Here is a 114,387-nt window from a genome sequence, read left to right on the forward strand (position 1 = left end):
ATTTATTTTGTATTTGTATTTGGAAACCAAGGCTGGAAGTGTTCCTTGTGTCGAATTAAATTAATTGATGTTTTCTTGAAGGCTGACTGGGTGGATTTTGGGCTGGTTTCTCTGAGCGATTGGTATCCCTTCCTTCCTGACTCCATCCAGCACCTGTCTGAGTCCTCTCACAGCCAGCACACTCTCTCACAGCAGGCTGTGCTCACTCAGCTGTCCTCCTGTCTGCTGATGCCAGGCAATCGGCCAGGGATTTGGGTGCCCAGTTTGTGAGCTACGCCAATAAGAATCAATTAGAATCCCGACAGTGCAGATAGAGGTCGTTCAACCCATCAAGATCACACCAACCCGCTGCAGAGCATCCCACCCAGACACACACACTCTTTACCCTAGCCCTGTAACCTCGCATTCCCCATGGCTAGCCCACCTAACCTGCACATCCCTGGACACTATGGGACAATTTCCCATGGCCAATCCACCCTAACCTGCACATCCCTGGACACTATGGGACAATTTCCCATGGCCAATCCACCCTAACCTGCACATCCCTGGACACTATGGGACAATTTCCCATGGCCAATCCACCCTAGCCTGCACATGCCTGGACACTATGGGACAATTTCCCATGGCCAATCCACCCTAACCTGCACATCCCTGGGTACTATGGGACAATTTCCCATGGCCAATCCACCCTAACCTGCACATCCCTGGGACACTATGGGACAATTTCCCATGGCCAATCCACCCTAACCTGCACATCCCTGGGACACTATGGGACAATTTCCCATGGCCAATCCCCCCTAACCTGCACATCCCTGGGCACTATGGGACAATTTCCCACGGCCAATTCACATCTTTGTGACTGTGGGAGGAAACCAAAGCACCCGGAGGAAACCCACGCAGACACTGGGAGAACGTACAAACTCCACACAGACAGCCACCCGAGGTGGGAATTGAACCTGGGTCCTGGGTGCTATGACTGCTTACCACTGTGTCACCCATAGATGCTGTTGTTCCCACCATCTCCAGCTTGGGCCCACATGTTGGGGAACAGAGGGGCAGGAGGTGGTGTTTATTGATGAGGCAAAGTCACCCTGTTTTCAATCCTTCAATTCCATCGTTATTATACCCCAGGCCAGGCATTGATGGCCTACCCTCATATTGGAGCTTCCAAAGCACCAGCAACGGCAATTCCATTTCCCCGTCCCCGAGAGTAATGACCATTTGTGTGTGTGTGTGCAAGGGTGGTTTGACCTAATCAATCAGCTCACTTCCTTGGCACAGGCAGAGCTGCCATGTAACTCGAGAGAATTCCAGGCTGCGGTTACTGACTCCCACCTGACATGAGGCAGGGTCCTCAAGATTCAGGACAATGGGAAGAGATCAGGACGGGGGGGGTGGCGGGGGGTGGTAGGATTGGGGATTGATTGAGAGGAGAGATTCAGGATCATTACAGGGCTGAAGGGAGGGATGTGGGATTAGTTTGGGATTGATGCAGGGTTGTGGGGAGGGAGCAGGAATGTGGGATTAGTTTGGGATTGATGTGGGGCTGTGAGGAGGGAGCAGGAATGTGGGATTAGTTTGGGATTGATGCAGGGCTGTGGGGAGGGAGCAGGAATGTGGGATTAGTTTGGGATTGATGTGGGGCTGTGAGGAGGAAACGGGTTGTGGGATTAGTTTGGGATTGATGCAGGGCTGTGGGGAGGGAGCGAGATGTGGGATTAGTTTGATGTGGGGCTGTGGGGAGAGAGGGAGATGTGGGATTTGTTTGGGATTCATGGGCTGTGGGTAGGGAGTGGTGATGTGGGATTAGTTTGGGAATGATGCGGGGCTGTGGGGGACGAGCAGGGATGTGGGATTAGTTTGGGATTGATGCAGGGCTGTGGGGAGGGAGCGAGATGTGGGATTAGTTTGATGTGGGGCTGTGGGGAGAGAGGGAGATGTGGGATTTGTTTGGGATTCATGGGCTGTGGGTAGGGAGTGGTGATGTGGGATTAGTTTGGGAATGATGCAGGGCTGTGGGGAGGGAGTGGGGATGTGGGATTAGTTTGGGATTGATGCGGGGCTGTGGGGAGAGAGCGGGGATGTGGGATTAGTCTGGGATAAATGCAGGGCTGTGGGGAGTGAGCGGGGATGTGGGATTAGTTTGGGATTTATGCGGGGCTATGGGGAGAGAGCGGGGTTGTGGGGTTAGTTTGGGATTTATGCGGGGCTGTGGGGAGGGAGCGGGGATGTGGGATTAGTTTAGTATTGATGCAGGGCTGTGGGAAGGGAGCAGGAATGTGGGATTAGTTTGGGATTGATGCAGGGCTGTGGGGAGGGAGCAGGAATGTGGGATTAGTTTGGGATTGATGCAGGGCTGTGGGGAGGGAGCGGGGATGTGGGATTAGTTTGGGATTGATGCAGGGCTGTGGGAAGGGAGCAGGAATGTGGGATTAGTTTGGGATTGATGCAGGGCTGTGGGGAGGGAGCAGGAATGTGGGATTAGTTTGGGATTGATGCAGGGATGTGGGGAGGGAGCAGTGTTGTGGGAATAGTTTGGGATTGATGCAGGGCTGTGGGGAAGGAGCATGGATTTGGGATTATTTCGGAATTAGTTTGGGATTGATGCGGGGCTGTGGGAGGGAGCGAGATATGGCATTATTTTGGGAATGATGCAGGGCTGTGGAGAGGGAGCGGGGATGTTGGATTAGTTTGGGATTGATCCGGGGCTGTGGGGAGGGAGCAGTGTTGTGGGAATAGTTTGGGATTGATGCAGGCCGGTGGGGCGTGAGTGGGGATGTGGGATTATTTCAGAATTAGTTTGGGATTGATGCAGGGATGTGGGATTAGTTTGGGTTTGATGCAGGGCTGTGTGGAGGGAGCGGGGATGTGGGATTAGATTGGGATTGATCCGGGGCTGTGTGGAGGGAGCGGAGATGTGGGATTAGATTGGGATTGATGTTGGGCTGTGGGGAGGGAGCGGGGATGTGGGATTAGTTTGGGATTGATGCAGAGCTGTGGGGAGAGAGCGGGGATGTGGGATTAGTTTGGGATTGATGCAGGGCTGTGGGGTGTGAGCGAGATGTTGGATTAGTTTGGGATTGATGCGGGGATACGGGGAGGGAGTGGGGATGTGGGATTAGTTTGGGATTGATGCGGGGCTGTGGGGTGTGAGCGAGATGTTGGATTAGTTTGGGATTGATGCGGGGATACGGGGAGGGAGTGGGGATGTGGGATTAGTTTGGGATTGATGCAGGGATACGGGGAGGGAGCGAGATGTGGGATTAGTTTGGGATTGATGCGGGGATACGGGGAGGGAGCGAGATGTGGGATTAGTTTGGGATTGATGCAGGGCTGTGGGGAGGGAGCGGGGATGTGGGATTAGTTTGGGATTGAAGAGGGGCTGTGGGTAGGGAACAAGATATGGGATTAGTTTGGGATTGATGCGGAGCTGTGGGGAGTGAGCAAGATGTGGGATTAGTTTGGGATTGATGCGGGGCTGTGGGGAAGGAGCATGGATTTGGGATTATTTCGGAATTAGTTTGGGATTGATGCAGGGCTGTGGGAGGGAGTGAGATATGGCATTAGTTTGGGATTGACGCAGGGCTGTGTGGAGGGAGCAGGGATGTGGGATTAGATTGGCGATAGCTGGCTGTTCTCTGTACCCTTGGTTGGTCAGGAGTTAACTTTCCCTCTTTCTGATCTTTTCATAAGCCTTCCTAAAATCCTGAACCATTTGTTGTGTCCATTTTGAAATTTGGGGAAGGAGCACAGACAGATACTTGGCAGTTTGACTGCGGTAAGCGGTGATGAATATTCTGTGTGAATCAGGGAGAGTGCAGTTCATTCCAGTTGGATCAGTCTCTCAGTTTCTGGTGTGGGATCTTGCTGTGTGTAAATTGGTACGTCACCGCCGGACATCTGAGGAAGTGCATTTGCCGGAAAGCACTTTGATTGAGAGGCCGTGGAAGGCATTATGGAAATGGGTTTTCTCTCAGGAGTGGAATTCAGCCGGCTGTGTGGGTAAGTTTTAGGATCACTTACCCTGGAGAATTTGTTTCGATTTCAGGTACAGTTTTGGGATTGCTTTAGCCCTCGGTGTTTCTCAGCTCACAGCTGCTGGCGGCGATGAAGATTCCTGGTTCACGTGGATTGAGGCAATGTGGTTTCTCATTGTCTTTGTGTTTGGTCACTCACAGCCTGACCAAGATCGGCGAGTCCCGCGGTTTTACGGACCATCCACTGAATCCCTTTCAGGTTCTATCTTTGACCACAGAAGTAGGAAACACCGGGATGTGGATTTAATGGAGAGTGAGTGAGTGAGTGTGTGTGTGTGTGTGTGTGTGTGTGTGTGTGTGAGTGTGACTGTGAGTGTGTGTGTGTGCGCAGTGACCAACCTTTTCATTCACAGGCAGGTGGGAACGAAGCAGAGGGCCAGGTTTTAAGGAAGTCCTCCATTGTTGACTTCCCACAACCTTTGTCCAAACTCCCATTAAGCTCGTTCACCCTAGCCCTTCTGCTTGCTGGCCTCAGCTGGGCCCTGATCCTGGATTCCTTCCCCGCTACTTGTTTTTCATTTGTGGGATGTGGGAGTCACTGGCTGGGCTCAGCATTTCCTGCCTATCCCTAGTTGCCCCCCTTGAGAAGATGGGGGGGTGAGCTGCCTTCTTGACCCACTGCAGTCCATGTGCTGGAGGGTAGACCCACAATGTCCCTAAGGGAGGGAATCCCAGGATTCAGACCCAGCCACACTGAGGGAACGATGATATATTCCCAAGTTGGGATGGTGAGGGGCTCGGAGGGGAACTTGCAGGGGGTGGGGTTCCCATGTATCTACTGCCCCTTGTCCTTCTGAATGGAAGTGGCCGTGGGTTTGGAAGGTGCTGCCTGAGGATCTTTGGTGAGTTTCTGCAGTGCATCTTGTAGATGGTACACACTGCTGTTACTGAGTGTCGGTGGGTAAGGGAGGGAGGGGATGTTTGTGGGTTTGGGGCCAATCAAGTGGGGGCTGCTTTGTCCCTGGATGGCGTCGAGCTTCTTGAGTGTTGTTGGAGCTGACCCCATCCAGGGGCAAGTGGGGAGTATTCCCTCACCCTCCTGACTTGTGCCTTGTAGATGGTGGGACAGGCTTTGGGGGTAGTCAGGAGGGGAGTTACTGACTGTAGGATTCCCAGTCTCTGCCCTGCTCCTGTAGCTGTTGTGTTTATGCGTAAGTCCAGCAGTGTTTCTGGCCAATGATAACCCCCAGGATGTTGATAGTCAGGGATTCAGTGATGGGGGGAGAGAGAGAGACTGTGAACAGAAAATGACAGGACAGCAAATCTAACTTGTGTCACTGAGGAAATGCTGGGATTTCTCAATAAAGGAGGTTATTGCAGGGCACTTACCTCAATGCAATCAGGTAAGCTTCACGTGGCTTGGAGGAAGGAAATTTTTCTGACAGTTCTTTGAGGGAGTGGCATGCAGCGTGGGTAAAGGGGGATCTGTAAATATGGTGGACTTAAGAGTTCCAGAAGATAATATCTGGGTGTAAGGATTGATCAGGAAAACATGTCAGATGTTGCAAGGGGGATTGAGTATTAAATAAGGGATGTTTTGTTCCAGACTTACAGGGAATTGGAGAGTGTTGTGTAGGAGTTTGGTCTCATTATTTAAGGAAGGGCATAATTTGAAGCTACCCAGAGTCGGTTGTCTTGACTGACTCCTTGGATGCTGGGAGTTATCCGATAGGGAAGTTAGAGTCTGGAGCTTCAGAGAGGTGGTCTTCTTGAAACGCTCAGGGCTGGAGAGTGGATATTTCCCCATTGCGGACAAACTTGGGGACACAGTTTAAAAACGGAAGCTCTCCCAGTGAAGACCGAGATGAGAACTGTTTTTCTCTGAGGGACTTTGGAACGCTCTTGCACAGAGTGTGACAGAGGCTGGGTCACTGAATCAGTTCGGAGGCAGAGATCGATGGATTCTTGAGCGGGGAAAGTGGAGTTGAGGATTCTCGGGTCAGCCATGATCTCGTTGAATGGTGGAGCAGACTTGATGGGCTGAATGGCCTACTTTGGCTCCTACAGTCTCATCCCCCCCCCCCCCTTCCCGATTTCTCTAACCCCTGCCAGTTCACTGAGAGCACTGCTCTCCTCCCGTTCTGGCTTCTCTTTATAAAGTCATACAGCACAGAAGCAGACCCTTTGGTCCAACCCATGTGCACCAGCCAGGTCTCTGAAGCTGAGCTCATCCCATTTCCCAAAACTCGGCCCATATCCCTCCAAACCCTTCCTATTCAAATACCCATCCAGATGTATTTTCAACATTGCAATTGTACCATCCTCCTCCACTTCCTCTGGCAGCTCATTCCATACACGTACCACCCTCTGTGTGAAAATGTTGCCCCAAAGGTCCCTTTTATATCATTCCCCTCTCACCCTAAACCTACGCCCTCTAGTTCTGGACTCCCCATCCCTGGGGAAACGACCTTGTCTATTTACCCTATCCATGCCCCTCATGATTTTGTAAACCTCTATAAGGTCACCCCTCAGCCTCCGACGCTCCAGGGAAAACAGCCCCAGCCTGTTCAGCCTCTCCCTGTAGCTCAAACCCTCCAACCCTGGCAACATCCTTGTGAATCTTTTCTGAACCCTTTCAAGTTTCCCAACATCTTTCCTGTAGAAATCCAGATTAGTGATTGCACAATTCTGATCAGTTCCACCCACCTTCCCCGCCCCCCCACCCCCCGACCTTCCCCTTCACCTCCAGGTTAGGGGGTCATCAATTTTCACCTGATTTGGGGTTGAGCTCGGAAAGATCAGATCAGATTAGATTAGATTACTTACAGTGTGGAAACAGGCCCTTCGGCCCAACAAGTCCACACCGACGCTCCGAAGCGCAACACCCCCAGACCCATTCCCCTACATTTACCCCTTCACCTAACACTGCGGGCAGTTTAGCGTGGCAAATTCACCTAACCAACACATTTTTGGACTGATGTTACAAATCTGCCGAGTGCTATATCTACGATGAAGCAAAAGCTGAGGTCAGTGCGTCGTTCAGTCACCAGGAGCTGCTGTGCTTTGTGGTCTGCCATCCCAGTGCTCTTCAATATGCGCTGCCTATAAAACTAACCACTGCTCTCCAGATGCTGTCGACATTCCTCCCTAATTATCCACTCCTTGTTGCTGCACGTTATGAGTTCATCCCCATGACAGCCCCTGCAGTGGTTTACCACATCATCTGAAGCTTTGCTTTTCTCAGATTCGCTCTTGGAGGGGGGAGTGGGGCTGGGGGTGGATGGGAAACACAGACGGACTGAATCCACAGCAGCCTGGGTGGCTTCCTTAGAGAGAGAGAGAGAGAGAGATTAGATTCCCTACAGTGTGGAAACAGGCCCTTCGGTCCAACCAGTCCACACTGACCCTCTGAAGAGTAACCCACCCACACCCATTTCTAATGCACCTAACACTACGGGCAATTTAGCATGGCCAATTCACCCTGACCCGCACATCTTTGGACTGTGGGAGGAAACTGGAGCACCCGGAGGAAGCCCACACAGACACAGGGAGAACGTGCAAACTCCACACAGACAGCTGCCCGAGACTGGAATCGAACCTGGGACCCTGGCACTGTGACAGAGCAGTACTAACCACTGAGACACTGTGACGGAGCAGTACTAACCACTGAGAGACTGTGACAGAGCAGTGCTAACCACTGAGACGCTGTGACGGAGCAGTGCTAACCACTGAGACGCTGTGACGGAGCAGTGCTAACCACTGAGACACTGTGACGGAGCAGCGCTAACCACTGAGACACTGTGACGGAGCAGTGCTAACCACTGAGACGCTGTGACGGAGCAGTGCTAACCACTGAGACACTGTGAGGGAGCAGTGCTAACTACTGAGACACTGTGACGGAGCAGCGCTAACCACTGAGACACTGTGACGGAGCAGCGCTAACCACTGAGACACTGATAGAGCAGTGCTAACCACTGAGACAGTGTGACGGAGCAGTGCTAACCACTGAGACAGTGTGACGGAGCAGCGCTAACCACTGAGACACTGTGAGGGAGCAGTGCTAACCACTGAGACACTGATAGAGCAGCGCTAACTACTGAGACACTGTGACGGAGAAGTGCTAACCACTGAGACACTGTGACGGAGCAGCGCTAACCACTGAGACACTGATAGAGCAGTGCTAACCACTGAGACAGTGTGACGGAGCAGTGCTAACCACTGAGACAGTGTGACGGAGCAGCGCTAACCACTGAGACACTGTGACGGAGCAGTGCTAACCACTGAGACGCTATGACAGAGAAGTGCGAACCACTGAGACACTGTGACGGAGCAGTGCTAACCACTGAGACACTGATAGAGCAGCGCTAACTACTGAGACACTGTGACGGAGCAGCGCTAACTACTGAGACACTGTGACGGAGCAGTGCTAACCACTGAGACAGTGTGACGGAGCAGCGCTAACCACTGAGACACTGTGATAGAGCAGTGCTAACCACTGAGACACTGTGACGGAGCAGTGCTAACCACTGAGACGCTGTGACGGAGAAGTGCTTACCACTGAGACACTGTGACGGAGCAGCGCTAACCACTGAGATACTGATAGAGCAGTGCTAACTACTGAGACACTGTGACAGAGCAGCGCTAACTACTGAGACAGTGTGACGGAGCAGTGCTAACCACTGAGACAGTGTGACGGAGCAGCGCTAACCACTGAGACACTGTGATAGAGCAGTGCTAACCACTGAGACAGTGTGACGGAGCAGCGCTAACCACTGAGACACTGTGATAGAGCAGTGCTAACCACTGAGACACTGTGACGGAGCAGCGCTAACCACTGAGACACTGTGACGGAGCAGCGCTAACTACTGAGACACTGTGACGGAGCAGCGCTAACCACTGAGACACTGTGAGGGAGCAGTGCTAACCACTGAGACACTGAGGGAGCAGTGCTAACTACTGAGACACTGTGACGGAGCAGTGCTAACCACTGAGACACTGTGAGGGAGCAGTGCTAACCACTGAGACACTGTGACGGAGCAGTGCTAACCACTGAGACACTGTGACGGAGCAGTGCTAACCACTGAGACACTGTGACGGTGCAGTGCTAACCACTGAGACACTGTGAGGGAGCAGTGCTAACCACTGAGACACTGTGAGGGAGCAGTGCTAACTACTGAGACACTGTGACGGAGCAGTGCTAACCACTGAGACACTGTGAGGGAGCAGTGCTAACTACTGAGACACTGTGAGGGAGCAGTGCTAACCACTGAGACACTATGACGGAGCAGCGCTAACCACTGAGACACTGTGAGGGAGCAGTGCTAACCACTGAGACACTATGACGGAGCAGCGCTAACCACTGAGACAGTGACAGAGCAGTGCTAACCACTGAGACACTGTGACGGAGCAGCGCTAACCACTGAGACACTGACAGAGCAGTGCTAACTACTGAGACACTGTGATGGCGCAGTGCTAACCACTGAGACACTGACAGAGCAGTGCTAACCACTGAGACACTGTGATGGCGCAGTGCTAACCACTGAGGGGCTGTGACAGAGCAGTGCTAACCACTGCGACGCTGTGACGGAGCAGTGCTAACCACTGAGACACTGACAGAGCAGTGCTAACCACTGAGACAGTGTGACGGAGCAGTGCTAACCACTGAGACAGTGTGACGGAGCAGTGCTAACCACTGAGACAGTGTGACGGAGCAGTGCTAACCACTGAGACAGTGTGACGGAGCAGCGCTAACCACTGAGACACTGTGACGGAGCAGCGCTAACCACTGAGACACTGACAGAGCTGTGCTAACTACTGAGACGCTGTGACGGAGCAGTGCTAACCACTGAGACACTGTGAGGGAGCAGTGCTAACCACTGAGACACTGTGACGGAGCAGTGCTAACTACTGAGACACTGTGACAGAGCAGTACTAACCACTGAGACACTGTGACGGAGCAGCGCTAACCACTGAGACACTGTGACGGAGCAGTGCTAATCACTCAGACACTGTGACGGAGCAGTACTAACCACTGAGACACTGTGACGGAGCAGTGCTAACCACTGAGACACTGTGACGGAGCAGTGCTAACCACTGAGACACTGTGACGGAGCAGTGCTAACCACTGAGACACTGTGACGGAGCAGTACTAACCACTGAGGCACTGTGACGGAGCAGCGCTAACCACTGAGACACTGTGACGGAGCAGTGCTAACCACTGAGACACTGTGACGGAGCAGTGCTAACCACTGAGACACTGTGACAGAGCAGTACTAACCACTGAGGCACTGTGACGGAGCAGCGCTAACCACTGAGACACTGTGACGGAGCAGTGCTAACTACTGAGACACTGTGACAGAGCAGTGCTAACCACTGAGACAAACTACTTAGCAATACTGCTACCTATCAACAGGTGGCGATAGACTTGACCCCCCACAACCTGAACACGATTACCATGACAGTAAAGCAACTACACAGTACAGGAGACATCAGCAAAACCAACCTGGCAAAAGATGAAACCTGACAGGCTACCCAAGGTTCACAGAGCAGCAACCAACCCCCACCCCACCCCACCCCACCCCAGAGCAATTATATCACTCCCAGGGACACCTACGTACAGGCAAGCCAAGGAGCTGCAAACAAAACTAAAACACCTAACAGAATAGAGTCAGAGAGCGATACAGCACAGAAACAGACCCTTCGGTCCAACCCGTCCATGCCGACCAGATATCCCAACCCAATCTAGTCCCACCTGCCAGCACCCGGCCCATATCCCTCCAAACCCTTCCTATTCATATACTCATCCAGATGCCTCTTAAATGCTGTCATTGTACTAGCTTCCACCACTTCCTCTGGCAGCTCATTCTGCACACGTACCACCCTCTGTGTGAAAAAGCTGCCCCTTCGGTCCCTTTTAAATTTTTCCCCTCTCACTCTAAACCCATGCCCTCTAGTTCTAGACTCCCCCACCCCAGGGAAAAGACTTTGCCTATTTACCCTATCCATGCCCCTCATGATTTTATAAACCTCTATAAGGTCACCCCTCAGACTCAGACGCTCCAGGGAAAACAGTCCCAGCCTATTCAACCTCTCCCTGGAGCTCAGATCCTCCAACCCTGGCAACATCCTTGTGAATCTTCCCTGACACCTTTCAAGTTTCACAACATCTTTCCGATAGGAAAGAGACCAGAATTGCACTCAATATTCCAACAGTGGCCTAACCAATGTCCTGTACAGCCACAACATGACCTCCCAACTCCTGTACTCAATACTCTGACCAATAAAGGAAAGCATACCAAACGCCTTCTTCACTATCCTATCTACCTGCGACTCCACTTTCAAGGAACTATGAACCTGCACTCCAAGGTCTCTTTGTTCAGCAACACTCCCTAGGACCTTACCACTAAGTGTATAAGTCCTGCTAAGATTTGCTTTCCCAAAATGCAGCTCCAACCACTCCATTCACTCCTCCCAAGAGTTCCTCAACATCATCAGAAACACCACAAAAGAAGAGGATGAAATAATGATTTCATTTGATGTAACAGCACTCTTCACATTTATGAACATCGACCTAGCCAAAGATACCATTGCTATGTTATTGTACAAAGCGGTGACTCGGACACCCGATGACACCAACAGCATCAACAAGAACAGCATATTTAAACTTCTAGATCTATGCCTCACAACTCACTTTAGATTCAATGGACAAGTATACAGACAAATCAACGGCATACTGATGGGGTCCCCGATATCAGGGCTGAAAGCAGAAGCAATAATGTAATGCTTAGAATGGTCAGTCCCGCCCCACCATCCAACCCAAACTCGGGATCCAGTATGCAGATTATACCTTTGTCATCACTAAACATACACATCTGGAAGAAACCCAGCACCACATCAATAACATCCTCACCGGAATAAGATTTACTAAAGAAGAGGAAAATAACAGCAGATGCCCCTTTCTGGAGGTGTTAGTGAAACGCACACCTATCGGGGAACTCCAGACCAGGAAGAACACCCATACTGACCAGATACTGAACTATAACAGCAACCACCCCAGCACCCACAAGCGAAGCTGCATTAGGATATTATTTAAACAGGCAAGGACATGCTGCAGTAACCCAGAACATCAGAGGGCAGAACAGGAGCAGGAACACCTACCTGTTCTAAGGATTTAAACAAAACAGGTAGCCCAAGAGAGCTATCCTCTGGTATTTGATGGTACAAACCTAAAGCTGAAAACACTACACAGCCAGACACAACAGCAACCATACTGTACATCATAGACATATCAGACATACCACCCGACTGCTCAGATCCCTGGGAATCTTAATGACTCACAAAGTCAGTAAACACCTTCCACCAGCTCCTTACAAAGGTTAAAGACCTGACACCCACATCCAACAGGATGGATATTCTCTACAAGCTACCCTGCAAAGACTGTGAAAAACACGACGTGGGACAAACAGGAAGAAAACTGACTATAAGAGTGCATGAACATCAGCTCGCCACTGCCAGACACGAGCAGCACTCTCTCATTTCCAACCCACGCAGACAATAAAGGAGCCATATTCACCTGGGACAATGTAACCAGCCTAGCACAGGCAAAACAGGGACATGCCAGAGATTTCCCCAAAGCCTGGCACTTCAACCAGAACTCAATCAACAGACACATTGAACTGGACCCTGTATGCAGGGATACAGATACACTTAGATACAGATCCCAGAAGTACCAATAAACAGAGACATATAAATACCGGTCAGGACAGAGCACCGACACCTTATCAAAGACGCACTGATGTTGTCACCCAGCGAGGGGATGAAACGTTTGCAGAGAACCACACCAACCTGGTGAATAAACCCATGACTTCATCCACAACCCCAGCTACAAATCTTGTCAAGAGCTCTAAATGGAACTAGATTAATATAGGATATCTGGTCAGCATGGACAAGTTAGACCGAAGGGTCTGTTTCCATGCTGTATGACTCTGTAAATCCCTTCATCCCTGGAATGATCCTTCTGCTTCTAACGTCCCTCCTTGAGTAAATGGACCAAAACTGCACAGAATACACCCACCAATACCCAGTACAGGTGTAGAAAACTTCCCTTTTTTTCAACACTCCATTGTCCTTACAATAAAGATCAGCAATTCATTTGCTTTCCTAAAAGGTATTTTTTAATCAGGCCTTTAATCAGTGGACTTGATTTCTGAGGAAGGGTCACCAGACTTGAATGTTAACTCTGATTTCTCACCCTGGATGCTGCCAGACCTGCTGAACTTTTCCAGCAACTGTTGTTATTTTTGTTTCTGATTTATAGTATCTGCAGTTCTCTCAGACTTGAATTCTCTCTACCTTCCTGGTATACTTGGTGTCGATGCATACTAACAAGTCATGACCCACGTTTAGTGTTCCATTTGATCTTGCTGTGCTGATGTTAATGGAGGGTGACAGTGGGCAGGATTTTGTAATCTGACTCAGTGCCATCATTTTGGTAGAACAAACAAAGGCGAGACTTATACAATTAAAAGCAGAGCCCTGGGTAATGTTGTAGAACAGAAAGGCTGAAGGGTTCAGGTACGTAATTGTTTGAAGTTTGCATCATGTTATAGGTTGGTTAAGAAGTCAGTTAGCATGCTTACCTTCATTGCACAGACCTTTGAATATAGGCCTTGGAATGTCATGTTGAGGTTGTACAGGACATTGGTGAGGCCTGTTCTAGAATACTGTATGCAGTTCTGGTCACCCTGTTGCAGATGTTGCCAGCTATGGAGAGCTCAAGTTATAAGGAGAGGCTGGATAGGCCGGGACTTTTTTCACTGGAGCATTGGAAGTTGAGGAGGGACCCTATAGAAGTTTATCAAATCATGAGGAGAATGAATAATTTCAATTACAGGTGTCTTTTCCCCAGGGTAGGGGATTTTAAAACTAGGGGACATATTTTTAAGGTGAGAGGAGCAAGATATAAAAAAGACACAAGGGGCAACGTTTTTTACGCCGAGAGTCGTTCGTGTGTGGAATGAACTTTCAGAGAAAGTGGTGGATGCAGATACAGTAACAACATTTAAAAGACATTTGAATAAGTATGGGAATAGGAAAGGTTTGGAGAGATATGGGCCAAGCGCAGGCAGGCGGGGCTAATTCAGTTTGGGATTATGGTCAGCATGGACTGGTTGGACCGAAGGGTCTGTTTGGGCTTATATTAATATAGCACAGAATGGTGAGTATTGCCCATAAAAAGACTTCAACCATTCAGGACAAGTGACCTTCAGTTCACTGATGCGAAATATCAACTGTTTCTCAGTACGTGCCACCCATTGAAAGCTCAGTGGCCCTCTGCTTTTCTTTCAGATTCCCGGCATTGTCCTTTTTAAAATTTAGTTTGGCTATGTCCTGTGTGATTGGTGTTGTTTCAGATATTGCCCCATCTGAATTGAATCTGGACTACTCTGATTGCAGGGGGTGGGAGTGCCTAATCGAGGGAGGCCGTAGGATGGTCAAAGTTGGGACTCAGAGACAGGTAGTTGAGACAGAACGTCTCGTATTGCCCCACCCCTGCCCAGTCTGATAAGGACAGCCTGAGGGCGGTGATCGGGTTGATTTGATTTATTGTAGTCACATGTACCTAAGTACAGTGAGAAGTTCTGTTTTGTGAGCAGTGCAGGCGGATCAGAGCAAACAAGGACACACGGATCATAGCATGTTTAAACAGGGCAAGGAATACAAGGTTAAGGCAACATAGGAGGGGCACAAAGCATTATTTGAAGTTATTCAGCAGTTGGATAGCAGTGGGGAAGAAGTTGGGAGGGGGGTGTTTATGCTTCTGTATTTTCTGCCTAATGGAAGAGGTTGTAAGAGAGCATTAGCCAGGGAATGTGGCGGCCTCGTGCATTGGAACACTTCTCTGAAGACTAGGTGAGCAGACTGGGCTAGCACAGGCAGGGGCGATGGGCTGAACGGCCTATGGCGGCATGATTAATATTCATAAATCCGCAGACGTCACAATGCGTGGCTCCGCCTCGTTCACTCGAACCCAGGGACGGAGAGAACTTGAATAGGTGCGCATGCGCTCTGAGCGGATCGGTAAAGGATGCGGCGGTTTCGGGGTCGCGGAGATGAGGGCGCGCGGAGGCGCTGTGAAGCAGTGGGGGCGCGTGCGCAGTAGTATAGGACACCAGGGGGCGAGGAGGCGCACAGAGTGGCGGCGCGCAGGCGCGGTTGTCCGGGGGGGCGGGGTGTCGGGGGGCGCGCAGGCGCGGTCGTGCGGGGATCTTTGGGGTTGGTGAAAGGCGCGGACGTGCGGGCAGCTGGGGCATGAGGGGCGCGCAGGCGCGGTGGAATCTGAGGGTGAACGCGGTGGCGTCAGAGGGGCGCGCAGGCGCGGTGGTGCAGTGGAATCCGCTGGGTGAGGGGCGCGCAGGCGCGGTGGTGCAGTGAAACCCGCTGAGTGAAGGGTGCGCAGGCGCGGTGGAATCTCAGCGGCGAGGCCCGCGCAGGCGCGGTGGAATCTCAGCGGCGGGGCCCGCGCAGGCGCGGTGGTGCGGGGGGCTCTGAGGGGTGAGGGGCGCGCTCGATCCGGAGGGAGTGAAGCTCGAGCCCCGCCGCCGCCGCCGCAATGGCCGAGACTAAAATAATTTACCACATGGACGAGGAGGAGACGCCGTACCTGGTGAAGCTGCAGTTACCCGCCGACAGGGTGACGCTGGCCGACTTCAAACTGGTTCTGAACAAACCCAACTACAAATTCTTCTTCAAATCCATGGACCAGGACTTCGGGTAAGATCAGGGCCCGAGGCCTGGGGGGGGGGGGGGGGAGAGATCAGACCTACACACCCCCCCCACCATCACCCCCCACCCCCCCCACCATCACCCCCACCCCCCCCCACCATCACCCCCCACCCCCCCCATCATCACCCCCCACCCCCCCATCACATCACACCCCCGCCACCATCACCCCCACCCCCCCCATCACATCACACCCCCCCCCCCATCACCCCCACCCCCCATCACATCACACCCCCCCCATCACATCACACCCCCGCCACCATCACCCCCACCCCCCCACCATCACCCCCACCCCCCCACCATCACCCCCACCCCCCCCCCCATCACCCCCACCCCCCACCCCCATCACCCCCACCCCCCCCATCACATCACACCCCCCCCATCACATCACACCCCCGCCACCATCACCCCCACCCCCCACCATCACCCCCACCCCCCCCCACCATCACCCCCACCCCCCCCACCATCACCCCCCACCCCCCCCACCATCACCCCCCACCCCCCCCACCATCACCCCCACCCCCCCCATCACCCCCCCCACCATCACCCCCCACCCCCCCCATCACCCCCCACCCCCCCATCACATCACACCCCCCCCCCACCATCACCCCCCACCCCCCCCATCATCACCCCCCACCCCCCCCCACCATCACCCCACCCCCCCCCACCATCACCCCCCACCCCCCCCACCATCACCCCCACCCCCGCCACCATCACCCCCCACCCCCCCCACCATCACCCCCACCCCCCCCATCACATCACACCCCCCGCCACCATCACCCCCCACCCCCCCCCACCATCACCCCCCACCCCCCACCATCACCCCCACCCCCCCCCATCACATCACACCCCCTCCACCATCACCCCCCACCCCCCCCACCATCACCCCCCACCCCCCCACCATCACCCCCCACCCCCCCCACCATCACCCCCCACCCCCCCCCACCATCACCCCCCACCCCCCCCACCATCACCCCCCACCCCCCCATCACCCCCCACCCCCCCCACCATCACCCCCACCCCCCCCACCATCACCCCCACCCCCCCACCACACCCCCACCCCCCCACCATCACCCCCCACCCCCCCCACCATCACCCCCACCCCCCCCACCATCACCCCCACCCCCCCCACCATCACCCCCCACCCCCCCCACCATCACCCCCCACCCCCCCCATCATCACCCCCACCCCCCCCACCATCACCCCCACCCCCCCCATCACATCACACCCCACCCATCATCACCCTCCACCCCCCCCCCACCATCACCCCCCACCATCACCCCCACCCCCCCCACCATCACCCCCACCCCCCCCACCATCACCCCCACCCCCCCCACCATCACCCCCACCCCCCCATAACATCACACCCCCGCCACCATCACCCCCCACCCCCCCATCATCACCCCCACCCCCCCCCATCATCACCCCCCACCCCCCCCATCATCACCCCCCACCCCCCCCACCACCATCACATCTCACCCCCCACCCCCCCATCACATCACCCCCCCCCATCATCATCCTCCACCCCCCCCCCACCACCATCACATCTCACCCCCCACCCCCCCCATCACATCACACCCCCCCCCATCATCACCCTCCACCCCCCCCCACCACCATCACATCTCACCCCCCCATCACATCACACCCCCCCCATCACCCCCCACCCCCCCCATCATCACCCTCCACCCCCCCCTCCACCACCCACCACCACCCCCCCACCACCACCCCCCACCCCCCCCATCATCACCCTCCACCCCCCCCATCATCACCCTCCACCCCCCCCATCATCACCCTCCACCCCCCCCCATCATCACCCCCCACCCCCCCCACCATCACCCCCCACCCCCCCCCCACCACCATCACATCTCACCCCCCCCACCACCACCCCCCACCCCCCCCATCATCACCCTCCACCCCCCCCATCATCACCCCCCACCCCCCCCACCACCATCACATCTCACCCCCCACCCCCCCCATCACATCACACCCCCGCCCCCCCCCCCCCGGGGTCAGACCACCTCCTCCTGACCCCTCACCCCCCACCCCCCCACCATCACATCACACCCCCCACCCCCCCATCACATCACACCCCCCACCCCCCCCATCACATCACACCCCCGCCACCCCCCCGGGGTCAGACCACCTCCTCCTGACCCCTCACCCCCCACCCCCCCACCATCACATCACACCCCCCACCCCCCCATCACATCACACCCCCCACCCCCCCATCACATCTCACCCCCCACCCCCCATCACATCTCACCCCCCACCATCACATCTCACCCCCCACCCCCCCATCACATCACACCCCCCACCCCCCCTTCACATCTCACCCCTCACCCCCCACCCCCCCCATCACATCTCACCCCCCACCCCCCCATCACATCTCACCCCCCACCCCCCATCACATCTCACCCCCCACCATCACATCTCACCCCCCACCCCCCCATCACATCACACCCCCCACCCCCCCTTCACATCTCACCCCTCACCCCCCACCCCCCCCATCACATCTCACCCCCCACCCCCCCATCACATCACACCCCCCACCCCCCCATCACATCACACCCCCCAACCCCCCATCACATCACACCCCTCACCCCCCACCATCACATCACACCCCTCACCCCCCACCATCACATCACACCCCCCACCCCCCCATCACATCACACCCCTCACCCCCCACCCCCCCATCACATCACACCCCCCACCCCCCATCACATCACACCCCTCACCCCCCACCCCCCCATCACATCACACCCCCCACCCCCCCATCACATCACACCCCTCACCCCCCACCCCCCCCATCACATCTCACCCCCCACCCCCCCACCATCACATCACACCCCCCACCCCCCCACCATCACATCACACCCGCCACCCCCCCCCCAATCACATCACACCCCCCACCCCCCCATCACATCACACCCCCCACCCCCCCCATCACATCACACCCCTCACCCCCCACCCCCCCATCACATCTCACCCCCCACCACAGATCCCACCTCCACTCTAACACCCAGAGATCTCACTCCCCACCCCCTACACGTCACACCCCCCCCTCCCCCTGGGGTCAGACCACCTCCTCCTGACCCCTCACCCTTCACCCCCTCCCCCCCCACCCTCTCTTTAATCCTCACCATCCACAAGACCCCCCCCAACCTACTCCTGAACGTGGCCCTCTGTCTCCTGTGGCCCCCCCCCCCCCCCCAACCCCCACCCCACCCCCCCATGTGTGCCCCGTCTCTCTCCCCACATCGCCCCCCCCCAATGTCAACACCCCTTTCCTGCGTTGCCCCCCCTCTCTGCGTCGCCCCCACTGCTGGTGTTGCATCGTCCCTCCCCTCGTCAACATCCCTCCATGCCTCACCCCCCCAATATGGCTTCCTGCCCTTCTCCACATCGCTCTCCCCCCCTTCCCCATGTTGCCCCCCCGCTTCCCTGTGTCGCCCCCCCCGCTTCCCTGTGTCGCCCCCCCGCTTCCCTGTGTCGCCCCCCCGCTTCCCCGTGTCGCCCCCCCGGCTTCCCCGTGTCGCCCCCCCCTTCCCCGTGTCGCCCCCCCGCTTCCCTGTGTCGCCCCCCCCGCTTCCCCGTGTCGCCCCCCCGCTTCCCCGTGTCGCCCCCCCCGTTCCCCGCATCGCCCCCCCCTTCCCCGTTCCCTGCGTCGCTCCCCGTTCCCTGCGTCGACCCCCTTCCCCGTTCCCCGCGTCGCCCCCCCTCCCCGTGTCGCCCCCCCCTCCCCGCATCGCCCCCCCCTCTCCCCGCGTCGCCCCCCCTCTCCCCGCGTCGCCCCCCCCTTCCCCGCGTCGCCCCCCCTTCCCCGCGTCGCCCCCCCCTTCCCCGCGTCGCCCCCCCCTCTCCCCGCGTCGCCCCCCCCTCTCCCCGCGTGGCCCCCCCCTCTCCCCGCGTGGCCCCCCCCTCTCCCCGCGTGGCCCCCCCTTCCCCGCGTGGCCCCCCCCTTCCCCGCGTGGCCCCCCCCTTCCCCGCGTGGCCCCCCCCCTTCCCCGCGTGGCCCCCCCCTTCCCCGCATGGCCCCCCCTTCCCCGCGTGGCCCCCCCTTCCCCGCGTGGCCCCCCCTTCCCCGCGTGGCCCCCCCTTCCCCGCATGGCCCCCCCTTCCCCGCGTGGCCCCCCCTTCTCCGCGTCGCCCCCTCATCGCACCCCCCCTTCCCCGCATCGTCCCCCCCCTTCCCCGCATCGTCCCCCCCCCTTCCCCGCATCGTTCCCCCCCCCTTCCCCGCATCGTCCCCCCCTCGTCCCTGCCTAGTCCCTCCCTGGTCCCCCCTCTCCCCGCCTCGTCCCCTCTTCCCCGCCTCGTACCCCCTTCCCCACCTCGCCCCCCTCCCCTTCCCCGCCTCGCCCCCCCCCTTCCCCGCCTCGCCCCCCCCCTTCCCCGCCTCGCCCCCCCCCTTCCCCGCCTCGCCCCCCCCCTTCCCCGCCTCGCCCCCCCCCTTCCCCGCCTCGCCCCCCCCCTTCCCCGCCTCGCCCCCCCCTTCCCCGCGTCGCCCCCCCTTCCCCGTGTCGCCCCTCCCTTCCACGTGTCGTGTCCCCCTGCCCTTTTCCCCTCCACAACTCTCCCCCAGCTCCCCCCCCTGTCCTCACCATCCTGCCACCCGTCCTTCCCACCCCCCAGCTCCCCCACTGGTTTTCCTTCCTTTCAATTTTTCTTCTGTTCCTCTTTCTTTTTCTGTTTCTGTTCCCCCCTCCCTTCTCCGTTTTGAAATTCCTCAATGTGTCCCTTTGGGATTCGAAAGGAAAGTTTCCAGATGTTCCATTTTCTGGGCCCTTATTTTCATATCTTAGCGAATTTAATCCCTTTCCTTGTGTTTTGTGAAGTGTGGTGGTGGTGTTGAGGGGGTATCTGGGCCCTCGCTTTTTTTGTTTGTGTGTGTGTGTCTGCCTGCTGCCAGCAAATTGTAAGTGTTTAAACGCCCCCAAGTCTCCGTGTGAGCGGATCAAATCTGGATCCACTTAAAACTTCCCTGCTCTGGAAACTTTGCATCTTTCTCTGAGCTGAAATCTCACCTTAATCCTATCGAGAGCAGCAAAAACTAAATGCTGTTTCTCATGTTTTACTTGGAGTTTGTACCCTGTGGTGGTGGTCGCAGGAGGGAGAGAGATTTCCAATTTAAATGTTTCCATCTTACTGGCAAATTGCATTCTCATCTCTCGTATTTTTCTTGTAATTTTCCCTTGGAACCTAGAGGGTGTTACTGTCTCGAATTCTGACTGCTCCATGCTGCCAGTAGGAGTGTCCGTGGATCTGTTTTGTCTCCACGATCTTGCTTTTCTTTTTCTCTCTCTCTCTCCCCTCCGCCACCCCTACTCCTGCCACCATTTAGAATTACAAATGTTGCCGGTTGTCTCCCTCCTTGGCACTTCCTTCTCGTTCTCTTGCCTCTGACACTTTGTCCCCAGAATGTGTCGTAGTTCTCGGAGGAGGGGTGGGTGGAGCACTGTTTTGCTTTGTGTCTGAATGCTGTAAGTGAATTGGATCTGGCAAAAAAAAAGTGGCAGAAAGGAATCTGTTTATGTCTGTCTCTCTCTCTCTCTCTCTCTCTCTCTCTCTCTCTGCAAAACTTTATTGAAATCCGGCCAAAATGCAGTCTTGCAACTTTTGAGTTTTCTGACGTTTAGTCGGCATCCACAGATCCAAACCAGGCACATTGGAATCCAGTGGTTCACCTTTCTGGGTGACTGTCCTCCACCGTTACTTAATCGTATCGAAGCCGGTCGTAACTAGTGTTACCCTTTGAAACATATCTTTACTTTGTGAGGGAGTCACTGGCTTCCTTGTTGCTTTATCCCACCCCCACCAACTCTCAGCTGTAAACATTCTGCGTACATGTGACTGTTGCTGGTTGAAAAGGGGTAATTAATTTGCCTTGTCACATGCTTGGACTCTGTGGAGTCTGTAGAAACTGAGATGAAACGCAGCAATTTCAAACAAGCCGCTGGTCTGCTTTCTCTCTGGAGTCGGTACACGTTGTGCTTGGAAAAGTTTCCTCTCGTTCAGTACTGCCTCTCCAGTCACGCCTCAGATTGACTGCTCACTACACATTTTTGCTTCGGCTGACGGAAAGCAAGGCAGTGACATTTCTGAGCCGCAGCGTTCAAGATTTCCAGTTGGTTTTTTTTGGCCAAACCGCAGAACAGTGTTTTTTTTTGTTTTTGTCTGTCTTTCGAGTGAGAAGCTAGTGGGGATGGAACTTGAAGCTGCTCCTGCAGTACTCTGTCATGGTTCCTCACTGGATGTATGTCCCTCTCTGCTTTTCAACAGGGAGAACCCAGGGAGGGAGTCACTTGTTGTACAAGCCTTTGGAGCTCTAGTGTTCAGGGTACTTGGGCGAGGCCCAGAATCTGGGCATTTCTCTGTGCAGAATCGAATAGCATAGCCTTTTATTGTCACATATACTCAATGAGTACAGTATAGTGAAAAGTTTATACCTCAGTAGTTGCAGCACCAACTTAGATACAAAAGTACCTCGGCACAGCTTCTTTAGCTACAAGATTTTAGACCATAGAGAAATAAAATGCCCAACATTCCAGGAGTAAAAGTTGAGTGCAGCAGACCATGCTTCCAGTCAGCAATGGGCCCTAGCTCTGCAGGAGGCGTCTGTGCCAGGCCCGGGAGGCAGCCATTCAGCTGAACGATATTGCAAATGTTTTTTCAGCAATTGATTTTTAAGTCTGTGCAGAGCATATGAGCATCATGGGTAAACAAGAGTGCTATATTCTTGGAGCACACCACAGCGTAGGGTTACACGGCACAGAAACAGACCCTATGATCCAACTTGTCCGTGCTGACCAGTTATCCTAAATTGGTCTAGTCCTATTTGCCAACATTTGGTCCATATCCATCTAAACCCTTCCTATTCATATTCCCATCCAGATGCCTTTTAAATGTTGCAATTGTACCAGCCTCCCCCACTTCCTCTGGCAGCTCACTCCACGCATCCTCTGTGTGAAAAGTTGCCCCTTCGGTCTCCTTTATATCTTTCCCCTCACTCTAAATCTCTGCCCTCCAGTTTTGAACTTCCCCACCAGGGGAGAAAGACCTTGGCTGTTCATGTTATCCATGCCTCTTGTCATTTTATAAACCTCTACAGGACAACGTCGATTATCTGAACGCCACAGGTGGGGGAGTATTTTGTCCAGATAATTGAATGTTCAGGTAGCACAGTTTACCCAAGCATCGGGACTTTGAGATCTTGTTTGGAGAATCCAAAATTCGGATAATTAGTGTTTGAATAACCCAGGTTGCTCCATATAAGGTCACCCCTTGCTATCTGACGCTCTGGGGAAATAATTCCAGCCTATTCAGACTCTTCCCTGTAGCTCCAACCTCAGCAACATCCTTGCAAATTTTTCTGAACCCTTTCAAGTTTTTTACAACATCAGCCTGCTTCATTTTCTTGTCCTGAATGCAGGGATGTTTGTTCAGTCTCTCAAATTGAAGAGTTTGCAGCCCCTTTGACTCCCTTCCCCGAACACATTGCACCCGTTTCTTCCTGCCCTCCTCCTCAAAAGCACTTTTGAAATTTGTAAAATTGAGACTCACCAGAGAGCTTGACTTTCATAAGTGTGTCTACATTAGTTCAGATGTCCCAAAGTGTTTGACTTAGGGATGTTACTGGGGAATGCAAGGATTATGAGAACTGAGAACAACGTGAGCTAATTCTGTTTGGATGTTGAGACTGCTAGAAGCCTCGAATCTCTTCTGCCTCCACAAATAGTCACAGAGCTCTTTTTGGTGACATCTTTTCTTCCATTTGATGCTTTAGTTGGTGGAGTTTTTGGTTTTGGTTGGACAGGAGCAGGTGGAGGAGTTAATAGTCATGCAGTCAGAACTTTACCAATCTTAGGTGTTCCTCAGAGTAGTGTCCTAGGCCCAACCCTCTTCAGCTGCATCATCAATGACCTTCCCTCCATCATAAGGTCAGAAGTGGGGATGTTTGCTGATGATTGCACAATGTTCAGCACCATTTGCCACTCCTCAGATCCTGAAGCAGTCCATGTCCAAATGCAACAAGATCTGGACAATACCCAGACTTGAATACTCCTTCCTTTATTGGTCAGAGTATTCAGCGTAGGAATTGGGAGGTCATCTTGCGACTGTACAGGACATTGGTTAGGCCACTGTTGGAATATTATGTGCAATTCTGGTCTCCTTCCTATCGGAAATATGTTGTGAAACTTGAAAGGGTTCAGAAAAGACTTACAAGGATGTTGCCAGGGTTGGAGCGTTTGAGGATTTATAAAATCATGAGGGGCATGAATAGGATAAATAGGCAAGATATTTTCTCTGGGATGGGGGAGTCCAGAACTAGAGGGTCGGAGGGGAAAGATATAAAAAGTACCTAAGGGACAAGGTTTTCATGCAGAGGGTGGTGCATGTATGGACTGAGCTGCCAGAGGAACTGGTGGTGGCTGGTACAATTACAGCATTTAAAAGGCATCTGGATGGGTCTATGAATAGGAAGGGTTTAGAGGGATATGGGCCGGGTGCTGGCCTAATGACTGCATTAGGTTAGGATATCTGGTGGGCATGGACAAGTTGGACTGAAGGGTCTGTTTCCGTGCTGTACATCTCTATAACTCAGTTTTACAGGTCAGTGGATTTCTTTCAGACTTGATGAGCGGTGTTTGATCTGAAGCATTAACTCTGTTTCCTTCCCCTCAGATCCAAACAGATGCTGCCAGACCCCTGGAGGTTCTCCAGCAATTGCTGAATTTTATTTCAGAATTCTGACCTCTACAGTATTTTGCGTTTGTAGGCTGTGTTGGAGGGGTGGGGTGCCCTGGTGCAGAGCAAAGATACCGCGTAGGTCTGGAAAACAATGTTACTCTGAGTCATACAGCTTGGAAAGAGACCCTTTGGCCCAGCCAGTCCATGCCAACCTTGTACCCAAACTAGACTAGTCCTGCCTGCCAGCGCTTACCCAATATCCCTCCAAAGCTTTTCAATTCATTGTCTTATCCAAATGTCTTTTAATATGTAACTGCACCCATATCCACCACTTTCTCTGGAAGTTCATTCCACATGAACCAATCTCTGCCCCCCCATGTCTATTTTAAAACCTTTCTCCTCTCACCTTAAAATATGCTTCCTAGTCTTGAAATCCTTGCGGTAAAGATCCTTGCCACTCACCTTATCTCTGCCTCTCATGATTTTATAAAGCTCTATAACATCACCCTTCAACCTCCTATGCTCCAATGAAAAAGTCCCAGCCTTTCCTGCCTATTTCTATGTCTCAAGCCCTGTATTCCTGGCAACATCCCAGTGAATCTCTTCTGAACATTCTCCAGATTAATAATCTCCTTCCTGTAACAGGGTGACCAGAACTGCACACGGTACTCCAGGACAGGCCTCACCAGCATCCTGAACAACCTCAACATGACATCCCAACTCCTGCACTCAAAGGGGCTGAGCAATGAAGGCATGCGTGCTTAACCACTCTGTCTGCCTGTGACAGAAATTTCAAAGAATTATGTACCTGAACCCGTAGGTCTCTCTGTCCTCCAGCACTACCTCAGGCCCTATGTTAATTGTGTAGGTCCTAGGTACACATTGAGTGCAGGGTATGGATGAACTTGCTAGGGTGCATGAATTATTAATTCCAACACCCCGAAGGGCAGGATGTTGAATTCTAGCAGCACTTGCAGATTCTGGCGAGTTTAATTTTTCCGAATTTTGTGCCGTTTGCCTCCACTCAGTAAGCTTGGCTGGGTTGGCAAAGGTCATTGACAGTTGAGACCCATATCGCTCCGAGAGATTGGAGATTCATTCCATTTACCTGGAGTGGGAGAAAGCTCAGGTGGCAGAGGTGAAAATCCAGTCCCCTAATGTGAGTGCTGGAACCAGTTTGCCTGTGTTTGGTAGATCCCTTTCCCCCTTGATAAAGACAGAATCTGTGTCCTGAGTGCTCCTCCCATGCTTGCACAGAACATGGAGTTAACCCAGGGTTTACAGAAATCTTCAAGCAGTGATTATACTACTGAGCAAAGTGGAATGGTCAACTGGAAGAATAGGGAGCACGTGATCATTATCTCCCCGTCTGGTCAGGGATTGAAATAAACAGATTTGGCTGAAAGCAATCTTAATTTGATTCAATCCCATCCTTTTAGAATCCAGTCCCATTGTAGTGTCCTAGCCTCAGTTACCTTTCTACCTGTGGGACAGTTGTTCAATCTTTCTGTAATTAAGAATTTCCTGACACACTGTCCTAAATATTTACTTCATTTTTCAGCCTTGTATTCACATGTGACTGACACATTAAGTTAAAAATCACCCAACATCAGGTTCCTGATGAAGGGCTTTTGCCCGAAACGTTGATTTTCCTGCTCCTCGGATGCTGCCTGACCTGCTGTGCTTTTCCAGCACCACTCTGATCTAAACCAGGTTATAGTCCAACAGGTTTATCTGGAGGCTCTAGGTTTCGGAGCACTGCTGCTGTTTTGGGTGGTTTGAAGAAAGCTAGTGCTGCCAAATAAACCTGTTGGACTGTATCCTGGTGTTGGGAGATTTTTAACTTTGTCCACCCCTGTCCAACAGCAGCACCTCCAAATCATGGAAACATGTTGAGGCAGATCTTGCCTTGCCACTGTACCACGTTGACTTCAGAGCATCCCAAAGTGTCTTACTGCCAGTGAGCCTCCTGTGAATCGAGAGCAGGAGAAAGCCCTTTGAGCCTGTCCTGCCATTCAGTGATATTGTGGCTAATGTACACCAGCGCCATTTTCTTACACCATGCCCATATCCCTTAATGAGATGTAGGAGAAGTAAACCAGTCAGCCCATCATGGCTTATCTGATCATCCTGAACTACAGTGAGACAGTATCTTAAATAAACTCCTCTGGTTGGAGAGTTGTGAAGATTCACCATCTGCTGTGTGAAGACATTCCTCCTCATCTCAGTCGTTAAAGCCCTGGCCATTATTCTGTCCGCTGGTTCTAAATGTTTCTCCCCCACCACCACCCTCCCGCCAGCAGGAAATGTTCTTCTTGCATCGATTCTCTGAGAATTGTACATGTTTTTTGAAATGTAGTCACTGTTGTAAAATAGGAAATGTAGGAGACAGGCCTGATGAAGGGCTTTTGTCTGAAACATCAATTTTTCCTGCTGCTCGGATGCTGCCTGACCTGCTGTGCTTTTCCAGCACCACTCTAATCTTGAGTCTAATCCCCAGCATCTGCAGGACCCACTTCTACCTAGTTTGTACACAGTAGGCTACCGTGAAGCAGCTCTATAACAATAATCAATCTGCGTTTGTGATGTTAGTTAAGGCATTGACATTCGGCCCAGTACAGCGGGGGAAGTTGCCCTGTGTTGTGTGCTTGCCACAGGGGCTCTCAGTTTAATATTTGACTGCCTCAGGTGAAGCAGCATTCACTCAGCCCTGGATTGCAGCATTATGATATTATCAGATCAGGAGTGGGTTTATTCTGCCTTGGAGGTTGTTACTTAGGAAAGAATATTTCAAATTGTGGGTCTTTTCAACTTGGCACTTTTTAAAAAATTTCAAAACTATACTTTTCATAAAATATATCTTGAAATGTGTTCATAGTCACAAGCACAGTTTGTGAGGAAACAGTCAAATATTGGAGTTCAACTGTATCCAACAAACCCCTGTAACGTAGCACCTCCACAAACCTACTGGCTGTGTGTCAACTGGTAAATTGTTGGCCTGTCTCAGATGTTGGCGTCTCAGTCATTGTCTGATGCTTGTTTGGCTGACTGTAACTGTGCCTGAATTTCATCCGGTTGGTTTTTGGGTTGAACCAGGATTGGTGACTGAACTGGGCAGCTCTACAGTGATCACGATCGTTCGTCCCCGAGCTCTGAGTCACAGTCATTCTCGAGTATTACTAATGTCCATTCACGAACACGGGTTAACAGGGCATGAAAGTTTCTCCTGTCGAGTATTCCACATCAGATAGAATCTCACCACACGGAGCAGAGCATTTGGCCCAATGTGTGCACACAGGCTGCTTCGACAGGGTTATCCAAGCGGTCCTCACCACCTTTGCTTTTTCCCCACATTTCTGGTTCCCTTTTGAAAATTCCGATTGAACTTGCTTTATCTGCCCTTCCAGGCAGCCTGTTACAGAATCATATGATCCCTACAGTGTGGGAGCAGGCCATTCAGCCCATCGAGTCCACACTGAGCGCCAGAAGAGCATTCCACTCAAACCCACCCCCCGCTCCCTTGTCCCTGTAATCCCGCATTTCCTGTGGCTAACCCACCTAGCCTGCACATCTCTGGACACGCCAGGGAAATCTAGCATGGACAATCCACTCTAACCTGCACATCTTTGGACTGTGAGTGGAAACCGGAGCACCCGGAGGAAACCCATGCAGACACGGGGTGAATGCGCAAACTCCACACAGACAGTCGCCTGAGGTGGGAATTGAACCCGGGTCCCTGGCACTGTGAGGCAGCAGTGCTAACCACTATGTCACCCACAGCAACTCACTGTCTGAATTTTTCATCAGTCTCCTCTCTCGTTGGCGGTTATCTTGAATCAATATGCTTAACGGTCAGGATACTTACAAAGTGCAATCCTGCCACGTGCAAGTCTCTGATTATTGGTGAAGACCTTTGTTTTCACGCACCATCCACTGGTTTCTGTGTTGGGGTGAGAGCAACAGCACCTCACCCTTTCATCTTCACAAACACACACAAACTCTGCGTATCATTTCAAAATGGTTGGTTGTCATCAGGCCTCTGTGCTTTTCCTACAAATCTAAAGTCAGGTCAAGCAGACCCGAATGGGGCACTCTAATAAAAACAGGTTCCAGTGTTAATGGAAACTTGTGAATGGATCAAAATAACTTATATCTATAGGATGGTGATGCTCTTCAGCTCCAGCGGTACCCACTGGTCTCTGAAGGCTTCTATCAGGCTGGCCAGCACTGCATGCTCCTTGTTTAATTTAAACCTGTTAGATTATTACTGCTAAAACAAACTACACAGTGTGCTGAGCTAGGGATGTGTGGGCAAGGAAGGAGGGGGTGTGTTTGAAGCTGTGACAGGAAGAAGCTGTGTACCCCAGGGTTTTACAGTGACAGACCTGCCCCCACTAGTACTATACCCCAGGGTTATACAGTGACAGACCTGCCCCCACAAGTACTGTACCCCAGGGTTATACAGTGACAGACCTGCCCCCACCAGTACTATACCCCAGGGTTATACAGTGACAGACCTGTCCCCACCAGTACTGTACCCCAGGGTTATACAGTGACAGACCTGCCCCCACAAGTACTGTACCCCAGGGTTATACAGTGACAGACCTGCCCCCACCAGTACTATACCCCAGGGTTATACAGTGACAGACCTGTCCCCCAGGGTTATACAGTGACAGACCAGGGTTATACAGTGACAGACCTGCCCCCACTAGTACTATACCCCAGGGTTATACAGTGACAGACCTGCCCCCACAAGTACTGTACCCCAGGGTTATACAGTGACAGACCTGCCCCCACCAGTACTATACCCCAGGGTTATACAGTGACAGACCTGTCCCCACCAGTACTGTACCCCAGGGTTATACAGTGACAGACCTGCCCCCACAAGTACTGTACCCCAGGGTTATACAGTGACAGACCTGTCCCCCAGGGTTATACAGTGACAGACCTGCCCCCACCAGTACTATACCCCAGGGTTATACAGTGACAGACCTGCCCCCACCAGTACTGTACCCCAGGGTTATACAGTGACAGACCTGTCCCCCAGGGTTATACAGTGACAGACCTGCCCCCACCAGTACTGTACCCCAGGGTTATACAGTGACAGACCTGCCCCCACAAGTACTGTACCCCAGGGTTATACAGTGACAGACCTGCCCCCACAAGTACTGTACCCCAGGGTTATACAGTGACAGACCTGTCCCCCAGGGTTATACAGTGACAGACCAGGGTTATACAGTGACAGACCTGCCCCCACCAGTACTGTACCCCAGGGTTATACAGTGACAGACCTGTCCCCCAGGGTTATACAGTGACAGACCTGCCCCCACCAGTACTATACCCCAGGGTTATACAGTGACAGACCTGCCCCCACCAGTACTGTACCCCAGGGTTATACAGTGACAGACCTGTCCCCCAGGGTTATACAGTGACAGACCTGCCCCCACCAGTACTGTACCCCAGGGTTTTACAGTGACAGACCTGTCCCCCAGGGTTATACAGTGACAGAGCAGTCCCCACCAGTTCTGTACCCCAGAGTTATACAGTGACAGACCTGTCCCCACTAGTACTGTACCCCAGTGTTATACAGTGACAGACCTGTCCCCACCAGTACTGTACCCCAGTGTTATACAGTGACAGACCTGTCACCACCAGTTCTGTACCCCATTGTTATATAGGGTCAGACCTGTCCCCACCAGTACTGTACCTCAGTGTTATACAGGGACAGACCTGTCCCCACCAGTATTGTACCCCAGTGTTATACAGTAACAGACCTGTCCCCACCAGTATTGTACCCCAGTGTTATATAGGGTCAGACCTGTCCCCACCAGTACTGTACCTCAGTGTTATACAGGGACAGACCTGTCCCCACCAGTATTGTACCCCAGTGTTATACAGTAACAGACCTGTCCCCACCAGTATTGTACCCCAGTGTTATATAGGGTCAGACCTGTCCCCACCAGTACTGTACCCCAGTGTTATACAGTGACAGACCTGTACCCCATTGTTATACAGTAACAGACCTGTCCCCACCAGTACTGTACCCCAGTGTTATACAGTAACAGACCTGTCCCCACCAGTATTGTACCCCAGTGTTATACAGGGTCAGACCTGTCCCCACCAGTATTGTACCCCAGTGTTATACAGGGTCAGACCTGTCCCCACCAGTATTGTACCCCAGTGTTATACAGGGTCAGACCTGTCCCCACCAGTACTGTACCCCAGTGTTATACAGGGTCAGACCTGTCCCCACCAGTTCTGTACCCCAGTGTTATACAGGGACAGACCTGTCCCCACCAGTACCGTAGCCCAGTGTTATACACTGACAGACCTGTCCCCACCAGTATTGTACCCCAGTGTTATACAGTAACAGACCTGTCCCCACCAGTACCGTAGCCCAGTGTTATACAGTGACAGACCTGTCCCCACTAGTACTGTACCCCAGTGTTATACTGTGACAGACCTGTCCCCACCAGTACTGTACCCCAGTGTTATACAGTAACAGACCTGTCCCCACCAGTACTGTACCCCAGTGTTATACAGTAACAGACCTGTCCCCACCAGTACTGTACCCCAGTGTTATACAGTAACAGACCTGTCCCCACCAGTACCGTAGCCCAGTGTTATACACTGACAGACCTGTGCCCAGTGGCAGTCCTAGGTCTTTAAAAATTATTATTGAGTTGGACCACCAAGTATTCAACAGCTGGGAACGCTCTCTCGAGGTACAATAACAACATGTGTTTATAACATGACTCATAATGTAATCAAATGGTCTAAATTGTGCCTCACCAATAGGGCGCAATGTGACACTGAACCGCATAAGCCTGTATTCAGACAGATGGTAAAGACTTTGGTCAAGGACATTGCGTTTCAGGAAGTTCAGGAAGGGAATTCCAAAGCTTGGAAGTCAGGCGCCTGAAGCCGCAGCCACTAATGATGATGCGGTGGGAATTGGGATATTCGAGAAGCTGAGATTGGAGGACCACAGAGATCTCGTGTATTGTGCAGCTGGAAGTGATTGGTGTTTGGAACAGTTAAGGTCCTGAAGGGATGTGTTGGTTAGGTGGACTGGCAGTGCCAAATTGTCCATAATGTCCAGGGATGTGTTGGTTATGTGGACTGACAGTGCCAAATTTCCCCATAGTGTCCAGGGATGTGTTGGTTAGGTGGACTGGCAGTGCTAAGTTGTCCATAGTGTCCAGAGATTGGCAGTGTGAAGTTGCCCATAGTCAACAGGCAAGAGGCTGGAAGAACGCAGCAAGCATGGCAGCATCAGATGTGGAGAAGGCAATGTTTTGGTTGTAACCCTTTTTCAGAACTCCATAATGTTATTAGACTAGATTAGATTCCCTGCAATGTGGGAACAAGCCCTTCGGCCCAACACATCCCACACCGACCCTTTGAAGAGCAACCCACCCAGACACATTCCCCAACTCAACATTTACCCCTGACTAATGCACCTAACACTGTGGGCAATTTTCCATGGCCAATTCACCCTAACCTGCACATGTTTGAACTGTGGGAGGAAATCCACGCAGATACGGGGAGAATGTGCAAAACTCCACACAGAATTGTACCTGGGTCCCTGGCGCTGTGAGGCACCGTGCCGTCCTATGTGCAGGTTAGGTAGATTGACAGTGCTAAATAGCCCATAATGTCCAGGGATGTGTATGTTAGGTGCATTGGCTGTGCTAAGTTGTCCATAGTTTCCAGGTTAGCCATGGTAAAAACAAAATGCCAGCAGTGTTATATGACTTTGGGGGTGGCTTTTGATGAGCTGAATGGCCTCATTCTCTACTGTAGGGATTAGAGTCATAGTTCTGTGACATTTCTGTGAATTGAATTGAATACGTGGTTGGAAACTGATCTCAGGATCAGCAGAACACTGAGGGGCTGGAAGCCCAGTTTGGGAGATGTACGCATCTTTGTGACTGACCAAGATGTGTGTGAAAGCTGCAGTCTCTCACTCTCACCCTCCCCCACCCGTTGGGCTGGCCTGAACACTCCGTACAGCAGGATGGGGGATTGTGTGACTGTTCCCTTGTTAGTGAATCCTGTTCCTTTCGCAAGCTGATTAGCTGGGCTGATTGAACTCTGAATATTAAGCAGCTTGTTAGTTCAAGCATTGTGTTGCCCCCTCTGAACAAGACCTCCTTCAGAGCCTGTGGCTGTTTGGAAAGCAGACAGGAGCCTATCCGCAAGCAGGAATTTGGCCTCTTGTTAATTAAACGCCAACCCTAGCCTGCAGTGAATGGCCTTAGAGAGCACTTTGTACATTCCAGCTTATCGCTGCTGAAAGGACTGCATTTTCAATGGCTCCACTTTGTATTCTGAGCTGCTGAATGACTATCTGTGCTGATGTGTGCTTAAACATCTGAAGACTTGAGCCCCCAGGGAATGTGGGGGGAGGGCACGGTGGGTTTGCTATTTATGAGCATCGCTGATATTTGGCTCTCGTCGAACTGTTTAATCGTTTTGGTTTTGCGCTAGGTTTGTGAAGTGAGCAGGGCTTGTTAACCCCGTCAGCTCTCAGTGTAACGAGGCGGTCAGCTTCCAATGTGGAGTTCAGTCTGAGTCACCTTGACCCCATCACCGGAGATCTGACTTCCTTACTCTGCACCCCTGTCTTCCAGCCTTTCTCGGGACTGCAGGAGTGTGGTTCCACAGACTCTAATCGAGCCGTTTCTGACTGGCCCTAGCTGAGGGTTCAGGTTGGAAACTGGCAGGCTCTTTGACTGCGGTCACCCAGCTATAAGTCAGAACCCGGACTGACTGTTTCCAGTGCCCCAGGAGGATCGTTACAATCCATCCACCTCACCCTCAGTCAAGATGAATCAATAATGTGGTGTTGGACTGGGCTGGACAAGGTTAAAAGTCACACAACACCAAGTTATAGTCCCAACAGGCTTCTTTGAGCATTCGTTAGGTAGCTAGTGGGGCAGCATCATAAGACATAGAATTTATACTAAAACCTGTTGAACTGTAACCTGGTGTTGTGTGATTTTTAAAGATCAACCAAGTCAGTACAGAGCAGAGGTTGTACTTTCCAGTGTGGTTCGGGGGTGAAGGCAATGTTGCTCGTCACTTCACAGAGAAAGGCAAAATCCCAGCCCCGCTGTGAGGTGTAGCTGCAGTGCAAAGTTTAGCAAGCAGCTTGCATTTGTACACCTATTGTTCTGCAGTTGCACATATCTTGTGTTTGTCTCCATTTCGGTAAGCCAGCAGGAAAGATCAAGGAATGTAACAAATCACTTGAATGAAGAGTTTGATTTTGAGATGATTTTCAAACAGGGTTTAAGAGTGCCAGGATGCCTGCATTCTCTGTGAGCTTCCTGACTAATGTTGTTTCGTTGCCTTTTGGCATTGCTGCCTTCCCTAATGACCCTTTAACTGAGAGGTTTGCTCAGCCGTTTCAGGTGGCAGTTAAGAGTCGGCCACATTGGCTATGGGTCTGGAGTCACATGGAGGCCAGACTGGGTAAGGATGAGTTTTTACATCAATTGCTGACAGTTATTGCCATTATGTGGTGGTCATTATTCCACGGTTTTATTAGCTGACTTCCACCAGCTGCTGTGGTATTTGAACCCATGATCCCCAGCATTAGCCTGGACTTCTGTTTTGTAAGTCGAGTGAAATTACTACTGCGCCGCCATCTTCGCCCAATCGGTGGTGCTCAAAGAAGGCAGAGCACTGGTTCACAAAGGCCAGTTTCCTCAGGGAGGTACAAATGGTGAAGGTGGAAAGAATGTGTCGACCAGAGAGGATCCCTGCATTGAGAAAAGGACAGGAGACTAGCTGGTTAACAAGAGACAAAGTAGGCAAAAATGGGTCATTGGTTGGCAGTAAGGATCAGTATTGGACCTCAACTCTTTTCATAGAATGCCTACAGTGTGGAAGCAGGCCATTTGGCTCATTGAGTCCATACCGACCCTCAGACCCACCCCATTACCCCTGTATTTCCTATGGCTAAGCTGCACATTCCTGGACATTTAAGCATGGCCAGTCCACTTACCCTGCACACCTTTGGGCTCTGGGAGGAAGCCAGACCACCTGGAGGAAACCCATGCAGACAGGGGGAGAATGTGCAAACTCCACGTAGACTCCATTCCTAAGGGTGGAATCAAACCCAGGTCCCTGGCACTGTGAGGCAGCGGTGCTAATTACTGAGCCAACATGCAGTTTTTTCACAATTGATATAAATGCCTGCGATAAAGGGAGCAAAGATATGATTACTAAGTTTGCTGGGAGCTCAAAGATAGATAGGAAAGTAAGTTATAAAGTGTACATAAGGAAGCAACAAAGGGATATAGTGAACAGACAAAAATCCGGTAAATGTGGTTTGTGCAAAAATTTGATACTATCTAGTTCAGCCCAAAGACTATCAAAGAGGCATTCTGTCTAAATGGTGAGAAATTGCAGAGCTCTAAGGTACACTGGGATCTGGGCATTGTAGAACATGAACAGCAAAATGCTGCATGCCGATAAAGCAAGTTGTTGGAAAGCTAATAGAATGTTTATGGTTAGGGGAACTGAATGCTAAAGTATGAAGTTATGCTTCAGTTACCCAGGAGAGTTGTGAGACCACATTTATAGTGCTGTGCACTATGTTGGTCACATTATTTATGTTGCGGAGATGCTGGTGTTGACTGGGGTGGACAAAGTCAGAAGTCACAAGACACCAGGTTATATTGCAACAGATTTATTTGAAATCACAAGCTTTCAGAGCGCTGCTCCTTTGTCAGGTGAAGTGGAGAGAGTCATACAGGCACAGCATTTTTATACAGAGAGATAGTGGTCAGACAATTCCAGGTAATTAAGAGTTTCAAAAGATAAATACAAATGGTATGAATGGAGTGTCGACTGGCTGAAGAATCGGTCTCTGCAGGTGATCAGATGTGTCAAACAGTATGAGTAAAGTGTCAACAGCTGAAGAGCAAGTGAAGGGATGACCTCTGATCGATTCATAATTACAAGAAAATTAAAAATCAACTGACCAAGGAGCAGCACTCCAAAAGCTTACGATTTCAAACAAACCTGATGTCATGTGATTTGACCTTATTTAAGGAAGGATACAAATCTGTTAGAAACAGTTCCAAGAAGGTTTACTAGACCAGCCATAGAGTCATAGAGATGTCCAGCGTGGAAACAGACCCTTCGGTCCAATCCGTCCATGCCGACCAGATATCCCAACCCAATCTAGTCCCACCTGCCAACACCCGGCCAATATCCCTCCAAACCCTTCCTATTCATACACCCATCCAAATGCCTCTTAAATGTTGCAATTGTACCAGCCTCCACCAGTGTCTTTGGCAGCTCATTCCATACACACACCACCCTCTGTGTGAAAAAGTTGCCCCTTAGGTCTCTTTTATATGGATCCCCTCTCACCTTAAACCTATGCCCTCTAGTTCTGGACTCTCCCACCCCAGGGAAAAGACTTCGTCTATTTATCCTATCCATGCCCCTCATGATTTTATAAACCTCTATAAGGTCACCCCTCAGCCTCTAATGCTCCAGGGAAAACAGCCCCAGTCTGTTCAGCCTCTCCCTATAGCTCAGATCCTCCAACCCTGGCAACATCCTTGTGAATCTTCCCTGACACCTTTCAAATTTCACCACATCTTTCCAATAGGAAGGAGACCAGAATTGCACGCAATATTCCAACAGTGGCCTAACCAATATCCTGTACAGCCGCAACATGACCTTCCAACTCTTGTACTCAATACTCTGACCAATAAAGGAAAGCATACCCAACGCCTTCTTCACTATCTTATCTACCTGTGACTCCACTTCCAAGGAGCTATGAACCTGCACTATGGGCAAGTTGTCTTATGAGAAGAGATTGGACTGACTAGCCTTTTTTCAATTGGTGCTTCGAAAAATAACAAGATTGAAACATTTTGAGAGCTCTTGACCACGAATGTGGAAATGATATTCTCTCCAGAACTAGGCATATCTGTTTAAAAGTGAGTTCAATGTTTGTGGCAATTTATTTCTGAAGGTTGTAAGTCATTGCCGTTCTCTTCCCCCAAGAGGCAAGGATTAATGAGAAGAAGAGTGTTTAAATATTTTTAAGCAAGAGATAAATTCTTGGTAGGCAAGAGGGTGAAAGGTTGTTTCAGGTCATTGGAATGGGAGTAATTCAATCAGCCATGATCGTATTGAACAGTACAGCAGGTCCAAAGGACTGAATAGCCTCCTGCTTGTAATTTGTATGCTCTCACGTCCATTTCATGATATTTTTGCAATACTCAGTATGACAAATAATAGATGAGCCCTTCTTTTCAACTAGCCCCCCACAGCACACGTATTACTCAGCCAATATAAACGTTTCTGTTTACACAGTTGTAACATTGGAGTGCAGCCAAATGACTCTGCGCTTGCCATCAGATACAATTCTGCTACTCCTTTGGTGCAGGAAAGCAGCTCACTGATGGAAATGAGGGAGAAAAGTGTTCCAGAGGAGCATAACTTTCAGTGCTGTCCTCAGCAGAGACTCTGCTCCTTTTGTTTTGTGTCTTTGGCAAAGGGTTTCTTATTCTTGGGCAGTTTGTTACTCAGACTTCCGCAGCAGTGAAGATTTTTTTTTCCGTGTTGCCTGGGTGGGCTTCCTATACAATGTCCCACCAACAGGCAGTGGAGTGTGTCCACCATCCAAGAGGGGGAATGGATTATTCTGCTGCTTGGATCAATTCGTAGAGTCACCATGCCAGCTGTGATCCAGTGAGAACAGCCTTGCTGCGGATCAGGAAGCTGTCAGTTTATATCTGGCTACAGAGAACCCCAAAATTTCAGCTCCCAGAAGTGCAGCGCTGCTGATATTCACATGAGGCACAATGCTGGGATCTCATCTCCTCCTCCGTTCTTCCTGTACTCTGGCTAGTTTTTAAACCTTCAACCAGTGTTAATTTACCTTGTCATTATCACATTGCTGTTTATGGGAGCTTTCTACGTGCAAATTGGCTGTTGAGTTTCCAACAGTGACAACACATTAGATGAATAGCAAACTATGTTTTAACTGGCTCCTTACGGACTGGCACTCTTGATAAACCGGCACAAATTATGTATCTGAGAAACCAGGAGCTCACTGTTTTATCACGATCCCTGAGTCGTCAGTTGAGGGTGAGAGTGAGAAGGCTCTCTGCTGGTAAGTTTAAGGCAGAATTAGATTATTAAGTGATTTATGATGTCAATAAATTATAACAGTGGAGTGTATATCCCCTGCATTATGTTTCTATTACTTAGTGTGTGTTTTCACCTTGATTATGTGGACATCTTAATTACATGGAATATTTGATCAACCAGCACACTTATTAACTGTAAATAAAGAAAGCTTTGGGAAATCCTGAGATTGTAAAATGCACTATATAAATACAAGTCTTTTATTAAAAATGTAGAAGTGTGAGAGAGCTGGGAGAGTCAAGGTGTCTTATGATTATTGCTCTATTTCAAATGAAACTTTATTGAAGAATTCTCTTGTTTCCTGTCAGAAAACGTTTGCTCCCCCAAAATGCCAGCCGTGAGCGAACAGCATTTCATTCTGATCTTTGTTTGGTTTTCAGTGTTGTGAAAGAAGAAATCTCTGATGACAACGCAAAGCTGCCTTGTTTCAACGGGAGGGTTGTCTCCTGGGTAAGTACTGAAAGACTGCAGCACCCTAAGGATCTTGTTCAGACTCTGTCATGGTTTACCCACTCGCTCGGAGTCATAGAGTCATAGAACGGAAATAGACCCTTCGGTCCAACCAGTCCATGCTGGCCATAATCCCAAACTTAACACCTATCCTAGGGAAAAGGCACCTATTATCAATCCTACCGATACAGCTCCGGATTTTACAAACTTCGAGAAAGTCACCCCTCAACCTCCTGCGCTCCAGTGATAAAAGTCCCAGTCTTTCTTTATAACTCAAACTTTCCATTCCTGGCAACATCCTGGTAAATCTCTTCTAAACCGTCTCCCGCTTAATATTATTCTTATAACTGGGTGACCAGACCTGGACACAGTATCCCACAGCAGGCCTCACTAATGTTCTGTACAACCTCAACATGATTTCCCAACTCCTTTACTCAAAGGTCGGAGCAATGAAGGCACGTGTGCTAACCACCTTTTTAACCGCCCTGTCTATATGTGATGTAGACTTCAAAACATTATGTACCTGAACCCTTGGTAACAATTCCTCAGGAACTTTGCTTAATCATACAAGGAGCAGTTAGACAAATCGGTCCTAAATCCATTGGAATTTAGAGGGTCATAAGGTGATCTTACTGAAGCATGCAAGTGCCTGAAGGGCTTCAACAGGATGGATGTAGCAAGGAGAGAGACCTGAACAACCAAGCACAATTTAAAATGTAAGGGGTCTCCCATTTGAGACGAAGCTGAAAAGAAATATCCTTTCTGAGCCTCTCCAATCTATGGCACTTTTTCCTCCAAGAGATGGAGGCAGGGTCATTAAGTATTTTTAATAATTTTTGGACCGTGTTAAATTCTTGAGTAATATTGCAGTTAAAGGTTGTCGGGGAAGGCAGGAATGTGGAGTCAAAGCCACAATCAGATCAGCAATGTCACTGCTTTGATTGAAAAGCATGCTGGAACTCACACTAACTTTTTCATCAACTGTCCCACATGTATAAATAGCCAGTTTAATCATGTGAATGGTTAACTTGTGGTGACCATTATCTGAGTTAAAAGAAGCACCATGCTTCATTAATAAATAAGGACACAAAACTTATTTGTTTAACCAGGTATTTGTTAACTACTAGGAAAACCAATTATTAATTACTAATAAGTGAACTTAAACCATATCCTCTTTAAATCTGAATGCACCCATTCATTTACAAAAATACAGGTAAGAAACAAACAAAAAAGGAACAAGTACTGTGCATAGAGAGTCCGAACCATGAGGGTGGAATGAAGTCACTTTCTTATGTTGTTTGGTGATTATAGAATCGCCATAGAATAGCAGGCCCATTAACCCTCCAAAGAGCATCTCACCAAGACCCCCCCTCCCCCCAACCCTGGATTTCCCATGGCTAACCCAACTAACCTGCACAGCTTTGGCTGTGGGAGGGAAACTGGAGCACCCAGAGAAAACCCATGCAGACACAGGGAGAATGTGCAAACTCCATGCAGGCATTTGCCTGAGGCTGGAATCAAACCCTGGTCCCTTGCGCTGGGAGGCAGCAGTGCTAACCACTGAGCCACTGTGCGGTGATAATATCGCATTGTTGCTGACCACAACGATCCACAATTCAATAGCCTATCAGTTGGACTGAGGCTTTTCTCTTGACTTGGGAGTTATTTCTCCCGAAACATTTTGTGCCATCTCTTTGTGACTCTAAAGAAAGGAGAGAACTGGCCTGGACTTGTAAGTTTTCTGGAGGTCTAAATACAATTGCCACTTGTCTCCATTCTGTGACAAATGTTAACTGAATTAGGAAAACTTTAGTTAGGCAGTATTTCAGAAACCCAAAGGTGCCAACGTGCCTCTCCAAAGCTCTCAAAATTTTATCACCATGTGTAACCATGAAGTGACCACCATACCATTCTGCTCTTGGATTTGTGACAAAAAATTGATTCATTCTCTGCAGCGCAGGAGATACCAACCTTCCATTTTCCCATTTGGTACTTCCGAATAGAAATATCTGTAATGGGTACAGGAGCAGGTGGAGTGTGGGAGTGTGTATGGGTACAAGAATAGGTCGGACAAACAGAGTCTAAACATCCATGTAGCCCTTCCAGCAGTGATCATATTGAATGGTGGAGAAGGGCCAAGTGGCCTGCTCCTACTCACGGTCATGAATTGCCTGCCTCCCAAAGGGATTCTGAAAGGACAGAGCATGCTCCCTTCCCTCTGATGGAAGAGGGTAGTGTTTGGGATTACAAATTGCCCTTTCAACCTTGTTCGTGGTCGTCCATTCTGAGAACAAGTAATACTAACCCAGCTTGTTAGGATCTGATGGCCAGGTAAATTTCTTTCTGCTTCATATTGACACTGTTTTCAACGATTACAAACTTGTGTGAAAACTGTACCTGACACCAGAGACGCTAAGTGTATAATCGGCTTGCGAAGTGAATTTGATCTCACCAGTGAAAATAACTCCCAGATAAACTAATCTTAACTCCTTGTTCATGGAACACAGCTGATTAACTTCAGTCCTGGGCCGTTCAGTATGTTTCATGACTCTGCAGTAGTTTCTGCCTTATCTCCATAATGGCTCAGCTGTCAAAGGCAGTGATTTATAGGGAGGGAGGGACCAGGAACAGGCTCCTCGAGTCTGCTCCAGCGTAGCTAATCTGATTGTAACTTCAAGTCCACATTTCCCCCTTTTTACCCCCTTGTTTAACAAGAATCTAGCTTCCAACATCTTTTCAGGGCAAGAACTTCCAAAGACTCCATGCTCTGAGGGAAACAACTTCTCTTTACTTCTGTCTTAACTGGTCTTAAAAAGTGACATTTGTCCTAGATTCTCCCATCTTAATAAGCATCCTTTCCCCATTCACCCTGTCAGCACCCCTCACCATCTTTATATGTTTCAATCAAGTAATTCTGACCCAGCCGACCACATCAGGTGCAAACCCTTTCCTGTCCGATCTGTACACAACACAACCCATCCATTCCAGTTATCAGTCTCCAGTACACTTTTCAGTCTTCCTTAAATAAGGTGACCAAATTTGGTACACACTATTCCAAATGCAATCTCAACAATACCCTGTACAACTGAATCCTAAGTTTCCTACATCTTTCAATTCCCCTCACAGTAAACAATAGCATTCTGTTAGCTTTTATCATTACTTGCTGTACCTGAATTCCAGGCATGTACTGGGGTACTCAGATCTTTCTGCATTCAGAGTTCTGCAATCCATCACCGTTTAGATCATATGCCTTTTTTTATGCTTCCTGCCAAATGGACAGTTTTGTATCATTATGCTCTATCTGTCACAGTTTGGCCAACTCTATCCCTTTGTAGTCTCCTTCTATCCTCTTCACACTTCATTTTGCACTTAACTTCGTGTCATGGACGTGTGAAAGAGATGCGCGATGGGTATTCAGTTTGCTGTCAGTCGTGTTCTCAAATGGCGCCTGAGCTGACATGACGCTAAGTGAGTTGGGACAGAGGGGAAGCTGTCAGCAGCTCGCGAGAATGCTGTGGCTGAGGGGGTCAGACACCATACGCTCCTCAAAAGCTTGTGAACTCTGTGATTGCACCAACACTGTGGCCACGTGGAGAGTTGGGGGCTGGGTGATGGTGAAAAGGACACCGATAATGTGGAAACTACATTCCTTCCGGGGAAGACAGACATAGCAACAGGATCTAATAAGATACATCTTTTGGTGGGTTTGTAGCACCGAAACGCTGTCTTCATTAGCTGTCTTGGCAGACTGCCTGTTATTAGTGGAGGGCACATCACAGTCTTTGCAGGGTTAAGTCACTAAGGTCCTTTATTAGTTGTCCTGGCTGAGTGCCTGTGGATGTTGTTTCCTTTAGGATGCTAATTAAGGAAACAATCATTTCTCTGTTGGGAAGCTGCTGTTGCAGAATCGAAAGTTCAGGCAGTGCTTTCGACTTGCCGTCTATTGTGATGGATGAAACCGGTGGAGTTATTACAGGAAGCTGTTCCTTCAGAATGTTGTGTTCACTCCTCGCTGTTGGATCATTTCCCATCTCATAGTTAGTTTATTGAACTCCATGTGCTCGGCGGTCCAACTGGAAGAGGCCAACGCTTCCTAAAGACTGACAGCCAAGGGTATCCTAAATGCTTCCCCCTGCCCCCAAAAGAAAAAAAACACACACAAGAAGAATTAGTCACCTTGTGTTGTTTATGTTTTCCTGATGATTAGCCAAGTGCAAGTCAATCAGGCAGGATAGTGAAGCACCCCAGGCCTCCAGTTCAATACTCTGCTCACTCCTGAGCAACCAGTTTGGGCCAGAGGGGAAACCCTTACTACCTGTAACCTGTAGGAACCCTGTCAGTGTGAATCAGATAGTGGATATCCTCCAAGTGCGGGAGAGTGCACCGACCATGGCTAATACCATGCCTTTAAGGTGGGGAAGTTCAGAGGAGTTATGAGGGGCACGTGTTTAAACACACAGAGTCCGAGGAGTCTTGATCGTGCTGCCAGGTTTGGTGGTGGAGGCAGATAAGATAGGGGCGCTTAAGGGACTTGAAGATAAGCACATGAGCTTACAAGGAATGGAGAGATATGGATTAAGGGCAGGCAGAAGGAATTAGTTTAATTTAGCGTCACGTTCGGCACAATGTCATATGCTGAAGGACCCATTCCTGTGCTATACTGTTCTATGTTCTAACCAGTAAATTTTAGTGAGGACCCCTTTCCGTTGTTCCGATTTTAATATAATTTTTTTCTTCCACCTTCCTCTGTCACAAACTCTCAGAACTGTCCCCACACAGGAGGCCATTCAGCCTGCATTGTCCGAATATCTGATGTGTCTAATCCAACTCCCCTGCTTTCTTGATTAGATTCGATTCCCTGAAGTGTGGAAACAGGCCCTTTGGCCCAACCACTTCACACCGACCCTCCGAAGACTAACCCACCCAGACCCACTTCCCTCTGACTAATGTACCTATCACTATGGGCAATTTAGCATGGCCAGTTTAGCACGGCCAATTCGCTTGATTTGTACATCTTTGGACTGTGGAAGGAAACCGGAGCACGCGGACACAGGGAGAATGTGCAAACTCCACACAGACAGTTGCCCAAGGTTGGAATCGAACCTGGGACCCTGGTGCTCTGAGGCAGCAGTGCTAACCACTGAGCTGCTCTGTTGCCTTTCACATTCTTCCTTTTCAGATTCCCTTTCAATATTCAATTGACCTTGCACTACATTCTTAGGCAGCGTGTTCAGGATCTGAACAGCTCACTGTGCAGGGGCTTGTGTTTATGCCTTCCTGCACCTCTTCCATCTGAACCTAACTTGATGCATGTAACTTGGTAAACAGAAACAGGCTCAGCTGAATCCTGAGATCCCAAGACAAGTGAAGGTGGTGTGGGACAGGATGCTGGACTTTCCCTGGTCAGCAGTGTAGCCGGTTATAGTGACAGTTTCACTGTCTGAGAGCACACCAACACACCTTAAAATTACTGATCACCCTGGTCCTTCCCAGTAGTAAATGTAACACATGTTAAGCAGGGTAAAAGATATCCTGTACAATTTAATCTATGTTGAATGATCTTAATTCTTGAATAGTTTGAATGGATTTCTGAATTCTTGCACTTGATCGTTGTTCTGAAGTTTTTAAAATTTGTTTATGGATCATCACTGGCTGGGAGAAAGTGAGGACTGCAGATGCTGGAGATCAGAGTCAAGAGTGTGGTGCTGGAAAAGCACAGCAGATCAGACAGCATCTGAGCAGCAGGAGAATTGACATTTCGGGCATAAGCCCTTGATCAGGAAAACATTGATTCTCCTGCTCCTCGGATGCTGCCTGACCTGTGCTTTTCCAGCACCACACTCTTGACTCATCACTGGCTAGGCCAGCATTTATTGTACTTTAGTCCCACAGCAATGTGGTTGGCTCTTGAGTCATGTGTAACCAGGCCAGGTAAGGACGGCCGATATTAGGCAGCCAGATAGTGGTGACGTGATCGCCATCACGTTATTCCAGATATTGTAAATTGAATTCAAATGTCACCACCTGCTATGATGGGATTTATGCCCGTCTCTCCAGAACATTAGCCTGGATTACTAATGACATTTGCACCACCACCTCCTTGTTGCTGTTATGTTTCTCACAGTTGGTATCTGCTGAAGGCTCACAGCCAGAACCAGCGCCTCACCCAGTTAGCACAATGCCAGATGTACCTCCTCCAATCGAACGAACAGGTGGAATTGGAGACTCGAGACCTCCTTCTTTCCAGTGAGTAAACTTGTCGATTTATTAACAGTGCTACTGCGACAGAATACAAACGTCAACATTGGATGCAGGAATCTGAAAACTAAACTTTATATACGTTGCCGATAAAGCGACATGCTGTCAAAATTTTTATCGTTCTTTTATCAGGCAGATGGGAGCAGCAAATTAAACTGCAGGTGATCAGCGGGTCAATTGTTGGCAAGTTAACTCTGGTCAAGTCATTGCTATGGAAAACGCAGCAGGGAATTATTGCTTGTTCAATTCTTGCTTCATGATTTAATTAAGTGCTTTTGTTTCAGTCAGAAAGCTACAATGCCTGTATATGTTCCTTTCCTCCTGCAGCGAGTCATTCCTGATTATAAATGTTATTAGTTTCTAACAAAGTCACATTGCTGGCCAGACAGGAAATCTTAAAAACTGTAGATCTTTAAATTTTAAAGTGTAATTCTTAGCATACTCGGGATTATTAGGTGAGTGCTGTCAAATCGCAGAGTGGTAAGTAACATTAGTCTTTTTACTCTGAGGTTTGCAAGCGTCGGCTGGGTGAGTGCAGTTAATATTGTGTTCAATATGTTCCGTGTCAGTTGTGGAAAATTATTCAAGTGCCTTGCTTTGCTAAGTTTTAATTAATATGTAAACCATATCGATAGTATTTGGTATGTCTTTGACAGTCTAAGGGTATGTAAGATGATGATGTGTGACTCAGTTGATTCCCTTCTTGGCAACCATTCCTAACGTGTTGAGGTTTGTGTTGTTTTTTTCGGATTTATTTTAGCTGCAATTTCTTGTTCTTGTGTGACTTTTTTTTTCCCCCCGAAGCGGTGTGAATGCTTTCTTCGATTTCTTGCAGTGCAAATGTGACTGGGAGTCGGGAGAATTTGGATAATGAGACCGAGACGGAATCGGTGGTGTTGTCCCGGAGAGAGAAGCCGCGACGGAGGGAGAGTATGGAACATGGTGTGTGTAAAGGCCTGGGACAGGGTTTACAGGAGGGCATCTAACAGCAGACTGTAACCTGCGTTGGCAGACAGAAATCTGTTGTCCACACGAACATCCAAATCTGGAGCAGCGGATGTTCAGAATTTTGAAGTTTCTGAAAATGTCTGGTGCAGCTCTGCATTCGAGTGTTGTCAGAGCTGTCTGGGAAAGTTATAGTGGCTCCCTCTCAGTTGGGTGGTGATTGAATAAATTGCATCGTTCATTAGGGTATGTTATTTTCCCCTCGGTTACTGTTTTTAGTTTCAAAAGGAGGAAAGCACTCACTCCCCCAGTGCTCTTGATCTCCGAAGTGTGCAGTAAAACCTCTGTGTGTTCAGAGCAAGCTTGCAGGTGGTTGTTGTGGAGGCTTTACAGCGATGTGTTCTACTCCCCACAGGTCCCAGAGTTAATGGACACCCAAAAATGGAGCGACATCTTGCTGGTTACGAGAGCTCGTCCACACTCCTGAGCAGTGAGCTAGAAACTACCAGCTTCTGTGACTCGGATGAGGATGATGCAGCCAGCAGGTACTGCTTACAGATGCAGCAACTGTTTCCCTGCCTCTGCTTCACAAAATAAATTGTGTGGGCTAGGTCAGCATTTATTACCCATCCTGGTTACAGTCAAGAGTCAATTACAGTGCTTTTTTTTTAAACCAGCGGTGGTTGCCATTAGATTAGATTAGATTCCCTACGGTGTGGACACAGGCCCTTCGGCCCAACAAGTCCACACCGACCCTCCGAAGAGCAACCCACCCAGACCCAATCCCCTACATTTATCCCTGACTAATGCATCTAACACTACGGGCAATTTAGCATGGTCAATTCACCTTATCTGCACATCTTTGGACTGTGGGAGGAAACTGGAGCACCCAGAGGAAACCCACGCAGACACTGGGAGAATGTGCAAACTCCACACAGGCAGCTGCCCGAGGCGGGAATTGAACCCAGGTCCCTGGCGCTGTGAGGGAGTAGTGCTGTCAGTTCTTTATACTATTATACTAGCTCCTTATACTATAATTTTCTAAATTGAATTCCGATTTCAACATCTGTCACTGTGGGATTGAAACTCGAGTCCTCAGTTCATGAGGACTGGATTTCTGGGTTACCCGTCCCCTGGTATTATCGCTGTGCCTCCCTGACTTGCCTGTCTTTCCTCTCCTCACTTGTACTCCCTGATCTTCACGTCCGTCCTGCTTTGCATCCTCACCCAAGTTTACGCATATCACCATCTCCTGAACTTCCTGACTCCCGGATCGCAAAGGAATGAAGCTCTCTGGCTCTCACAACTTTTCCCATCTACCTACAGTTTAGGGGCTGTCAAAGTTCAAGCTGAATGTCAGTTTAAATAAAAATGAAAGAACTGCGGATGCTGTAAATCAGAAACTAAAACAGACGCTCTGGAACTGGAAACGTTCAACAGGTCTGGCAGCACCTGTGGAGAGTGAAGGGGGAAGGGTCACCGGACTGGAAACGTTAACTCTGATTTCTCTCCACAGTTTAGATTAGATTAGATTCCCTACAGTGCGGAAACAGGCCCTTCGACCCGACAAGTCCACACCGACCCTCCAAAGACTAACCCACCCAGACCCATTCACCAACTCCCTACTAATGCACCGAACACTATGGGCAATTTAGCATGACCAATTCACCTAAACTGCACATCTTTGGACTGTGGGAGGAAACCCACGCAGACACGGGGAGAATGTGCAAACTCCACACAGACAGTCACCCGAGGCTGGAATCGAACTCGGGTCCCTGGTGCTGCGAGGCAACAGTGCTAACCATTGAGCCACTGTCTGGCAGGTCTGCTGAGCATCACTGTAGTAAGCTACACTTGCCTTATCTCTTCCTCTGTTATAGAACACAGAACAGTACAGCACTGGAATGGACCTTTTGCCCCACGATGTTGTGCCAAACATGATGCTAAATGAAACTAATCTCTTCTGCTTACCCATGCTCCATATCCTGGATTAGTGTTGCTGGAAGAGCACAGCAGTTCAGGCAGCATCCAACGAGCAGCGAAATCGACGTTTCGGGCAAAAGCCCTTCATCAGGAATAAAGCTTTATTCCTGATGAAGGGCTTTTGCCCGAAACGTCGATTTCGCTGCTCGTTGGATGCTGCCTGAACTGCTGTGCTCTTCCAGCACCACTAATCCAGAATTTGGTTTTCAGCATCTGCAGTCATTGTTTTTACCATGCTCCATATCACACCATTCCTTGCTAATTCATGTGCTTACCTAAAAGTCTCTTAAACACCCCGAATGTATCTGCCTCCGTCACTTGTTGCAGGCACCCCCCCCACTCTCAATTAAAAAAAACTTGCCGCCTCACATCTCCTTTGAATTTTCTCCCCTTCACCATGCCCTCTAGCACTGGACTTTTCAACTCTGCGAGAAAGATTCTGAACGTCAACCCTATGTATGCCTCTCATAATTTTATATCAGGTCTCCCCTCCACCTCTCCCACTCCAGGAAAAAAAACCAACCCTAGTTTGTCTCACCTTTCCTAACAGCTCATACCCTCTAATCCAGGCCTTGTTCTTGGCCCTGATATTCTCTCTCAGTGGCTCCCGTTCTGCTTGCTCTCCTGGTGAACCTGGCTGAGTCCACCTAATCTGTGAGCTGAGGAGTGGGTGGTTCATGGCTGTTGGGGAATCGGAATGTGATCTGATTGAATGGTGATCTAGGTTCAACCACCAACTCCTTCTCCAATTTCTTATGTCCTTGTGTTTTTGTTCCTGAACGACTAAGAAGTCTGCGATTGGAATACTACGTGCAATTCTTGTTTCTCCGCTATGGCAAGGATGTTGTGAAACTTGAAAGGGTTCAGAAAAGATTTACAAGGATGTTGCCAGGGTTGGAGGGTTTGAGCTACAGGGAGAGGCTGAACAAGCTGGGGCTGATTTCCCTGGAGCGTCGGAGGCTGAGGGGTGACCTTATAGAGGTTTATAAAATCATGAGGGGCATGGATAGGGTGATGAGCCAATGTTTTCTCCCCAGTATAGGGGAGTCTAAAACTAGAGGGGCATTGATTTAAGATGAGAGGGGAAAGATTTGAAAGGGCCCTAAGGGGGTAACCTTTTCACACAGAGGGTGGTGCGTGTATGGAATGAGCTACCAGAGGGAAGTGGTGGAGACTGGTACAATGACAGCATTTCCGAGGTATCAGGGTGAGTATATGAATAGGAAGGGTTTTGGGGGATATGGACCAAATGCTGGTAAATGGGATTAGGTTAGTTTGGAATATGTGGTCAGCATGGGCGAGTTGGACTGAAGGGTCTGTTTCCATGCTGTACTCTGAGAGCTCTTTATAACTGTTGTGATCTTCCATGAGGCAGTGGGGAGTGAGAGCGCCTGGTGGAGAGATACCTTGGCAGGTTAGTTTGGTTTTGATTTACCTGTTTGTTTACTCCCCTCTCTAGATTCAGCAGCTCCACTGAACAGAGCACCAACTCGCGGATCCTGAAACGTCACCGGCGCAGACGGAAACAGAGGCCCCCGCGACTCGAACGTGTAAGAGCACAGTCACTCCCTGAGCCCCCTGTGTGAACAGCTTTTCTCTTTGTTTCTGTTCTGAATCACCAAAGCTAAGTGTAAGCGAGGGAGGGGGTTTCAAGCGTCCTCCTTCTCCCATGCTGCCTCGCCCCCCAGTCTGTAACGGCCCGTTTTAACATCTCGAGATTCTACCTGTGCTCGTTCCCCAACTCCTGAAATCTGATTCCATTGCTGTATGTGAAGGGGTGCCTCTGGAAACATCCTGCTCAGAGAGAGAGAGAGAGAGAGCTATCCAAAAAGGCTAACAGCTGTCTGCCTTTCTCCCTTTCAGCTTTGCAAACCTTTAACAGTCTATGTCTGACCTTGCTTTTCTGTTTCTAATCCCACACAGGCCTCCTCGTTTAGCAGCGTCACTGACTCGACAATGTCCCTGAACATCATCACAGTCACGTTGAACATGGGTAAGGGAGTAACCACAATCTGGAAAACTGTAGTTGCTGCTAGGGTATGTCTAAAGTTGGAAGCAGGAGCAGGAGTAGACCATTCGGCCCATTGAACCTGCTTCACCATTCAGTACAATCATGGATGATCTTAGCTTTCAACCAGGCTTGCCCATCTTCACCCCTGGTCCCTCGATTCCCTGAGAAACCAGAAATATGTCTATCCCAGCTTAATTACCTCCCCCTGCAGCACTTTTGGGGAGAATTATTGCAGAGATTCACAGCCTCTTTAAACTATTTCCAATCTCAGTCCCAAATGGTCAGCCCTTTATACCTGGACTGTGCCCTAGCTCTCTGTGTCTCAACACCAGCCCTAGGTTTTAGATTCCCCAATCAGTGTTATGATCTCGGCATGTACCTTGACAGTCTGCCTCAGAACCTTCAATGAGATCACCTCTGATTCCAAACTCCAGGGCGCACCAGCCGAAGTCTCTTGTCCAAGGGACCAATCTAGTCAATCTTCATTGTATTGCGTCTAAAAAAACAAACTTGGGGGACCAGAACTACACAGTGTTCCAGATGTGCTTGGTGCCAAAGTTCCTTTGCAGTGTGAGTTGACTCTTCCTAGTTGAAACACAGAAATTTCAGCGAGGGAATGGGGCCATTTGGTTTCAGTGTGGAGGTTGGGAGATGTTTGTTCGCCAAGGATCTGGCAGCACTTGTGTGCAAAGTCTAGGCTGGCATTCCCACTGGGAATACTGTGTTATTGAAGGTGCAGTCTGTTGGATGGTGTCAAACCAAGACTCCCTCGGATGTGTGGCATCCCTTGGTATTAGCTGAAGGAAGTACGGGAGATTTCACCCGGTGTCCTGGTCGATATTTGCCCCTCAACCAAGTCACTGAAGCACCCGGTAGTGCTGTTTGTGGGAGCTGTCTGTGTGCAAATCAAGTGCTGCGTTACCCATAGTGCAACAGTGACTGCACTGCGCAAAGTTACAGTGGAGTAACATTCTGAGGTCAGGAGCAGAGTTCTAGAAATACAGACTTTTCCTTTCTCTCCAAAAACAAAAACCTCCAAATCCTACAAAGGAGTAAATGGAACAGTTGCAACCTCATTTGGTTTGATCCGATCCACCATCAAAAGTAAAAGTACAGATTCTGCTTTCTTCAACTCTAGAGAAGTACAACTTTCTGGGTATCAGTATTGTTGGCCAGAGTAATGAGCGAGGGGACGGAGGGATCTACATTGGATCAATAATGAAAGGTGGAGCAGTGGCTGCAGACGGGAGGATCGAACCTGGTGACATGCTGTTACAGGTGAGTACAAACCGCCTCTCAAACCTTGTAAACTGAAGCTCAGTTCCTGACATGGGCAAAGTGGCCAGTCCAGAGTCTGCAGAGGTGGAGTAAATGTGAGACTAGGGATAGCAGCATGTAGTTAAATGCTGTAAGATTCTCCGCAATCACCTGATGAAGGAGCAGTGTGCTCCGAAAGCTACTGCTTCCAAATATACCTGTTGGACTATAACCTGGTGTTGTGTGATTTCTAATTTTGTACACCCCAGTCCAACACCGGCGTCTCCAAATCTTTAAATGCTGTTGTCATCTAACTGGAGTAGAGTTTCACCAGCATTGGGACTGCTGTTCCCAGCCGATCATTGTCAACATTCGTAGTTGTCCCTTATCTTCCAGCACGGGATTAGCAATTAGCTGCGTGAACTGTTTTGTTTCACCTTTCCCACTCGCCAGGAAACAGTGCCCGTGTGCAGTTGACCAGCACCGCACCAGTGAGAGATCAGAAAGAGGTCACTCTCACATAGTGCTCTTGACCAACTGAGCAAATTCTCCGATTTGAGACTAAATTTTCTTGTGTCCCTTCCGACAATGATGGGTGTTGTTGGCTGGGCCCAGCACTTTGTCACCCATCCTTAACTGGATTGAGAGGGTGGGAATGAATGTGAACGAATTGTTGCAGTCTGTCGTGCAGCTTTCTGGAAAGGAGTTCCGAGATTTTGACCGAGTGATAGAGGAGAAGCAGCGATACGTCGTCCTGACTTGAAACTGTGTGACTTGAAAGGGTAGTGTTCCCATGCATTCTCTGCCCTTGTATGTCTAGGTGTTAGAGCTCACAGCTATGGAAGGTGCCACCTGAAGAGCCTTGGAATGTTACTGTTATGAATCTCTTTGATGGTCCGCACTGCTGTGACTGTCAGCAGTGATGGAGATGAATGTTGAAGGTGGTGGTGAATGGGGTGCTAGTGATGCTTTGTACTAGATGGTGTTGAGCTCCTCGAGCTTTATCACAGCTGTACCATCCAGACAAGTGGGCAGGATTCCATCACACTGTGTCTTTTGCATGGTGGACCTTTTTTAGACAGTTGGGGAGTGTGTAACTCACTGCAGAGTTTTCAGCTTCCCACGTGTTTCTGTATTGTCAGTGTTTGCTTGATTGGCCAGCTGTATTCCTTACATTGGCTGTGGAGGATTCAGCCATGTCAGTGCTGTTGAAAGTCAGGGTATTGTAGTGAAGAGTCAGTACCTGGTTGTGACAGGTGTGTGACCTTTATGGCGGCTGTAGCATGGTTATTTTCACTCGTGTCTTCTGCATCACTCAGTCCCACCTGCTTCTGTCCCCTTCAGGTGAACGACATCAACTTTGAGAACATGAGCAATGACGATGCTGTGCGGGTTTTGCGAGAGATAGTTCACAAGCCCGGGTAAGTGGGAATGCCGTCTAATGCTGGCAAAACATCTCTTGTCCTGAGTTGGCCACATCTTCAGATACAGACCGTGATGATTGTTGCTTGCTGGCCTTGCAGAAGGTGCACTGTGGATATCCCAGATGGTAGAGAGGCCAAAAGGGCTATCCCAGCTTGTATTCTGTTGTGTTGAAGATTAAGGGATGCCTGAAAGGATTCAGGGACCGCTAGGGCAAATAGAGGGAAACTGTTTCTCCTGGGAGAGCAAGTGTTGAACATCATCTAAAGGTAAAGGCAGGCCGTGCAGTACTGATATCAGGAAGCACTCCTTCAAGCAACAGGGAGTGGACTTTTGGAGCTCTACCACAAGAAAGCTGATGACACTGGAAGTCAGTTGGAAATTTGAAAGCAAAGATGTTGATGAGTTTGAGTACTCTATATACTCGCGTATAGGCCGAATTGTTAAGACTATTTTTAGAGGGTCGATAAAACATGGCCACAAGTTATGAGGAGCTGAGATTCATGCTGCAGTTCGAAATACCGAATTATTAGCCAAAGTCGATTTGATCGCTCAACTAATCCCAGGTAGAGAAGAAGAACACAATGAGTTACAGTAAAGGTAATTACTGGATAAAAGCAAGAGACCAGTACGAGAATTTAACATGATAAAGATTCATTGTAATCCTGCAAAATCACATTGTTCCACATCATCATGGCCTGGTATAAAGGCAAACCTAAAATGAAATATTTATTAAATTCTGAGCGTGTAAGTGTCTTGAACTTCCCCACCAAATCCTTCTGTTTCCCTCCCATTTACTCTCATATGTTATGAATCTCAACAACATAAACAAATTGGTCAAAGAATTAAAGATATACCGGTATGTAACAAATATATCTCACTTTTATTCAGATATAATGGCACAATTAAAATGATTAACATTTTAACGATATTAATGTTTGGGTGTGCAGTGAACAAGATGTGATAAGAACAGATAGACATAGTGCCGGTCTGAATGAATTAATCAAAACATACTGTAGTAAACCAAGTGGGCTAAGTAGGGTAATGAATGAATAGAGAAGCGATATAGTAAACAAACAACGATGAGGAGAGTAACCGGTATAAGTGAATGAATGCGATTTTGTTTAAATGAATTCTGGGAATACGCAGTTTCCTTTGTAAGAGGTTTATAATGCAATATAGTGAGGTCGACTTACACATGGGGTATATGGAAAATACAAGACTTTTTGGACAGAAGTAAGGGGTCGACTTATCCATGAGATTGACCTATGCACACGTATATACGGTATTAAATGGATGAAAAGTGGGTGGATAGAGTTAAAATGCAAAGCAGCTGTCATGTCATTAAATGGTGCTGGATGCTTGAGGGGTTGAATGGCCTTGCCTGCTTGTTGTTAGACTGAGCACCCTCTCTCAGCCAGGGTCAGCGCAACGTGGAAAGGGTGAGTAATCAGCGAGAGCAGTGTTAGAACATAGAACATAGAACAATACAGCACAGAACAGGCCCTTCGGCCCACGATGTTGTGCCGAACTTCTAACCTAGATTAAGCACCCATCCATGTACCCATCCAAATGCCGCTTAAAGGTCGCCAATGATTCTGACTCTACCACTCCCATGGGCAGCGCATTCCATGCCCCCACCACTCTCTGGGTAAAGAACCCACCCCTGACATCTCCCCTATACTTTCCACCCTTCACCTTAAATTTATGTCCCCTTGTAACACTCTGTTGTACCCGGGGAAAAAGTTTCTGACTGTCTACTCTATCTATTCCTCTGATCATCTTATAAACCTCTATCAAATCACCCCTCATCCTTTGCCGTTCCAACGAGAAAAGGCCGAGAACTCTCAACCTATTCTCATACGACCTATTCTCCATTCCAGGCAACATCCTGGTAAATCTCCTCTGCACCCTCTCCAAAGCTTCCACATCTTTCCTAAAGTGAGGCGACCAAAACTGCACACAGTACTCCAACTGTGGCCTAACCAAAGTCCTGTACAGCTGCAACATCACTTCACGACTCTTGAATTCAATCCCTCTGCTAATGAACGATAATACTCCATAGGCCTTCTTACAAACTCTATCCACCTGAGTGGCAACTTTCAAAGATCTATGTACATAGACCCCAAGATCCCTCTGTTCCTCCACCTGACTAAGAACCCTACCATTAACCCTGTATTCCGCATTCTTATTTGTTCTTCCAAAATGGACAACCTCACACTTGGCAGGGTTGAACTCCATCTGCCACTCCTCAGCCCAGCTCTGCAACATATCTAAGTCCCTTTGCAAACGACAAATGCCCTCCTCACTGTCCACAACTCCACCTATCTTCGTATCATCTGCAAATTTACTGACCCACCCTTCGACTCCCTCATCTAAGTCATTAATAAAAATTACAAACAGCAGAGGACCCAGAACTGATCCCTGCAGAACTCCACTTGTAACCGGGCTCCAGGCTGAATATTTACCATCTACCACCACTCTCTGACTTCGACCGGTTAGCCAGTTTTCTATCCAATTGGCCAAATTTCCCTCTATCCCATGCCTCCTGACTTTCCACATAAGCCTACCATGGGGAACCTTATCAAATGCCTTACTAAAATCCATGTACACTACATCCACTGCTCTACCCTCATCCACATGCTTGGTCACCTCCTCGAAGAATTCAATAAGACTTGTAAGGCAAGACCTACCCTTCACAAATCCGTGCTGGCTGTCCCTAATCAAGCAGTGTCTTTCCAGATACTCATAAATCCTATCCCTCAGTACCCTTTCCATTACTTTGCCTACAACAGAAGTTAGACTAACTGGCCTGTAATTCCCGGGGTTATCTCTATTCCCTTTTTTGAACAGGGGCACAACATTCGCTACTCTCCAGTCCCCTGGTACCAACCCCGTTGCCAGTGAAGACGAGAAGATCATTGCCAACGGTACTGCAATTTCCTCTCTTGCTTCCCACATAATCCTAGGATATATCCCGTCAGGCCCGGGGGACTTGTCTATCCTCAAGTTGTTCAAAATGTCCAACAGATCTTCCTTCCTAACAAGTATCTCTTCTAGCTTAACAGTCCGTTTCACACTCTCCTCTTCAACAATACGGTCCCTCTCGTTCGTAAATACTGAAGAGAAGTACTTGTTCAAGACCTCTCCTATCTCTTCCGACTCAATACACAGTCTCCCACTACTGTCCTTGATCGGACCTACCTTCGTTCTCGTCATTCTCCGGTTTCTCACATACGCATAAAATGCCTTGGGGTTATCCTTGATCCTATCCGCCAAGGATTTTTCATGCCCTCTCTTAGCTCTCCTAATCCCTTTCTTCAGGTCCCTTCTGGCTATCCTGTATCCCTCCACTGCTCTGTCTGAACCTTGTTTCCTCAACCTTATGTAAGCATCCTTCTTCCTCTTACTAGACATTCAACCTCCCCCGTCAACCAAGGCTCCCTCACAAGATCATTTCTTTCCTGCCTGATAGGTACATACATATCAAGGACACGTCGTATCTGCTTCTTGAAAAAGTTCCACATTTCCACCACATCCTTCCCTGACAGCCTATGCTCCCAACGTATGCTCCTCAAATCCTGTCTTACAGCATCGTAATTTCCCTTCCCCCAATTGTAAAATCTACCTTGTTGTATGCACCTATCTCTCTCCATAACCAAGGTGAAAGTCACAATTGTGGTCACCATCACCAAAATGTTCACCCACTAACAAGCCCACCACTTGTCCCGGTTCATTACCAAGCACCAAATCCAATATGGCCTCCCCTCTGGTTGGACAATCTACATACTGCGTTAGAAAAGCTTCCTGGACACACTGCACAAACACCGCCCCATCCAATCTACTTGATCTAAAGAGCTTCCAATCAATATTTGGGAAGTTGAAATCGCCCATGACTACGACCCTGTGACTTCTGCACCTTTCCAAAATCTGTTTCCCAATCTGTTTCTCCACATCTCTGCTGCTATTGGGGGGCCTATAGTAAACACCCAACAAGGTGACTGCACCTTTCCTATTTCTGACTTCAGCCCATACTACCTCCAGAGGCAGATCCCCCTCAAACTGCCTTTCTGCAGCCGTTATACCATTTCTAATCAGCAATGCCACCCCCCCCTCCTTTTTTACCACCCTCCCTAATCTTACTGAAAGATCTGTAACCAGGAACCTCCAACAGCCATTCCTGTCCCTCATCAATCCACGTTTCCGTGATGGCCACAACATTGTAGTCCCAGGTACCAATCCACGCCTTAAGTTCACCCACCTTATTTCTGATACTTCTTGCATTGAAGTATACACACTTGAGCCCATCTCCGTGTCCGCAAGTAGTCCCTGTCAGTGCTACCTTCTCCACAGCCTCCCTACAGTCTTGGGCATCCTGAAAAACAGCTAGCTTACTTGCTGGACTACAAGTCCAGATCCCATCCCCCTGCCAAATTAGTTTAAACCCCCCCCCGAAGAGTGGTAGCAAACCTACCCCCCAGGATATTGGTGCCCTCTAGTTCAGGTGCAATCCGTCCTGCTTGTACAGGTCCCACCTTCCCCAGAATGCAGTCCAATTGTCCAAATACCTGAAGCCCTCCCTCCTACACCATCCTTGCAGCCACGTGTTCAACTGCACTCTCTCCCTATTCCTTGCCTCACTTGTCACGTGGCACCGGCAACAACCCAGAGATGATGACTCTGTCTGTTCTAGCTTTTAGCTCTCAGCCTAACTCCCTGAGCTCCTGAATGACCTCCCCAACCCTCTTCCTACCTATGTCATTGGTGCCAATGTGCACCACGACTTCTGGCTGCACACCCTCCCCCTTAAGGATTCTGAAGACACGGTCTGAGACGTCTCGGACCCTAGCACCCGGGAAGCAACAAACCATCTGAGAGTCTCGCCCATGTCCACAGAACCGCCTGTCCGTCCCTCTAACTAAAGAGTCCCCTATAACTAGCGCTCTCCTCCTCTCCCCCTTTCCCTTCTGAGTCTCAGAGCCACAGACCCCTTCACTGCAGCTTACACCTGCAAGGCTGTCCCCTTGTATGATTGTATGTTGTATGATTAGATTAGATTCCCTACAGTATGGAAACAGGCCCTTCGGCCCAACAAGTCCACACTGACTCTCCGAAGAGTAACCCACCCAGACCCATTCCCCATATTTACCTCCTGACTAACGCAGCTATCACTATGGGCAGTTTCCCATGGCCAATCTACCCTAACCTGCACATCTTTGGACTGTGGGAGGAATACAGAGCACCTGGAGAAAACCCACACAGACACGGGGAGAATGTGCAAACTCCACACAGTCAGTTACCCAAGGTGGGAATTGAACCCAGGTCCCTGGTGCTGTAAGGCAGCAGTGCTAACCACCATGCCACCCCTAATATAATTAAAAGAAAGAGTGTGCAAACTCCAGCCTGGGAGTTTTGATACAGGGACCCATTCTCTGCAAACAAGAGAAGTATGTTCAATCTTTTTATCCTTTTCAATGCTGTAGGAGCTTGGATGGTTCTCCATGGCCAATGCCTCTTGCAACAAGTGTCCTTCCCTCCTGTGGTGTAAATGGTTGTAACTGTCTGAAATTTGGATTTCTGATGAGTATGAGATAAAAAGCATTGACAACATGTTGTGCTTTCCAGCGCTATTCCAGTTCTGTGCTCCTGCTTCTTTTGGTTTTAGTTGCAGAGGACTTGCTGCAAGCTTTTGAAATTCTGTTAGGATTGGAAGACACTCAGGAATCTGGGTATGTTGGGGGATCGGGCAAGGCTTGAACCAGGGACCGTCCATATAAGTATATCCATTTGGGCGTTTAAGAGACTGGAGAATGGTGAGAATGAGGAACTTGAGGTAAATGGAATTGATATGTTTCAGGGAGGGGTAAGCTGGATAGACACTGGTGCGGAGGAAAGAGTGGAAGGATACACTGATAGGGTGAGATGGAAGTGGGAGGCTCATGTGAAGCAGAAACTCTGGCATGGAGTAGATGGGATTATGGCCTGGTTGTTCTCTGCAGGTCTGTGTAACATCTGAGGAAACTGCCAGTAGCAACCTCAGAACTGAGTACCACTTGTGGCTTACAACATTATCTGTAAGTAACGCACTGAATTGAGGAAAAAAATCCCTTCTGGTTTTGTTGTGTTAGCTTCAATGTTTACTCTGGTTTTGAATGTGCTGAATGTGATGAGTGCAGGAGCGTTGCTATTCCTGTCCCAATCCCAGGTGCTTTATGATATATTGTCTCTCCTTTCAAAGCTACTTACTTGACTTGACTTTAATCTGTTTGTTTTCCTCTCTTTAAGGCCAATTATTTTAACAGTTGCCAAATGCTGGGACCCATCACCTCAGGGCTACTTCACTTTGCCCAGAAGTAAGTGTTGGCTTAATATTTCGCCGCACATATAGCAGTGTGTGCTGTGCTACTGAGATTGATGTTTATTGACGTCTGATGAGACGAGGTTTTCTAATGCTTCAAGTTGAAAGATTTTGGTGACTCTTTACAGTCCCCACCAAATACTCCCAAGACAGGGACAGCACCAGGTTAGATACAGCGTAAAGCTCTCTCTGCACTGTCCCCACCAAAGACTCCCAGGACAGGGACAGCACAGGGTTAGATACAGGGGGAAGCTCCCTCCACACTGTCCCTGTCAACCATTTCCAGGACAGGGACAGCACAGGGTTAGGTACAGAGTAAAGCTCCCTCTACAGTGTCCCCCATCACACTGTTCCAGGACAGGAGCAGCATGGGGTTAGATACAGAGTAAAGCTCTCTCTACACTGTCCCCCCCCATCAAACACTACCAGGACAAGGACAGCATGGGGTTAGATACAGAGTAAAGCTTCCTCTACACTGTCCCCCCATCACACACTCCCAGGGCAGGGACAGCATGGGGTTAGATACAGAGTAAAGCTCTCTCAACACTGTCTCCCATCGCACCATTCTAGGACAGGGACAGCACGGTTGATTGGGCTGATTGACCTCCTGCTATCCTGATTCGAGGTGATGACTGTGCTGGGAGGTGAAAGTGGAGAATTATGCTGAGGACAGAACCTGGGACTATTGAGGACAGAGCAGGGTATGTCAATGTTTGAATCAATTGTACCAAGTGGGTCCAGACTGGAAAAGTGACCACTTGGACAATGGACTGCTGGGCACTCTGCCAAACTAGTGCCTTTGAGAACAATTTGAAAGAAAAGAAAACGACAGGAATTTAATGGCTCAAGAATTGAAATGAGTTGCCATTTTGTCACACCTTGACCTGAGTGAGCAGCATGATCCAATTTGTATCCTAGCTTCTATTTTCTTCTTGTCCTTTTGCGCACACTGATGCGATTCTCTGTTCCTCTTTCTGTAGATGAGCCAATCCGACCTATTGATCCCGCTGCCTGGGTGTCTCACTCTGTTGCGTTAACTGGTGCATATCCAGCTTATGGTGCGAGTTCATCCATGAGCACCATCACCTCCAGCAGCTCAATTACCGAAACTGAACGTAAGTGAATCCTTCCCAGTGGTTCCGCTATACCGGACAAGAGGCTTGAACTCTGAACGTAGCAATTGGGTTAATGTCTGTCTTGGGTCACTGGCATATAGCACCTGTGAAACTTGTTAATAAATGGTGGCATTATTGCTTACTGCATACCTTAGCCCCTGTGGAATGTCTCATGCCACTATGTTGGATCGTACTGTGCGTAGTCAGGCCCAGCGCACAAGCAGGAGTAGACTGTTCAAACCCCTTGAACCTGCTCTTCCTTTTAATGCATTTGTGTATGATCTTGAGATTCAGCTCCACTCTCCCGACCACTCCCCATTTCCCCTTGGTTCCCAAAAATCTGTCGATAATAGCTGTAAATATATTCAACAATTGAGGATCCACAGCCCTCTGTGTTAGAGAATTCAAAAGATTCAGTCCCAGAAGATTGGCCAATTATCCTGAAAGTCTGCCTCCCACCCTCTGCCCTGGAAACAATCTCTCATCGTCTACCCTGTGTAACCCTTTCACAACCTTGAGTGTTACAATGAATCACCCCTCATTTTCCTAAACTCCTGACAGCATCATTGCAGTTTACTCAGCCTCTCATCATAAGGCAGTGCGATTATCCTCCAGACAAATCCGGTGAATCTTTACTGTGCTGTAAATAAATGTTGAGTGAACTGGGTCTGCGTGTTCACAGATTGTCAAATGACCACTATTTAAGGGCAGCACAGTGGCTCAGTGGTTAGAGCTGCTTCCAAACAGCACCAGGGAGCTGGGTATGATCGTAACCTCTGGTGGCGACTGTCTGTATGGAGTTTGCACACTCTGCCTGTGTCTGCGCGGGTTTCGTCCAGGTGCTCTGGTTCTCTTTTCCACCCCCACCATAGTCCAGAGGTGTTCAAGTTAGGGTGGATTGGCCATGGGAAATTGTCTAGGAGAAAGTGAGGGCTGCAGATCAGAGTCGAGAGTGTGGTGCTGGAAAAGCGCAGCAGGTCAGGCAGCTTCCGAGGAGCAGGAGAATTGATGTTTCTGGCAGGAGCCCTTCATTCCTGATGAAGGGCTCTTGCCTGAAAAGTTGATTCTCCTGCCCCTCGGATGCTGCCTGACCTGCTGTGCTTTTCCAGCGCCACACTCTCGATTCGTGCTAAATTGTCCCATAGTGTCCAGAGATGTGTCGGCTAGGTGGATTAGCCATGAGAAATGCAGGGTTACAGGGATAGGATGGGTTTGGGTGGGATGCTGTTCAGAGGATTGGTGTGGATTCGCTGGGCTAAGAGACTTGCTTCCATGCTCTGGTTTCTCAGATTCTAAGCAGCTAAAACACTGCTGCTGTTACAGAGAAGTCACAAGCTTTCTCACGCTGGCTCCCGTATAATAAACCTGTCAATAAGGGATCAGCATTCCTGAACTCAACAGAAAAGGTTTCTCCTCAAAATAACCTCCTCCTTATTTCCATACCTGTAGCCAGCAGTGCTCGGAGTATTGTCTGAATTTTTCATTTACATATTAGACTGCTAGTTCTGTCTCACAGGATTGACTAACTTGATTCCAAACTATTGATCCCGACATCAGTTCAGGGAATCAGTGTTCCATGAAGTGACTTTGTCCCTACCCAGTCCACCAGGATGATGGCCACAAGTTGATTAAGTATTTTGGGACACGGTGGACAGAACTAAGTTTTTTAGAAGTTGTTTTTAAAGTGTCTTTGGTGACCACTGGACCAAAGGCGACTGAAGCGTTTTTGAAGTCACTTTGGTGGTCGTTATCGTTATATAGGAAACACAGCAGCCACTTTGGGCACAGGGAGATCCCGCAAACTGCAGTGCGATCAGAACCAGATATAATGTGTGTCTGATTTTGTCAAATATTGTCCCAGAGATGCTGGGGAGAGCAGCCCGGTTCAACTTCAAAATAACACTTCAAAACGTACCAGGCAGAGCAGGTGGGCCTTGGTTTGAGGTCTTGTTTTAACCCAGGCACTTCTGACAGTGCAGCACTCCCTGGGACTGAGCTGGGAGGGTCATCCTCAGTGTGGGATTTGAACCAAGGACTTTCTGAGGGCCGAGGGACTAGACTAGCTGCTGAGCCACGGCTGGCAGAGCGGTAGGCTGGAATAAAGGTTCACACCTTGGAATGTTCAGCTCCTGATCTTGATCGTTCACTGTGGTAACAAGAGTGAGCTTAACCCCATCTCCAGTTCACGAGCAGTTACCAGCGCCTGCCAGTCGTTTTATAAACCTCAGGACGAATAAATGGACAGAACAAAATTGTGTTAGTGTTGGTCTCTGTTTGGATCTGTGGCGATTCTTGTGCTGTAACAAATTTCCAAAATCTTTCTCCAGGTTTTGACGACTTTAACCTGTCCATCCACACGGATATGATGTCTGTTGCTAAGGCGATGGCTTCCCCAGAGTCTGGCCTTGAGGTTCGAGACAGGATGTGGTTGAAGATTACAATCCCCAATGCATTCTTAGGTGGGTTATTTCTTGGTCAGTTTTTTATCATCCATCCACCAATAAGCACAGCAGTGGTGTTCACTGCACATAGATACGGAGCACCTTTTTATTCATCAGGGTGTGAAAATGAATGAACGTGTAACCGTAACGTTTCAGTGTGGCATACAAGTCATTCACAGTCCAACAAGGTTCCTGCTTGTCTAGGAGTGAGATTATTTTGCTGTGTAACTACGAATGTACTAGCCCAGAGTTAAGGCTGCTCGTTATCTGTATGTGGCCACAATTTATTCTGAAGTATACACATTAATCACTGTGCAACTATATAGAGTCACTCTTCAACAGGTTAAGGAGGGTTGCTCACTGTTTGACTCTGTGCGTTGACCAGTGAGCTTTTGTCCTCTCCGTCTCTTGGAGACGCCCTAACCAAGACCATCCATCTTTCTTGTTTGCGCTATGCCCACAGCCTCGTTATTGTCGGAGCGATAGGACTGAATCTTGTGTTTCTGACGCGCAGGCTCCGACGTTGTGGACTGGCTGTACCACCACATCGAGGGCTTCCAGGATCGCAGGGAGGCGAGGAAGTACGCGAGTAACCTGCTGAAGGCTGGCTTCATCCGTCACACAGTCAACAAGATCACCTTTTCCGAGCAGTGTTACTACATCTTTGGGGATTTCAGTGGTTGTGAAAACTGTGAGTGTGTGCACGCACGGGAGCTGATCCCCTCCGTCTGACCTTGGGCAACAAGATTTCAAGGAGCTCATCTCAGCAAAGTCTTTACCCAATAATGGGCAGCAGCTTTCCTGCTCCTTGGGCACATGGGCAATTTGTTCAGGATGGTAGTGGCCTTGGAGTGGGTGCCTGTCAGACTGACTTGGGCTCAAACAGTTCAGTTACAAAGACAGGGTTTCACAGATTGTTTGTTTCCCATGCAGTTAGGTGATTAAGCAGTCACCTCATTTAAGTAGTCAGGACAATTAAAGGGTTTAATTGGATCAATGGAAACAATTTGCGCTGTTGAGGGCAGTGTGGTGACTCAGTGGTTAGCACTGCTGCCTCACAGCACCAGGGACCTGAGTTCAGTTGGAGTTTGCATGCTCCCCCCCGTGAGTGCGTGGGTTTCCTCCAGGTGCTCCAATTTCCTCCCACAGTCCAAAGATGTGCAGGTTAGGGCGGATTGGCCATGGGAAATTGTTCCATAGTGCCCAGGGATGTGCAGGTTAGGGTGGATTGGCCATGGGAAATTGTTCCATAGTGCCCAGGGATGTGCAGGTTAGGGCGGATTGGCCATGGGAAATTGTTCCATAGTGCCCAGGGATGTGCAGGTTAGGGTGGATTGGCCATGGGAAATTGTCCCATAGTGTCCAGGGCTGTGCACATTAGGGTGGATTGGCCATGGGAAATTGTCCCATAGTGGCCAGGGATGTGCACATTAGGGTGGATTAGCCATGGGAAATTGTCCCATAGTGGCCAGGGATGTGCACGTTTGGGTGAATTGGCCATGGGTAATTGTCCCATAGTGTCCAGGGATGTGCAAGTTAGGGTGGATTGGCCATGGGTAATTGTCCCATAGTGTCCAGGGATGTGTAGGTTGGGATGGATTGGTCATGGGGTAATTGTCCCATAGTGTCCAGGGATGTGCAGGTTAGGGTGGATTGGCCATGGGGTACTTGTCCCATAGTGCCCAGGGCTGTGCAGTTTAGGGTTGATTGGCCATGGGGTAATTGTCCCATAGTGTCCAGGGATGTGCAAGCAGAGTGAACTAACCATGGAAGATGCTAATCGGTGGGAACTCAATGGGCCAATTGACTTGTTTCCGCACTGTAGGGATCCTATAGTTGAGGGGAGTCTGGAACAAGGGGACAGAAACATCAGAGACTTAAACAGTTAATCTTTCCAGTCAAGATTAGAGTGGTGCTGGCAAAGCACAGCAGGTCAGGCAGCATCCGAGGAGCAGGGAAATCGGCGATTCGGGCAAAAGCCCTTCAGGGCTTTCCTGATGAAGGGCTTTTACCCAAAACGTTGATTTTCCTGCTCTGCTGTGTTTTGCCAGCACCACTCTAATCTTGATTCTAAACCCCAGCATCTGCAGTCCCCACTTCAGCCTCGTTAATCTTTCCAGTCAAGTTTAACTGTACTTCAGATATTGGGAACTTCTTTGGAAGTAGATGCATTGACCATTTGGCGTGTTCTGCTGCATCATTGATCTTGGTCTTCAACTCTACTTTCCTGCCTGCTCCCTGAGACAAGCCTAATAATTCCAGCTTTAAATACGTTCACCATGGAGCACCCGCCATCCTTTGGGGTCGAGAATTTCAGGGATTCAGAACCTTCTGAGTGAAGGTGTTTCTCCTTGTCTCAGTCCTAAATGACCTGTTCCTTTATCCTGAGGCAATGTCTTTGTGTCTGCCCTGGCTGGGGACTCAGTCTTTCAGCGTCCAGTTGTGCCTCTACAGAATCACATACATTTCAACCGGACTGTTTCAGGTTATGGAGATGTACAGGGAACAGACTGTTCGGTCCAACCCGTCCATGCTGACCAGATATCCTAAATTAATACAGTCCCATTTGTCAGCATTTGGTTCTTCCAAACCAGCCCTGAATAAAGGCATTCAGAAGCAGAATTTGTAATGTTTGACCAATTTTTCTTCACTTAAAGTGTCAGTGGATGTGCAATGAAAATTGTAAGTATGTGGGGCGGCACAGTGGCTCAGTGGTTAGCACTGTTGCCTCACAGTGCCAGGGTCCCAGGTTCGATTCCAGCCTCGGGAGACTGTGTGGAGTTTGCACATTTTCCCCGTGTCTGCGTGGGTTTCCTCCGGATGCTCTGGTTTCCTCCCATAGTCTAAGGCTATGCAGGTCAGGTGGATTGGCCATGCTAAATTAAGTTAGGTGCTGGTCAGAGGGAAATGGGTCTGCGTGGGTTAGTCTTTGGAGGGTCGGTGTAGACTGGTTGGGCCGAAGGGTCTGTTTCCACACTGTCGGGAATCGAATCTAATCTAATCTAATCTTGCCAAATTAAACTAATCCCTTCCACCTGCCCTTGGTCCATGAAACAATAAAACCGTTGCAGTTTATGGATGCAAGGATTACTTTGGGACATATCGGTTAATTATCAGGAAGCAAGTGCGTAATGTTCATGTTTCTTTCCAATGCAGACTTGGCCAATCTCTCCTTGAATGACAATGACGGTTCAAGTGGCGCCTCCGACCAGGACACGTTGACCCCTCTCCCTCACCCGGGCACCACCCCGTGGCCGATAATGCATTCCTTCCAGTATCCCTACCCGCCTCCACATCCCTACTCCACACAGCCACCCAGCTACCACGAGCTAACTACCTACAGCTACGGGGGAGGAGGAAGTGCCGGCAGCCAGCACAGTGAAGGTGAGCGAGGGATTTGTGCAAGTCCAAGGCTGTTTGGGATGTTGTGTCTGGGCTGGGAGGTTTTGGCTGGATCATTGAAACACTGAGTCACTTTGTGTCATAGAATAGGACAGCGCAGGTACGGGCCCTTCCGTCACCATGTGCTGAACACAGCGCCAAATCAAACTAATACCTTCTCTCTGCCCTTGGCTTGTGTCCCTCCAGTGCTTGCATATTCATGTGCTTACCTAATAATCCGTTTAACGCTCCTAACACATCTGCCAACACAACCATTCATGGGACGCAGCTCAGGCCACACTCCGACCACACACTGTGTAAAAAAAGAACTTGCCCCTTGCATCTCCTTTGAACTTTTCCCCTCTCATATCCGGCATTTGACCTCTGAGAAAAAGATTCTGACTGTCAAACTTATCTATAATTTTTAAAACCTCTGATTTGATCTCCCAAAGTGCAGTCCCTCACACTTACCAAGATTAAGATCCATCTGCCATCTCTCCATGCGTATCCGCAACTGATCTCACTGTATCCTTTGACAATCTTCTCTGCCAACCCCCACTCCACCTTTTTTTGTGTCAGCTACAAGCTTACTAACCCACCCCCATACATTTTCATCCAAGCCATTTACATGAATCACAGTTGTCCCTGTGATGAGTGGCTTGCTTGTCCATTTCAGAGGGTGGTTAAGGAACAACCACATTGCTGTGGGTCTAGAGTCATATGTAAGCCTGACCAGGTAAGGACAGTGATGGTGTGGCCCATCGATAACTTATTCAAGGCTGCGTACCCACACTGGGAGGAGGCCATTTGACCCTTTGATCCTGTTCTGCTATTTGGCTGCTAGGACAGTGACCTTGAATTGACTTTCCTGTCTGTCTCTTCCCCCATAATTCCTGACTACTTTGTTGATCAAACATCTGTGTCTCCAACCAGAAGGGACCTAAATTCATATGGAGCGACCTGCCCTCTGTCTGGGGGAAGGAATGTGAACAGGCAATGTGCCTGTTTTTCAGTTCAACAAAGGCTTATGGAGCACTAGTTCAGGGATGTGTGCTCCATGGCAACATATTAACCAATCAGAGTGTACTTGCCAACCAATCTCGTGCAGTGTAAATTGTTGATCCTTTTGAAATTTGGCATTCTTGCATGTGTCCTGATGAGTGAAAGCTTGGATGCAATAGAGTTATATAGCACAGAAACCCTTCGGTCCAACCAGTCCATTCCTACCATAATCCCAAACTAAACTAGTCCCACCTGCCTGCTCCTGACCCATGTACCTCCAAACCTTTCCTATTCATGTCCTTATCCAAATGTCTCTTAAATGTTGTAACCGTACTCACATCCACCACTTCCTCAGGAGGTACATTCCACACACGAGCCACCATTTCATTTATTTCATGAATTAATGTAAACCCCCGTGGTGGGATTGAGCATGATTCCTTGTCCAGTAACGTCGTCACTGTTCCTTAGAGCGCTGTGATTCCTTCCATTGCAGGAAGCCGGAGCAGTGGGTCCAACCGCAGCGAGAGCGAGAGGCGCACGGGCAAAGACAAAGACAGTAAAACGGTGGACTCCAAGTCGGGCAGTGGCAGCGAGTCGGAGTACTCCACCCGGAGCAGCGTGCGCCGTGATCACACCGGGAGCGAGCGCTCGGCTGCCAACAGTGAGCATAGCCACCGCAGCCACCACCACTCGGTCATGGGCAGCGTGCGCTCCCACCATTCTGTCCACCCCTACGGGCCACCGGGGGTCCCGCTGCAGTACAACCCCCTGATGGTGATGATGGTGCCCCAGCCGCCACCACCGTCATCTGCTGCCGTACCCCCCGGAGCGCCCCCAGTCCGCGACTTGGCCTCCGTGCCCCCTGAGCTCACTGCCAGCCGTCAGTCCTTTCACATGGCCATGGGAAATCCCAGCGAGTTCTTCGTGGACGTCATGTGACTCGGGCGGTGGAGCGGCACTTCTCCAGTTTGTTCTCTTTCTCTCTCTCTCTCTCTCTCTCTCTCTCTCACACACACACACCTCTCTCTCTTTCTCACACACACACATCTCTCTCTCTCTCACACACACACACATCTATCTCTCTCTCTCTCACATCTCTCTCTCTCTCACACATTTTCTCTCTTCCCTTCTATGTCGCCGCATCAGTCTCAAAGAAGTGGGGGGGGGGGAGGTGGGGAGTGAAGATTCTGGTGCTGACATTGTAAATAACGTCACTTTTCACACCCACTGAAACACTAATCAATGAGGGCTGGCTACGCAAGCAGCTGCTGACCCTCGACAACACAAGGCAGCCGTCACTGGAGCCGAAACCAAGACAAGTATTTCAAAACGAACTGCGTTTTTTTTAGTATAATTTAATTGAAGTACCAATTAACAAGTGCAATTCTAGTCTTTTATTTCTTGTTTTTTTTATATATATATTATATACCAGGACGGAGTATTATCCTCCACTGTAATCACTACGTCCCTGATGGGTTTGTACCTGCAAACTCCAAAAAAAAAATACAGTAACAATTTAAGCAACTGCGTGGCCACTGCCTACGAGCTGCCCAGGGTCTGACATTTCGATAGCACGACCTTGCGGTGTACTTGGTTGAGGGCCGTTCTGGCGGTCAGCCTTCCATTGCCGTGCAGTGTCATTTCAGGGACCAAGTGCAAAGCCTGGGCTTGTGTTTTTTTTTAAATTGTAGAATAAAGGTAACCCGGTTACCTTGTTGGAGTGTTTTCAGAAGGAAAGTCCGTTGGTAATCCAGTTGTTAGCTCAGTATTGCAACGATTTTTGGAGTTTTTACAAAACATAAATAAACTTTTACAGTCTTATGAATCTTTGCAGTAAAGCCGATTGTGTCTCACTGCCTTTTTCCGTCCTGTTTTGCAGCCACTGTCTCAGTTTGATTGAAAGTAAGGAGCACTTTGAGCTCGGCCTGGCTTCTTTCTGAAGTTTCGCCAGCAAGGAATTGCAGTATTTGTACTTAAACCTTCCTGAGTTGCCCCACAGGAGCCAATATCAAAAAGAGCCTGATACTGAGCTGCCTGAGATAATAGGACAGGTGACTAGAAGCTCACTCAAAGAGGTAGGTCGTAAAGGAGAAGGGAGAGAAGATGGGAGAGTTTAGGGAGGGAATCAGAGTTTTTATTCCAGGCAGCTGAAGGCACGGCCACCAATGGTGGAGCGATGGGAATCAAGGGATTCGCAATAGGTTGGAATTAGAGCAGCTCAGAGACGATGGACTTTAGGGGCTGGAGGAGTTCACCGAATAGGATGGATTGTCAGAATGGAGGCAGTTACACAGAGATGGGGAGGTTAGAGACAGGGAGAGGCATCTGGTTTGGAGGTTGAAGAGGTAAGGAAGAGTGAAGGGTTGAGAAGAGGCGATTGCAGGAACTGGAAGAGGTTATGGAGTCAGGGCGAGCTGACAGGAGCTGGAGGACAATACAGAAGCAGTTGGGTTGGAGGGGACTGGAGAATTCTTCAGAGATGGGCAGCTGATTGGGACCAGAGGAGGTGATGGTGTTAGAACACAGTGTGTAGGGGCTGGAAGAGGTTACAGAGATAGGGAGGGGGTGTAGGGGCTGGAAGGGGTTACAGAGATAGGGAGGGGGTATAGGGGCTGGAAGGGGTTACAGAGATAGGGAGGGGGTGTAGGGGCTGAAGGGGGTTACAGAGATAGGGATATAGGATCAGGAGGGGGTTGCAGAGATAGGGAGGGGGTGTAGGAGCTGGATGGGGGTTACAGAGATAGGGAGGGGGTGTAGGGGCTAGAGGGGGTTACAGAGATAGGGAGGGGGTGTAGGGGCTAGAGGGGGTTGCAGAGATAGGGAGGGGGTGTAGGAGCTGGACGGGGGTTACAGAGATAGGGAGGGTGTGTAGGGGCTAGAGGGGGTTACAGAGATAGGGAGGGGGTATAGGGGCTGGGGGGTTACAGAGATAGGGGATGTAGGGGCTGGAGGGGGTTACAGAGATAGGGAGGGGGTGTAGGGGCTAGAGGGGGTTACAGAGATAGGGAGGGGGTATAGGGGCTGGAGGGCGTTACAGAGATAGGGAGGGGGTGTAGGGGCTGGAGGGGGTTACAGAGATAGGGATGGAGGGGCTGGAGGGCATTACAGAGATCGGGGGTGTAGGGGCTGGAAGGGCTTACAGAGATAGGGAGGGGGTGTAGGGGCTGGAGGGGGTTACAAAGATTGGGGGTGTAGGGGCTGGAGGGGGTTACAGAGATAAGGAGGGTGTAGGGGCTGGAGAGGGTTACAGAGATAGGGAGGGGTGTAGGGGGTTACAGAGATAGGGGTATAGGGGCTGGAAGGGGTGACAGAGATAGGGAGGGGACTGTCGGGGCTGGAGGGGGTTACAGAGATAGGGAGGGGGTGTAGGGGCTGGAGGGGGTTACAGAGATAGGGAGGGGGTGTAGGGGCTGGAGGGGGTTACAGAGATAGGGAGGGGACTGTCGGGGCTGGAGGGGGTTACAGAGATAGGGAGGGGGTGTAGGGGCTAGAGGGGGTTACAGAGATAGGGAGGGGGTGTAGGGGCTGGGGGGGTTACAGAGATAGGGAGGGGGTGTAGGGGCTGGAGGGGGTTACAGAGATAGGGAGGGGGTGTAGGGGCTGGAGGGGGTTACAGAGATAGGGAGGGGGTGTAGGGGCTGGAGGGGGTTACAGAGATAGGGAGGGGCTGGAGGGGGTTACAGAGATAGGCAGGATTTTGAAGGGATTTGAAACGCATTTTGCCTGACTGATGGGCAGTGTTGTGTGGTATCATGGATCACTGCTTCTCCATGCCTTGCAGCCAGTGTTCCCCTGTCTCTGAGGCAGGGACGCTGCAGATTTGTCTCATTGGGCTGTGACCGGATGCCGCAGAGCCACTTTCCACTGGTGACTGGGTCTGGAGCAAATGGTGGCACTGTGTACAGAATAACCTCGGTTATTCGAACGTCAATTCACTGAACAAGATCTTAAGGTCCTGTTAAAAACCTTATGCAAAGAAAGTACTCCCCGCCTGTCTCGTTTGGATGATCGAGGTTGTTCTGTATAGTGATGTAAAAGTTGTGATTTGAAAACTGGCAGAGGTTGACTTTGACGTGAGCAACATTTTGGCGCGATTAAGAACCTGCTGTCTCGCTATCCCAGCCTCCGCCAACAGGAGGTGCAGCTGCCAGCCCCACTTCCAGGAGTAATGCCATTATAGTTCAATAAGTTCCGTGTGTACGTCATCATAAACAAAAGGAATATGTCCAAACCTATTGGATTTCATTCAGGTTCTTTTCACAAAAGAGTATGACTCAGCAGCAGAACACTGAGTGTATGTTAAAATTTCATCGTCTTCAGACGCAGGTGCATTGTCCCTGGTTGTTGCATGATGACGCTGATCATCAACAGCATCTTCCTCAGTCATCATGTCACCATCATCCAGCTAATCATGCATTTCTGTAACGATTAGACTGATCGGCTCATCCCTGGCCTCTACAACCTGGCATTGTGAACATCAGAGCCTCTACACTACTTCAGTGTCCTCTCCAGTCGGTCATTCCCCTTTTCTCTCGAGCTACCCTGTTTGCAGAGGTGCCGACTGGTTGAACAAGGTTGGTTGGACCACCAAAAATCATTGTCCATTAAGTCCCTTCCTGATTTTTATAGGAGCCCCATAGAAAGCATTCTATCTGCATACATCACGGCTTGGTATGACAACTGCCCTGCCCAGGATCATATGAAACTACAGAGGGCTGTGAACACAGCCCAGTCCATCCCACAGCCAACCTCCCATCCACTGACTCCATCTCCAGTTCCCACTGTCTCGGGAACGCAGCCAACATCATCAAAGACCCATCCCACCCCAGTTATAATCTCTTCCAACCTCTTCTGTCAGGCAGAGTATACAAAAGCTGAAACACACGTACCAACAGATTCAAGAATAGCCTCCTACCCGCTGTTAATCAGACTTTGGAATGGACCTCTCACATTTTAAATTTACTGTTGATCTCGCTGTCTGTGCACCTTCTCTGCAGCTGTCACATTGTATTCCGAGCTCCGTTCTATTATCCTTTGTATGGTCTGATCTGCTTTTTACTGTACCTAGGTACGTGTGATAATAAATCCGATCAATGACAAGGTGTGATCTGACCATGCCACAGTCGAAGAGACTTACTTCCTTCACATGGATGCTCTGGTCTGAATCCTAATGGGAATTTCTGATCTGACTTCACACCAGCAGCTTAAACTTTATGTTTACACAATCTTCTGTTTAAATAAATTAAGTAACCTTGTTGTGAAGAAGAGTCCTACGAGACGAGAAAGGGAACTTTTGTTTCTCCACAGACGCTGCCAGAGCAGCTGAGCTCCTCCAGCATTTTAAGTGCGTGTGTTTGAAACTTTGTCCTGTCTGATAAGCATGGTCATGTCACAGTGATTCTGCTTCTTTCCTTGCCAGCCGGTTTCATTAACACTGTATTTCTCTTCACCGTAACGGGCTGGCCTGCTACATTCCCTGCACCTGCGCCACATTCCCAATGCAGTCTCTATTCTTTAGCCGGCACTTCCATACAACTGGCTGAAAATGTGACAACTCTTGTCGTCGGCTTCTGCTGGGGCGATCCTGTGGGATCCTAGTCTTTTGTAGCAGTGATCCATCCAGGGCTGGCATTAAAAAAAAAACAAGCCTGCATTTTGATGTATGTTTCAGGGAGAAGATTCCAGTAGCTCCTCAAGCAGCTGAGACCCCGTTCGGGCGATTTTTCAAGAGCGTGATTTGCAAGTTCCTTTTGTCACGCGCTAGGCTTTCTCTCGTTCGCTCATTTGTTCCTGCTCAGTTAGCTTCGTTGGGTGGAGAGTTTAATCCCATCTCAAAACATATTTCTTCCACACCTTTCTCGCTCCTGCTCAGTTATTTGTCTGCTATATGTTCTCAGTTTGAAATGTGCTGTCATTCCTCCCTAAGGCAGCGTTGCCGGATGAGCGAGTGGGATTGGTGCACCCACTGAGGTAGGAGCCCTGACATCACACGTTAACCTGTGCAGGCACAAGGGGCTGAATGTCTACCTTCAATGGTATGCTATTCAGGGCGTTGCGCAGGAAGCGTTAGTGATGTTGCTCCAGTGCCTTGAGTAGTCTATTATGGACCGTCCACATCCACCCAATGCAGCCAGCACAAGATCCTACAACCAGCTAAGACAAAAAAAACGCACCAGCACCAGTGTTCTCGACCAGGCTAACATCCCCAGCATCGAGGCACTGACCGCCCTTGATCAGCTGCAATGGGCTGGGCACATTGTACACATGACTGACACAATACCCCGGTAGGTGCTCTCCTCTTAGCTCCAAGACAGCAGGTGGACAGAAGAAATGCCTCAAGGCCTCACTGGGGAGGTGCAGCATTCCCACTGGCCTGAGACTGTCCCAAAGTGGAGAAGGAGCATCCGGGGAGGTGTGGAGCACCTCATGACGGGAAAAGGCAGAAGCCACGCACAAACAACGCAAGGAGCGCGCTGCTGCACCAACACCCCACCCACCCCCGTTCCCCTAACCACCATCTGCCCCAAGTGTAACAGAGCCTGTGGTGGTCCCATCAGTCTGTGCAGCCATCTAGGGACTCCCCCTCTGAGAGGGGACGAAAGTTATGCTCATTTGTAAAGGACCACCAATGATGATTCAGAATCTGTCAAGTGGGTGTGTAGCCTTGGAGGGGTTTGACCCCAGTGCTGAGCAGGCAGTATCTGCAGACAGCTTTGGATTGTTTTTGGCTAAATGGTAGGGGTTAAGTTGCAAAGGAGATTGAATTTTACTGGAGTGTATGTGCTACTTCAGTCAACACCATTTGGGATGTTCGATTGTTCCAGAGTAGCTTGGACCGACTGGTGAACTTCAGCAAAGCAGATTGTCAGATCTTTTTCTAGTTGGCAGGATATTAGTTGTGGGGTGCGATAGGATTTGGTGGTCAGGCCCCCAGCTATTTACAATCTATACTGATGACTTGGGTATGGGGATAGCAGCTACTGTAGCCAAATTCACACTAAAATAGCTTGGGTGAATGGGCCAGAGTTCGGCAGATGAAGTTTAACATGAGTAATTGTGAGGTTATGCATTTTGATCAGAGAAATGGGAAAGCAATTTATTAAATGGAGAGAAATGTCAGAATGTTTTGATGCAGAGGGATCTGGGTGTCCTCATGCATGCATTGCAGAAAACTAATACACAGTAGGTCATGAGGAAGGCAGTGTTAACACTTACTGCTGAAGTGATAGAGGAGAAAAGCTGGGAAAGGGTTGCTGCTGGAGCATTGTGAACAATTTTGACCCCCTTATCTGAGGACGGGTGTATTGAAGGTTGTTCAGAGAATGTTCACCAAATTGATTTCAGAGATGAGGGTTTGTCTTGTGAAGAGAGATTGAGCAATACTCTCAAAAAATTCAGAAGGATGTTGTGAAGGCATAGAAGTGTACTGTACCTTTAAGAGAGTGAAGGACTCGGAGTGCTGGAGAATTTACAATGTAGAGCTTGGTCCAGCAGCTAGCACTGACTGAGTTGCTATGAGACAAAAGCAAATTCGAATTTGGCCAATCAGTTTAAATTATACCCCAAAATACCAACCTCCAATCAAGTTTGAATTTAGTATATTGACAATATTAATAACCAGTGAAACAATCTGATGCTTTGGGGTATAAGACTGGGAAAAATTGAACAGTTGAGAGGAGAACTGCCGAGCCACTAGCATGTACAGACTGCCTAAAACACAGCTCTCTTAAAGGTACCTTAACTATCAATGACCTGTGAAACAGAAATCCTGAAGGAGAAGAAAATTATAGAGTAGCCCACGGAACTGAGGAGTTAAAACAGAAATATCCTGGTATCTTCCCGGACTGTGTATGGTGACCAGAACTCACGATCATAAGGGGAACATTTGACGGAGGTTTTATTGAGCGAGTATTATAGGAGGGAAAGTAAAATATAAGTATTGCAGAAGGAATTGTAAATAGTTGTTAGTTAATTATTCTCTGTTATACTTTAAGAAATAAAGTTGTTACTTTTTATTTTAAATAGTTCTTGGCCTCTCGAATTTTCACACATTATGGCACGGGGTAAATTATTTTTGTGTTGCTGATTTAAATTAGCTGGGAGGGTGGGGGGGGGGGGTAACCCTGTGTCATAACAGTTTGGGGGCTCATTCAGGATTTGAACTGGTTGAGATTTGGGGATATGAAAGATCCCAGCGGATTTGAACACTCACGGGTTGGTGTCCTCGATCTTCAAATAAAATGTAGGTGAGACAATTTGTTTTCTTTCGGTGACTTGTGGTTGATTAAAATTGGATTCTGGGTAATCCAAGATGGAGGACGGGAAAAAATTTCTGGCTGTAAGAGCTGCTCCTTTTTTTTTAGGTATTTTAGGTGTTGGAGGTGATTTCCTCAAATTCCAGGAGCAGCAATTCCTGTTTTATATGCTGTTGCATTGTTTTGGAATTTTGGAAACAAAAAGCCAAAACGACAGCAGTTTTAAAAGGGAGAACAGCAGACAAAGAAAGCACATGGTGAGGACAGTGCAGGAGAGAGAGAGAGAACCTGCACAGTTACTGTCTTTGCTGTTTGAATTCGTGTATCGCTGGACATCGGACTGCATCTGGGAAAATTAACAAACAGTGAAATTCACAGCTAATCTTGGAGGAACTGTTGGGTGAAGTTCACAGCACAGAATCAGAGAAGTTAATTGTTGTTTTAAGTCTGTCCAAGGGAAAGGCTGCAGTAGTGAGTATAGTGGGTTCTTTCTTGATTATATGTTTTTGGAGATAAGTTTCTTGATTAAACTTAAAATATAAACCATAGCTATTAATTTAACCTGGGGCAGTGTTTGTAGAGGAATAAGACGGCGTTATTTTCTGGGTCTGTAGATTGTGAAGGAGCAAAAATGGCCTTTGCAGTGATACGTACTTGTTGACAGATGTGGGAGTTAAAAGAGGGTTTAAGGATTACTGCGGATTATATCTGCCATAAATGCTGTTGGATGCGAATCTTATCAGATCGAGTGGATCGGTTGGAGAGACAGATAGAAGCAATGAAGAATTTGCAACAGCAACAGTATGTGATGGATGGCCGTTATAGGAAGGGGGGAAAGTCTCAGATACAGTCACATAGATGGGTTAACTCCAGGAAGGGTAAGAGAGGTAGGCAGCTAGGGCAGGAGTCTTTTGTGGCTATACCCATTTCAAACAGGTATGCTGTTTTGGAAAATGTAGGGGGTGATGGACTCTCAGGGGAATGTAGCGCGAACAGCCAAGTTTCTGGTATTGAGACTGGCTCTAATACAACAAGGGGTCCGTCGGCTTCCAAGAGATCAGTTGTGTTAGGGGATTCTCTAGTCCGAGGTACAGAAAGACGTTTCTGTGGCTAGCAGAGAATAAGCAGAATGGTGTGTTGTTTCCCTGGTGCCAGGATCGAGGATGTCTCAGAGAGGGTGCAGAATGTTCTCATGGGGGAGAGGGGCCAGCAGGAGGTCATTGTTCACATTGGAACCAACGACATTGGAAGGGAAAAGGTTGAGATTCTAAAGGGAGATTACAGAGAGTTAGGTAGAAATTTAAAAAGCAGGTCCTCAAGGGTAGTAATATCTGGATTACTCCCAGTGCTACGAGCTTGTGAGGGCAGGAATAGGAGGATAGAGCAGATGAATGCATGGCTGAGGAGCTGGTGTATGGGAGAAGGACTCACATTTTTGGATCATTGGAATCTCTTTTGGGGTAGAAGATGACCTGTACAAGAAGGACGGATTGCACCTAAATTGGAAGGGGACTAATATACTGGCAGGGAAATTTGCTAGAACTGCTTGGGAGGATTTAAACTAGTAAGGTGGGGGGGGCGGGGGGTGGGGGGGGGGGGGAGGGGAGGGGGTGGTGTTGGGACCCAGGGAGATAGTGAGGAAAGAGATCGATCTGAGACGGGTACAGCTGAGAACAGAAGTGAGTCAAACAGTCAGGGGCAAGGTTGGACTAATAAATTACACTGCATTTATTTCAATGCAAGGGGCCTATCAGGGAAGGCAGAGGAACTCAGGGCATGGTTAGGAACATGGGACTGGGATATCATAGCAATTACAGAAACATGGCTCAGGGATGGGCAGGACTGGCAGCTTAATGTTCCAGGATACAAATACTACTGGAAGGATGGAAAGGGAGGCAAAAGTGGAGGGGGAGTGGCGTTTTTGATGAGGGATAGTATTACAGCTGTGCTAAGGGAGGATATTCCTGGAAATACATCCAGGGAAGTTATTTGGGTGGAACTGAGAAATAAGAAAGGGATGATCACCTTATTAGGATTGTATTATAGACCCCCCTAATAGTCAGAGGGAAATTGCGAAACAAACTTGTAAGGAGATCTCAGTTATCTGTAAGAATAATAGGGTGGTTATGGTAGGGGATTTTAACTTTCCAAACATAGACTGGGACTGCCATAGTGTTAAAGGTTTAAATGGAGAGGAATTTGTTAAGTGTGTACAAGACAATTTTCTGATTCAGTATGTGGATGTACCTACTAGAGAAGGTGCAAAACTTGACCTACTCTTGGGAAATAAGGCAGGGCAGGTGACTGAGGTGTCAGTGGGGGAGCACTTTGGGGCCAGCGACCATAATTCTATTAGATTTTAAATAGTGATGGAAAAGGAGAGACCAGATCTAAAAGTCGAAGTTCTAAATTGGAGAAAGGCCAATTTTGATGGTATTGGGCAAGAACTTTCAAAAGCTGATTGGAGGCAGATGTTCACAAGTAAAGGGACGGCTGGAAAATGGGAAGCCTTCAGAAATGAGATAACAAGAATCCAGAGAAAGTATATTCCTGTCAGGGTGAAAGGGAAGGCTGGTAGGTATAGGGAATGCTGGATGACTAAAGAAATTGAGGGTTTGGTTAAGAAAAAGAAGGCAGCATATGTAAGGTATAGACAGGATAGATCGAGTGAATCCTTAGAAGAGTATAAAGGAAGTAGGAGTATACTTAAGAGGGAAATCAGGAGGGCAAAAAGGGGACATGAGATAGCTTTGGCAAATAGAATTAAGGAGAATCCAAAGGGGTTTTACAAATATATTAAGGACAAAAGGGTAACTAGGTAGAGTATAGGGCCCCTCAAAGATCAGCAAGGCGGCCTGTGTGTGGAGCCACGGAAAATGGGGGAGATACTAACTGAATATTTTGCATCAGTATTTACTGTGGAAAAGGATATGGAAGATATAGACTGGAGGGAAATAGATGGTGACATCTTGCAAAATGTCCAGATTACAGAGGAGGAAGTGCTGGACGTCTTGAAACAGGTGAAGGTGGATAAATCCCCAGGAACCTGATCAGGTGTACCTGAGAACTCTGTGGGAAGCTAGAGAAGTGATTGCTGGGCCTCTTGCTGAGATATTTGTATCATCGATAGTCACAGGTGAGGTGCCGGAAGACTGGAGGTTGGCAAACATGGTGCACTGTTTAAGAAGGGCAGTAAAGACAAGCCAGGGAACTATAGACCAGTGAGCCTGACCTCGGTGGTGGGCAAGTTGTTGGAGGGAATCCTGAGGGACAGGATGTACATGTATTTGGAAAGGCAAGGACTGATTCGGGACAGTCAACATGGCTTTGTGCGTGGGAAATCATGTCTCACAAACTTGATTGTTTTTTGAAGAAGTAACAAAGAAGATTGATGAGGGCAGAGCAGTAGATGTGATCTATATGGACTCCAGTAAGGCGTTCGACAAGGTTCCTCATGGGAGACTGATTAGCAAGGTTAGATCTCATAGAATACAGGGAGAACTAGTCACTTGGATACAGAACTGGCTCAAAGGTAGAAGACAGAGGGTGATGGTGGAGGGTTGTTTTTCAGACTGGAGGCCTGTGACCAGTAGAGTACCACAAGGATCAGTACTGGGTCCTCTACTTTTTGTCATTTACGTAAATTATTTGGGTGTGAGCATAAGAGGTACAGTTAGTAAGTTTGCAGATTACACCAAAATTGGAAAGTGCACAGCAAAGAGGGTTATCTCAGATTACCACAGGATCAGGACCAGATGGGCCAATTGGCTGAGAAGTGGCAAATGGAGTCTAATTCAGATAAATGTGAGGTGCTGCATTTTGGGAAAGCAAATCTTAGCAGGACTTATACACTTAATGGTAAGGTCCTAGGGAGTGTTGCTGAACAAAGAGACCTTGGAGTGCAGGTTCATAGCTTCTTGAAAGTGGAGTCGCAGGTAGATAGGATAGCGAAGAAGGCGTTTGGTATGCTTTCCTTTATTGGTCAGAGTATTGAGTACAGGAGTTGAGAGGCCATGCTGTGACTGTACAGGACGTTGGTTAGGCCACTGTTTGAATATTGCGTGTAATTCTGGTCTCCTTCCTATCGGAAAAATGTTGTGAAACTTGAAAGGGTTCAGAAAAGATTGACAAGGATGTTGCCAGGGTTGGAGGGTTTGAGCTAGAGGGAGAGGCTGAACAGGCTGGGGCTGTTTTCCCTGGAGCGTCGGAGGCTGACGGGTGACCTTATAGAGGTTTACAAAATTATGAGGGACATGGATAGGATAAATAGGCAAAGTATTTTCCCTGTGGTCGGGGAGTCCAGAACTAGAGGGCATAGGTTTAGGGTGAGAGGGGAAAGATATAAAAGAGACCTAAGGGGCAGCTTTTTCACACAGAGGGTGGTACGTGTATGGAATGAGCTGCCAGAGGATGTGGTGGAGACTGGTACAATTGCAACATTTAAGAGGCATCTGGATGGGTATATGAATAGGAAGGGTTTGGAGGGATATTGGTCGGGTGCTGGCAGGTGGGACAGATTGGGTTGGGATATCTGGTCGGCATGGACGGGTTGGATGGAAGGGTCTGTTTCCGTGCTGTACATCTCTATGACTCTAAATTAAAAGTGAGAGAAATGGCTTTTAAAATTTAAAGACATGCTGGTATTTGAAGATGATTCTCAAATTTGCTGAGAAAGTTTAGAAGGAAAGAAAAAGGCCATACTTTTAGAATTAGCAAATAAGTCAGATTTGGGTTTAACCAGGGACAAAACTAAAGCACTAATTGTCAGCGAGTTACTCAAACACTTAGGTGTGTCAGAGAAACAGACAAGTGCAGTTGAGGTAGAAAAACTTAAATTACAATTGAGGAAAGTGGAGTTAGAAGGTAAACAGAGAGAGGAAAGGGAGAGACAAAAAGAATTTGAACTTGAGAAGTTGCGACTTTGTCAGCGAAGTCGTTAATAGGATGGAGATTAAAAGAGAACGTAGTGATATATACAAATATGTCAAAACTCTGCCACATTTTGATGAGAAAGATGTCGAGGCCTTCTTTATTTCATTTGAAAAATTTGGCTAGGCAGTTCGAGTGGTCCGAGGTCTTGTGAGTAATACTAGTTCAGACTAAACTGGTCGGCAGAGTTAGTGAGGTATTTGCCACCCTCTCAGGTGAGGGGTCATGAGATTATGAAGAGGTTAAGCAGGCTGTTTTAACTGCTTATGAATTGATACTAGAAGCATACAGACAGCGGTTCAGAAACACAAAGATGGAACCAGGTCAGACTTATGTTGAGTTTGAAAGAATTAACATAGTCATTTTGATCGATGGGTGCGTGCTTTAAAATTAGATAGGACCTTTGAGGCTCGACGAGAGGTTATTCTGCTGGAGAAGTTTAAAAGCTCACTTCCAAAGATGGTAAGAACTCACATGGAAGAACAGAAAGTTCAGGAAGTGAGGAGGGTAGTGGGATGAGCAGGTGAATACATAATTGGTGCATCAGACAAGCTTCCAGCCAGAATTTCACCATGTGAGGGAAAGAAGTTGGGAGAAGGGGAGATCCTACACTACGAAAGAAAAAACACTGGTCAGAATTTACCACAAGTGAAAGAAGTCCAAGAAGGTGGGAAGGAGGTGAAAGGCCTCAGGTGTTTTCACTGTAATGAAGCGGGACACAGACAGTTAACAGTGCCAGTGGTTTCAGAAGAGCACTGGGAAAAGGTATGTTCATTGCCAGAAGGTGGGACATGTAAAGACACAGTGCTGGTAGTTAAAAAAAGGCACTGTGGGAAAAGATGTGGTAAAAGAAGCTAAACCGGTGGCATTAGTGAAGGTAGTAAAGGAGACCCCAAGAAGAGCTGCAGGAGAGTGCACAGCCAAGGCAGGGTATGGAGTTTGTGCCCAATCTCTACAAAGACTTCACCTCTGTGGGTAGTTTACTCAGGAAGAACAGGGGGCGAAGGACATGAAATTATAATTTTGAGAGATGCAGGATCTAACCAGTCACTGATAGTAAGGGATGAGCAAACAGGCACTCTTACTGATCTGTTACCTGAGAGAGTGGTAATTTGTGAGAGAGATGGACAGAACTTTAGCGTTCCCCTATGTAAGATCAGGTTGGAGTGCCAACTCAAGACTGGGGAAGTAACGCTAAAGTAACAGTGGGAGTGATTGATCGAGTGTCAGTTCCAGGAATACAGTTTGTTCTTGGGAATGATTTAGCAGGATCCAAGGTGGGAGTGACACCCCATGTTGTGGAGTAGCCCAAGGAAGACCAAAAATTGAGGAGTTAAAAACAGAAATATCCTGGTATTTTCCCAGACTGTGTGGTAAACAGATCCCACTATCATAAGACACAGCATGAGGTGAAAAGTAAAGACAAAGATGAAGGAGTTGAGGTTCAGTTAGCGGATACCCTGTTTGACGTAATGGTGGCAGAAAAATATGAACAGACAGAAGTGTTTAATCCTGAAAGGCTGAGAGACTTGCAACAGCAGGACAAGACAACAAAAGATATATGTGTGGATGCATACTCTGACAAGGAGGCAGAGAATATTCCAGAGGGTTATTATCTGAACGATAAAACCCTACGACAGGAATGGAGACCACAGCAGGTTAGTGCAGAGGAGAAATAGGCCGAAGTGCACTTGGTTGTGTTGCCGGTAGCATACAGACATGAAGTGTTACAGGTAGCACATGAACAATATGAAAGACTCAGGCCTGGAATGCACAAGGATGTGGTTAATGTTGCCGTATGTATCATACATACCAAACAGTAGGTAAGCCACGGGTGGTAATAAAACCAACACCTTTGTTTCCAATTCCTGTATTTGAAGAACCTTTCACGTGGGTTATAATTGATTGTGTAGGTCCCCTCCCCAGAACTAAAAGTGGGAACCAGTAGTTGTTAATCATAATAAATGTGTTTGCCAGATTTCCAAAGGCAATTCCATTACGGACTATCAAGGCAAAAACGGTGGTAGAGGAGTTAGTAGCTTTTTTCACACGGTGTGGGCTACCCAGAGAGATTCAGTTGGAATTAGAGTCATATTTTACTGCTAGTTTGCTTAAGGAGGTTGTGGATAGCTTCGGTACACAGCACTTTAAATCCAGTGTGTGTCGTCCTGAATCCCAGGGAGCTTTAGAAAGGTGGCATCAGACCTTGAAGACCATGTCGAGAGCACACTGTCAGGATTACCCGAATGATTGGGATAAGGGTATCCCATTCGTATTGCTTGCCATTAGAGATGCCCCAAATTAATCCACTCAATTCACTCCCTTTGAGTTAATATTCAGTCATGAAGTGAGAGGCCCTTTGAAATTAATTAAAGAAAAACTGACAGGACCAAAGTCGGAGATCTCACATTTCGATTACGTATCTGAGATAAGGGAGAGATTAAATCGAGTAGGTGAAGTTAGCTAAACAGCATCAAAAGAGGGCACAGCATAAGAATGAAGCAGGTGGCAGTTAAAAGCTCTGAGACTCAGACATTTACCCGAGGGGATGACATGTTAGTACTATTATCAGTGATAGGACGCATTCAGAGCCAGGTTTAGTGGTCCCTATCAAATTGAGAAAAAGTTGAGTTAGGTGAACTATCTTGTAAAGATGCCAGATAGAAAATGAAGAAGTCCTTGAGGAGTGGGATAGGTTAGTGAGCTATCTGTCTCAGGAGCATAGAATGTAATTGAAAGATCTGTTACTGCAGTTTAAGGACATATGTCAGAATCAGATGGGGAGGACTAATGCTATTGTACATGAAGCAGACGTAGGGAATACTGCTCCGATCGGCTTCATCCTCTCAAAGCCGGACAGGTCCAGATGGAGGTGGAGGCCATGCTCAATGAGGACATCATCGAACCAAGCCAGAGTGAATGGACTTCACTGATCATCTTAGTTCCCAAACCAGACAGGACTCAATGCTTCTATTGGATTATTGGAATGTCAATGCTGTTGCAAAATCAGACTCCTATCCAATTCCTAGATTGGACAGCTGTATTGAGAAAGTTGGACACAACAGTGACATCACCAAGTTGGACTTAATACATGGTTACTGGCAGGTACCTTTATCAGAGACGGTGAAATAAATTTCTGCATTTGTAACCCCGAATGGCTGATATCAGTTTAAAGTGATGCCCTTTGGAATGAAGAATGCACCCACCGCATTCCAAAGCCTCATGAACAGAGTATGTGGCTGGGTTAACAAACTGTGCAGTCTATTTGGATGATGTAGTGATCTTTAGTAAGTCCTGGAAAGATCACGTGGTACAGTTGGCAGAGATCTTTGAACAACCACAAAAAAGCAAAACTGGTGATAAACTTAAATAAAACAGAATTCGCGAAAGCAGAGGTGACATTCTTGGGACGTAACATCGGACGTGGAAGGTTGACCCCAAGGAATGCGAAGACGAAGGCCATCGAGGAATTTCCATGACCAATCTCGAAGAAAGAGGTGCTTCGGTTCTTCGGACTCGGCAGATTCTATCGGAAGTTTATTCCAAACTTCAGCAGTGTAGTGGCACAGTTAACCGATTTGCTGAAGAAGACCGAAGTTTTGGTGGACAGAACCATGTCTGGAGGCATTCGACCGTTTGGAATCGATACGCTACACCAAACTTTTCAAAACCTTTTAAAATCGCCATCGATGCTAGTGACATAGGAGTTGGAGCTGTACTCCTACAGGAGGATGAGGATGGGATTGAACTGCCTTTTGGTTACTTTTCGAAAAGATCAACAACCGCCAGAGGAAATATTCCATGTTCAAAAAAGAGCTGTTGAGTTTGGTGCTGGCCTTCCAACATTTTAATGTGTATGTCACGAACAATGTGCTGGAGTCAGTGGTGTACACGGATCACAATCCGCTTACATTCTTAGAACGCTTTAAAAACAAGAATATGAGACTATTTCGTTGGAGTCTTATGTTACAGGCTTTTAATTTAAAAATTGTACATGTTGTGGGTTGCAAGAATGTAATCACATACGTGTTATCATGGATTTAACTGATAAGGTTTGGATGAGATGTGTATTTATTTAATGTTATATTGGAAGAAGTTAAGGTGAACTTAGATTAAAGTTATCGGTATGTTAGGGTAATGTGTTTAAAGAATAGAAAAAAACGAAGCCATTTTTTCATTATGATGGTTCATTTTTTCTTAAGGGGGAGGTGTTATGAAGGTGTAGAAGTATACTGTACCTTCAAGAGAGTGAAGGATTTAGCAAGCAGAGTGCTGGAGAATTTACAATGTAACATTTGGTCCAGCAGCTAGCAATACCTGGATTGCTATGAGACAAAAACACATTCATATTCGGCCAATCAGTTTAAATTATGCCCCAAAATACCAACCTCCAATCAAGTTTGAATTTAGTATATTGACAATTTTAAAAACCAATAAACAATCCAATGCTTTGGGATATAAGACTGGGAAAAATTGAACAGTTTAGGGGAGAACTGCCAAGCCACCAGCATGTACAGACTTCCTGAAACACAGCTCTCTTAAAAGTACCTTTATCTATCAATGACCTGTGAAACAGAAATCCCAAAGGAGAAGAAACTCTACAGAGGAAAATACAAAGGAAATATTTGACAGGTGCCTGGTTTTGAAATTTGGATTTCTGGTAAATCTTAATCGGGGGTTTTATCGTACTAGTATTAAAGAATAATTAGCTAACAACTATTTACAACTCCTTCCTCTAACCTATCTTTTACTTTCCTTTCTATATTATACTTTAAGAAATAAAGTTGTTATTTTTTACTTTAAATAGTTCTTGGCCTCTCGAATTTTCACAGATTACTGCACAGGGTAAATCCTTTCTATGTTGCTGCTTTAAATTAGTCGGGGTCGGGGGCGGGGGGGGGGGGGGGGGGGGTTAACCCATGTCATAACAAGAACAAGAGGAGACCTAATTGCGGTATATAAGATTCTAAAGGGATCGACAGGTACGTTGAGAGAATGTTCCGTTGTGTGGGGCTAACTGAGACTGAGAGGTAATAGGTTTTTTTTCATTTCACCTGTTTTCCTAATCAACCTGTTCAGAGATGTTATTATACACCTCTAGAGCAGGTGGGACTTCAACCTGGGTCCCTCAATCCAGGGCTAGGAGGAGGTGATAGGTTTAGGATAAGGTGCAGATTTAAAACAGATGAGCATCATTCTCTCACACAGTCATGCATCTGTGGAATCCATTACCCCAGAGTGGGCACGAGGACATTGAGTCAACTTAAGGAGTCAACTTAGAGTTTTAATGAGTAAGGGGTTGAAGGGTTACAGATTGCGGGTAGGAAAGTGGAGTTGAAGCAGAGATAAGTGAGCCGCGGTCGTGTGAAGTGACTGAATGCCTAATCCTGCTCCTAGTTCTCATGGTTGAGAAGTTATCACTGAATAGTGGATCGTCTCAGCGAAGCCTTCCATTTTGCGTTCATCAGGACAAACACAAGATTCCCAAGTTCAAACCATCACAACAATAATCTGGTGTACCGGAAATGAGTTTCCTTCCAGTATAAATTACTACGTGTCAGTTTCTAGCAAGATTCAAAATAGAGTCATAGAGATGTACAGCATGGAAATAGACCCTTCTGTTCAACTCGTCCATGCCGACCAGATATCCTAAATTAATCTAGTCCCATGTGCCAGCACTTGGCCCATATCCCTCCAAACCCTTCCTATTCATATACCCATCCAGATGCCTTTTAAATCCTGTAATTATACCAGCCTCCACCACTTCCTCTGGCAGCTCTTTCCATACATCCTATCCATTCTCCTCATGATTTTATAAACCTCTATAAGATCACCCCTCAGCCTCCAGTGCTCCAGGGAAAACAGCCCCAGCCTGTTCTGCCTCTCCCGTAGCTTAAACCCCACATCCTGGTAAATCTTTTCTGCATCCTTTCAAGTTTCACAACATCATTCTTCTAGCAGGGAGACCAGAACCGAACTCAGTATTCCTAAAGTGGCTTCACCAATGTCCTGTAGAGCCGCAACATGACCTCCCAACTCCTGTACTCTGTGCACTGACCAATAAAGGAAAGCATACCAAATGCCGCCTTCACTATCCTATCTACCTGCAACTCCACTTTCATGGAACCATGAACCTGCACTCCAGGAGACTTCCCCACAAGGCAGGAGATGTCAAAAGCACCTCATCATCTGTTTGGGTAGTGAATTTTCCTGGAATGGGGGATGAGCCAATCAAGTCTACAGCTTGAAGGGAACTATACTCTTATCACAGGACTGACCAGGGGACATTCCTGTTCTCGCTGCTCCGTGTCATCGAGTTGATGGTCTTGTCTGTTTGGCTGTGTTATAAACTCACCACCTGAAGTTCACCATGAAGCTGGGGCCAGGACTACATCTGCAAATAAACTCTCTCACACATTCACATTCACACACAAACACACGCACGCACATACACTTTTTCACTCACACACACATTCACATTCTCACTCACACACATTCTCACACACGCACATACACATTCTCACTTGCACACACACACATACACATTTTCACTCACACACACATTCACATTCTCACTCACACACATTCTTACACACGCACATACACATTCTCACTTGCACACACACACACATACACATTTTCACTCACACATTCACATTCTCACACACATACGCACATACACATTCTGACACATTCTCACACATGCACATACACATTCTCACTTGCACACACATGCACATACACATTTTCACACACACACATTCACATTCTCACACACACATACGCACATAACATTCTCACTCACATACACATTCTGACACATTCTTACACACGCACATACACATTCTCACTTACACACACACGCACATACACATTTTCACACACACACATTCACATTCTCACTCACACACATTCTCACACACGCACATACACATTCTCACTTGCACACATGCACATACACATTTTCACTCACACACACATTCACATTCTCACACACACATTCTCACACCCGCACATACACATTCTCACTTGCACACACACGCACATACACATTTTCACTCACACACACATTCACATTCTCACTCACACACATTCTCACACACGCACATACACATTCTCACTTGCACACATGCACATACACATTTTCACTCACACACACATTCACATTCTCACACACACATTCTCACACCCGCACATACACATTCTGACTTGCACACATGCACATACACATTTTCACTCAAACACACATTCACATTCTCACACACACATTCTCACACACGCACATACACATTCTCACTCACACACATTCTCACTCACACATACACATTCTCACACGTACACACGCACATACACATTCTCATACACACACGCACATACACATTCTCATTCTCACGCACACATTCTCACTCTCACACACGCACACATCCTCACTTTAACACAAACATGCACACACACATTCTCACACACTCTTACTCACACACATTCTCCCTCACACACACACTTAGCTTCTCTCTCACACACATTCTCACATATACACACACAGTCACTGAGACACACACATTCTCATGCACACATTCTCTCTCACACACACTCATTCTCACTCACAATCACTCAGCCACACATTCTCATGCACAATTCTCGCACACTCACTCACACACACACATTCTCACACATGCATACATTCACTCACACACACAAACACACACACTCTCTCTGTCAGTCACCCACTGCATGCACACACTGTCTCACGCACACACTGTCTCTCACACACACTTATGCACAGTCTTCTTGCGCACTCTCACAGTCACACACGCACTTTGAAGCAAAGCCATTACATGTGATCCTGAGCCTTGTCTCAGCTGCACTCATGGGGCCTTTGCTTGGTTCATCACTTAGCCGGACTTGTAACCCAGAAACCCTGCTGGGGCCTTGGGTTTGAATCCAGCGCGGTAGATGGCCCAACTTGAATTCAATAAAAGTCTGGAATTAAGAGTCTAATGACCATGAATCCATTGTCAGAAAAACCCATCTGGATCACTAATATCCTTTGGGGAAGGAAACTGCCATCCTTATCTGGTCTGGCCTACATGTGGCTGCAGACCCAGAGTCAATGTGGTTGACTCTTAACTGTCCTCTGGGCAATTAGCAATGTGCAAATGCTGGCCCAGCCAGTGCCGGTCTCTTCCTGCGAATGAACGAAAGAAAATCTGCTCGTGCAGTAGACTTGCTGTATGTAACATACGCCGGGGGACTGTGGGTGTAGACTCGAGATTTGGAGTCGCCCTGTATTGGTATTGAATGGCCAGCAGGTGGCAGATGAAGATCATTGTGGGGAAGGGCATTGCAAAAGTACAAGTTGACTTCTCATGGAATCATTGACAGCGATGAGATTTGAGAGGCTAATTAAAAAGCTACTCATTTTCCTGTTGGGGTGGTAGACGTCAGTCAGTCCTGGGGGTGTTTGAGGAAGTTAAGGTGAGAAACCTGACCACTCAGCCCATTGAGTCCACACCGACCCTTCAAACAGCAACCCGCACAGACCCACCCCCTTACCCTGTAACCCTGCACTTCCCACAGCTAACCCACTTACCCTATACATCCCTGGACACAATGGGCAATTTAGCATGGCCAATCCACCCTAACCTGCACACATCTGGACTATGGGAGGAAACCGGAGCACCCAGAGGGAACCCACATACCCGCGGAGAGGGAGAACGTGCAAACCCCACACAGACACAGTCAGTCGCCCAGGGCTGGAATCGAACCTGGGTCCCTGGCACGGTGAGGCAGCAGTGCTAGCCACTGTGCCATCCCAAATCACGTGTCTTCCCCCAGACCCTGTTCCAGGAACCACCTTGGATGCCCTGGATGTTTAATTCCAACGTGAGACGTGTGCAACATCCCCAAAATTAGGAGGAAGCAGATACTGTATCGGTGCACTGTACTGACTGGGTTGCTGGTGTGGCAAATTTGGCAATGATGGCAACTTATCTTTTTAAATTATTCATTTGTGTGAGGTGGGCATCACTCGGCAATGCCAGTATTTGTTGCCCATCCCCAATTGCCCTCAGACTGAGTGACTTGCTAGGGCCAATTCCAAGGGCAGTTATTGGCTGTGAGTCTGGAGTCACATGTAGGACACACCAGATAAAAGCAGCAGATTGCCTTCCCTCAAGGACATCAGTGAAGCAGCTAGACTTTTACAACAATTGATCAGTGGTTCTGTGATCGCCAATAGACTTGTAATTCCAGATTTTTAGTGAGTTTGTGTTTCATCTTCCATCAAACGTGGTCTGCCTGGGTTACTGGTCCAGTAACAAATTCACCACCACCTCCCCGTGTGAGATAAAGTGTTTATGAACAGTGTGTGGACAGCCCTCTGGGTTCCATGGTGTAAATAATTCAATCAGCAGAGGATCCCAGCTTGGATCCAGAAAGTTCTGTCTGTGTGGCTGGTCTCCATTGGAATTACATTAAGCTGTCATGTGTCTGAAGTGGCAGCGTTGTGTGGCTGGTTTAATCTCACAGCCGCCCTTCCAATACAAACCAGCAGAGCCACATGTTCCACCCTAACTCCGTCTGCAGATCCCAGAGTCTGTGGTGAAACAGGGTCTCTGAACTGTCCATCCCTCCCTCTCTCCCCTCAGACGGGGTGAGGGGAGCCTGGCTCTCTCCCTGTGGCTGTGGCATTAAGGCCCACTGGTCGTGTATGACCTCGGCTCACAGACTCAAGACTTTCTAACTCCCGCCCCACCCATCGCTAGCGTAACCCTTTTGCACTTTATAATTCACTGCGTTGCTTTTCAAAGGTGCCCAGGCACTCTGGCAGAGTTAGCAACCCTGCCTCACGAGCACAGTGACTCAGTGGTTAGCGCTGCTGCCTCACAGTGCCAAGGACCCGGGTTCGATCCCAGCCTCGGCTGACTGTGTAGAGTTTGCACATTTTCCCCGTGTCTGTGTGGGTTTCCTCCCACAGTCCAAAGATGTACAGGTTAGTATGGACTGGCCGTGCTAAATTGTCCCGTAGTGTCCAGGGATGTACAGGCTTGGTGGGTTAGCCATGGGAAATGCAGGACTACAGGGATGAGGGCAGGGGGATGGGTCTGGCTCAGATGCTTTTTGGAGGGTCAGTGTGGACTCGATGGGCTGACTGGTCTCTGTCTGCACGGTAAGGATTCCATAGCAATCTTTCAAGAAATGTTCTGGCAAACATGCCTGTCTCCCACCAACAAACACAAACTTACTGTCTGCTTTTTGTCGTAGAATCATAGAATCTCTACAATGTGGAAACAGGCCCTTCAGCCCAACAAGTTTAGACCAGCCCTCTGAAGAGTAACCCACCCAGACCCATTCCCCTACCCTATAGTTACCCCTAACTAATGTACCTAACCTACACATCTTGCTTTGCACTGAATGGCTGCTGAGATTCCTCCAACCACACTTCAAAAACCTACTTCATTGGGCGTGAAATGTTTTTGGAAGATCTGTGTCCATGAAAAGCATAACAGAAATCAAACTAGTCCCTTTTGAATTGAAATAGACAAGCACGTGAGATTGAGGTACAGAAGTAATTGAATGGCAGAACAGGAATTGGATGGGCTGAACAGACTCTTGAGGTAAAAACAATGACTGCAGATGCTGGAAAGCAAATACTGGATTAGTGGTGCTGGAAGAGCACAGCAGTTCAGGCAGCATCCAACGAGCAGCGAAATCGACGTTTCGGGCAAAAGCCCTTCATCAGGAATACACTCCCCACCTCTTCCTCTGCTACATTAAAGCTTTATTCCTGATGAAGGGCTTTTGCCCGAAACGTCGATTTCGCTGCTCGTTGGATGCTGCCTGAACTGCTGTGCTCTTCCAGCACCACTAATCCAGTATGAACAGACTCTTGCTCTACATCCACACGTCTGCAGGGATTTGGTTGATCAGGTATGAGCTGTGTCATGTTAGCACGTGTTTTGGTGTGTGTGTGTGTGTGTGTGTGTAAAACACTGGCAGATATTTTTCAGTGTCTAGTGTTACCCTGAGGTCACCTTTGCAAATTGTCATATGAGTTTCGCAGGAGCAGGTTCTATTTATGGTAACCTGGTTTCCCTGGTGTCTGGCATCACGAGGTCAACTCGTGGCCAGAAAAATGGCTGAGTGGCAAATGACTCTTTGAATAATGTTACTCGTGGTAATTGAAGTGGTTCCTGATTTCAGAAGTCACAGAACACAATGCCTGGAGTATTATGATACAGTGGGACCTATCACTTTACTTAGTCTAATTGTAACCCAGACAAGCTTTATTCCCTGAGGTTTTGTGTAATACAGCACAGGCCTGATGTTTCTTTACCATGTACAACCCTCCTCCCACCCCTCCTTCATCTCATCCTATCAAGACATTCCTCCTGTTCCTTGCTCCCTCATGTGTCTATCCAACTTTCTCTGGAATTGTATCAACACTATTCACTTTGGCCACTCCCCATGGGAGCAAGATCTAAGCTCTCCTTACTCTCTCTCCCCATTGGACGTATCTGGGATTACCTGAAATTTAAGGAAGTCTTGTGAGGCGGTGGTAGAATCCCTAACTCTGTGCTAGGAGCCCTGAGTTCGAGACCCACTCCAGGACTTGTTAGCAAAGGTTTTTTGACGAGGTTCGTCCTGGGCAGCTCCGAGACTCTGCACCGAGTGTTGCACATTCCAGGGTCCAGGACTACGTGCTGAGGGAGGCACTAAGGCCTGGGGCAGCTGCTGCCAAAGTGCAGTGGGGAAAGACCATCGTCTGAGGTCTTCTTGCTTCAGTGCATGGTTCACCCCAGAGGTGTCTTTGGTTTGTTTCGATAGAGTCAAACTCCAAGGTTTGTTTGTTTCCTTGATATGTTCATGTTCAGAACCAAACTGCGTTTCTGACCATGTATGTAGACAAAGATCTTTTTTCGTGTGAATAAAGTATATTTTTGAGATATGAAGACGGTGCGTTGTTAACACAGCCAAACAGGCAGATTAACAGTCTGCGGCAGGCTGGAAAATTGGCAGAGATTTACAGTGGATAGAAATCTTAGTCTTGACCATCACTGCCTATATGTCCAGAATGCAACGTGCTCAAAAACACCGACCATTTTGATTTAGTCAGTTAAATTGCCTGGACCGTCAAATCGATGTTAACAACACAGGACTGGACTTAGGAGCGCTTTCCTAAACCTTCCCCACGATGGAGATCATGCTGCTGTCTTGGTCCTGCCACCAGAAGAATTGTTATATCCACCACATGCTCACAGGGGAGATGATGACCGAGTGGTATAATTGCTGGACTGTTCATCCAGATCTGCCTGTATTGCTTACAAGGCAAAACTTTTCACTCTGCCTCGGTACACGTGACAATAAATTCGATTCAGTTAATGTTCTGGGGAACCCAGGTTCAAATCCTGCTGTGGCAGGTGGTGAATTTGAATTTTTTTAAAAATAAAAATTCATTCATGGGACGAGGGTATTGCTGGCTCGACCAGCATTTATTGCCCAGAGGGTGGATAAGAGTCAACCACGTTGCTGTGGGTCTGGAGTCACTTGTAGTCCAGGCTGGATAAAAATGGCAGTTTCGTACCACAACGGGAATTGGTGAACGAGATGGGGTTTTCTGACAATCAACAATGGACTCATGGTCACCATTAGATTCTTAACTCCAGATTTGTATTGAATTTGAATTTCACTCCTTGCTGTGGTAGGAATTGAATCAGAGTTCCCAGAACCTTAGGGTAGCCACTGGATCAATAGCCCAATGATAATACCACTAGGTCATCACCTCCATATTGCCTCACTAAAGTATTTAAAACCTTGAATTAAAAGTCTAATGATGACCATGCATCCATTGCCGATTGTCAGAAAACCCTGTCCAGTTCACTAACGTCCTTCAGGGAGTGAAACCACCACCCTTACCTGGTCTGGGCCTACATGAAACCACCACCCTTACCTGGACTAGGCCTACATGAAACCACCACCCTTACCTGGTCTGGGCCTACATGAAACCACCATCCTTACCTGGTCTGGGCCGACATGAAACCTCCACCCTTACCTGGTCTGGGCCTACATGAAACCACCACCCTTACCTGGTCTGGGCCTACATGAAACCACCATCCTTACCTGGTCTGGGCCTACATGAAACCACCATCCTTACCTGGTCTGGGCCTACACGAAACCACCATCCTTACCTGGTCTGGGCCTACATGAAACCACCATCCTTACCTGGTCTGGGCCTTCATGAAACAACCACCCTTACCTGGTCTGGGCCTTCATGAAACGGCCATCCTTACCTGCACTGGGCCTACATGAAACCACCACCCTTACCTGGTCTGGGCCTACATGAAACCACCACCCTTACCTGGTCTGGGCCTTCATGAAACGGCCATCCTTACCTGCTCTGGGCCTACATGAAACCACCACCCTTACCTGGTCTGGGCCGACATGAAACAACCATCCTTACCTGGTCTGGGCCTACATGAAACCACCACCCTTACCTGGTCTGGGCCTACATGAAATCACCATCCTTACCTGGTCTGGGCCTACATGAAACCACCATCCTAACCTGGTCTGGGCCTACATGAAACCACCACCCTTACCTTGTCTGGGCCTACATGAAACAACCATCATTACCTGGTCTGGGCCTTCATGAAACGGCCATCCTTACCTGGTCTGGGCCTACACAAAACCACAATCCTTACCTGGTCTGGGCCTACAAGAAACCACCACCCTTACCTGGTCTGGGCCTACATGAAACCACCACCCTTACCTGGTCTGGGCCTACATGAAACCACCATCCTTACCTGGTCTGGGCCTACATGAAACCACCACCCTTACCTGGTCTGGGCCTACTTGAAACCACCATCCTTACCTGGTCTGGGCCTACATGAAACCACCATCCTTACCTGGTCTGGGCCTACACGAAACCACCATCCTTACCTGGTCTGGGCCTACATGAAACCACCACCCTTACCTGGTCTGGGCCTACATGAAACGGCCACCCTTACCTGGTCTGGGCCTACATGAAACGACCATCCTTACCTGGTCTGGGCCTACATGAAATCACCATCCTTACCTGGTCTGGGCCTACATGAAACCAATATCCTTACCTGGTCTGGGCCTACATGAAACCATCACCCTTACCTGGACTGGGCCTACATGAAACCATCACCCTTACCTGGTCTGGGCCTACATGAAACCACCATCCTTACCTAGTCTGGGCCTACATGAAACAACCATCCTTACCTGGTCTAGGCCTACACAAAACCACCATCCTTACCTGGTCTTGGCCTACATGAAACCACCATCCTTACCTGGTCTGGGCCTACATGAAACCACCATCCTTACCTGGTCTTGGCCTACATGAAACCACCATCCTTACCTGGTCTTGGCCTACATGAAACCACCATCCTTACCTGGTCTTGGCCTACATGAAACCACCATCCTTACCTGGTCTGGGCCTACATGAAACAACCATCCTTACCTGGTCTGGGCCAACATGAAACCACCATCCTTACCTGGTCTGGGCCTACATGAAACCACCATCCTTATCTGGTCTGGGCCTACATGAAACCACCACCCTTACCTGGTCTGGGCCTACATGAAACCACCATCCTTACCTGGTCTGGGCCTACATGAAACCACCACCCTTACCTGGTCTGGGCCTACATGAAACCACCATCCTTACCTGGTCTGGGCCTACATGAAACCACCACCCTTACCTGGTCTGGGCCTACATGAAACCACCACCCTTACCTGGTCTGGGCCTACATGAAACCACCATCCTTACCTGGTCTGGGCCTACATGAAACCACCACCCTTACCTGGTCTGGAACTACATGAAACCACCATCCTTACCTGGTCTGGGCCTACACGAAACCACCATCCTTACCTGGTCTGGGCCTACATGAAACCACCATCCTTACCTGGTCTGGGCCTTCATGAAACAACCACCCTTACCTGGTCTGGGCCTTCATGAAACGGCCATCCTTACCTGCTCTGGGCCTACATGAAACCACCATCCTTACCTGCTCTGGGCCAACATGAAACCACCATCCTTACCTGGTCTGGGCCTACATGAAACCACCATCCTTACCTGCTCTGGGCCTACGTGAAACCACCATCCTTACCTGCTCTGGGCCTACATGAAACCACCACCCTTACCTGGTCTGGGCCGACATGAAACAACCATCCTTACCTGGTCTGGGCCTACATGAAACCACCACCCTTACCTGGTCTGGGCCTACATGAAATCACCATCCTTACCTGGTCTGGGCCGACATGAAACCACCACCCTTACCTGGTCTGGGCCTACATGAAACCACAATCCTTACCTCGTCTGGGCCTACATGAAACCACCATCCTAACCTGGTCTGGGCCTACATGAAACCACCACCCTTACCTGGTCTGGGCCTACATGAAACAACCATCATTACCTGGTCTGGGCCTTCATGAAACGGCCATCCTTACCTGGTCTGGGCCTACACAAAACCACAATCCTTACCTGGTCTGGGCCTACAAGAAACCACCACCCTTACCTGGTCTGGGCCTACATGAAACTACCACCCTTACCTGGTCTGGGCCTACATGAAACCACCATCCTTACCTGGTCTGGGCCTACATGAAACCACCACCCTTACCTGGTCTGGGCCTACTTGAAACCACCATTCTTACCTGGTCTGGGCCTACATGAAACCACCATCCTTACCTGGTCTGGGCCTACACGAAACCACCATCCTTACCTGGTCTGGGCCTACATGAAACCACCACCCTTACCTGGTCTTGGCCTACATGAAACGACCATCCTTACCTGGTCTGGGCCTACATGAAACAACCATCCTTACCTGGTCTGGGCCGACATGAAACCACCACCCTTACCTGGTCTGGGCCTACATGAAACCACCACCCTTACCTGGTCTGGGCCTACATGAAACCACCATCCTTACCTGGTATGGGCCTACACGAAACCACCAACCTTACCTGGTCTGGGCCAACATGAAACCACCATCCTTACCTGGTCTGGGCCTACATGAAACCACCACCCTTACCTGGTCTGGGCCTACATGAAACCACCACCCTTACCTGGTCTGGGCCTACATGAAACCACCACCCTTACCTGGTCTGGGCCTACATGAAACCTCCACCCTTACCTGGTCTGGGCCTACATGAAACCACCACCCTTACCTGGACTGGGCCTACATGAAACCACCATCCTTACCTGGTCTGGGCCTACATGAAACGGCCACCCTTACCTGGTCTGGGCCTACATGAAACGGCCACCCTTACCTGGTCTGGACCTACATGAAACGACCATCCTTACCTGGTCTGGGCCTACATGAAATCACCATCCTTACCTGGTCTGGGCCTACATGAAACCACCATCCTTACCTGGTCTGGGCCTACATGAAACCATCACCCTTACCTGGACTGGGCCTACATGAAACCATCACCCTTACCTGGTCTGGGCCTACATGAAACCACCATCCTTACCTAGTCTGGGCCTACATGAAACAACCATCCTTACCTGGTCTAGGCCTACACAAAACCACCATCCTTACCTGGTCTTGGCCTACATGAAACCACCATCCTTACCTGGTCTGGGCCTACATGAAACCACCATCCTTACCTGGTCTTGGCCTACATGAAACCACCATCCTTACCTGGTCTTGGCCTACATGAAACCACCATCCTTACCTGGTCTGGGCCTACATGAAACCACCATCCTTACCTGGTCTTGGCCTACATGAAACCACCACCCTTACCTGGTCTGGGCCTACATGAAACAACCATCCTTACCTGGTCTGGGCCGACATGAAACCACCACCCTTACCTGGTCTGGGCCTACATGAAACCACCATCCTTACCTGGTCTGGGCCTACATGAAACCACCATCCTTACCTGGTCTGGGCCTACATGAAACCACCATCATTACCTGGTCTGGGCCTACATGAAACCACCATCCTTACCTGGTCTGGGCCTACATGAAACCACCATCCTTACCTGGTCTGGGCCTACATGAAACCACCACCCTTACCTGGTCTGGGCCTACATGAAACCACCATCCTTACCTGGTCTGGGCCTACATGAAACCACCACCCTTACCTGGTCTGGGCCTACATGAAACCACCATCCTTACCTGGTCTGGGCCTACATGAAACCACCATCCTTACCTGGTCTGGGCCTTCATGAAACAACCACCCTTACCTGGTCTGGGCCTTCATGAAACGGCCATCCTTACCTGCACTGGGCCTACATGAAACCACCACCCTTACCTGGTCTGGGCCTACATGAAACCACCACCCTTACCTGGTCTGGGCCTTCATGAAACGGCCATCCTTACCTGCTCTGGGCCTACATGAAACCACCACCCTTACCTGGTCTGGGCCGACATGAAACCACCATCCTTACCTGGTCTGGGCCTACATGAAACCACCACCCTTACCTGGTCTGGGCCTACATGAAATCACCATCCTTACCTGGTCTGGGCCTACATGAAACCACCATCCTAACCTGGTCTGGGCCTACATGAAACCACCACCCTTACCTTGTCTGGGCCTACATGAAACAACCATCATTACCTGGTCTGGGCCTTCATGAAACGGCCATCCTTACCTGGTCTGGGCCTACACAAAACCACAATCCTTACCTGGTCTGGGCCTACAAGAAACCACCACCCTTACCTGGTCTGGGCCTACATGAAACCACCACCCTTACCTGGTCTGGGCCTACATGAAACCACCATCCTTACCTGGTCTGGGCCTACATGAAACCACCACCCTTACCTGGTCTGGGCCTACTTGAAACCACCATTCTTACCTGGTCTGGGCCTACATGAAACCACCATCCTTACCTGGTCTGGGCCTACACGAAACCACCATCCTTACCTGGTCTGGGCCTACATGAAACCACCACCCTTACCTGGTCTGGGCCTACATGAAACGGCCACCCTTACCTGGTCTGGGCCTACATGAAACGACCATCCTTACCTGGTCTGGGCCTACATGAAATCACCATCCTTACCTGGTCTGGGCCTACATGAAACCACCATCCTTACCTGGTCTGGGCCTACATGAAACCATCACCCTTACCTGGACTGGGCCTACATGAAACCATCACCCTTACCTGGTCTGGGCCTACATGAAACCACCATCCTTACCTAGTCTGGGCCTACATGAAACAACCATCCTTACCTGGTCTAGGCCTACACAAAACCACCATCCTTACCTGGTCTTGGCCTACATGAAACCACCATCCTTACCTGGTCTGGGCCTACATGAAACCACCATCCTTACCTGGTCTTGGCCTACATGAAACCACCATCCTTACCTGGTCTTGGCCTACATGAAACCACCATCCTTACCTGGTCTTGGCCTACATGAAACCACCATCCTTACCTGGTCTGGGCCTACATGAAACAACCATCCTTACCTGGTCTGGGCCAACATGAAACCACCATCCTTACCTGGTCTGGGCCTACATGAAACCACCATCCTTATCTGGTCTGGGCCTACATGAAACCACCACCCTTACCTGGTCTGGGCCTACATGAAACCACCATCCTTACCTGGTCTGGGCCTACATGAAACCACCACCCTTACCTGGTCTGGGCCTACATGAAACCACCATCCTTACCTGGTCTGGGCCTACATGAAACCACCACCCTTACCTGGTCTGGGCCTACATGAAACCACCACCCTTACCTGGTCTGGGCCTACATGAAACCACCATCCTTACCTGGTCTGGGCCTACATGAAACCACCACCCTTACCTGGTCTGGAACTACATGAAACCACCATCCTTACCTGGTCTGGGCCTACACGAAACCACCATCCTTACCTGGTCTGGGCCTACATGAAACCACCATCCTTACCTGGTCTGGGCCTTCATGAAACAACCACCCTTACCTGGTCTGGGCCTTCATGAAACGGCCATCCTTACCTGCTCTGGGCCTACATGAAACCACCATCCTTACCTGCTCTGGGCCAACATGAAACCACCATCCTTACCTGGTCTGGGCCTACATGAAACCACCATCCTTACCTGCTCTGGGCCTACGTGAAACCACCATCCTTACCTGCTCTGGGCCTACATGAAACCACCACCCTTACCTGGTCTGGGCCGACATGAAACAACCATCCTTACCTGGTCTGGGCCTACATGAAACCACCACCCTTACCTGGTCTGGGCCTACATGAAATCACCATCCTTACCTGGTCTGGGCCGACATGAAACCACCACCCTTACCTGGTCTGGGCCTACATGAAACCACAATCCTTACCTCGTCTGGGCCTACATGAAACCACCATCCTAACCTGGTCTGGGCCTACATGAAACCACCACCCTTACCTGGTCTGGGCCTACATGAAACAACCATCATTACCTGGTCTGGGCCTTCATGAAACGGCCATCCTTACCTGGTCTGGGCCTACACAAAACCACAATCCTTACCTGGTCTGGGCCTACAAGAAACCACCACCCTTACCTGGTCTGGGCCTACATGAAACCACCAGCCTTACCTGGTCTGGGCCTACATGAAACCACCATCCTTACCTGGTCTGGGCCTACATGAAACCACCACCCTTACCTGGTCTGGGCCTACTTGAAACCACCATTCTTACCTGGTCTGGGCCTACATGAAACCACCATCCTTACCTGGTCTGGGCCTACGAAACCACCATCCTTACCTGGTCTGGGCCTACATGAAACCACCACCCTTACCTGGTCTTGGCCTACATGAAACGACCATCCTTACCTGGTCTGGGCCTACATGAAACAACCATCCTTACCTGGTCTGGGCCGACATGAAACCACCACCCTTACCTGGTCTGGGACTACATGAAACCACCACCCTTACCTGGTCTGGGCCTACATGAAACCACCATCCTTACCTGGTATGGGCCTACACGAAACCACCAACCTTACCTGGTCTGGGCCTACATGAAACCACCATCCTTACCTGGTCTGGGCCTACATGAAACCACCACCCTTACCTGGTCTGGGCCTACATGAAACCACCACCCTTACCTGGTCTGGGCCTACATGAAACCTCCACCCTTACCTGGTCTGGGCCTACATGAAACCACCACCCTTACCTGGACTGGGCCTACATGAAACCACCATCCTTACCTGGTCTGGGCCTACATGAAACGGCCACCCTTACCTGGTCTGGGCCTACATGAAACGGCCACCCTTACCTGGTCTGGACCTACATGAAATCACCATCCTTACCTGGTCTGGGCCTACATGAAACCACCATCCTTACCTGGTCTGGGCCTACATGAAACCATCACCCTTACCTGGACTGGGCCTACATGAAACCATCACCCTTACCTGGTCTGGGCCTACATGAAACCACCATCCTTACCTAGTCTGGGCCTACATGAAACAACCATCCTTACCTGGTCTAGGCCTACACAAAACCACCATCCTTACCTGGTCTTGGCCTACATGAAACCACCATCCTTACCTGGTCTGGGCCTACATGAAACCACCATCCTTACCTGGTCTTGGCCGACATGAAACCACCATCCTTACCTGGTCTTGGCCTACATGAAACCACCATCCTTACCTGGTCTGGGCCTACATGAAACCACCATCCTTACCTGGTCTTGGCCTACATGAAACCACCACCCTTACCTGGTCTGGGCCTACATGAAACAACCATCCTTACCTGGTCTGGGCCGACATGAAACCACCACCCTTACCTGGTCTGGGCCTACATGAAACCACCATCCTTACCTGGTCTGGGCCTACATGAAACCACCATCCTTACCTGGTCTGGGCCTACATGAAACCACCATCATTACCTGGTCTGGGCCTACATGAAACCACCATCCTTACCTGGTCTGGGCCTACATGAAACCACCATCCTTACCTGGTCTGGGCCTACATGAAACCACCATCCTTACCTGGTCTGGGCCTACATGAAACCACCATCCTTACCTGGTCTGGGCCTACACGAAACCACCATCCTTACCTGGTCTGGGCCTACATGAAACCACCATCCTTACCTGGTCTGGGCCAACATGAAACCACCATCCTTACCTGGTCTGGGCCAACATGAAACCACCATCCTTACCTGGTCTGGGCCTACATGAAACCACCACCCTTACCTGGTCTGGGCCTACATGAAACCACCATCCTTACCTGGTCTGGGCCTACATGAAACCACCACCCTTACCTGGTCTGGGCCTACATGAAACCACCATCCTTACCTGGTCTGGGCCTACATGAAACCACCATCCTTACCTGGTCTGGGCCTACATGAAACCACCACCCTTACCTGGTCTGGGCCTACATGAAACCACCATCCTTACCTGGTCTGGGCCTACATGAAACCACCACCCTTACCTGGTCTGGGCCTACACGAAACCACCATCCTTACCTGGTCTGGGCCTACATGAAACCACCATCCTTACCTGGTCTGGGCCTTCATGAAATAACCACCCTTACCTGGTCTGGGCCTTCATGAAACGGCCATCCTTACCTGCTCTGGGCCTACATGAAACCACCATCCTTACCTGCTCTGGGCCAACATGAAACTACCATCCTTACCTGGTCTGGGCCTACATGAAACCACCATCCTTACCTGCTCTGGGCCTACGTGAAACCACCATCCTTACCTGCTCTGGGCCTACATGAAACCACCATCCTTACCTGGTCTGGGCCTACATGAAACCACCATCCTTACCTGGTCTTGGCCTACATGAAACCACCATCCTTACCTGGTCTTGGCCTACATGAAACCTCCACCCTTACCGGGTCTGGGCCTACATGAAACCACCACCCTTACCTGGACTGGGCCTACATGAAACCACCATCCTTACCTGGTCTGGGCCTACATGAAACGGCCACCCTTACCTGGTCTGGGCCTACATGAAACGGCCACCCTTACCTGGTCTGGGCCTACATGAAACGACCATCCTTACCTGGTCTGGGCCTACATGAAATCACCATCCTTACCTGGTCTGGGCCTACATGAAACCACCACCCTTACCTGGTCTGGGCCTACATGAAAACATCACCCTTACCTGGACTGGGCCTACATGAAACCACCACCCTTACCTGGTCTGGGCCTACATGAAACCACCATCCTTACCTGGTCTGGGCCTACGTGAAACAACCATCCTTACCTGGTCTAGGCCTACACAAAACCACCATCCTTACCTGGTCTGGGCCTACATGAAACCACCATCCTTACCTGGTCTGGGCCTACACGAAACCACCATCCTTACCTGGTCCGGGCCTACATGAAACCACCACCCTTACCTGGTCTTGGCCTACATGAATCGACCATCCTTACCTGGTCTGGGCCTACATGAAACCACCATCCTTACCTGGTCTGGGCCGACATGAAACCACCACCCTTACCTGGTCTGGGCCTACATGAAACCACCACCCTTACCTGGTCTGGGCCTACATGAAACCACCATCCTTACCTGGTATGGGCCTACACGAAACCACCAACCTTACCTGGTCTGGGCCTACATGAAACCACCATCCTTACCTGGTCTGGGCCTACATGAAACCACCATCCTTACCTGGTCTGGGCCTACATGAAACCACCACCCTTACCTGGTCTGGGCCTACATGAAACCACCATCCTTACCTGGTCTGGGCCTACACGAAACCACCATCCTTACCTGGTCTGGGCCTACATGAAACCACCATCCTTACCTGGTCTGGGCCTTCATGTAACAACCACCCTTACCTGGTCTGGGCCTTCATGAAACGGCCATCCTTACCTGCTCTGGGCCTACATGAAACCACCACCCTTACCTGGTCTGGGCCTACATGAAACCACCACCCTTACCTGGTCTGGGCCTACATGAAACCACCACCCTTACCTGGTCTGGGCCTACATGAAACCACCATCCTTACCTGGTCTGGGCCTACATGAAACCACCACCCTTACCTGGTCTGGGCCTACTTGAAACCTCCATCCTTACCTGGTCTGGGCCTACATGAAACCACCACCCTTACCTGGTCTGGGCCTACATGAAACCACCATCCTTACCTGGTCTGGGCCTACATGAAACCACCACCCTTACCTGGTCTGGGCCAACATGAAACCACCATCCTTACCTGGTCTGGGCCAACATGAAACCACCATCCTTACCTGGTCTGGGCCTACATGAAACCACCACCCTTACCTGGTCTGGGCCTACATGAAACCACCACCCTTACCTGGTCTGGGCCTACATGAAACCACCATCCTTACCTGGTCTGGGCCTACATGAAACCACCACCCTTACCTGGACTGGGCCTACATGAAACCACCATCCTTACCTGGTCTGGGCCTACATGAAACGGCCACCCTTACCTGGTCTGGGCCTACATGAAACGGCCACCCTTACCTGGTCTGGGCCTACATGAAACGACCATCCTTACCTGGTCTGGGCCTACATGAAATCACCATCCTTACCTGGTCTGGGCCTACAAGAAACCACCATCCTTACCTGGTCTGGGCCTACATGAAACCACCATCCTTACCTGGTCTGGGCCTACACGAAACCACCATCCGTACCTGGTCTTGGCCTACATGAAACCACCATCCTTACCTGGTCTTGGCCTACATGAAACCACCATCCTTACCTGGTCTTGGCCTACATGAAACCACCATCCTTACCTGGTCTGGGCCTACATGAAACCACCATCCTTACCTGGTCTTGGCCTACATGAAACCACCACCCTTACCTGGTCTGGCCCTACATGAAACAACCATCCTTACCTGGTCTGGGCCGACATGAAACCACCACCCTTACCTGGTCTGGGCCTACATGAAACCACCATCCTTACCTGGTCTGGGCCTACATGAAACCACCACCCTTACCTGGTCTGGGCCTACATGAAACCACCACCCTTACCTGGTCTGGGCCTACATGAAACCACAATCCTTACCTCGTCTGGGCCTACATGAAACCACCATCCTTACCTGGTCTGGGCCTACATGAAACCACCACCCTTACCTGGTGTGGGCCTACATGAAACCACCACCCTTACCTGGTCTGGGCCTTCATGAAACCACCACCCTTACCTGGTCTGGGCCTTCATGAAACCACCATCCTTACCTGGTCTGGGCCTACAAGAAACCACAATCCTTACCTGGTCTGGGCCTACATGAAACCACCATCCTTACCTGGTCTGGGCCTACATGAAACCACCATCCTTACCTGGTCTGGGCCTTCATGAAACGGCCATCCTTACCTGGTCTGGGCCTACATGAAACCACGATTCTTACCTGGTCTGGGCCGACATGAAACCACCATCCTTACCTGGTCTGGGCCTACTTGAAACCACCATCCTTACCTGGTCTGGGCCTACATGAAACCACCACCCTTACCTGGTCTGGGCCAACATGAAACCACCATCCTTACCTGGTCTGGGCCTACATGAAACAACCATTCTTACCTGGTCTGGGCCTACATGAAACCACCACCCTTACCTGGTCTGGGCCTACATGAAACCACCATCCTTACCTGGTCTGGGCCTACATGAAACCACCACCCTTACCTGGTCTGGGCCTACATGAAACCACCATCCTTACCTGCTCTGGGCCTACACGAAACCACCATCCTTACCTGGTCTTGGCCTACATGAAACCACCATCCTTACCTGGTCTGGGCCTACATGAAACCACCATCCTTACCTGGTCTTGGCCTACATGAAACCACCATCCTTACCTGGTCTGGGCCTACATGAAACCACCATCCTTACCTGGTCTGGGCCTACATGAAACCACCATCCTTACCTGGTCTGGGCCTACATGAAACCACCACCCTTACCTGGTCTGGGCCTACATGAAACCACCATCCTTACCTGGTCTGGGCCTACATGAAACAACCATTCTTACCTGGTCTGGGCCTACATGAAACCACCACCCTTACCTGGTCTGGGCCTACATGAAACCACCATCCTTACCTGGTCTGGGCCTACAAGAAACCACCATCCTTACCTGGTCTGGGCCTACATGAAACCACCATCCTTACCTGGTCTGGGCCTACATGAAACCACCATCCTTACCTGGTCTGGGCCTTCATGAAACGGCCATCCTTACCTGGTCTGGGCCTACATGAAACCACGATTCTTACCTGGTCTGGGCCGACATGAAACCACCATCCTTACCTGGTCTGGGCCTACTTGAAACCACCATCCTTACCTGGTCTGGGCCTACATGAAACCACCACCCTTACCTGGTCTGGGCCAACATGAAACCACCATCCTTACCTGGTCTGGGCCTACATGAAACAACCATCCTTACCTGGTCTGGGCCTACATGAAACCACCACCCTTACCTGGTCTGGGCCTACATGAAATCACCATCCTTACCTGGTCTGGGCCGACATGAAACCACCACCCTTACCTGGTCTGGGCCTACATGAAACCACAATCCTTACCTCGTCTGGGCCTACACGAAACCACCATCCTAACCTGGTCTGGGCCTACATGAAACCACCACCCTTACCTGGTCTGGGCCTTCATGAAACGGCCATCCTTACCTGGTCTGGGCCTACACAAAACCACAATCCTTACCTGGTCTGGGCCTACAAGAAACCACCACCCTTACCTGGTCTGGGCCTACATGAAACCACCACCCTTACCTGGTCTGGGCCTACATGAAACCACCATCCTTACCTGGTCTGGGCCTACATGAAACCACCACCCTTACCTGGTCTGGGCCTACTTGAAACCACCATTCTTACCTGGTCTGGGCCTACATGAAACCACCATCCTTACCTGGTCTGGGCCTACACGAAACCACCATCCTTACCTGGTCTGGGCCTACATGAAACCACCACCCTTACCGGGTCTTGGCCTACATGAATCGACCATCCTTACCTGGTCTGGGCCTACATGAAACAACCATCCTTACCTGGTCTGGGCCGACATGAAACCACCACCCTTACCTGGTCTGGGCCTACATGAAACCACCACCCTTACCTGGTCTGTGCCTACATGAAACCACCACCCTTACCTGGTCTGGGCCTACATGAAACCACCATCCTTACCTGGACTGGGCTTCATGAAACCACCATCCTTACCTGGTCTGGGCCTACACGAAACCACCATCCTTACCTGGTCTGGGCCTACATAAAACCACCATCCTTACCTGGTCTGGGCCTACATGAAACCTCCACCCTTACCTGGTCTGGGCCTACATGAAACCACCATCCTTACCTGGTCTGGGCCTACATGAAACCACCATCCTTACCTGGACTGTGCCTATATGAAACCACCATCCTTACCTGGTCTGGGCCTACATGAAACCACCACCCTTACCTGGTCTGGGCCTACATGAAACCACCATCCTTACCTGGTCTGGGCCTACATGAAACCACCACCCTTACCTGGTCTGGGCCTACATGAAACCACCACCCTTACCTGGTCTGGGCCTACATGAAACCACCACCCTTACCTGGTCTGGGCCTACATGAAACCACCATCCTTACCTGGTCTGGGCCTACATGAAACCACCATCCTTACCTGGTCTGGGCCTACATGAAACCACCATCCTTACCTGGTCTGGGCCTACATGAAACCACCACCCTTACCTGGTCTGGGCCTACATGAAACCACCATCCTTACCTGGTCTGGGCCTACATGTGACTCCAAATGAATACATATCACTCTTAACTGCCCTCTATAAATGCTGATGTTTCGGACACCCTCACCTTGTGAATGAATTTAAAAAACACATTTCTTCAGTTTTAGACGCACCATCTAATCACTGTGTTCTTTTCCTATTTTGAAATAAAATCCTGGACCTGTTCATGAGACACTATATGCTGTCTGTTTGACCCCACATCTTCCATACATTACATACAACCATCTGTTCTGCCCTGGGTCCCAGCCTGCATTACACATTGCAGCGGGCTCTTGGGAAGAAAAACTTTGATTTTACAAGTTTGTTTGGATTTAATTATGTACGTCCAGATATTGCTGTATCTGCCTCAGTATAGTAGCTGTAAGAAATGCAGTTTGATCATTTTAGCCTGGCAAATAGTGTAATGTAGAATTCATATCTACATTCATAATGTAGAGTCATAGAGATGTACAGCACGGAAACAGACCCTTCGGTCCAACCCGTCCATGCTGACCAGATATCCCAACCCAATCTAGTCCCACCTGCCAGCACCCGGCACATATCCCTCCAAACCCTTCCTATTCATATACCCATCCAGATGCCTCTTAAATGTTGCAATTGTACCAGCCTCCACCACATCCTCTGGCAGCTCATTCCATACACGCACCACCAACAACTTGATTGAGTAGCTTCCTATCAGAAAATAGGAACCAATTACCCTTGTAGGGTCGTGCATTATTTTGCATCTACTTTGCTGGACTCCATCGTTGTTGTGATGTTTACATTACAGTCAATGCTTGCATTTCAGTCTGTCCTGTCCTTCAATGAGATTGTGGCTGATCTGATAATCCTCCACTTTCCAGCCTTTCCCCCCCCACCCCCCACCAAACCCTTGATTCCCGTCCTGATTAAAATCCCGTCAGTCTCAGCCTTGAATACACTTTACTCTGTGGTAAAGAATTTCACAAATATACTGCCTTCAGAGAGAGAAAACAATTCTCTCCCTCTCCTCGCCGTCTGAAATGGGCAATGATGCCCTCTGCTCCTCGAATCTCCTGCAAGGGGAAACAACCATTCCCTATCTACCCTGTCAAGACCCCGGGGCATCTTATATGTCTCAATAGGGTCACCTCTCATGTCTAGAAACAGAAAACCGAAAGAACTGCAGACGCTGGAAATCAGAAATTGCTGCAAAAGTTGAACAGGTCTGGCAGCATCTGTGCAGAGAAATTTTGTATCCGATGTCTCTCCCCCAGAACATCTCTCTCCAGTGATGCTAACAGACCTGCTGAGCGTTTCCAGCAATTTCCGTTTTTATATCTTTAAACAGAGACTTTGGTGAGGGGTGGAGTGGTCGCAGGAATGAGACATCTGTTGTAAGGACCGGCACAATGAAACCAGATTATTCTGATTATTATTTATTATGGTAGGACTTTTACAATTAAGGGTAAGGCCTTGGGTGGTGTTAGTTTTGTATCATTCCGAAGGTCATCCCTCAACCACCAACCTTTCAAGAGAGTTGGGTAGAGTTGGAGTACCGGAAACGAGGAGTTCAGTTACGTTCAGTTACTCTTCTTCCTGAAGCATCCGAGGCTGATGTGCGACCTTATAGGGGTTTATAAAATAATGAGAGGTATTGGATGTATGTTTGCTTGCTGAGTTGAAAGATTCATTTTCAGACGTTTCGTCACCATACCAGGTAACATCTTCAGTGAGCCTCTGGGTGAAGCACTGGTGGTGTAGCCCGCTTCCTATTTAATGTTTGAGTTTCCTTGGGTTTGGGATGTCATTTCCTGTGGTGATATCATTTCCTGTGGTGGTGCAATTTCCTGTTCTGTTTCTCAGAGGGTGGTAAATGGGATCCAAGTCAATATGTTTGTTGATAGAGTTCCGGTTGGAGTGCCATGCTTCTAGGAATTCTCGCGCATGTCTCTGTTCGGCTTGTCCGAGGATGGAAGTGTGGTCCTTCCTCATCCGTATGTAAGGATAGTAGTGAGAGAGGGTCATGTCGTTCTGTGGCTAGTTAATGTTCATGTATCCTGGTGGCTAGTTTTCTGTCTGTTTGTCCAATGTAGTGTTTGCACGGTCATGGTATTTTGTAAATGACATTAGTTTTGCTTGTTGTCTGTATAGGATCTTTCAAGTTCATTAGCTGCTGTTTTAGTGGGTTGGTAGGTTTGTGGGCTACCATGATGCCAAGGGGTCTGAGAGGTGTAGACAAGGTGCGTGGCAGGTGCCTTTTCCCTAGGGTGGGGGATTTCAAGACTGGGGGGCACATTTATAAGGTGAGAGGAGAGAGATTTAAGAAAGACACGAGGGACAATTTTATTTACACAGAGGGTGGTTGGTGTGTGGAATGAACTTCCAGAGGAAGTGATGGATGCGGGTACAGTTATAACTTTGAAAAGACTTTTGGATAAGTTCATGAATAAGAAACATTTGGAGGGTCTTGGGCCAGGTGGGACTAGTTTAGTTTGGGATTACGTTCGACGTGGAGTGGTTGGACCGAAGGGTCTGTTTCTGTTCTGTGTTACTCTATGACTCCTGTGAGCACAGGAGATTAATGGAACATCTAACTGAAGTGTTCATGAGGGCTTGATCTAAACTCCTTCCAGTGGCAGGACAGTCAGCAGAGAACATGTTGAAGAGACATGAACCAGGGGGGGCAATTTGGAGAGTTGATTCTAAAATGCAACAAGTTGTTGTGGTCTGGAATACACTGCCTGGAAGCAGCCACATTGGGAATTCTTGAGAATGAACTAGGCAAAGGGGAGTGAGCTGTGTCAGCGGCATGATGAATTCAGTATGTTCCTGTGCGGGAGACCATCGAGAGTGAATAGCAACCATTTCCATTAACACTGATCCCACTACGGTCTCATATTTTGGCTTTGAACCTCCAGGGAGACGCAAGAAACATCCTGCACACCCTCTCGGCCCAGCAGCCTATGACGGCAGGTACAGAGGAGGGTGGGAACCGAAGTATAGATCGAGTGAGTGCGATTTTGTTGGTGTGAGAGAAGAGACGCAGTGGGGCAAGGGAATTGATTTGTAGATCTCTCTGGTTCATTCACGTTCGACCATCTGCCCGATAACTGTGTTGAATTTTACAGCCACAGGACCGGATGTATTTGTCACTAAACATGAGGCACAAACATTTTTGACAAGCAAGAACGGAGAAACTCTGGTTTCGAGTGGATGACTTGGGAAATGAAACTGAAAGCTAAAAGACATCCTGAGAGTTTAAGTGTGATTAAAACAAACTTTCCCCAGGAGCATTACAACAGAAAAACAAGTTCAGATTTTATTTCAAACTGTTGATTTTTTAATAAATGGTGATTCATATATTTTCCCCTTATTTAGGAGGAATTAACATCAATTGCTCAGTTGATAAGTCATGATTGACTGGAACAGACACCTTTTGAATTACTGTTGGAGGGTTAGTCCTGAGGGAGTGGGCACTGTTGGAGGGTCAGTGCTGAGGGAGCGGGCACTGTTGGAGGGTCAGAGGTGAGGGAGTGCTGCATTGTCAGAGGGTCAGCGCTGAGGGAGTGGGTCCAGGTCAGAGAGTTAATGCTGAGAGCGCAGGCACCGTTCAGAGGGTCAGTGCTGAGGGAGGACTGCACTGTTGGAGGGTCAGCGCTGAGGGAGGGCTGCATGTCAGAGGGTTAGTGCTGAGAACGCAGGCACCGTTCAGAGAGTCAGTGCTGAGGGAGGACTGCACTGTTGGAGGGTCAGCGCTGAGGGAGCGGGCACTGTTGAAGGGTCAGTGCTGAGGAAAGGCTGCATGCTGAAGGGTCAGCGCTGAGGGAACAGGCACTGTCAGAGGGTCAGCGCTAATGGAGCGGGCACTGTCGGAGGGTCAGTGCTGAGGGAGTGGGTACTGTCAGATGGTTAGTGCTGAGGGAGTGGGCACTATCAGAGGGTCAGTGCTGAGGGAGTGAGCACTGTTAGAGGGTCAGTGCTGAGGGAATGGGCACTATCGGAGGATTAGTGCTGAGAGAGCAGGCAGTGTCAGAGGGTTAGTGCTGAAGGAGTGGGCACTGTTGGAGGATCAGTGCTGAGGGAGTGCTGCACTGTCAGAGGTTCAGTGCTATGGAGCGTTGCAGTATTGGATGGTTCATTGGAGCTGGTACTGTCAGAGGGTCAGTGTTGAGGGAGTGGGCACTGTTGGAGGGTCCGTGCTGAGGGAGTGCTGCACTATCAGAGGGTCAGCGCTGAGGGAGTTCTGCACTGTCAAAAGTCCTTAATTGCTGGAAATCCTGCATTTAGAATCGACTGTGTGGAACTTGTACTAATGGTTGCCAAGCAACCCTCTATGTACTTGGTTTCTGTTTTACAAACCTACGGACTCAAAAGAAACAGAAACTTGATAGCTACAGTAACGTGCTCAGTTGAAGTTCTTCAGAACCTGCTAAACTTTCCAAACCTCAGTATTTGGACTAAAATACCTACCCAGTTGAAGCCCATCTTCCACCAGTCTCTGCATTTGATTTTGTCAATTAAAAAAAACAATAGAATTTGATGTACTCTCACAGTCCAATCACAACAAAAATGGCTGGAGAAATCCAGCAGGTCTGGCAACATGTGAAAAAACAATCATTGTTTTTGTGGAGAAAGGAGATGGTATGTGTTCTTAAAAGTGCTGATTAAAAGCAATCTATATGGAATCTCAGTGTGATTTGACTCTGTTAGTTACCATAACAAAACTCAAATAACACCTTTATCATTGTTGAACCTTCCAAACCACTTTATGAGGACATCTTAAGAACATTAGAAAGATTGGTACATTATCAAAACATTTGACACTGATCCACATAAGCAATATTTAGACAGGTGGCTGAAAGCTGAGTTGAATAGGTTTTCAGGAGCGTCTCAGAGGAGTGAGAGGTTTGGAGAGGGATTCCTATAGCTAGGGGCACACACGGTCACCAATGAAAATTTGAGGATGCTGTAGGGGACAGAATTGAAGGAGAAAGGAGACCTGGAAGGGTTGTAGAACTGGTCAATGTCATAGCGATAGGGGCAGTCCTATAGAGACATTTATGCTGACTGGACTGAGAGAAATATATTTTATATTGGGCAGAGGGGTAGGGAACACTGATGCAAGTTTATTAGAGTCATAAAGCTGTATACCACGGAAACAGACCCTTTGGCCTGGCCAATATTTGTCGCCCATCCCCATTGCTCTTGGGCTGAAGAGCCAACCACATTATTGTTGGCTTGCAACCACACGTAGGCCAGGCTGGAGATGGATATTAGTGATCTGCAGTCGGATTCAGCAATGTCATAACTTAGAAGTGTGGCGGAGGCGGGAACTTCAACAGGGAATTGGCTAATTATCTGAAGAGAAAGGATTTCCGGAATAAAGGTGGGAGAGTAGCTCAAGCCAAGTTGCTCAAATAGGGGAGGGAATGGAAGCCCCCACACTCATTGCGACTATTCCCTAAGACTACCACGGTAATTGCGGAACCGGTGAGTGGGTGGGTGCAGAAAGGGAGACCAAACTCAGAACACCAGAGCAGCTTCAATAGAAATTTAATGGAGACTCTCTACCTGAGCCAAGGCCATTCATAAATCCTTTCATCGCTGGGGAGGTGGGAAACGACGTGCTGACAGACCAATCAGAGCCCGATGGGCACAGGGCGGTGATAGATTGGTCACTAGCTTGGCCATCTGTCCAATCGGAAACGGCCAGGGTGGGTCCAATGGTTTGAATGTCGGTCAGACCACCCAATCGAGAGTGGTCATGGGCAGAGGCGCCGCGCGACCGGGCCGTTAACTGCAATTGACAGCACCCCAGTCCATTCATAGAGTCCGGGAACGGCGGGGTGGGCGGAGGTCAGCCAATCGCCGTCGAGAGGAGGCGGGTCCGCCAGCACCCGCGCGCCACCCCCCCATTTACGAACAAACATCCACCCTGTCCGGTCCGCACCAACGGACTTTCCAGGAATTCGCCCAGCGACCAATGGGGGAGGGGCGACGGGCGTCGCGTCTAATCGGCGGGGCGCTACCTGGGGAGGGCGGGCGTTCGGGTACGATCGACGGCCATGGGGACCAGTGGAAAGGGAGTTTGTGTGTGATGGATGGCGGATAGCGACCAATGGGCGCGACGGGATGAGCAAAGCGGTAAGCGATTGGTCGGACATGGCGTCCAATCAGAGGCAGGAGGTCGGGGGCGGGTCGGAGACGGGTGGGGGGGCGGGGCGGTTTTTTTTAATAACCGGAGCCGAGCGGCCGGGAGGGTTTTTTTTTTCTCTCGTCCGTCGCTGTCCCGTCGGTGAGGGCTCTCCCTTTCCCCGGTCCCCCCCAACCCCCACCCCGAGCCCGGCCGCCTGGCTGGAAGGCGGGCGGGCAGGCAGTGCCATGGACGGGCTGGCCGTGGAGGTGCGCGGCTCGAATGGCGCTTTCTACAAGGTGAGGCGAGCTGCCGGCGGAGCGGAGCGGACTCCAGGCTGAGGCTGCGGCCTTGTGTCTGAGGGCAGGGCCAGGCCGGCCCGGGCTGGGGACACGCCGCTCGCGTTCACACCCGGCTCGGGGGAGGGGCGGCGGGCGCAATGTGGGTGGCTGTTGGGGAGCGTACAGGACCAGGGGTCAGGACCAACTGAGAAAATAAAAATATAAATAAAGATCACCCCCCCACACACATCCTCAACCCCCCCCAAAACCCACCCTCAAGCCCCCAGCCTACAAACCGCCTCACCCCCCCCACACACATCCCTGCACCCCCCCCAAAACTCATCTGCAGCAAAAAAACAAAATATAAATAAAAGATAAAAAAATAAATATGAAAGATAAAAAAAAATTTAAGATAAAGATAAAAACAATATATATGAAAGATAAAAAAATTTAAGCAAAGCTCACCCCCCCCCACACACATCCCTCACCCCCCCCCCAAACCTCATCCCTCACCCCCCCCCCCACACCCCACCCCTCACCCCCCCCACACACATCCCTCACCCCCCCCCCCAAACCTCACCCCTCACCCCCCCCCTCACCCCCCCCACACACATCCCTCACCCCCCCCAAACCTCACCCCTCACCCCCCCCCCTCACCCCCCCCACACACATCCCTCACCCCCCCCCCAAACCTCATCCCTCACCCCCCCCCCCCACACCCCACCCCTCACCCCCCCCACACACATCCCTCACCCCCCCCCAAACCTCATCCCTCACCCCCCCCCCCAAACCTCACCCCTCACCCCCCCCCTCACCCCCCCCACACACATCCCTCACCCCCCCCCAAACCTCACCCCTCACCCCCCCCACACACATCCCTCACCCCCCCCCCAAACCTCACCCCTCACCCCCCCCACACACATCCCTCACCCCCCCCCAAACCTCACCCCCCACACACATCCCTCACCCCCCCCCCCAAACCTCACCCCTCACCCCCCCCACACACATCCCTCACCCCCCCCAAACCTCACCCCCCACACACATCCCTCACCCCCCCCAAACCTCACCCCTCACCCCCCCCCAAACCTCACCCCTCACCCCCCCCCACACACACCCCTCACCCCCCCCCACACACATCCCTCACCCCCCCCACACACATCCCTCACCCCCCCCAAACCTCACCCCTCACCCCCCCCCCTCACCCCCCCCACACACATCCCTCACCCCCCCCCAAACCTCACCCCTCACCCCCCCCTCACCCCCCCCACACACATCCCTCACCCCCCCCCCCAAACCTCACCCCTCACCCCCCCCTCACCCCCCCCCACACACATCCCTCACCCCCCCCCCAAACCTCACCCCTCACCCCCCCCACACACATCCCTCACCCCCCCCAAACCTCACCCCCCCTCACCCCCCCACACACATCCCTCACCCCCCCCAAACCTCACCCCTCACCCCCCCCCACACACATCCCTCACCCCCCCCCAAACCTCACCCCTCACCCCCCCCACACACATCCCTCACCCCCCCCCAAACCTCATCCCTCACCCCCCCAAACCTCACCCCTCACCCCCCCCACACACATCCCTCACCCCCCCCCAAACCTCACCCCTCACCCCCCCCACACACATCCCTCACCCCCCCCAAACCTCACCCCCCCCACCCCCCCCACACACATCCCTCACCCCCCCCCCAAACCTCACCCCTCACCCCCCCCACACACATCCCTCACCCCCCCCAAACCTCACCCCCTCACCCCCCCCACACACATCCCTCACCCCCCCCAAACCTCACCCCCCCCCCACACACATCCCTCACCCCCCTCCCCAAACCTCACCTCTCATCCCCCCTCACCCCCCCCAAACCTCACCCCTCACCCCCCCCAAACCTCACCCCTCACCCCCCCTTCACCCCCCCACACACATCCCTCACCCCCCCCCCCCCCAAACCTCACCCCTCACCCCCTCCACAC

The 114,387-nt window shown here is 49.4% G+C and overlaps 3 protein-coding genes across 7 annotated transcripts in view; all 3 read left to right on the top strand.

The window, feature by feature from the left end:
* LOC140492646 (uncharacterized) overlaps positions 1 to 75 on the top strand; it is a 45,324-nt gene extending 45,249 nt beyond the window's left edge. For all 3 annotated transcript variants that reach the window (XM_072591679.1, XM_072591680.1, XM_072591681.1), the window contains exon 12: positions 1 to 75. This exon is cut by the window's left edge. The gene's annotated coding sequence lies outside the window, so the exon portion shown is untranslated.
* Positions 76 to 15,507: 15,432 nt separating this feature from the next.
* Positions 15,508 to 68,079, top strand: dvl2 (dishevelled segment polarity protein 2). 2 transcript variants are annotated; one of them, XM_072591688.1, is made up of 15 exons: positions 15,508 to 15,749; positions 38,012 to 38,081; positions 44,206 to 44,327; positions 45,175 to 45,281; positions 45,700 to 45,829; positions 48,727 to 48,817; positions 49,191 to 49,260; positions 50,417 to 50,556; positions 51,880 to 51,956; positions 58,243 to 58,310; positions 59,296 to 59,430; positions 61,758 to 61,889; positions 62,386 to 62,562; positions 65,028 to 65,255; positions 66,748 to 68,079. In XM_072591688.1, the coding sequence occupies exons 1-15, from the start codon at positions 15,589 to 15,591 to the stop codon at positions 67,191 to 67,193; spliced, it is 2,154 nt and encodes a 717-aa protein (XP_072447789.1). In that variant the 5' UTR covers positions 15,508 to 15,588; the 3' UTR covers positions 67,194 to 68,079. The 2 variants fall into 2 exon arrangements, with proteins under 2 accessions (XP_072447789.1, XP_072447790.1); XM_072591689.1 differs by lacking the exon at positions 15,508 to 15,749 and adding an exon at positions 32,758 to 32,864.
* A 44,036-nt stretch (positions 68,080 to 112,115) lies between these two features.
* The window catches only part of LOC140492647 (RNA-binding protein FXR1-like), a 78,054-nt gene continuing 75,782 nt past the window's right edge, over positions 112,116 to 114,387 (top strand). The window contains exon 1 of one of the 2 annotated variants that reach the window (XM_072591686.1): positions 112,116 to 112,142. In XM_072591686.1, coding sequence (XP_072447787.1) covers positions 112,131 to 112,142 — 12 coding nt within the window. In that variant the 5' untranslated portion in view covers positions 112,116 to 112,130. Of the gene's footprint in view, positions 112,143 to 112,295; positions 112,431 to 114,387 lie in introns of those variants that run through there. The other variant, XM_072591683.1, reaches the window with a different exon arrangement.

The sequence above is a fragment of the Chiloscyllium punctatum genome, chromosome 21, assembly GCF_047496795.1.
Source record: "Chiloscyllium punctatum isolate Juve2018m chromosome 21, sChiPun1.3, whole genome shotgun sequence".
NCBI classification, from domain to species: Eukaryota; Metazoa; Chordata; class Chondrichthyes; order Orectolobiformes; family Hemiscylliidae; genus Chiloscyllium; species Chiloscyllium punctatum.

Coding starts and splice junctions, on each gene's coding strand:
- dvl2 (XM_072591688.1), top strand. CDS start 15,589: ATGGCCGAGACTAAAATAATTTACCACATGGACGAGGAGGAGACGCCG. Junction 44,328..45,174: donor TCGAGACCTCCTTCTTTCCA/GTGAGTAAACTT, acceptor GATTTCTTGCAG/TGCAAATGTGACTGGGAGTC. Junction 50,557..51,879: donor CTGGTGACATGCTGTTACAG/GTGAGTACAAAC, acceptor TGTCCCCTTCAG/GTGAACGACATCAACTTTGA.